The sequence below is a fragment of the Meles meles genome, chromosome 4 (assembly GCF_922984935.1).
Source record: "Meles meles chromosome 4, mMelMel3.1 paternal haplotype, whole genome shotgun sequence".
Classification (NCBI taxonomy): domain Eukaryota; kingdom Metazoa; phylum Chordata; class Mammalia; order Carnivora; family Mustelidae; genus Meles; species Meles meles.
In genome coordinates, this window is record NC_060069.1 from 96,084,234 (window position 1) to 96,206,129 (window position 121,896).

Consider the following 121,896-nt stretch of genomic DNA (forward strand, 5'->3'; position numbering starts at 1 on the left):
AAAAGGGAGTAATAATATCAACCTTTAATAATTAAATGAGATAATACTTACAGAGTATCCAATTCATAGTGTAAGACTGACAAGTGTTGGTGTTGTTCCACACCATGCTTCCCAATTAATTGTTCACATACTCTTTTCTTTTAAAATTTTTTTTTTAAGATTTTATTTATTTATTTGACAGAGAGAAATCACAAGAGAGGCAGGCAGAGAGAGAGGAAGGGAAGCAGGCTCTCCGCTGAGCAGAGAGCCCGATGTGGGACTCGATCCCAGGACCCTGAGATCATGACCTGAGCCGAAGGCAGCGGCTTAACCCACTGAGCCACCCAGGTGCCCCACACATACTCTTTTCTTATATTAAAACCATTTTAGTCACTTTTCTGTTAGTCTAGTTCAAGTGTGTCATAGTAAGTACATGTGTCTGTCTGTCTGACTATACTGCTATGTCTGTCCTGGAAGACAGTTGGGTAAGAATATGTGAATTAGGAAACCAAAACCCAAGGTGCCCTGATCTACTGTCTGTGTGCAGAATAGGAAACATATTATTCTTGATTCTGCCCAGAGTTTTTGGTCCAGTTTAACTATCAGCTTCTATCCCTAAGGCCTGACAGCCTCTAGAAGATACCCAGGGTTCACCAGTTTGCAGCATCAGTGTGCATACATTTTTTAATCTGTTAGCTTTCATATAACTACATGCATAAAAATATCTACATAGGTAGATAGACATATGTCTTAAATTATATCTTTATTTTACTTACTTTTTTCTTTAAATCACCTTTTGATTAATTAAAATATTTATACTATTAATAAATTAAAGATATACTACTAATTTGGTGTTTTTATTCTTTTGTATTTGTGTCAAGGGTAGGAGTAGGGAGGGAGGAAATGATATACCCAAGTCAAATCACCAAGTGTTTATTAACATTAAAAAGATATTCCATGACTTTTATTTCCAGGAAGACTGAGGAGATAGATGTACTTTTCCCTATTGCTTCCAGTAAGCACAACCGAAAAGCCTGAACATAAAATATAAAACAAACATAAGAAGATTCTGAAAGGTGGGCAGAAGAAAGGACTCCTGGATTTTCTTTTTGCCTCATACAACTCAGACATGGGGTTGAAGAAGCATGCAACTCAGAAATGCCAAAGAGTTGCAGACAAAGCAAACAAATAAACCCTTAACAAAAGCCTGCTCTCTTAGCCACAAATAAACCCTAAACAAAAGCCTGTTCTCTTAGCCAAAGGATCAGAAAATGGGATTGTAGCAAGATAGTTTTTTAGGCAAAATACCCTCTACTCCAAGGAAACACCAAGGGAAAAATCATGCCTTAAACTCTCTCATACCAGCAAAGTCCCGGTGGAGAGCTTAAACTTACACCCTTAGGAAGCTGTAATGAGTCATCCCAACCCCTTTGCTGGGGTAGTACAACAGTCAGTGGAGACCATATAGGGAATCTGCCTTCCATTCCCACTCAGCAGTAATGAGACATCTCTCAACCTCCCTGCTTGGGTGGTAATCATAGAAGGCCTAGTGTGAATCAGGACTGTCACCATCACCCTATCCTATGGTAACCAAGACACCTCCACCACAGTGATGGTGGAAACACATGGAGAATCAGAGCTCCCGACTCTGTCCCATAGTAGCAAGAAGGTCAACTACCTTGGGTATCCATGGAAATTGAGTGAGGAACCTGGATGTCTACCTCCACCTGGTAGTAACAAGGTGGCAGTCTCCTTCTCTTACCAGAGCAGTGTCTTAAAAAGCTAGACAAAATAGGTTTGAGTAAGATCAAGAGACTCAACATAATATGAAAAGGTCCAGATATCAATTAAAAAAAAAACAAACCACCCATCATACCAAGAACCTGGAATATCTCAATCTGAATGAAAAAAAGACAATAAATGCCAACACTGGGATAACAGAGATGTTAGAATTATCTGACAAAGACTTCTAAGTAGCCATATAAAAATGCTTCAGTGAGCAACTAGAAATATATTTGAAACAAATGAAAACTAGAAAATTTCAGGCAAACCATAGAAAGTCTCAGCAAAAAACATACGACATTAAGAAGAACCAAATGGAAACTTTTGAACTGAAAATACAAAAACCAAAATAGAAATCTCATTGATGGGCTTAACAGTAGAATGGGGGTTGGGGGGGGGGGTATATAGAAGAGAAGCAATAACATAAAAGATAGAAAAATAGAAATTATCCAATCTTCACAACAGAGGGGAAAAAATAGACTGGAAAAATTGAGCAGAACCTTAGACTTCTGGAATCATAAGAAAAGATGTAACATTTGTATCATCAGAGTCCCAGAAAAGAAGAAAAAGGATGGGGCTGAAAAATTATTCAAAGACATAAGAATCAGAAACATCCCAAATTTGGCAAGATACATATGCCTCCAGATTCAAGAAGCTTAGAAAGCTCCAAATAGAATGAACCCAAAGGAAGCCATGCCAAGACATATCATAATTAACCTTTGCAAAACTGAAGGCAAAGAAAAATTCTTGAAAGCAGCCAGAGAAAAAATGACATGATACGTATAGCAGAAAACAATTTGTATAGCAGCAGATTTCTCGTCAGAAATCATAAAGGCCAAAAGAGGTGGAACAGTATTTTTAAGGGCTGAAAGAAAATAATTTTCAATTCCAGAGTCCTATACGCAACAAAAATATCTTTCAGGAATTAAGGGGAGATCAAGACATTCTCAGGTGAAGTTGAAGAGAAACTAAGAGAATTTGTCACCAGAAGAACCACACTAAAAGAATGGCTAAACAGAGTTCTCCAACCAGAAAGGAAACAAGAAAAGAAGAGAACTTGGGACATCAGCAAAGAGGAAAAATGTGTAAATACAATAGAGTTTTCTTGACTTTTCAAAATTATGTTTGACAAGTACAGCAAAAGTTGTAACACTGATATAGTTCTGGAAGTAAAATATTTAAGGTGTTCCTGGGTGGCTCAGTCAGTTAAATGTTGGCCTTCAGCTTAGGTCATGATCTCAGGGTCCTGGGATAGAGCCTTGCATTGGGCTCCCTGCTTGAGAGAGCCTGCTTGTCCCTTTCCCTCTACCATGCACCCTGCTCAGGTTGTCTCTCCCCTCTCTCTTGTAAATAAATAAAATCTTTTTAAAAATGTAAAATATTTAAGACAATTATGAATGGGGGAGTGTAAAGGGATATAAAGGGAGCTATGGCTTCTCTAACATTTCTCAAACTGGCAAACCGATGACACCAACAGACTGACACATAGATATCTATAATGTAATAGAGCAACTACTAAAAAAGCTATGCAAAGAGATATACTCAAAATTATTAAAATTTGAGTATAGAATAGTATATCTAGAATTCTAAAAAATATTAAAGTGGTCCATATGGAGGCAGGGAAAAAAAAAGAGAAATGAAAATCAGAGAGAGAAAACAGAATATAGGAAACAAAATGGTAACAATAAAAAGTGCTCAGGGCTTGGTAGGTGCACACATGAGCGTACAAACCAGCACACAAATGCCAGAGCCAATAAGCTGCCACTTCTGTCTGCCTGCTGGCCCAACCTCCCCGCAGCTACACACATAGGTCGGCCCTCAGCTTCACCTAGGTGCTATCTGCCACTGATGGGGGAGGGGAGGCATGTCACACAAACTAAATTTGACCGCACAAATGGCCATGACCACCTTCAACAAGGCTAAACCATCCACTCAACTTTTACCTTCATGGCAGTGTCCTCATGGTACTGGTGGCTATTGAGTGACTATAAGCCACCCTCCCTAGGATACACCCAGGAAACTGGCAATAGCCAGGTGCCTTGAAGCAAATATGTGGAGCTGCTGGCCATCACGGAAGAGTTGGGGAAAGTGATCAGAAAGCACCTCTGCTGAGGCATCCTTCAGGCTAAAAGACTCCTTTTCGCCTGGGCATTTCACAGAGATTGCTATCACTTCCTGTTGCAGGGCCCTTAACTCAAGCATCTCTAGTCTAAGTGGTCACTGATGACTCTTTCATAGATCCTCAGAAGCCAGCATTTCCCCTACTTATTCTTGCTGGAGTTCCCCCTGGCCATTCAATCGGAAATGCCCAAGATGATCTGTACTCCAGCTGTCTTTCTCCCAAGTGGCCTACATCTGGTCCACCGGAAATGGTCACACCTTCCTTGTCCCCTAAACTCTACCAGTACAGCCCAATCCTAACTTTCTAACACAGCCACTTCCACCCTTTCTTAAGTAGAGTCAGTTGTCTTTACTCTACATCCCCTAACTGCAGGAAACGCCTTCTATAGCTCTCTGTGTGGTCCTTAGAAGCTTGCCACGCTAGTCTGAAAGAGAAGGCAGTCCTCCCCTTGGGTCTCTGGCACAAGATGCCTCCTAGGAGATCCTTCACAGATCTTCCTCTCCCTCTCCCCTCCCACTCATTTTAAACACCATAGATCTGACTAAGGGAAGCAAAAACCAAGGAACCAGTTCTCCACATTTTCCTTGGTAAACTTGCATGGGAGGAGCCCACCTATACTAACTCTGGTAATGTAACTCTTGTATATTGTGTATTGCGCTGGGGCTTCAGTCAAAACAGGGGTGGGAAACCACACTCTAACATCCTGCAACATTTATTTGTATGATTACCTTCGATGAAGGAAAGTGATATGAGTTTCTCATTAATGCTGGAGAGTTTATGCTTTTAATTAATGTATTTAATTATAGAGTGAGTTGATTTTTTTCAAAATATTAAGCAATGATATACGGGCAATACATAGATAAGACTAAAACACAGAGATTGTGTGTGAGTAATAGTCATTGCAGATTATAAATCAAAGGCATTTCATAGAGATTGATTAGGAAAAAGTAAGAATACATGGGAGGAAGGAGAAACTGTAGTTTTACCATGAATCCTGAGAATATACACAAACACATAATCATGAAGAAGACTTAGTAGATGGTACAGGAAGCATTTGGAAATAGAATGCCCTCCAAGAAATTAAGTATGACACAGACTGCAGGGAACAATTATGTCCTTTGTTTGCCATATTCTCCAACTTTTAACCTATCCCTCCCTAATGGGCACAAAATAAAAGCAGTATATTCAAAGGAGCCTCCTTCCCTAGCCACAGTTGATTGTTCCAGGGTAGGAAATTGACTTTTTAAAAAAACTAACTCCTTAGGAATTTGGAATTAGGACCAATCTATTACAACTCAGTTTGACTTCCCCTTCAGGGACAGATTTACTATTAGTATACTGGCAAATGATATTATTTCTGAGCTTATAAACTAGATAGTTTGCATCTCAGAGACTGATACATGTTACCCAAACTCACAGGAATTAGTGAGCAGAAAATAAAACAAAACAACAGAATTCCTATTTTTACATTTATAATAAGAAATATAATGATCCCACAAACTAGATACTTTGGCATAGAGATCAGCCCATTCTGTCACTGTTGGTTAATCTACATAAACAGACAAATTTTTAGAAAGTTCCTTGAAATCAGAACAAATGATGCTAGCTGAGGGTTTATGATGGCTGGTGCCTGGACCAGGATCTAATATGAGGCATCCATCTCCTCCAGGGGCCTATGCCAACCTGGAGGGTCAGATCCTGTGTTCTTTGGGTCTGAGTATCTTTATATGACCTGGTGCTTTCATCGACTCTACCTTTCTTTACCATTCCACCATAAGCTATCACCCTTTTAAACTGGCATTTTGTTTTTTAAATATACCAAATGTGGTAGGTTGAACAATGTTCCCCTGAAAGATACCCATATCCTCATTTGTAGAATCTATGAATGTTACCTTATATGGCAAAAGAGGTCTTTGCTTTGGGATTACATTAAATACCTCGAGATGAAGGATCGTTCTGGATTATCTGGCTATACCTTAAATGCAATCACAAGTGTCCTTATAAGAGTGGGGGGGGGGGTTCAATGCACAGACATAAGACAAAAGGCAGAGACCACAAATCAAGAATTGGTTGCAACCACTAAAGGCTGGAAGAGGCAAGAAATCAATTATCTCCTAGAGCCTCTGGAAGGAGCATGGTCCTGGAGTAAGCATTATGATTTCAGCCCAGTGATACTGATTTTGGACTTTTGGCTCCAGAACTGTGAGATAATACATTTTCTAGTTTTAAGCCACAAATACTCTGGTCATTTTTTACAGCAGCCACAAGAAACTAACACCAATACTTAATTTCAGCTGAAAAGTCGTATTTTTCTCTTACAGGTGACTTTACGTGCCTGAATCCTGACTCATTATATATGTGAAGTAACAGCCATACATGTAACAGAAACTGACTTTAGTTACCATAAGGAAAAAGGGAATTTGTCATTAGGGTCCAAGGGACCTCAAGGAGCTCAAAGGCAGGAAAGCAGCCAGACATCAAAGCCAGGAACCAAGCAGCCTGAGCATCATCTTTCACCATCTCTCATCCCTGCTCCTTTCTGAGCATCTCTCTGCTTCATGGCCTCTCTTGCTGCAGGCTGGCTTTCTCTGTCACTCTGCCTGCATAGCAGGTAATGGTTACCTCCAATAGCTCTCAGCTCTCAGCTGTAAATTGTGTCTCCTCAGCTGTTAAATGAAGAAGCTGAATACCTTGCTTTGCAAACTCCCTCTGGCTCTGAATTCTTTTTATTGAGGCATAATTGACATACAGTATCCTATTGGTTCCAGGTGTATATCATAGTGATTCGATATTTTTATACATTACAAAATGATTCCCATGATAAGTGTCTCTACCATCTGTCACCATACAAAGTTATTACAATATTATTGATTATTCTCTATGCTCTGCATTACATCTCCATGACTTTATAAAATAAGTATTCCTCTTAAATTGAATGGAATTTGAAGAGGAGTCCCGTGTGGCGGGTGTGGGGAGGGATCCTAAGGAGTGGAAGTGCTACAGGCAAGGCTGCTGCAGGGGAGAGGCTCAGAGTACTGCATTGGGATCTCTGAAGGGGTCAGGCAAGATCACGGACCTGGCCCAACTGGAGAGGAAATTTTGACAGGTGGCATGGAGGAGGGCTCACCCTGACATTCCACCTGTAAGCTGGCACTATCCCCTTATCCCTGTGACTGACAGAAACTCCTGCTAAGTTGTCACTTACCTCTAATTAGCATCAGTTATTTATGAATAACTTCCTCTTTTGAAATGAGACCTGTTGCTCCATTCGTTCTACATATGTATTCCTTCAGAGCACTTCCTACCAGCCCTGGAGCAAAGTTGGGTCTGGCCCTGGAACTACAGTGTGACTAGACACATCTGTGCCCATGCAGAGCCCCAAAAAATCCAACTCTACCACCTGCCAAGACCAAAACTCTACTCTGGAGGCCTGTTAGCTACTTACTGAGCCTGATCTCTAGGTTGACATCAGCAGGAAGCCCAAGGGGCTTTCTTGCTATGGCCATATTGGCTCTAATGCTGGAGACACCTATATCTCTAAACCTGCCTTCCAGCTGTTCCTGCTTCTAACCAAAGAATTTCTTACATGGATTCTTCCAGTCACACCTCTCTAACCTCTTCTGCTAACATCTCACACCCACAACACTTGACACTATCTACTCCAACCAGACTAAATTGCTTCCAGTCAGTAGTCTCTTTCCTCCCTGGGCCTCTGAGTTGCCTTTGGCTTGGAATCACCACTCCCCGCCCATCCCACCAACCATACCATTCACCTAGATAACTCCCACCTGCATACATGATATCTCCTCTGGGACTCTTTCCCTGACCCCATCGCATCTAGAATACCTCTCATGGGTATCCACAGCCCCCCTTACTTATCATTAAGATTATTATACTGGCTGGCAGTCAGCTATTTGTCAACCTGTTCCAAGCTATATCTTTTCCACCTGCATCTCCTGTGCCTAGCATAAGCATTGAACATGGTAGAAGCCCCATAAATATTGAATGATAAGAGGGTCAAGTGCCCCGTTTACCCATCCTCATTATACTGCTCTTTTGACAGAGACCACTGGCTCCTTCTATGTTTCTTACTTTCAAACTGTGATTCCTTTCATGTTATAATGACTATTTCATCAGGAGGCATAGTGAAAAATGAGATGCTTAGTACCGTAAATAGCAAAGAGGCAGTGTTTTCTTAGATAAGCTTGTTTTTATGGTCCAAAAATACCAAAATGAGGTTTTTCCAAACATGGCAAATGTTCAGGTACAGGTACAGGAAGGGATATAGGGAGGAAAGCCAGCCCCTTCCTGTCCTGCTCCCAATAAACCCTAAAAGGAAGCTTTCTAAACATCCTACCAATTTTGCTGTAGAAGAAAATACATCCACTCTCTCTGAGTTGCCATGTGACTTTATTTCTCGTCGTCCTATCATTTGAGAAGCAGAGTGAATTCATTTTGAGACTTACACGCAGTATTCCAGTGATTAAATCCATCTTGGGAGGGGCGCCTGGGTGGCTCAGTGGATTAAGCCGCTGCCTTCGGCTCAGGTCATGATCTCAGGGTCCTGGGATCGAGTCCCGCATTGGGCTCTCTGCTCAGCGGGGAGCCTGCTTCCCTCTCTCTCTCTCTGCCTGCCTCTTTGCCTACTTGTGATCTCTCTCTGTCAAATAAATAAATAAAATCTTTAAAAAAAAAATCCATCTTGGGAAACATCACTCCCTGGCCTCACTGAGGCTATCGTGTGTGTAGCTCAGTGTATATTTCCAAGCATGAAAGGAAAGCATTGATGTAAGGAGACTCCAAAGAAATATCTTATTTGGCACCTGCTCCACCTCCTTCCTCAGAACCACTCCTGCCCCAGGCAGACCTACATTCTCTCAGAAGTCTCAGCTCCTATCCAGAGACCCAAGGGTTCAAAGTTGCTGAGAAGCACCTCGGGAAGGGAATCCCACTCAGCAAGGAGGCATTCTTCTTTCATGAAATGAGGCTAGGGAAGAGAGCCCCAGTTTTATAAGACTGAAACCATGGCTTTCTCTCTTTTTATAATACTTGCAGCATAGTCCTAATTACTGCTTCTGTGGATGTCACATTTCTACTTCCAATATCAAAGTGAGTGTCTGGGTTGGAGTAAGGGGATGGAAGCAGAGGTGAGATCATGAGGCAAAGAGGAAGAGCCTCTCATCTGACTCTCCACAGCCAAGTGTTTAAGGACCTGCATAGAAATAAGTGAGGCCCTTCCAATGTTTTTGTCTCCCTGGGCCAGGAGCAGTTTTGCCCTCCAAGCAGCATCTGACAAAATCTGGGGAAATTTTTGGTTGTCACAAGTTGGGAGGTGCTACTGGCATCTAGCAAGTAGAGTTTAGCCAAGCTGCTAAACATCCTCCAGGGCAGAGGACAGCCTCCCATAACGAAGAATTACCCAGCCCAAAATGTCAATAATGCCCTGTTCTAGGCCTTTTGACTTAGTGACCTCATTCCTGTTCATGGATTAACCATCTTCCCTAACTCCAGCTCAGAACAACCTCCTGAGCTTCCGCCTTACACACCCCACTGCTTAGCAGGTGTCTTTATCTTGAGGTTGGGTCTCAAAGGCTCCTCAAACTCAACAGGCCGAAGACTCATTTTCATTCTCAATCATTCAATAAACATGAATAAGCGCTTACTGTATGATAGGCTATCCTCATGATGAAAATATAGGAGTAAAGAAGATACAGTTCTCAGTCACCTTAAAAATTCTAGTTTGGTGGAAGGTTTAAGCCATTAAACAGACAAGTATAACTTTGAGTAAAAAGTGGTCACTAGTCCAACAGAAGACAGTTTTAGAGTAGCTAAGAACTAACACTCAAATAGATTATATGCATATTTTACCTGGCTGTTGCAGGCTTAAAGTCTAGAGCTGTTGGAGAAGGATACTCACTATCAACTGGAGATGCTTGGTAGGCACAAATCTAGGATCTCATCTAGACATTCTTTTTTTTTTAAAGATTTTATTTATTCATTTGACAGAGAGAGATCACAAGTAGGCAGAGAGGCAGGCAGAGAGAGGGGGGGGGAAGCAGGCTCCCTGCTGAGCAGAGAGCCCGATGCAGGACTCGATCCCAGGACCCCGAGATCATGACCTGAACCGAAGGCAGTGGCTTAACCCACTGAGCCACCCAGGCGCCCTCATCTAGACATTCTTGACACACACTCTCTGGTGGTGGTAACGGCAAGCCTGGGGTGGGAGTTGGGAAGTGAGGTCCTATTAGCATAAAGAAAGGCCCTTGAGCACTTTAGCTTAATTACCTACACTGGTTGTAATTCCCTTTTTCCTTTTCCATAACATCAAGGTTCAAGATATTCTTTCTTACTCTGCCATAAATGGCACATTTTTGCATTATCCACAGGCTATAAAATAATAAAGAGACTCTACACGGGAGACATAGCATTGCTTTTACATAAACCACTTTTAGCCTGGGGGCATGCAGAGTCATTTAACCATCATACCACAGAACAAAGGATTAAACATGGCAAGCTAGTAAGTGCTTTAAAAGGGTCTAAATCGGGCTTGGAGGTTGAGGGAGGATTCTGGAAGTATCTCCCCGAGATATGCCCTGAATACCAGGGAAAGTTACGTGCATGAAGGCTCTGGTAGTTCACGGGTTCCTGGAAACTTTCCCTTGTTTTATGGATATTGACCTTAAGTCCAGCACAAGTATAAATTCACCCAGTCTCTCTGGATGCCATGATTTTGGATATCTACCCTCACTCTCACTCTCAGCCCTGACCCTCAATGTTCCCAGCTTTCTTCTCTTTCCAATGCCCTGCCCTGTTGGTGAGCTCCCCACCACCCTGTGGTTGGCTGACCTGCATACAACCTGCTTGTGTCCTTATCCTTACTCCACCACTTGCCAGCTGTGGAACATCAGGAGGCACCACATTTCTCATGCACATTATTGTCCCCCAAGAACATAGCTAAACCAAAGTACCAAAGGACGGTTGTTCCAGAAACAAATTAATTTAGAGTTCAATGTACTTATCGGTCAGTCCCTCGTATGTTCCCCTTCTCAATGTGGCTTCGCATTGGAATCACATGAAGTTTTGAAAACTGAAGCCCCCAGAGAGCTTTACTTAATTGGTATGAGATGCATCCTGAACAGCAGGATTTTCAAAATCTTCCCAGGTGGTTCTAATATGCAAAGTTTGAGGATGACAAAGCCTTGTCCAAGCCTGCTGGGCCCATAACTCAGAAACAGTGAGTTGATGATCTATGGCCCCACACGTGTGCTCAATGCACTCTGCCCTAATCTGTCAGGTGTATGCCTTGTCCATCTGTTCCCACTGGTCCTGCCTTGGCCCACATGGAATTGTCCATTCATTACTCTTAACTTGGAACAATGTTATTAATTTCCTCCCAGTTCAGAGTCTGTTTAGCTTCCTCGGATGCCTTCCCTTCTATTCCATTCCACCCAAGTGCAACCTTACAAAAGAGGATCCCCCACAACAAAGGACTGTTTGCCTGCTTATCATGTTCCCCTGTGTATTAGTTTCTTGCTGCTATAGCAATCTACCACAAATGTATTGGCCTAAAACAACACATATTTATTCTCTTACGATTCTGATGTTTCGATTTCTAAAATGGGTTTCACTGGGCCATCGTCAAGGTGTAGGCAAGGATGCATGCCTTCTAGAGTCTCTAGGGAAGAATCTGTTCTCTGTGACTTTCCACCTTCACGAAGCTGTCTGCATTGTTGTCCCTTCTTCCATCTTCAAAGCCAAAAGCATAGCATCTTCTAATCTCTCTCTCTCTGACCTTGCTTTCATCATTGCTTCTCTTACTCCCCAGTGATTACATTGGGTCAACCTGGATAATCCAGAAGCATCTCCTTGTTTCCAGGTCTTAAACGTAATCATACCTGGACAGCCTCTTCTGCCAGTAAAGTGACATATTCACAAGTTTCAGGAATAGGACATGGACGTACTGGAATGGAGCTATTATTCTACCTACCACACTCCATTTGAAGCAGCTATCATCTCTGTGATCTGTCAGCTTTCAGATATTTAGAGATATTGAGATCCTTGGAACATGGGGACATTATAATAGGACTTCAATATCCAATAAAAAAAGGAAGTTGATTTAGAGCAACATGGTAGGGAATATTCGTAGTAGTGGTGATTTTGCACCTCAGGGAATACTTGACAAAGTCCAGAGACATTTTTAAACGTCACAACTGGTCCACAGTAAGGGAGTATGCTACTGACATCTGACAGAAGCCAGGGATGCTACTGAATATCTTACAATGCACAGGATAGCCCCCTAATTATCTGATCCAAAATGTCAATAACACCATGGTTGAGAAACACTGTATTAGACCAGTCCTATTCAAAACGTAGTTGGTGGACCAGCAGCCCTGAAGTTACTTAGAAACTTTTAGAAATGCAGAATCTCGGGCTCCAGACTCAGAACCTGCATTTTCACAAGATTCCCAGGTGATTCCTATACATATAGAAGTTTTGAGGAACCCTGGAAGAGAGTACCGATTTTCAACCCTGGTTGCACAATGAAATCACCTGGGAATCTTTAAAAAAAGACACCGCTGCTTGAGCCCAAACACAGACCAGTTAAAATAGTTAAACTTCTTGGGGTTGGGAACCAGGCACGAATAATTGTTAAAAGCACTCCAGATAATTCCAATGTGCAGCCAAGTTGAGAATCTCTGCTCTATGATCCGTTAAGCTTTGGTATTCAGTGTAGTCAGTGGACAAAAGGTATCAGCATCACCTAGGAACTTTTTAGAAGTGTGGAATCTTAGTCCCCACCCCAGATGTCCTGAATCAGAATGTGCATTTTTAATAAATGCCATGTGATTTGTATTCACATTGGAGTTTGAGAAGCACTGCTAAAATTCTTCCCAGCCTGAAACAGTGTTCTCCAGAAAAACAGATTCAGTAGGAGATATGTGTATATATATATATATATATAGAGAGAGAGAGAGAGAGAGAGAGAGAGAGACTGATTTAATATTGAGCTTGGTTCACATGGTTATGGAGACTGACAAGTCCCAAGATCTGCAGAGTGAGTAAGCAAACTAGAGATCCAGGAGAACCAAAGGAGTCTGAAGGCCTGAGAATCAGGAAAGCCAATAGTGCAGTTCCAGTCTGAGGGTCAGCAGTCTCAAGACCCAGAAAGAGCTGATGTTTCATTTTGAGTCCAAAGTCAGGAAAAAGTTGCTATCCCAGTTCAAAGGCAGTCCCAGACAGTCGGAAATCTCTTACTTGAAAATGTCAGCGTTTTTGTTCTATGCAGACCTTCAAATAATTGGGTGAGGCCCACCCACATTGAGAAGGGCCATCTACTTTATGCAATATACTTATTTAAATGTTAATCTCATCCAAAAACACCCTCACAGAAACAACCGGAATAATGCTTGACCAAATATCTAGGCACCCTACAGCCCTGTCAAGTTGATACATACCACTCTAAAAATTCCATTTCTTTTCAAAGCATTATATAATACAAACTTCACAGAGACCTTTCACTGTATCCCCACATGGTAGAAAACTATACAAAATCTTGTTTAAACAATGTTCTTCTGTTTCAAAATATTGCATTTTGATGACTATATTTGCCGTGCTGTTCATAGGTAATGGTTACATTTTAAGAAACTCACAGCATGTCAGTTTCCAGGAACAAGGATTTCTAAACAAAGTAATGTGTGGAAAAGCACTCTCCCCTGAGAGGTGGGGTGTGGTTAGCAGCAAGATACTTGGCCAAGATTTGTTTGGGAAAGGAGGGTCTCTAACAGGGACACACCCAGATCAACTTAAAGGGAACAGAGAAATGAGCTATGAAGCAAAAGGGGGCCAGGAGGGAGAACTTGTGATACCCCTGAGTTAGAATAAGAGTTGCAGAGATGTTAGTGGAGGTGTGGCTTTTCAGGACTGAGTACAGCCCTCGCTCTATCTTTTCATCTCAATACGGTAAGAATAATAGAGTGAGCAGGGCAAGATGAAGGAGCAACATGTTTATCTTCTCCGAGAAAAATACAAAAAGTTAAAAAAAAAAAAAGAAGAGAGAGAAAGAAAGAGACGGAGGGAGAGGAGGATTTAAGATTTTTAAGAGTATCTCATTTAGGGGTGCCTGGATGGCTCAGTGGGTTGAGCCTCTGCCTTCAGCACAGGTCATGATCCCAGGGTCCTGGGATTGAGCCCCGCATTGGGCTCTCTGCTCGGCGGGGAGCCTGCTTCCCCCTCTCTCTCTCTGCATGCCTCTCTGCCTACTTGTGATCTCTCTCTGTCAAATAAATAAATAAGATCTTTTAAAAATAAAAATATCTTATTTAATTTTTGATGTAGGAATTACTGTATCCATTTCATAAAGGATAAACATTGAGGTCTTGCGAGATTAAGCTACTTACTCTAGGACATGGAGCTAGAAGTGGACTAACCAAAAGCTAAACACACAGTGTTTTCTAATTGTTATTCTTTATGCTGAAGGCCACTGCTCCAGAGTGAATTGTGTCCTCCTGCCACATTCTGCAGTATCTATATGGTGGAATCCTCACCCCCAGTACCTCTAACTTTATTTGGAGATAGGATCTTTACAGAGGTAATCAAGTTAAAGTGAGGTCATTAGAGTGAGCTCTAATCTGATATGATCGGTGTCTATAGAAAGGGGAAATTTGGAGACAGACACAGGGAGAAGATGGTATAGCGACGTACGAAGATAGCCATTTACAACCTTCCCTCCCAGGCCTCAGAAGGAGCCAACCCTGCCAAGACCTTGATCTCAGACTTCTAGTCTCCAGAACTGTGAGACAATAAGTTTCTGTTGCTTAAGCTACCCAATTTGGAGTAATTTTTTACAGCATCCCTGGCAAACTAATGTAGTGACTTTGTACTAAGGATTTAATCAGGAAAACAAAAACCAGTATAGTTTTTGAAGAAACTGGTTAGGCAGGTGTTGTGGACTGGAAGCCAAAGGGAGAATACTAAGGGAACACAGAATTGCAGGAAGCAGCTACTATCCCTACGGCTAAGAGCGAAAGGGAAAAGGTCCGAATTATCAAAGACTAGAAACTTAAAGGACAGGTCTGCTGAGCTGGGGACCAGACCTGAGGGTTGCCTGTCAGTGTTCGCGTCTCTGGAGCTCAGAGGAGGGACCCCCTAAGCTGCAACTCACCTCTCTGAGAGGAAGCCAGCTGGTTGGGGCTGGTATCTCCAAAGGGATGCTATGAGGTTGGCTTGGAAGTGTAAGAAAAAAATGGAAACCAGAAGCAATGATCATCAACAGGGTGAAGATTATTTCCTGGGGTGACACTGAGAGGAACAGAAAGTAAAACAGTCCCAAGAACCCCTTCCAGCCTTCCAGTCTCCCTCTAGCATCCCTGATAATCAGAGTGTCCCAGGGAGCCCGCAGGCCAAGGAGAAATGACATCTCCCTCTTTATAAAGGTCTAGATGGTCTTCCTTTAAAAGGACCCCACTTACCATCCCTTCTTTGGTTCCATTACCAGTCACCTTCAAATTTGGCAAAGCTAACCGGCAACATCTGGTATACCAGCACTTTAAATGTTTCCTAAAATACATTTATATCACATTCCTGTCCTCAAAAACCGTTAGTGACTCACAGCTGTCTCCACAACCCTATTTTCTCTCAACCTTGATCTCAGTCCTCACTAGCAATGGTTTCACTCACACTGTTAATCGTCCTTTCTCATTCTCTGTGTTGATAACTCCGCACCCTCTCTATAAGCCCTTTATCCAGTCCGATCCCCTCAATCTCAGCAGTTGAGATCATGTGTCACAAAGAAAATGAGCTATCGGACAGGAATCCTGCAATTCTTCCTCCCTCTGCCTCTAACCTTACTATTATGTCCCTAATGTTCCTCCTCCCTGCCTGTCCCAGAGGAAGAGCTTGCAGCCCTCCTGTGCTAGGCTAGCCTCCTCACTTCTGTGGGTCTCAAACCCAATTCCTCCTGCCTCCCCCAGTCCTTGCTCTCTTGTCTTTAGTTTTATCATTACCCTCTCTAGGAGCTCCTTCCTTCCACCCATAAATACATCCCAGTCTGCTCCTACAAGAGACAGCACTCCCCCCAATCTAGCTCCCTTCCCACACTCAACCACGTGTGTCCATCTCGCTTCTCTGTTACTCCTTCCCCCTGTGTGCTCTGGCATCAGCCACTCACTGTCACTCAGTTCAAATCTCAGGCTACCAAATTCATCATGGACTCTCTTACCTAGCATCTTGATATACTTTTTTCTTGGTTTAAGCCATTATAGACATTTTGGAAAATACAAACAAGAATAAAATATAGCAAAAAAAAAAAAAAAAAAGGAGAATGAAAAAGGATATTCTCCTAAAAAAAAGGAGAATAGAGTTTGAAAACAGTTCAGAGGACATAAAATATGCCAAAATCTCAACTCCTGACAGCCTTTGGAGAAGTTCAGGATAATCCTGGATTCTGAACACCTAATGCTCATCCCTTTAGCCACCCAGATATTTGAATCTTAAGACTTAAGGCTAAAAATCTATTTTAAAAATAACAGGTTTCCCCAGCCCCTTTCTCAACAGATAATACCAAGGTCATGACAAGGTCATGATAAGGTGAGTGGAAATAGTAATAGACCCATATTTGATTTCTGCCTATTATGTGCCACACCTGTGGTGGGAATTTTACATATGCAGCCTAAATGTAACCTCATATAATTTTTACAACTCATCCTGTGTTTTATAAATAATCAAACTGAGGCATAGAAAAGTGAAGGAGAATTTAAACCCTAGCCCATCTTCTAAGTGCAGAGGCCTAGACTTGAACCTAAAGGCTTATGTTCTTTCTGCTATCCTACAGAGAGAAGAACACTGGGGTCAGTTCTGTGTCTTCCTGGAGACCTTGGAAAATCTTCTGGACTGCTCTTTGACTAAATTATATAGCCTCGGATGGGCTTTTTTTTTTTCTTTTTTCTCAGTAGAATGCAAGTAATAAAGAAGTTGATTCTTGGCATTTGGGTTTCAAAATAGTCTTTGTATGAGTCTGCCAGTCTGCCAGGGCTTCCATAAGAGGATACCACAGGCTGGACAGCTTCAGCGGCAGGCAGAAAATTATTTCCTCACCACTCTGGAGGTTGAAAATCCAAGATCAAGGGATCAGCAGGTTTGGTTTCTTCTGAGGCCTCGCTCTTTGGCGCCCAGATGGCTCTCTTCTCACTGCGGTTCCACATGGTCTTTTCTCAGTGTGTGCACGTCCCTAGTTTTCTCTGTGTGTCCTAATCTCTTACCACAAGAACCCTAGACAGATTGGATTCGAGCCCACCTTAATAGCCTCATTTTAACTTAATCACCTCTTCACAGACTCTATCCTCAAATGCAATTACATTCTGAGGTACAGGAGATTAGGGCTTTAACATGAGTTTTAGGGAGATGTAATTCACCTCATGACAGTCTTTGCAAAAAAAAAAAAAAAAAAAAAAAGTTTTGAGATCGAAAAGCCTGACTTTTAGTTTTGTAAAACTAATGCTCCCAAAAGGCATAAAATCATGTCACACTATTATAATTAAGTCACATTATTAAATTATGAACCCCATATTTCACACTTGGATTAGATTCCTCTTAATTCCCACTGAGCATTATGACATTTATCAATCACAGTCCCGGTTACAGGAAGAAATGAGAAATTTCAGACATGTTATCTTTATACTGAAGTCCCAAGATGGCATTGATGTTTGAAGTGTCTGTGCCTGATTTTTACTGTGCTGTGACTCCTCCTTTGCTATCATGCTGTGGCAGTTTTCTCCCCTGCTGTTTGCAACTAACCGTCACTTACTGTTTGCACCCCACTGTCACTTACTAACTCCAACCCAGCCTATAAACTTGGTAACTGGAGTGTTTGAATATGTAAGTAAAAACAAATAGGCTTTATTTGAGGGCTTAAGGGCTTGCCTATGAATGAACTCTTTGGTGAAATCTGTTCTGATAACTTGGACGTTTTGCTTGCTGTCTCCTCTCTCCAGTGGTGTTTAGATTGTGTAGGTCACCCCATCCAACCCAAGTTTCGAGTAGATGATATGTTACCATATAGTACAATCTCTGCAAGGGAAAATCTTTTACCTTTCCATAGAGGAAAACCTTGACATTGGCAAAAGAAACTCTGGGATCTACTTAAATCCCCCAACTCATGAATACCACCTAGGCATATAGAGTAGATAATATAACCTGATTGCTCAACTCTTATCCACTCCCCACACTTTTTTATGTCCCTTGACCATCTCCATTTGACCTAGACCTGAAGTAGTCATTGCCTGAGGGTAGGTTTGTTCAACAAAATGCAAATAACACTGTCAGTTCTTAGCTTTTGTGTTTCAAAATAGGCTTCATAAGATAAAAGCATTTTGAGATCCAAAAGCTTAGTCTTTAGATATTGAAAGCTAATACCTTAAAAGATTCAGGGAATAAAAATCATGTCATATTATAAATTATTAAATTGTAAATTTCATGTTTCTAAAAGAGCAATAAAGAAAGTCTGTTAGTTCTGGTTATTTTGTAATTAAAGAAAATAGAATATAGGAAAACCAAAACACTAAGTTTTAAAAGGAGAGTTGCCATACACAGTAGATTGAGAAGGATTCCAGGGCTCTGTGATCCAGTCTGCCATCCCACGGTTGCAGGACTCTAATACCCCATCTGCAGTCTTAATCATTATTCTGTATGTAAGAGCATAACTTTGCCCTGAATGCTTAAGGAAGCTATTCATTTTCCCCTCCCCCTTTAAAGAAGGAAAACTTCAGCCCATTCTTAATAAGGAAGGCTTGAAATTGTCCCAATACTAAAACTGGATAGTCTCAAACAACACTTAATCACTTTTATTACAGGAAGCTCACTAGGGAACAATCATTCCAGAGTAAGTATTCTCATGCCGCTTGGTACTATTTCTGAACAGCCCCAAATACTTCAAGTACAACTGAAAGGTCACATGCCAGATAAAGAAAGGTTATCCTTTCCTCAAGAAGGTGACAGTGCTGGAATGAAACCATCATTTCTAATCACATTTCCTGCCTCAGCCAAGGGCATGTAAATGGGAGTCTCTGAAGTGTTTAGCCAGATGGCAGGTGATGTGTTCCCCGACACCACCTGTGTGTTCCGAGGGCCTGCTACAAGAACATCCGGACTAAACAGTGTCCATGGAATACACTTCTGATCGATCACCCTCATCCTTGCAGAGTCGCAAAATGTTGACTCAAAATATATTTAATCTACCGACAAGTTGATAAATACACTCTACTCCTGCCCCTGAGCCTGATTTGGATGCAGGGGTTGAGTATTGTCTCCCACTGAACCCATCAGGATGCTTCAGCTCACCTTTCAACTCTGGGTTTGGGGCTTCCACGGCTCATGTTTTCAGGGGCTATTCTCAACTTCACAGCCTCTGTTGGCCGTCTTGTCAGGAGGAACCTTTGCTCCAGACCAGACCATCCTGGGTTCATCCTGCCCAGCATTGTATGTGCCAAGGACATGAGAGTTATGCCATCAAAGGTCATTGCTCTCTTGACATCCATCTTGTGGGAAAGGAAATAGTCCCAATATATTGACCTTTCCCAATGACTTCTTGTGACCCAACCACACAGATAATTTTTAAAGTGTTTCTTAAGCCTACTTATGTTTTCTATTTTTGAGAGAGTGGGGTGTGTTCTGAAACTTCCTTTTTTTTGCAGCGTAAGGTGCTACTTCTTTTTTTTTTTTTTTTTTTTTTTTTTTTTTTTTTTTTTTTTTTAAGGTGCTACTTCTTGTTGTTGACCTAAACTATACTCTTCCAAGTGTCTCTGGATGCCCTCTAAGCACAACTATTGTCATTTTAGTTGCCAAATCCTTCTGTAGAGGGAATATTTACCCTGGTGTTAGCTAGTTTCATTCAGACTGCTTAGAAAAGACACGCTCCTATTTGTGAAGGAAATGTGTTCATTGCAAGGATATGGTAGAATCATCCATCTTGACGGTGTGCCATCACCTGTATTGACCATAGACTTCCAAGACTGAGGAGCACACTAGGCTTCACAGAGACCTGGAGAAGTAACCCCACATTTGTTCTCACTCAGTCTGAGCATTAGTCACTCACCTTCCCTTTCTCTATCTAGCATTTATTATTCTAAAAACAGTGGCTTGAATCATTTTTGTCACCCCACATTATGGAGCTCCCCTACTGGTCAGACTCTGTGAACTTGGTCTCCATTATGTCCAACTATACCTCTTAGCTTTTGACTCAAGGAGAAATCCCTTATTCCATGGCCAGGACAGCAGGATAGATACATGTCATTATAAGTATCATTTGAAAGAAAGCTGACACATGAAAGACATTTGAGTCTGCATGGTCTGTAATTTATATTAATAAGTTCTGCTCTATAACTTCACTTTCTTTTAATGTAGAAAATGCTATGGCCATTGGTAAACCATGCAGATTAAAGAGTTTGCATAACAAGCCTAAGACTTCTATCCTTAGAAATTCCTGACTGTAAGGATGGTCCATGGCTGGCATCAGAACAGTTGGATTTCAGGAGGGATCTCACCATCCCTAGAAATAATGAGCCTGGTTCATTGTGCCTAAACTGTGCAAAGACTATGGCTTATGCCAAACACTTGCTTTCCTTCTAGGAGTCTGGATTTCTGTATGTACGAGGCAGAAAGTGCCTACATGATCACCCCAATAAAAACCATAGGTCCCAAGTGTCTAGTGAACTTCCCTGATAGACAACATTTCACACATATTGTCTCAGGTAGTAACTGGAGGAATTAAGGGCATTCTGTGTGAGTCCACTGGGTGACCAGAGTGGACTCTTGGAAGCTCCTGCCTGGTTCCCTCTGGTCTCTGCCCCATGTGCCCTTTTCTTTTTACTGTTGTTGCTTTGAATTATCTCCCTGTAACAATTCATAGTCATGAACACATGTATGTGCCCAGTCCTCTGAGACCTTCTAGCAAATCCTGGAATCTGGGAGTGGTCTTGGGGATCCCCAATGTGCAATCATGTCCAGAGATTTTCATTCACATTGAAGTGGCACCATTTCCTCACATAAGTGGAAAAAAAAAAGAAACATTGAGTCTCTTCCTTGCAAAGATATTACCTCCTCTTCCCTCATACATCCATTACAGCTATTTAAGTCCATAAGCTGAAAGAGTCAGCTTTCTTTGAAAGTAGCCATAAGTGAATAAAAATTTAACGAGGGAAGAGAGGAGACATTGAGGGGGCTGACCCAGCTGGAGGGGGTGTCCAAGCAACATCTCTGAGTGGTATTTGGCAGGTTAATTGTAGCATTTCTGTTTACCATGAAAACCCAATAAAAATAAGCATTTTCTGCCACGTTCACACATTCTTAATGAGCCAAATTATTCTACTGCATGACCTTCATGTGCAGGTCAGTTCCTTTAAACAGCTGCATTTATTAACTTCCATTTTTAGCTTTTGCTGGTACATTAAAAGTAATACCTAAGGGTCTGAAAGAAGCCCAGTCATTGCTCAAAAGTGCTTGATTTACTCCCAAGGAGTAGCCCAGGCCCTGGGAGAATCTCAGTTAGTGAGATTTTATGATAAATATCAGTGATTATGCTGATAATAGAGTGTTCCACCAAAACTAGTCAGGAGAAGGCATTTTCTTTTCAAAGCATAAAAAAAAAAATTAAAAAGCACAAATTGCTTTCTGCAAAGCCCATGGCTGATGCATAAGCCTGCTGCTTCTTTTCCCAAGGGTGGGAGATGAGAGGGAAGAGAAGAAGAGAAAAAGAAGGGGGGGGGGAGAATTAGAGACAGGGAGAAAAGAAGGGAGAAAGAGAGGGACATGAAGTGGCCAAAGAATGAGGAACGACTCTCCAGACTTGGGCTCTGGCCATGAAAACCCCTTTCCCCAGGGATCATCTCAGGAGAGCCCCCAAACACTCCATAACCTGATGTTGCCAATTAACTTCATGGTGCCTCATGAGGCCATGGAGGCCACCCTCTTCTCCAGCCTAGACTAGTTCTACTCTGACTATATAGGGTGGGCCCGTCATTTTGATCAAACATTCACCTTTTCCAGTCTCCACATAAATTCCAAAGGCAGGTGTTTTCTTCTATGTCTGGATTACAGGAGGGAATATCCAATGTTCCACAACTCAGGGACAAGTCTGTTGTTCTTTTGTTCATGACCTTACATGTCCTCATGGTATCCCAGGCTGGGAAAGAGCCCAGGAATCTGGCTGACCGCCTTGCAGTGGATATTTATTGTTTTAGCCTGCCCAGTGTCCCTTTGGAAAAACCTCCTCCCTCGTGCCATGCAGTTTGTGAAGCTATCAATAAGAATATGCTGCTTGTTAGAGGGATGGTAACATGACCCACACTCAGCCAACCACAGGACCTCCCCCTCATCCATATGCTTTGTCCAAGGAGGGTGGGGAGCATAGGACATAAAAGAGGACCAATCAGAATCCATCCTTGGCTTTCATTTACTTTCCCAAGGTCCCAAGGTATGGACCTTGGGAAAGTAAATGCTCTCTTCTTGCCAAGGTTCCAAAGCTAAGAGGATGCAATTTTGGGATTTGCGCTAGCTATCTCCTCAGCCATCTGGAGAAACAGAACCTGCAGAATAAGCTGAGAGTCTAATGAGACAGAGACAGAGAAAGAGAGAGAGAGAATTTATAGCATTGAGTCCCGTATTCACTTCCTGGGGCTGCCAAGAAATAGTACCACAACCCGGTGGCTTACAACACCAGAAATTTCTTTGCTTCCAGTTCTGGAGGCCAGGAGACTCAAATTAAGGTGTCAGTAGGGCGGTGTTCCCTCTGCAGACTCTGAGGCAGAATCTGTTTCTTGCCCTTTCTTGCTTCCGGTGGCTGCCAGCATTCTCAGGAGTTCCTTGGCTTGTGGCTACACCACTCAGGTCTCTGCCTCAATCTTCATGTTGCCTTCTCTGTGCATGTCTCCTCCCTTGTTCTGTCTGTGACTAATAGTCTTCTGCCTGTCTCCTATGGGGATGCATGCGATTGCATTTAGGGCCCTTCTGGATAATCCAGGAGAAGTTTCTCTTGTCAAGTTCCTTACAAGATGTGCCATATAATATTCTCTTTTTTTGCAGGTAAGGTAACATTTGTATGTTCCAGAGATTAGGAAGTGAATATCTTGGCAAGGATGCAGGGAGCCCTTTTTTATCCTACCATAAGTCCCATTCAAGTCCCTCAGACCTTAGTTCCTGCAGACCTTAAAGGAAGACCTTAGTTCTTCCTTTAACCCCATGTATCCTCACCAGCCAGTAAGTTCCCTCTTGGCTTAGGCAGTTTAGTAACTTGCATTAAGAATGTCTGAAATAATACACATGCTCCTGTCTGCCGCAGGCTGGGGAATGGAGGAGGCAGCCTCATACAGTGGATAGAATGTCTGTTATTCTGCAAGCATTTGAGTAAATCATTTCCTTTTTCTAGATTTGATGTTTGATAACTCTTATAAATACTAGACTTAAAGGACGGTCATTCATGTTAGTTATTTTATTGTTTTAAACACTCTGTAATTATATTATTGGCTCAATGATCAGTTGGGATTTTTCCCAATTGTGACCCCAAACAAACAAGCAAACAAAAAACAACTTAAGAGACTTGAGCAAAAACAAGCAGACAAAAAAGTAGAAGAGTCTGATACAAATAAAAAAAATAGCTTGGTTTGAGGCCTTGATGATATTATTGGGCACCATCTCTAGGTTCTGCCTCTTTAGGGTTGGCAGTATCTCTGGCCCCAGGAGGGACCTCCTGCAACTTCAGACTCACATTGCCTTATGTTTGAGCCAGTGGAACAGTAGGTTAGTTTGCCCGTTGGATAGAACAAAAAATCTTGGAATTGGATCTCATTGGCCTGTAGGTCAATAAACACACAAATATTTTATAAAAACTTTACTCCCCCAAGTTGGTAAGGAAAGCAATCTTGTCACAGGTACTCTCAATGATTAGACAAAAATGTCACAATGAATTTGATTAATGTCACAATGAATGTGATTGACAATAATAAATACTGTACTCGATTCTAGAAGAGCTCTTTTGGTGTATGAGATTTGGCCTGACTTATGAGCTGAGACCAAGGGAATGAAAGGCACTGATTGGCTTACTTACTCTAGGTCACTGCTTTACCTCTGGAGTGGAGGAGAACACACGCATTGAGAGTGGAAGAGGAATGGGATTTTAGAGGAAAACTATAGGGTTACCTGAAGTGAAGTGAAAACACGCTGACTGCGAAAGGAGTAGATACGTGCTGTGTATCATGAGGATTTCATCATATAAAATTTTCATATTTATCCAAATTAATAAGCCTGTCAAGTTCATGACAAGTAGATTGATTACCATACATCATAGTTTTGTGACTAAAACATGAAATTTTTTACTATCAATTATGGAATTTTCAGAAATTAACTGGAAGGAGATTATGTGGATCTAGCACCTTTAGACAGAGCAGAATAGGCATACATTTAAATTATGCATTGTTCTGTATATGTCAATAAACACATAAATATTTGATAAATACTTTATTTCCCTAAGTTACTGATGAAAGCATCTTGTCACAGGTGTTCTCGATGATGAAACAAAACGTCACAGTGAATTTGATTGTCATGATAAATATGATTAAAAGTAACAAATACTGTACTCAATTCTAGAATTGTTCTTTTGGCCTAAGTGTGAAATTTGGTTTTCTATGGCAATGGTATTCAAACTTGAGGGTCACATACCTCCAGTAACAATGAGCAAATATAGTATCCATACCATAAAACGTATACAAAATATAAAATAACAGACTTAATTAAAGATAAAATAATCAACATTTTAAAAGCACTTCATTTTGCTTATTAATGATCAAGAAACCTCTTTTGTCTCACTGGAAAACATAATAGATTTGGTGAGAGTGCTGTTTTTATTTCACATGGAATCATTTACTTAACATTTTGTGACAGAGAGAATTGAAGGTTTAAGTCCAGTTTATTTCAACATTTGGTTTTACAACTGTCAGAGGTAAAAAAGTTAACTCGCTGTGATGGATTGAATCGCTTTTCCTCAAAATTTATATGTCAAAGCCTTAACCCTCAATGTGGCTGTATTTGAAAACAGGGCCTTAAAAAAGGCAATTACGGTTAAATGAGTCTGGAAAGGTAGAGTCCTAATCCCACAGGACTGGTGTCCCTACGGGAAGAAGAAGCACTACCAGAGATGCATGCACACAGAGAAAAGGTCATGTGAGGACACAGCCAGGAGGAGGACATCTGCAAGCCTAGGAAAGGGAGCTTACCCGAAACCAACCCGGCTAGCGCCTTGATCTTAGACTTCCAGCCTTCAGAACTGTCTGAAAAATAAATTGCTGTTGTGTAGCCAAGCAGTCTGTGGTATTCTCTTATGGCAGTCCTAGCAGACCATACATGCCAAATACACATAGAAATTTTGTCAAAATTTATATTAAATGTCTAAGACTTTCTTCTAAGTTTCTGACTTAATGGCAAAACACATGCCTTTAGGGGGAAAAATTGTCTTCCTGTTCTAACCAGGAATAGTAGAAATAGTGCAGGGAAACCGATATGGTGACAAGATCAAGTGTATCCCTTGGTCAGCCTATACCATTGGAATTAGTAAAAAATTCAATAAACTATATATATATGTATATTTATAATCTTCATATATCTATATATATGAAGATGAGCAGGGAAAACAAGTATTTGCGCAAATTCATGCAGATTTGCCATATAGTAAGTGAAAACATACATGTTTCAAATGTTTCTTATCATCCATTCTGTTTCAATAATGAAATAAAGCAAGAACTAACTTTTTTTTGTGAACAACTACACAACCTCAACTAGGAAAGATACACTCTAAATAATAAATGACCTCTGTAGTGAAAGCAGTATTTTCTGCAAGAACTATGTACGTGAAGCTATAGAGGAATGGCTTCTTTGAATGGAACAGGAAGATTCAGGGTTAAGTTCCAGGGCTATGATCATACCCGGCATTTTTTTTTAGACTTAGTATTTTTTTATTAATTATTTTTATTAACATATAATGTATTATTTGCCCCAGGGGTACAGGTCTGTGAATCATTAGGCTTACACATTTCACAACAATCACCATATCACATACCCTCTCCAATGTCCATAACCCAACCACTCTCTCCATACCCACCTCCCCCCAGCAACCCTCAGTTTCTTTTGTGAGATTAAGAGACTCATGGTTTGTCTCCCTCCCGATCCCATCTTGTTTCATTTTTTCCTTCCCTATCCCCCAAGCCCCCGACTCTGCCTCTCAAATTCCTCATATCAGGGAGATAATATGATAATTGTCTTTCTCTGATTGACTTATTTTGCTCAGCATATTACCCTCTAGTTCCATCTATGTCATTGCAAATGGCAAGATTTCATTTCTTTTGATGGCTCCATAGTATTCCTATATTCCTATATATATATATATATATTCCATTTTATATATATACATATACATATATATACACATAGATATTCCATTATACATATATATGTATATATATATATGATGTGTATATATATACATATATATATATATATATATACACACACACACACACACCACATCTTCTTTATCTATTCATCTGTTGATGGACATCTAGGTTCTTTCCATAGTTTGGCTATTGTGGACATTGCTGCTATAAACATTCAGGTGTACTTGCCCCTTTGGATCACTACATTTGTACCTTTAGGATAAATACCCAGTAGTGCAATTGCTGGGTCATAGGGTAGCTCTATTTTCAACTTTTTGAGGAACCTCCATGCTGTTTCCCAGAGTGGCTGCACCAGCTTGCATTCCCACCAACAGTGTAGGAGGGTTCCTCTTTCTTCGCATCCTCTCCAACATCTGTCATTTCCTGACTTGTTAATTTAACCATTCTGACTTGTGTGAGGAGGTATGTCATTGTGGCTTTGATTTGTATCTCCCTGGTGCCCAGTGATGTTGAGCATTTTTTCATGTGTCTGATGGCCATCTGGATGTCTTCTTTGCAGAAATGTCTGTTCATGTCCTCTGCCCATTTCTTTTTTTTTTTTTTTTAAGATTTTATTTATTTATTTGACAGAGAGAGATCACAAGTAGGCAGAGAGGCAGGCAGAGAGAGAGGAGGAAGCAGGCTCCCCACTGAAGTGTGAGCCCAATGTGGGGCTCGATCCCAGGACACTGAGACCATGACAGAGGCAGAGGCTTTAACCCACTGAGCCACCCAGGCCCCACCCCTGCCCATTTCTTCATTAGATTCTTTGTTCTTTGGGTGTTGAGTTTGATAAGTTTTTATAGATTTTGGATACTAGTCCTTTATCCGATATGTCGTCTGCGAGTATCTTCTCCCATTCTGTCAGTTGTCTTTTGGTTTTGTTGACTGTTTCCTTTGCTGTGCAAAAGCTTTTGATTTTTTTAAAATTATTTATTTATTTATTTGACAGAGAGAGAGGTCACAAGTAGGCAGAGAGGCAGGCAGAGAGAGAGGAGGAAGCAGGCTCCCTGCAGAGCAGAGAGCCCGATGCGGGGCTCAATCCCAGGACCCTGAGATCATGACCTGAGCCGAAGGCAGCGGCTTAATCCACTGAGCCACCCAGGCGCCCCTGCAAAAGCTTTTGATCTTGATGAAGTCCCAATAGTTCATTTTTGCCCTTGCTTCCCTTGCCTTTGGCCATGTTTCTAGGAAGAAGTTGCTGTGGCTGAGGTCGAAGAGGTTGCTGCCTGTATTCTCCTCAAGGATTTTGATGTATTCCTTTCTCACATTGAGGTCCTTCATCCATTGTGAGTCTATTTTTGTATGTGGTGTAAGGAAATGGTCCAATTTCATTTTTCTGCATGTGGCTGTCCAATTTTCCCAACACCATTTGTTGAAGAGGCTGTCTTTTTTCCATTAGACATTCTTTCTTGCTTTGTCAAAGATTAGTTGACCATAGAGTTGAGGGTCTATTTCTGGGCTCTTTATTCTGTTCCATTGATCTGTGTGTCTGTTTTTGTGCCAGTACCATACTGTCTTGATGATGACAGCTTTGTAATAGAGCTTGAAGTCCGGAATTGTGATGCCACCCACTTTGGCTTTCTTTTCCAATATTCCTTTGGCTATTCGAGGTCTTTTCTGGTTCCATATGAATTTTAAGATTATTTGTTCCATTTCTTTGAAAAAAATGGATGGGATTTTGATAGGGATTGCATTAAGTGTATATAGAAATACAACTGATTTCTGTGCATTGATTTTACATCCTGACACTTTACTGAATTCCTGTACAAGTTCTAGCAGTTTTGGAGTGGAGTCTTTTGGGTTTTCCACATAAAGTATCATATCATCTGCAAAGAGTGAGAGTTTGATTTCTTTGCCAATTCGGATGCTTTTAATTTCTTTTTGTTGTCTGATTGCTGAGGCTAGGACTTCTAGTTCTATGTTGAATAACAGAGGTGATAGTGGACATCCCTGCCATGTTCCTGATCTTAGCAGAAAAGCTCTGTTTTTTCCCTCACTGAGAATAATATTCGCTGTGGGTTTTTCATAGATGGCTTTGATGATATTGAGGAATGTACCCCCTATCCCTACACTGTGAAGAGTTTTGATCAAGAAAGGATACTGTACTTTGTCAAATGTTTTTTCAGCATCTATTGAGAGTATCATATGGTTCTTATTCTTTCTTTTATTAATGTATTATATCAGATTGATTGATTTATGGATGTTGAACCAACCTTGCAGCCCAGGAATAAATCCCCCTTGGTCGTTGTGATAATCCTTTTAATGTACTGTTTGATCTTATTGGCTAGTATTTTGGTGAGAATTTTTACATCTGTGTTTATCCAGGATATTGGTCTGTAATTCTCTTTTTTGATGGGGTCTTTGTCTAGTTTTAGGATCAAGGTAATGCGGGCTTCATAAAATGAATTTGGCGGTTTTTCTTCCATTTCTATTTTTTGGAACAGTGTCATGAGAATAGGTATTAATTCTTCTTTAAATGTTTGGTAGAATTTCCCTGGGAAAGCATCTTGTTTATTGGGAGATTTTTGACGACTGTTTCAATCTCCTTACTGGTTATGGATCTGTTTGGTCTTCTATTTCTTCCTGGTTCAGTTTTGGTAGTTTATATATCTCTAGGAATGCATCCATTTCTTCCAGATTGTCAAATTTGCTGGCGTATAGTTGCTCATAATACGGTCTTATAATTGTTTATATTTTGGTGGTGTTGGTTGTGATCTCTTCTCTATCATTCATGATTTTATTTATTTGGGTCCTTTCTCTTTTCTTTCTGATGAGTCTGGCCAAGGGGTTATCAATCTATTAATTCTTTCAAAGAACCAATTCCTAGTTTCATTGATTTTTCTACTGTTCTTTTGGTTTCTATTTCATTGATTTCTGATCTGGTCTTTATTATTTCTCTTCTTCTGCTGGGTTTAGGCTTTCCTTGCTCTTCTTTCTCCAGCTCCTTTAGGTTTTGGGTTAGGTTGTGAACTTGAGATCTTTCTTGTTTCTCGAGAAAGGCTTGTATGGCTATATACTCTCCTCTCAGGATTGCCTTTGCTGTGTCCCACAGATTTTGAAAAGTTGTGCTTTCATTATCATTTGTTTCCATGAATTTTTTCAATTCTTCTTTAATTTCCTGATTGACCCATTCATTCTTTAGTAGGATGCTCTTTAGCCTCCATGTATTTGAGTTCTTTCCAACTTTCCTCTTGTGATTGAGTTCTAGCTTCAAAGCATTGTGGTCTGAAGATATGCCGGGAATGATCCCAATCTTTTGGTACCAGTTGAGACCTGATTTGTGACCTCTTCTGGAGAATGTTCCATGTGCACTAGAGAAGAATGTGTATTCTGTTGCTTTGGGATGGAATGTTCTGAATATATCTGTGATGTCCATCTGGTCCAATGTGTCATTTAAGGCCTTTATTTCCTTGTTGTTCTTTTGCTTGGATGATCTGACCATTTCATTGAAGGGGGTGTTAGAGTCCCCTACTATTATTGTATTATTGTTGATGTGTTTCTTTGATTTTTGTTATTAATTGGTTCATATTGCTTTTTTTTGTATTTTTTGTATTTTTGTATTTTATATTGCTATTTTTTTTGTATTTTGTATTTTATATTCCTATTTTGTTATTAATTGGTTTATATTGTTCCCAAGGTAAGGGCATAGATATTTAAAATTGTTAGGTCTTCTCATTGGACAGACCCTTTGAGTATGATATAGTGTCCTTCCTCATCTCTTATTATTGTCTTTGGCTTAAAGTCTAATTTATCTGATATAAGGATTGCCACCCCAGCTTTCTTTTGATGTCCATTAGCATGGTAAATTGTTTTCCACCCAATCACTTTATGAACAGCTTAACAATAACCCACAACCTTCGGACCAACTCACCCCCTCACTTTAAATCTGGGGGTGTCTTTGGGTCTAAAATGAGTTTCTTATAGACAGCATATTTATGGGGTTTATTTTTTTTATCCATTCTGATACCCAGTGTCTTTTGATTGGGCATTTAGCCCATTTACATTCAGGGTAATTATTGAAAGAATTTAGTGCCATTGTATTGCCTGTAAGGTGGTTGTTACTGCATATTGTCTCTGTTCCTTTCTGGTCTACTACTTTTAGGCTCTCGCTTTGCTTAGAGGACCCCTTTCAATATCTCCTATAGGGCTGGTTTGGTGTTTGCAAATTCTTTTAATTTTTGTTTGTCCTGGAAACTTGTTATCTCTCCTTCTGTTTTCAATGATATCCTAGCTGGATATAGTATTCTTGGCTGCATATTTTTCTCATTTAGTGCTCTGAATATATCATGCCAGTTCTTTCTGGCCAGCCAGGTCCCTCTGGATAAGTCTGCTGCCAATCTAATATTTCTACTACTGTATGTTACAGACTTCTTGTCCTGAGCTGCTTTCAGGATTTTCTCTTTGTCATTATGACTAGTAAGTTTTACTATTAGATGACAGGGTGTGGATCTATTTTTATTGATTTTGAGGGGGATTCTCTGCACCTCCTGGATTTTGATGCTTGTTCCCTTTGCCATATTAGGGAAATTCTCTGTTAAAATTTGCTCCAATATACCTTCTGCCCCTCTCTCTGTTTAACTTCTTCTGGAATCCCAATTATTCTAATATTGTTTCATCTTAAGGTATCACTTATCTCCCGAATTCTCCCCTCGTGGTCCAGTAGTTATTTGTCTCTCTTTTGTACAGCTTCTTTGTTCCCCATCATTTGGTCGTCTATATCAATAATTCTCTCTTCTGCCTTATTTATCCTAGCAGTAAGAGCCTCCATTCTTGATTGCACCTCATTAATACCTTTTTTTTTTTTTCATTTCAATTTGGTTATATTTTAGTTCTTTTCTTTCTCCAGAAAGGGATTTTGTTTCTCCAGACAGGGTTTCTCTAATATCCTCCATGCCTTTTTGAGCCCAGCTAGCACCTTGAGGATTGTCATTCTGAAATCTAGATCTGACATATTACCATGTCTGTATTGACTAGGTCCCTAGCCATTGGTACTGCCTCTTATTCTTTTTTTTTTTTTTTTTTTTGTGGTGAGTTTTTCTGCCTTGTCATTTTATCCAGATAAGAATATACGAACGTGGGCGCCTGGGTGGCTCAGTTGGTTGAGCGACTGCTTTGGCTTGGGTCATGATCCCAGAGTAACATCAGGCTCCCAGCTCCATGGGGAGACTGCTTCTCCCTCTGATCTTTTCCTCTCTCATACTCTCTCTCACTGTCTCTCTCTCAAATAAATAAAATCTTGAAAAAAAAAAGAATCTATGAATGAGAGCATAAAATATTAAAAGGGTGTTAACAACCCCAGAAAAATGTACACTAACCAAATCAGAAGAGACTCCAAACCAGGGGGAGAAGGAAAGGAGTAAAAAGAAATAAACACACACACACACACACACACACACACACACACACACACACACACACATATATATATATATATATACACACACACACACATATACATACATATATATATATATTGTATATATATATTAGACTGGTGCATAGAACAGGACCACGATTTTGGGTGTATTTTGGTCTCTTAGAAGAAACTACCTTATTTTAAATTTTAAAGAAAGAAAAACTTATATATATACAAAAATAAGGGTAAACACGATGAAGGGATGGAATATGACTATAAAGATGAAAATTTTTAAAAAATTCTAAAAAAGGAATTGATAAGTTGGTTATTAAAAGAAAGAAGAAAAAAAAAAAAAGATTGGGGAGAGAATGTGCTCAGGCTGGAGACTAAACCAAAGCCCTGTGCTAGGTTTAGGGTATATTTGATCTATTAGAAGAAATTGTATCCCAAAATATTTTAGGGAAAAAAAACCCCTATATGTGTACAAAAAATAAGATTGAATACAATGAAGGGTAAAATATGACTATAATAATGAACGTTTAAAAATATTTTTTTAAGAAAGGTATTGTTAAGATAAACTAGTTAAAAAACGTTAAAAGAGGAAAGAGAAAAAGTTAAAAATTAGAATAAGAAAAAAAATAAAATTAAAAAAAATTTAATTTAACTTTCAAGACTACAGGATCATGGGGAGAAAGCCATGAATTCCATGCATTGCTTTCCCCTAGCTCTGGAGTTCTGCTGTTCTCCTTGATCAGTAAGCTTGGTCTTGGCTGGATGCTCTTGCTGATCTTCTGGGAGAGGGGCCTGTTGTAGTGACTCTCAAATGTCTTTGCCCAGGATGGAGTTGCACCACCCTTGCAAGGGGCCAGGTTAAGAAATCTGCTCGAGTTCACTCTCGGGAGTTTTTGTTCCCTGAGCATTTTCCATAGAGCTCTGGAGGATGGGAATGAAAATGGCTGCTTCCCAATCTCCAGTCCAGAGGAACTGAGTGCTCAGGGCCCTGATCCTCAGTGTGCTTTCAGAGAAAAGGGATCAATTATTTCCATCTCCCTAGTCTCCAGCCACACTCTGGGCTCACCAGGCCTGTGACCAAGTGTTTCTGTCTCTGGCACACAGTCCCATTTGGAATCTCCAAACCCAGCAGATTCCTGCCTCCAGAGGAGGAAGGTGAGACTCCCTGGATCTGCCACTTGTGGGGTCCCTGCTCAAAGAGCAGTAGCCCAACTGTGTTGTGGATTACAGTTTAAGGTAACCCCAAGCTGAAAGCTCACTCCTCAGCTCTGTCTCTGTAGTCAGCTTCCCTGCTCTGATACCTGGGAAATGTGCCACACTCAGACACCCCTGATCTTTCAGTGACCCCACGGGACCTGAGATCACACTGTCCCTGTGATGGCTCCACCCCTGCTTAACCTCTGGAGCAATATTCCTCAGGGGAACAGACTTCTAAAAATTCAGATTTTGTGCTCCACTCTTCCACGGCTTGCTGGGAGCCGCCCCACACCGGTCTATCCTCCCATCACCTCAGATTCACTTCTCCGCACATCTTACCTTTCAGAAAGTGTTTGATTTTCTGTTCCTAGAATTGCTGCTCTTCTTCTCTTCGATCTCCTTTTCAGTTTGTAGGTGCTTGGAATGGTTTGATAGCTATCTAGCTGAACTTCTGCAACCTGGTGTCATTTCAGTCCACTATTCCTCCGCCATCTTGCCTCTACTCTCCACCTGGCCTGTTTTGCTACACCATTCACAGCTGAGCTACTACAGCAAGGACACCTGGGCCAGAGCTGCAGAGCATCCTGCAGGAAGATACTGATGTGGTTAATTTTATAAATTAACATATAACGAATATTTTTAATACTTAAAGATCATATGGGAAGTGAGGAGCACCTGGGTGGCTCAGTCGGTTAAGCGTCTGAGTCTTGATTGTGGCTCAGGTTCATGATATCAAGGAAATGATCACTGGGTTCTGGGGTCAAGCCCCACGTAGGCTCTGTGCTCAGCTGGAAGTCTGCTTGAGGTTCTCTCCCTCTGCTCCTCTGACACCTGCATGCATGCTCTCCCTCTCTCTCTCTCTCTCTCTCAAATAAATAAATAAATACATCTTTTAAAAATTATATATGGAAAAAATGATATGGGAAGTGAAATGCTATGGGGCATGAAAACATTTTTTACCACACTGAGGCTCACAGACTACCTTGGGGCAGAGGCTGTAAATGTTATTAAACTTGAAGACAAATCTTTGACATAAAACAGCTCTTCCAGGGGAGGTGAACCATAAGAGACTATGTACTCTGAAAAACAACCTGAGGGTTTTGAAGGGTCAGGGGTGGGAGGTTGGGGCAACCTGAGGGTTTTGAAGGGTCAGGGGTGGGAGGTTGGGGGAACAGGTGGTGGGTAATGGGGAGGGCACGTTTTGCATGGAGCACTGGGTGTTGTGCAAAAAGAATGAATTCTGTTACACTGAAAAAATAAATAAAATGAAAAAATGAAAAAAAAACCAGCTCTTCCAAATTTGTCTTTTTGTGTAAGAAGTAGAATTCTACCTATCAATTTTTTTTTTTACCTATCAGATTTTTTTAAACAGTCCACACACAATCTACCACTTAAAGGAAAATTTGTTATGCTAATAATGAGTGACACGGTAATTGCTTTTTAAAATAAACTTATGCTGTGGAGAAAACATTCTCAAATTGCATATTTGGAAATATTTCATCGGGTGATTTTGTTGTCTAAAACAATAAAGATGTGGCATCCATAAAAACTCTCATATGCACATTTTTAAAACTTCAACAAAAATTTTTAGTCTGTTCAAAAATCTTCCAACAAAGAGTTCCAGTGGCTTATTTACTTATTTGTGAAAATTTGAGAGAAATTTCCTAAAGAATTTAACTGTGTGTTGCATATCTTCAGACATCACCAAGAAAAAAAAAGTAGCTATTTGGTTTTATATTCTGGATAGTTTCTAAAGTTCTTGTCAATCCTAAGTATTTTTAACTGATATCTCAAAGCATACTTAGGATGAAGTTATTACTAGTAACAATGAATGTGAACCAATATTTCAAATAGTCTTATTGTTACTTCTGAGGTTTTTGACTGACTTACTCTCAGATATGGCCAAGTTATTACTTTTACCTTGCTTATGTGAAAGACAGCTCTTCCCATAAGTAGTAAACATGTCAGCTCTGCCCTTTTCTTATTAATAGGAAAAAGCTTTAGCCTCAATTTATGGTTTCAAAGCTGAAATGTTTTTAATCTAATCTAATTAAAACTAAATAGTATAATATGTAAAACCATTTAAGTGGGCATACTGCAGTATATTACAATATGTTAAAAGGAGCTAACTGCTGTCAGTCCCTTTGTGTGGGAGAACGCCCACTCTCCTCATGGTACTTGGCAATGGAGTATAACTCATGACTGTCTGACATATGGATTAAATATGAGCGCTGGAGTCTATCTACTTATTTGCAAAGTCAAATCTATTTGACTATAGAATAGAAACTCTAGTTTCTATTTTTGGACTGGAAATAAGTAAAAATAGAAGTTCTAATATTCTTTTCTCATGCCCTTTGGGGAACCTACACCCCACTTAGGAGCCTACTGGTTTCATAGTGTAGGTTGGTGGTTTGTTGCTCCAGTAGACATTTTTTGGCTAGTCCCAGCATTCAGTCCTTTCTTTTCCTGATATAAGACTGATATTCTTTTGCATCATCCTTACTGGCTTAAGCCTATCAAGCCCAGCCCAGCCCCCCAGTCACAGTCATCAGCGTGAGGATGTCAAGAAACTGGATTTAGGCTTTAAAAAACACAAATCCTGAGACTTTTGTAGCAGCTCTCAGAAGAGGCTCTCTCCTTCACCCAGATGGTGTGGTCCAAGGGCATGAGGAGGCCAGGACTACACCAGTTTCCCCCCGCTCAGAGAATCGACTGGAATTCCCAGGAGCCACTGCATGAAACCCAGGGATGAAATAAGATTGCTTAAGGTAAAGGTGAGAGGTGGCAAGAAACTGGATCCTTGGCGACCTTATTTGAGCTCCTGGATAAAGTCTTTCCTGAAGGGAAAACTCCCCCCTGGATTTTTTAGCTATATGGCCAATAAATTCCATTTATTTGAGTCAGCTTCTCTGTTACCTGTAACCAAAAGAATTCTTCACTGTTAAAACTGTCAACTCCTTCATGAAGTTTGTTTTGTTGTTATTGTTTGTTCTGCTCTTTGTTTGTTGTAGAGAGTTACACTAATCATTCTGCAGCACAGAATTATCAGTACCTGCAAGGACCTTCTATTGAATCGCTCCCTTAGTAGCACACAATGATTATGTACAAGGCACTATTAAAGTAACATATATTTACACATTTAATTTGTACAATAACCCTACCTTATGGAATCAGTACTATTGTTATCCCCACTTCACAAGTGAAAAAACGGGGATGCAGAGAGGGTACATAGCTTGCCCAAGGTTACATAGTAAGTAGGTAAGCCAAGATTTACTACCAAGGCAATCTGGCTTCTAAATCCATGCTCTTAATCAACAATACGCCAGAAAGACTGTACTACTCACACACTAACATTTAGCATTGTCCAATTGTCTAATTTTTGCCTCTGTGATGATTATAAAATAATATTTACAACTTAATATATAACCTTGGACAAATTACATAAAACCTCTGTGCCTCAATTTCCTTACCTGTAAAATGGAGGTAATAAAATAATATTGATTTCGTAGGATCATTGGCAATTTAAATAATATCAGAGATTTTTTGCATCTTTTCTCTACCTGTTAATCATTTGGGATTCCTTTTCTTGGGAACTGCCATTCATACCCTCTGTCCATTTTTCTCTTGGGGTTCCAGTCTTTTTCTTACTGATTTGCAGGAGTTACATTTATATTGTACTTAGGAGTTCCATGGCAGTTTTAGATATTGAGTAACTCCTTCTAATCTATCATTTTTTATGGTGCCCTTGATTAAACAGGAATCTGTAATTTTGACAAAATCAGATCCATTGTTTGTGCCTCAAATGTAGAGAGAATAAAGATAAAAAAACAAACAAACAAAAAACTTTTTTATGCCCTAAGCATCTTTTTTTTTTTTAAAGATTTTATTTACTTATTTCACAGACAGAGATCACAAGTAGACAGAGAGGCAGGCAGAGAGAGAGGGGGAAGCAGGCTCCCTGCTGAGCAGAGAGCCCGATGCGGGACTCGATCCCAGGACCCCGAGATCATGACCCGAGCCGAAGGCAGCGGCTTAACCCACTGAGCCACCCAGGTGCCCCCTATGCCCTAAGCATCTTAAAATCTAGCTGGAGAATCAAGAACAACAATTATGTGAACAAGTGTTAAACACTGCATAACAGTATACTATAAATGCCAAGTTGTAAGGCTATATAACCAACTGTTAACCTTGGAAAAGTATACAAATTTTTCTGAGTTTCAGTTTCCTTATTTGGGAAATGGAAGCGATGAAAAAAATGCTTTTCTGTTTGTTGTGATGATTAAATAAAATAAGATGTGTTGAATGGCTCTGTAGTACCTAGGACACAGTACCAGCTGCAACTCAGATGCAAAACAGGGTCAATGAAATAATGGCTGCCATTTATAGAGGTCTATAACTTGCCAGGCACTTTCTAGAACCTACCACATTTACATTTCACAATCCTCTGTAAGACATTATCATTGCTATCTGTTAGATGCAGAAACCTAGGTTCAGAGAGTTTAAGTAATTTGATGAAGGTCACACAGCTAGTAAGTGGTAGTGACCACACTGAAAGCCAGGTTTGTCAGACTTTAAACCTCATGTCCACTATGGCCAAGTTATTGTCAGAAATGGTGCTAAAGAAGCAAAGAAACTTCACTTGGGTCCTGGGGAGAGAAAGACAGACTTTGACTTTGAATAGACACAAGGAGAAAGAGAGGAAAGGAGATCATGCCAGATTCTGAGGGGGTGTGGTTGATGTGCAAGGGATAAAAGTATTTTGAGTTATTAGAGGGCAGGAGCCAACCCTTACACATCACATTTGCCTTCAGTCCTAGCACAGAGGCTGGGGCAGAGGGCTGGGAGGACATCAATTCCCTACCTCTCTTTTCTCCATATCAAGGAAGCGGAATGAGTTGTCTGACTGGTGAGCTTGAAAGAGGAACTAAATATGTGTTGCTCTGACCCCTCAAGTTTGGGGAGCTCGCCTGCCCTAGAAATCACGTGTTTTCTGCTTTTCCCAAAACAGTAAAACTGCAGCCAATTTTATAAGAGCAGATTTTCACAAAAGGGGTCCCTCTGCATCTCCAGCCTTCTATCAGTCATGAGGAAGTTGGGAGGCAGTTCTAGCTTCTCAATGTTACACAGCAAATTGTCCAATCCCTCTTGGGACTGCCAGGTACTATGAGATCCATTTAACATGTCTTATTTTATTTAATTCTGGGGCAAAGTACATGCAGATCCATTGTCCTCCCAGATCCAAGCCATGGCCACCCTTCCAGTGCCTGCCCAGGACATAGCTGAGATTTTCTGTTCCGTGAACGGAAATGACTCCAATGGCTCCAATAACTATCTCAATGGATCGCGAACCTGCATGGGGAATATGGGTGCTATCTGAAACCCCCTAGAACCACAACAGTAGGCAATCAAGAAACTGATGCATATGAAAAATTCAGAGGTCAGTGACAATACTGGCCTGATTTGAGCAAAGGGACTGTATTAAGTAACTGAAGTACAGTTAGATAAATAGGTTGGCCCCAGTAATGGGAGACTTTGAGGAAAGGGGGAGAGTTTGGATGGGATGTGGAAGAGTGCTAAAAGTTTCTGAGGAGAGGAAGAGCCTGAGGAGGACAGTTGAAATCAGGTAGTGAAAACACAGCAATGGGTTGCAGTGGAGACTGGGGGAGGAGAGTCCCCAGCCAGAAAGCAGCCAGAGATGGTTTCCAGAATTCCCGAACGAGGGAGGATGAAGGTCTGGCCTAGGGAAGTGGAAATGTTAATGGCAGTGAAGAGATGCACGTGAGATCTCAAAGGGAAAATGCCAGAACACGTTGAAACCAGGGTCTAGGGAGTGGGGAAAAGTTTTGATGGCACTCCACTCCTCTGAAAGAAGTAGGTGAGCAGGCCGGGGAGCTGATGAGAAGGGGGGGCTCAGCCTAGGGCATGATAAATCTGTGAGGTGTCAAGGGGATTTGTTTCGGTACCAGGGACACCAGGCACAAGGTAGGAAAGACGTCGCAGCCAGGAGTTTGGGGAGTTAACACCTTCAAAGAGGCAGCATACGTTTGAAGGCGCCTGGGAAGAAGTTGGTGAAGATGGGAAGCAAGAATGGGGAGGGGACCTGGGATGACGGGGGGTGGGAGTAAGGGCACAGGTAATGGGGGGTAGGCAGAAGAAAGAAGGGGGACACCACTCTTGGACCAGAGGAAAGGACGGGATGAGGTTGTTGGCAAACGCTGGAGTCAAGATCTTCTTAGCAGAGGGGGCCGGCTCCCACCTCTCCCCTAAGGAAATTGACGGTTGAACCCAAAGCAGCCTTCCCCTGGCTGGCTGGTCTCTCAGCCTCTGCACCCACTTCCTCGCACTCTGTCTGCCGTGACGCCCTGGTCCCTGGGCCGTGAGGGTCCCTCTGCACCTCCAGCCCTCTTTCCATCAGTCGTGGGGGGTGGCTGGCTCCCCAGGCCGCAAGGAGCCCTTTCCTGCACACTGCCGCCCCAGACCCGGCCGGGAGCCCCCTGCAGCACCGCCCACCTGGCCATCGCCGCAGCCCGCGCCCACGGCCCGCCAGAGCTGCAGCAAACCAGAGGGCCCTCCCGGGGGTGGGGTTTCAGCCCCCCATCCCTCTCCACCTTTGTTGCAGCGCCCCCCGGACACCCCCTCTCTGCCTCTGCCTCCAGGTCCTGGCGGCCTGAGGAGAGAGGGGTTTGTTCGGGCGGTGCCAGGACGCGCTCGGGCTCCCCAGAGCGAGGGGCGGGGAGGACCGAGCGGAGCCGCGAGCCGCGGGGGCCGCTGCTGCAGAAGGGGAGGAGAATGGGGAGGAGCTGGGGGCCAGGCAGTCGGGGAAGGAGGGGTCTTAAGGGGCGGTGAGTGCAGGTCGGATTTCCTCGGAGGCTGCTGAGCGGCGGAGCTCCCACCTTCCCTCAGAGCTCGCTGCGGCCGCCCTGCCCCGCGCCCTCAGGAGACCGGGACCGGACCATGGTGAGAGCTGGACGCGCGGCGCGGGGCGCGGTGGTCTAACCCCTTCGGGCGGACGAGGGTGACCGGGCGGAGGGGGCGAGTCCGCGGGACCCCGCGAAGTTTCCCGGGTGGGCGCGGGGCCCGGCGCCTTCAGTCTCGCTCTTCCCTCTTCCGCAGATGTGGACACGCTGGCTCGCGCTCGCGCTGGTGGCGGTCGCCTGGGTCCACGCCGAGGTAGGTGAGTGGCCCAGGAGGTCCGAACTCGGGCTCCGGGGCCACTTGGGTGTGCGCGCCGGACGGGCGGGGAGTGCGTCCTGGGGATGTTCTCCCGGGGTGGGACTGGGAGTTTCCATGCGTGGGGCGAGGGGGCGCTCCGAGCAGAAATGCTACTTGCGAAACTTAAACCTCCAAATCAGGAAAAGTAGTTTGGGCCATAAGCGGGAGCCCCACCGCGGCTAATATGGAGGGAGAGTGAGGAGAGGGAAAGAGGGCGAGCTGGGCGGATTGGACGGAGGCGGCGACGAGAGCAGCCTCTGAGTTCAAAAAGGCGACTTTGAGTTCTTTCCTTTACTTAGGAGGAAATTAAGAATAGTTGGGGGCTTTTTCCTTCCAAGGCTAACTCCTCGGGGAAAGGGGAGGGGAGAGATTCTCCTTTAGGGCGAAATGCTTTTTTCTTTTTTTATAAAGTAAGATTGTGATTCCCAGCCCCCCCCCCCCTTTTTTTCTTTCTTTCTTTGTAAAGTGCCCTCGGATTTTGTGTTAATATCAGGGCCATACTGAACAGTCTTTTAAAAGCTCGATTTTCCCATAGTCCAGCGTTGCGCAAGTGTAAGAGATCCGTTGCTCTGCTCTTTGGGGGCTCCCACGTTTCCAGTCAAAGTATTTCAGCGCTTTTTTGGTAATGTTTTCCTTTCAACTCCAGTGACCTTCCTGAGACACTACAAACAAACCAACAAACCCTTCACTCACAAGCCCCTCCATTAACTCAAAGGTTTATGGACAGAAAATAAACAATTCCAAATTCCCTGGGCTCTAGTCTCCAGAAGAGTGAGGTCAGAAACCAAACATTTGATAATTATGGCAGGAAATGTGGAAGGAATTAAAAAGCATGAGGGAGAAGAAATGGAATGTACATTACAAAAGAAATAGCTCCCTGGTGGGTGGTTATTCCCCCTCTTTGAATTTTTTCTTTGAGTTACAGTTTAGCCCCACCCTTTGCATCACAGCTTGACTCTGCCCAGCAAAAAATCATAAAAGCATGCAAGGTCTTCATGAGTTAAAAAAAAAATAGACATATATTACTCTCACTTAATTCATACATAAACTCTCACTTAATTCATTACTGTGTTATTGGTGGCACTGGAAACACAAGGTCGCAATGAAATTTAAAAAATAGCTAATATTTACTGGATATCTACTTTGTGTTGTAATGAAACCCCATTTTAATGATGGGGAAACTGAGTCAGAGGTTACGTATTTTATCCAGTGCCCTAAGCTGTTACATGGTAGGGATAGGGATCTGAACCCAAACAGTCTGGCATCATACCCCCGGTTCTTAATCACTACCCCACAGAAGGAGTTCGCATTTGGGGCATTTCTTACATAGCAGACATTGGACTGCATGTGTTATTTCTTTTAAATCTTCACCAACCTTATGAGGTCAGTTTTTTTATCCCCATTTTACAGAAGAGGAAACACATTTAGGAGATTAGATAACGTGCCCAGAGTCACACAGCTAATTAGTTCTGAAGAAAGATCTGAATCCAGCTCCCTCAGTGTTTGGGACCCATCTTGAACTCCAGATCTGCTTCTCAAGCATTTTGTTTTCCCGGGTTTGAATTTGAGGGAGGATCACTCTTCACTGGCTGATTTAGCCCTGGCTAGGGAACACCCTTTCATCCCTGCTGTGACCCTCAAAAGGCAGCTGCAGTCCAATGATGGATGAGGTGAATCCCTGGTTGGTTTTATAGCAGGCTTAGGAATTGCCAGCTAGTGTGTGAAATCACTCAGTGAACTGGAATGCAGATGTGAGGTACGAGGAAGCTGTTGGTTCCCACACCAGGAGACTGAAGGCTGAAGGCCCTGTGACCCAAGGTCCAGGATCTATTCTAGGCAGCCTGCACTATTACTCCCCCCCCCATGCCCCCCCCCCCCACCGCCACCAACTAGCATTGACTAGCATTGCAGGGAAGAGTTTTGTTCTCATAGGAAACTCCCCCAGCAGCAATTTCCTGCTTTGGGTAGAAGACCAGAGAGTTCTCCCACCAAATTTCCAGACAAAATCGAGGTGCCAAGGCATGAAAACTGAGAGACTTGGTGCAGAAAGTAGACACGAACTCAGAGTACCTGAGGAGTAAGGAGGAGTAGGTATGATCCTGGTTACATTTCATGCCTCCAGATTATTAAGGAGTATCCTTTTTTTTTTTTTTTTAAAGATTTTATGTATTTATTTGAGAGGGCGGGGAGAGTAAGCAGAAGGGAGAGGGACAGAGAATCTGAAGCAGACCCTGTCCCGAGTACAGAGCCTGACGTGGGGCTTGGTCCCACCATCACGATCTCATGACCTGAACTGAAACCAAGAGTTGGACACTTAACTGACTGAGCCACCCAGGTGCCCCAAGTGATCTTTTAATCAATCCAGTCTCTTGATGTTTGGCCTGAGTAACATGTGGCAAGTTTTTAATCCATGTTAGCAATTTGTATATTATTTTAAGTCTTTTATAATTGCGCTTGGGATAGAACTTTTTTCCTTACCAGCTAGAAGAACATACAGCAAACAAAGCCAAATAATGATATTTACAGCCTTTGTTGACATGAATCCCTGTTAGTAGACCTTAAGGCTAAAGGTGTACAAATATTGTTGAATTTTTTCAAAAAACGAAATTTAGAAAATCAGCTTAGTTTTCTTGGTGCTTTTTGGTTTAATACAAGTGCAAGTATTTAACTGAACATATGTGATTCCTTGACAAATCATGTTGCTATTGGAAGGAGCCAAGGCTTTGTGATAGTAGACCTTCAGAATCAGAGGTGTCCCAGGCTTGGGAAAAGATGGTTGTCTTCATTATTAATGCCAGTGTGTAAATCCTGTTTAGTTAGATTCCGGAACTATTAACAAACCTCATTAAGGGAAGTGTTCTATTTCAGATGTTTTCCATGGTCCCTTACTCACTTGGTACTACTTGCTTTTTTGATTGCTTCCTCTCTTTTTTACTTTCTCTTTTCTTAATACTCTTATCACCAGTGTATGCCTTCTGGCAGCCTCCCCCACATTCTGCTCCCTCCACCTGAGCTCACTTTTTGCAGTCTATGCTTGAGAGGAGATATTGGCGAGGGTGGCACAGGTCTGCTGAAGAGCATATGTTAGCATCTGTATGGGTGAGGAATGGGGGGTGGTTGGCAGTAGCTCGAGGGAATGCTTTAATTAACAGTGACAAGGCTACCCCTTTTCTAGATTCTGTTGGGAGGGGGGCCGTGTGGGCTTACTCATTCTCCTTCACCCATTCCCCTCCCACAGAGAATTACTGCAGTTAAGTAAGAGGTGTGGACAGAGGCTAGGAAAGTTGGACAGTCCAGGCATGAGAACATGTGCCCCTTGGGTCTCAGTGGGTGGATCCAAGTCCACTCTAACATGGCAGGCTGGAAAGGACCCTGTGGCCCAGCTGCCTGCTTCTGAAAGAAAGCCTTGGGTAGCACCCAAACACACTTCCGCTCTCCCTCAGTGGCTGTGTCTGCTAGTGCTCTGATTGCCAGCATCCCAGGTCTGTGAAATCACCATGATAAGTCACATGTGCAAGGAAGTGATGCACCAATCAGAACACTCACTCCATTAAGGCATAACTTGACCCATGAACTGTGAGTCATCACTTTAGATAATAGCAACAATAATAATTACCCAGAGAAATGAGGCAATTATTAGGTCCTTGTCCTGTTGAAGCTAGGTTTCTCATTTGTAGCCCATTATCAGCGTACAAGTTAATCAACCACTAGTGGGGTTTTATTGGCTGATGTGGGATCTTCTCTGTATCCTTCAGAATTATACTAATGGTGGATTCATGGAGGGCCAGAGTCTGACCCACTTTCTCTGACTCCTTAGAGCTGCAGCAGAACTAGGATTTTAATATTCATCTTGTACATTAACCTCTAAAATAATATCTTGTTTATCCATTCACAAATAAACTACTTGCTATGATTCTAAAGACCATTAATGGAAATCAGAATGTTAAAACATAGCAGAGCCTCTGCTGAATAACCAGAATGGAAGGGCAAGCACCCTGCGCACTGAGGCCTGGCCACTGAAGCTGTCTTTAGAAAAAGGACATGTTACAGTTCCCATGCAAGGCTCTGGATTGAGTGATGGAAAGCAGGAGTCAGTTCCCAACCTCAAAGGAGCTAGCTGGGAAGGAGCGGTGAGGTGGCAATCAGGGGGCATGAGGCTGCGATGGATGTAATGTCCTGGAGAAGAAAATAAAGTCTTCAAAGTCAGTGGGTCAGAAAGATGTGTTTCTAGGAAAACAGAGAAAACAATGAACTGTAAATACCAGTGGTCACACACCATGAATTGGAAATGTCAGTGTCATTTTTCCTACTCCTCTTCAAATAACTGGACATCAAGATAGAATTCCTAGTAGCCATAAACAGGATGAATGTAACGACACCAGATATTATAGGATTGAAAAAAACCTTGTACTTAGATGGATTAATTTTGTAAGGCAGGTGGTTAATGTCATGCAAGTCATGCATAATTTTCTCTAAGGTTGCTGTCTTCTGGTGCCTGTGACTTTGGCGTGGGGTGCTTTCTGTGGGAGTGAGTCATTACCAGCACAGGCCTTCTCTTCACAGGGCCCATCAGGCAGTATTCCTGCTACAGGCTGAGCACGCCCTGCACACAGGGCAGAGTCATGCCTGAAGTGCAGACATGGTCTCTGCCCTCAGGTTGCTTTCAGTCTAAAGATGGGCCAGATGCTTTAAACTGTGGCAGCTATAATATTGTTATACCTACAAGATGAACAAGTATCTTTACAATTGTAATTATTGCTCTTTTGTTTTACATTAATGTAGGGCTTCCCTGGTTTTTGAAGTTTTGTGGTTTTTTGTTTGTTTGTTTGTTTTAACTTTAGTATAATGCACAAATCCTTAAGGTACAGCTTGATGAACTTTACAGATAGATACATCCAAGTAGCCACCACCCAGTCAAGACTGAGGGAGTAGGTGCAGAAAGCAGGCTGTGAACTTAAGGTATGTAGAAACAGTTACAATGAAAAGAGTGAGGAGTTGATATGATCAGTTACATTTTATCACTCATCATTTAATTAGTTCAGGCTCTTCATGTTTGGCCCTAGTAATATTTGGCAAGCTTTTAATTCATGTTATAACAATAAACCTTTAATAATTATGAAAAGGTAAATTGACCCTCTCCATATGATAATTGCAATTTGGATATTATTGTAAGCATTTTAGCTTGTAGTTAACAGTGTTTATACTAGAAAATTGTTTTTCTTGTTAACTACACAGGCGTAGAGCTAACACAGTTAAATACAGTCTTTATTGACATGAATCCATTTTAGCAGACTTTGGATCAGCTTTGGGAGAGCTGACTTGGCTATTTTGCAGCTGGGTATTCCGAGACTCAATATAATCTACACTGAGAAACTAAATCATGGAAGGAAACTCAAATAATTCTTTTGACCACTTTGCCCTGACCATTATTACTTTCAGAGGGACTGCATAAGATGTCCATTACATTATTTATGATGGCAAAAAACTTAAAATCTACTGCATATCCAACAATAGGAGAAGAGTTAAGGGCTAACAACTATATGTGCCACTAAAAGTTGTGTTTACAAAAATTTATAAGGCTCTGGCAAATGATTACAATTTAATTTAAAAAGCAGAACACTTGCCACTCTGCATTATCCTCACAACTGCATACAGATTTATAGAGAAGTATAAGAAAGTGCTTTAAAATTCATCTTGAGTATTCTTGTGACCCTGCTTTTTTCAGGAGGAGTTTACCCTCCTAATGTATGCTATTCTATTTAAATTAAAAAATGAGCTATTTTCTGATAAAATATGAAAATGTAATATGCTCATGAAAAGCTTTGAGAATATAGAAAAGACTAGAGGAAAGAATGAAATTACCATGATTCCACTACCTAAAGATAAATCAGCCCTTTATTCCTCCTTTCAGAGAAATTGTCAATCAACAGATGTATGTGGTGAGCCTACTAGACACTGTAGGCAATAAAAATAAGTATCTCCCAACACTATGAGATAAATGATCTGCAGTGATGGTACAAAGATGGCATGCATGTCACAACTACCCTTTCCCTAACCCATGACAGACATTGCTAATCAATCATAGAATACTGTCCTCCTGAGTCTGGAGAAGCTTTGAAAATCCTCAGCGAGGTTCTGGGTAGCCACTAGCAATTAGTTATTCTGTGTGTGATATAAAAGATACTTGCCATTCCTTCTAGAGACATTAATCCAATCTGATAAACCTTGGTATATCTTTAAGCAAAATTAAGGTGGTTAGAAGGCAGAGGTCAGGACTATGTGAAACAAAGAAAACATGGGTAATAGGTGGTGTGACTAGGGTAACGAATAGATGAAAATGTCAAAAAAAGGGGGCACTTTATTCCTTCCCAAGCTTTTGACTTCTTACGACAAATTCAAACACCTTAAAGGGAGCCAAACCCTCTAATGCTGGCCATCAACAAGAATATGATAATGAGAATTTTCTTGGCTGTTCTGATGGAGTAAACAGTTGTTCTTGCTAAGGCTCTACGAGCTGCTGCTGTCATAGATAACAGCTCCTGCATTAGCAGCCATCTGGCAATAACTTGCTAATAGAAAGCTCTTTGGGTAGTTGAAGTACAAAATATACCCTATAAATCTGCATTTTCTGCTGTGGTTGGAGGAGTTCCATGAAATCTCTTCACAGACTTTTTATGTGCTCATTTGGAAACCATCACCAAGAAGCTATTCCCAGGATTAAGTCTGAATTTATGACCCTTAAAATGTTCCCTGAATAAGCCTGGACACTATTTTTGACCAGCTTAACTGGTGCCAAAACAAGTCATGTGACACATGGCAAAAGCCATGACATGTTGCAGGCCCCAATTTATACATGCGTGTGTCATGGGATATTGGCTTCAGCTGATAGAAGGAAACTGCCTCTTTGTCGTTGCTTTTTATCTTGTTCAAGACTTACAATTTTTGTTTCTGGGGCAAAATTTGTCTTTTCCCCCACAGTCTCTGATTCTGTCATTCAGTAATAGTAAATTAATGTAATTTATTAATCTGTGGATGTGCCGGGCATTATGCCAGTCCCTTTGCCCATATGCTGCTACTGAGAAGAGTGTGGAACTACAAGGCAGTACCGGGTAGATCCCTGTTCCGAAGGAGTTGCTATTACCATAGCTTCTGTGCAGCTCAATTGGATTTGGCCAAATTTAGGGGGCCAGATTTATGGCTTTCTCAGGAAGTACCACCTCCTTCCTCAACTCTGGCTGCTGGTCCGGAAAACCCTGAAATGCAGCAGAATTTTCTGAGAAAATTTCTCAGAAAATCCTGCTGCATCCTTGAGAAGGATGCCTTCTCAGAACTTGGGAGGCCCTGCTTGAGTCACTGGGGCCATTTGCTGCCTGTCCACCTGGACTACTTGACCAGCCCGTCCAGTAGGTGGCAGCTTTCTGTGTGGAAATTGGGTCTATTCCTGGCATGCTGACGCTTTTCTCTTACATCCACATCACTCAAGCCTTCCACGAGTCCCTTTCTTCATCCTCTCCTCTTGTTCACATATCTGGGTGTTTCCAAGTTTTATCTTTTACACGGACCCTGCTACAGCTCCTTCTCATCACTAAGAAGGACATTATAAAATAAGGAGAGTTCTTGACTTTGAAGTCCTGCTCTGCACCTTTCCTAAGCCACCTAATGTCTCTGACTTGCAGCTTCAGTTAGGAGCAAGGGCTCTGGGTAATGCGCTGGGTTTGAATGCTGCCTTTGTCTAGCTGTGAGACCTTGTATAAGTTACTTAACCTCCATGAGCTCACTTTGCTCATCTGTAAAATGGGGATAATGGCCATCTCTCTGCATATCTATCCAATTAGATAATGGATAAAGTTTCCTCATGGAACATAGTCAACACCAAACACCTGAAAGAGATAAGTGCCTATTACCAGCTCCTACAATGCACTGACAAAGGCTGTTTTTGACTCTGTAATGATTTCAGTAAGAGAATTCTCATTTTACACATGAACATCCAGTAGGCATTGTCTGTATTTGTACAACCTGTGTGCTGGCTCAAGGTCACTGTGTTTCATTTCTGATTTATCTTTGAGAGGAAGGACAGCATAATTGTTTAGTGCTAGGACCTTGAAGCTAGATTACCTGAATTCAGTACTAGCCCTATAATCTTGGGGAAGTTATTTAACCTCTCTCAGCCTGTATCCTCATCTATAAACTGGGTTTTACTAGAGAGTTTTTACTCCATAGGTTAGTTGTGAGCATCAAAAAAGCTCTTACATGTAAAGCAGTTAGAAGAGTGGCTCAGCCCATAGAATGTGGTATTAGCTACTAGTATCATTCTTGTGGTGTCTATTTATTGGAAAAGCTCCAGAACTCTTGGGGTGTGGGAGTGGGTGCGGGTGCACACGCCCATGGCTTGCAGAAAACTCTCCTTGCCTCTTTTACTCTCTCCAGAGATTAAGGATCACCTTTTTTAAAGACTTTTTTTTAAATTAATTAATTATTTATTTATTTGATAGAGAAATTACAAGTAGGCAGAGAGGCAGGCAGAGAGAGAGGAGGAAGCAGGCTCCCTGCCAAGCAGAGAGCCCGACGCGGGACTTGATCCTAGGACCCTGAGATCATGACCTGGGCCGAAGGCAGAGGCTTTAACCCACTGAGCCACCCAGGCGCCCCGGATCACCTGCTTTTTAAATGACAATAAACGACAAGTAGGATATTTATTTCAGTGGATGGTTTGATCCCCAGAATTTGTATCAGAGCCCTTGCTTCTACTGAGCCAATCTTGCTTTCAGGCTTATAGTGTTTCCTATCCTTCCTGCAGAGAAAGAATTAGGTGCTCATTGAGTACCTCCTGTGCACAGGCAGTGGGCTGTGCCAACCAGCACAGGTTCTCCCTAAAGACAGTGAATGAGGGAGAATAGCAGAAAGGGAAGAAGAGGGAGAAGAAGAGGGACTAAAGCTCCTGGAGTTTTTCCACATTCAGTTTTTCTGTCCCCTGGGCCCCTCCTTCTTACATATGGAGATGACCACTGATAGATTGGATTTTTTGTGGGATGGTCATTTTCATATTTTCTTGCTGTCATCGCTATAGCACACCTGTTAGTGGGACACGAATTCTAAATTGGGGTTTGGAAAATATGATCAGGCAAAGGCCTAGAACCCTTTAGCTTTCATTGCTCGAAACATAAATACCTACTCTCAAAGACAGGGTAGGGGAGTATTCCTGGAACAGGCTGCGATTTGTCCCTTTGGGAACCAAGGCAACGCTCTAGGTGTTTTGCACACAAACCTTAAGTCCTCTGCCGGGTACTGCTGTGTCTGGCAGTGAGCCCTGACTGCAGCCCCACGTGGCCAATGATCCCAGGACCCGGAGCTGGGTCTTTATTGCTGCCCGTGTTGCTCTTTCCTCTTCATCCCTCCCTTCTACCTCCTTGTCTTTCCTCTTCTTTGTCCTGTTCCTCCAACACCGTTACAGAGAGGTCATCCTGGAGGGTTCAGGCTGCCTCAGGAGCTCCTCAGGAGCTGCCAAAACATCCACTGACCACCAGGTTCACATTTTATTCAGAAACAAACCTGCACAAAATGTTCCTGCAGTGTTTTGCTTCACCCCTCCAGGACAAAGTAAAGTGAAAGTACCTTTCACAAAGGTACAAAGTTAACTCAAGGGAAAAAAGTAAAAAGTACCACAACCCTGTTCTCTGTCAGACACTAAGGTAGTGCTGGTGACTAAGATGTAGACCGTGTTCCCCAGGAGCCTGCAGTCCAATGGTGGAGACGGACAGGGACAGAGGCTCAGAGTGACCCAGTGTGAGAAGTACCAGGATGGGCCTGAGAACCTACCCCATTACTGGGGGATCTGTGAAGGCCTCCAAAATGTCTCCCAAAGCTGCGCCCCGAATTGAGTGGTAGTTAGCCAGACAATTGCAGGAGGAGAAGGAAAGAGCCTTGTCTTATTTAATTCTCACAACCTGATAAGAAGATATTATAATCTTCATTACTTCATCGATGAAGAAACCATAGTTCAGAGAATTCAGTTAGTTATTCAAAATCAGCCACCTAGTAAAGAGTAAAGCTAGGATATAAATCCACACTTCAGCTCTTGAAGCAGTTGCCCTGTGTGCTAGGCCCATCGTGTCTTAATTTTGAAAGGGACTCTGAAAACAAACGAAAAACATTTTTTGCCAGGTCACATGGACACGATAAAAACAAACCAACAAAACCCCAGACCAAAAACCTATACAGGTTTCCTCATGTTTTTAAACTTTTTAAAAAGATTTTATTTACTTATTTGACAGAGATCACGAGTAGGCAGAAAGGCACGCAGAGAGAGGAGGAAGCAGGCTCCCTGCTGAGCTTGATGTGGGGCTCGATCCCAGGGCCCTGAGATCATGACCTGAGCTGAATGCAGAGGCTTTAACCCACTGAGCCACCCAGATGCCCCACAGGCTTCCTCATGTTTTGTTCAAGTGTCTGGATCCACACTTCTGTGGACCGAATATGTAGGATATGACCTCCACCTGGTTCAGGTTCAGTGGCTTCTCTAATGTTAGGGCACCTGCTGCATTGTTTTCAGTGGTTCAGGGGATGTTTTAAGACAGTGTCTTTGTGCTTCAGATGCATTCACCAGTGATCCAATGAGTCAGACCAAGTTCAAGACCACTCCAAAGCTCCAACTGAGCTGCTGCGGGTATGGTCGTTTGGGGCCAGTGCAGCTGGCCAAGGAGAATGGGGTGACTCCATCTTGCACTCTCTGTGCCCTGGCGTAGAGCTTGTCTTTATGCCCAGAGGAGGGGGTACCTTCTTTCTAACTGATACTCGGACTCTCCAAACCCAGCATTTTCTCTCAGATGTGTGATGCTTATTGGACCATGGTGGCCATTTCTCCATCTGTACATTTTATAAATCGGTATCAGTAGTCGTAAAATTTTTGTAACAGGCCTCCATCAAAAGCCAGTTCTGTATCTTTGTGGGTTTTCCTCATGGATTTGGCTAAGATGATACAAATGGGAATTTTTAAAAAAAATCTGTTCTTTTGTACCCACAAATGTGCTCCTTTGGGCTGCTGCTCAATTCCGTCTAGTTGAGAACTATGATTCCACAGGAACTAGGAAAAGCATTCCCAGCTTCTCTCTGATTGCTGGATTAGCACAACTTCCTTCAGCCACAGCTGAATTCCAGCCCCCGAGGAAGAAATGTCTTAGATTGAGTGAACTCCCAGCCCGGAGCCTGTCCGAGGCTGTGTCATGTGTTTGCATTAGCTGAACAAAAAGCAAGCAAGATTTCTGGCCCCGCTCCCCCTCCTCCCGCAGCCCCCTCTGGAGGGGCCGGTTAAAGTCTAGACAGTGTCTGCTTGGCACCGCGCCTTTCTAGCAGGATCTGCACAGTTCTGTAGCTCTGACTTGTGTTGCCTCTCCTCACTCATTTTCCCAGTTTTCTTAGTCTGTCTCACACTGTCTCAGGGGGAGAGGGGGTTTACTGGCCTGAGCTGAACACATAAGAAGCAGGTAAGCGAATTTATGAGACTGTCAGGTTTCAGCTGTCTCGAGACGGTGGGAGTCACGGAAATGCCAGCAGTGCTGGCCAAAGCTGTGGCTGAGCTCCCAGAGATTTCTGATGTAAGCCGGCTTCAGACAAGGCTCCTCTTATTGGCCAGAGATGGGCTGGAGTGAATGACTCACTCCAGACTGTGGCACCCGGGTCAGAAGCCTTGTGCCTTCCGCTGGTCGTATGACCTTGGGCAAGTCACCAGACCCCTCATCTGCAAAATACAGGAGTTGGAGCAGGGGAGCTCTAGAACCCAGCCCACAAATGCTATCCATAGGAAAGGGGGCAGACAGTTAGGTTGGATTGTCAAAATATTCTTAATGGAGTTAAGAAATTTGATTAGCTCCTGTCTTAGTGGATGGCCCAAGGGGAAGCAGTTTGAAAAGAGAAGCTGGCCAGGAATGGGAAGAAAAGAGCAACTAAAAGCATTAGGCCTTTTGTGTCTCTTGGTTCCTCCCGTGTGTGCCGAGTGCAGCGTGCGTGAATAGTACAGCATGCGGCCCCCGAACAGTCTGTGCCCAGGAATCCCAAATGCTGGTTACCCTATAGAGAGGAATCACTTGATTTTCTACTTCAGAAACCAGCTGCTCAACATCACTGGGCAAGAAATGAAGGATGCTGGGTCTCCTTGGGGTTGAGCAAATATTTTTTTTTAAAAAAAAGGAAAATAATTCAGAGTTCTAAAGTGTGCAACTTGAGCTTCTATTGAGCTTATTAAAAAAAAAACAACAAAACTTTCTTCTGACCTTTGTATATGTTCTTTTAAAGCTAATGATGCAGTATTGAAATGGCTTACAAAAATAGTTGTCTGGAAATGCTATGTGGACCCCAATTTTGTTTTTTTGGAATGCATCTTGCCTTCTCTCCATGCCACCTGGCCCATGACCAGGATCCTAGGTTTCCTGACTAGGTATTGATGAAGTTGCTGCCCTGGTCCCCAGGCCCTTCTCCAAATCAGTTCAAGGCTGTTACAGCTGAGGCCTTGACCTTGACTTCTTTGGCACTGACCTCACCAGGTAAATCAAGTGACCTGTGAGGGTGAACTCAGTAAGGAAACAGAGGCCAACACAGATGTTTTAGTCCTACTGAAAGGCTCGGTGCCTTAACTGCACTCCAAATCCTAAATCCTGCGGGATGAGCCCAGTATGCTCTGTTATCAGTCCTGCATGGGGGCCAAGCCCAATGTTGCCTGTGGCTTTCCTAATAAATCTACTTGTACGGTGTCAGAATTGAGTTAAAATTGGCTGTGCCCCAGAACAGACTGTATACACAGACATACACATAAATTTCACTACTTAATTGACATCACTTAATTGAATTAGATTTCACTACTCAGAGAATAGGACTGTAGACCTGTAGCTCGATACACTTCCACCACAAAAAGAACCCCAAATTCCTATTGGAACTTAAGAAGAGAAGCTTGTGTGTTATTAAATTTCCCTTAATGTGACTCTTTAATTTAGTTTAGTATGTGACCTCCATTATACTGTCCTGATTCCTTCCTAAACCAAGGCACATAGAAAACAGTGATGAGGAGGGATTATTTTTGTGCGTGGGAAGTTGGCTTGTTAATGAACATTAACGTAATCAATGTATGGTATTCATTTGTTCATTCATTCATGTCCTACCTCATTTCAAAAATTAGAGGTACATACTGTTTTTCCTATCAACATAGTTAGCAAGTCCTGCTAGCTTCCGTTAGTGTTAGGCTAACTATTTTCAGCTGTGGAGAAGGACCCAAGTTTGTGGCGTATTTGCAACAGCGGAAAATAAAATACATAAGGAACTCAGCGACAGAGAAATTTCTGGTGACTCTCACGGGGATACCTGGCTCATCTAAAGCTTAGTATGAAATTGATAAATGTGCAGAGTTTCTGTTAGGGCTGCTAAATCTATTGAACTGAGCACAGACTCAGACATACCTGAGTTCCCTCCATGGCTGGGGTCCTTATGAGGAGAACCCAGGTTGGTTTCTGAGGTGGCCCATTCAGCTCACAAAAGCCTGCTTTGGGATGCAGGCAGATGTCACAAATGCTCAGAGTGCTCGGCTTCACTTCTCCAAGGGCAGCCTTATCCACAGGTCTTCCCTACGTGCTATCATTATGATGCTACAGTTGATTGGGGGCCGGCTAAGGTCTATGTCAGAAGCAAGAAATTCAGCTGGCTTCCCCTCTGAGTCCTAAGAACCGTTCTGGAATGCATCCATTTGTGCATTGTTCCTCCACCCGTCCTCTAGTCTTCTATCCTTGGCATTTTCTGTTTTCTTTCCTTTCTTATCCTGTGTGGCCTTGGCCTTGCTGACAGCCAGATGCAAAGAAGCGGACTTCCTGGTTTAGCTATTTTATTTTAAGGGTAAAGACTTCTATTTTATGCATTAATTGGTGTTTGCATCATGTTTAACAGAAGCATAATTTTCTGCATGGCATGAACGGCTGGCTAATGATCAAAGAACACCCCAGCACAAGGACCCCTACTTCAGGTGTGAGTTCATTGGGGGTTTCTCAACGTCCTTTCTTGAGGGGACGGGACTCGAAGGGAGAATGGTTTTGGGAAGTGTTTTAAGTAAAGAGGCCAGACACTGAAGTCTTTGCTAAGTGTGGGATATAATAAATTCAGTACTCACTGCAGACTTATTTATTAATAAATTTCCTAAACTACTTGTGGGCCATATTGTTTAAGGAACAAGTACCAAGTTAATACCATTTATGTCTGAGAGATACAACTGGGCAACTGTCCCTTACATGTTACCCGTGTATGTGACTATATATGGGTAATGAGACTTACTGTAGGGATTATTTCATAATGTATAAAAATATCACATCACAATGATGTACACCTGAAACTTAAATTATGTGAGTTAAACATCAGTAAAAAATTAATTAAAGAAAAAAGCATGTAGCATACAACCTGGATAATAAGAAACTATAAAAGTTGGGTTTTTGTGTGTGTTCATCACTTGCCTTATATAAGCATTCCCTTTGCTTAGACTAAAATAAGGAAACAATAAAGATTTGAAATCCTCTAAGAACAGCCAAGGCTGAAGAGTGTTCATCCACAGTGTTGGTCATTTTACAGCTAGAAAATTGCATTTCCCCACTAATTTCTCTTTACACATTTGATCACATAGAAGGCTGTTCATTTCCTGCCTAAGCTGCATCCTTGAATTGCTGGTAGATTAGAACGAGCTGCAATCTTCCCCAGTGGCTATATTTCAGTTGGTGGTTGGGTTATTTTTCTAGGTAATGCTACGATTATCTTGCCCAATGTAAAATAAATAACATTGTCATTTAGTAACCATAATGACTCATGTTACAGTAGCCTGGAATGTAAAGACCTCCCCACTCCCCAGTTATCTATTGTTTAAGTTCGGGAAAGGTCTTCTTTCTGCTGAAGTTGGTGAAATGTGTGTGGTGTTTGGGTGTGTGGTATTTGTCTCCCAGATGGCTGAGGGTTATTATGGGGCAAGGAGAGAGAGACAGACCCCCTGCTGAGCAGGGAGCCCCACGTGGGGCTCAATCCCAGGACCCTGGGATCTGTGACCTGAGCGGAAGGCAGACACTTAACTGACTGAGCCACCCAGGCGCCCCCAGTCTGAGGGTTGAGATGTGACAACAGCCCCATTCCGAAAGTCATGACATTTTCTTTGAAACAGAAAGTAGGGAAAACTAAGCCCAAAGGTGTTCAAAGCAGGTGAATGGCCCCTCAAATTGTTACTATCTTAGAAATAAGTGAGATATATAAGAAGAAGGAAACTAGTGAGGAGGCCTGAAGGAAGAGGGAGGCAGTGATAGGGTGAGAAATTCTTACTCTTAATTGTCGTGGGGTAAGTAAATAAAGATGGGGCAATAAAGTGAAGAATTTCAGGTCTTTATATTAAGCACTGCAGGAGGAAGTACTGTGAATGAACACTACTGATCTATATGATCAGAGATGATATGTCTGCTTTTGCTACAAGGCATGGTCCGTAAAGCAAAGCTCACAAGAATGAATGATGATGTAAAAGCCGTACATTAAAATGGCACCTGTATATAGTGTCCTTAGCAAGGGAGATATTGATACACAGTACCTTCCACAAAGTAAGTGCTCAGTAAAAACAAGAGCTGCTCTTCTTGTTTTTGCTTGAATTCCAGGGGACATAAAACTACAGGGAGAGACATACAGAGCCTAGACCCGTGTTTCTCAAACTGTAGTGAGTCATGTTAATCTATGTGCTAGGTTAAGTGGTTCTTTAGTTGCAGGAGTTTTTAGAGCTTGACAATGTTCGGGAGCATCATTTATTTTCTTCTCTAGGAAGAGAGTATTATAAGCAGTGTCTCCCAGACATTTCACCATAGGGCACCATTTCAAAAAATACTATAAATACTTCAATGCTGTGTTCCATGGAACAGTTGGGAACACGGGTCAACTCTGGACAGATTCTCATAAGCAGAGTCTATTTACATCTGACACCAGGTCTTAGCGGGCTTGCTGAACTCACTTCCTAAAATAATGCAGTTTCATTGAGAAGGCATGGGACATAGCTGGACCTCAGGGTCAGTCCAAGGGAAGATCCTTCTGGAAGTGACTCCATTGGCATGGCCATGTCCATACCTACCAAGAACTGGCTGAGGTATTTTTTGGTTATCAACTCAAAGTACCCAGGAATCTTCTTCAGGTGTTTGCACTCTTCCCATCCATTTCCAGTCCATTGGCAAGTCATGTTGGCTCTACTGACAGAATATATTATCTCTCCTTTGACTGTTTTCAGTTTCCATCACCACAACCCTAATCTCTGCCATCATTTTACACTGGGCAATTGCAGTAGCCTCTTAGCTGCTTGCCCCTTTTTCCTTCTTGCCTCTCTCCATGACACATACCTGATCACATCAGTCTCTAGTGTTCCATTTCAGTAAGAATAAAATACAAATTTCTTATCAGTGCGTACAAGGTCCTATGCCTTGCCTGCTTTTCCCAGCTAACCTCTCACTGCTCTCCCTGCTAGACCCTTTGTAGCAGCCACACTAGCCTTTTCCTGTTCCAGGAACTTAACAAATTCTGCCCTGTATCACAACCTTTGCATTTTTCTTCCAATTGTGTGAACTGCTCCTTTCATCCTTGGGTCTTAGCTCAAGAGAGCATTCCCTCATTCAGTCTAAGTGGTGTCGCCTCTCCCAGATTCTCTGTCAATCATATGCCATGTTCTTCTGAATGTACGTCATACTCTGAAATGATCTTGTTAATTGTATTTATTTTCACTCTCCTCTCTCTAGATTATGTAGTTCTTCAAGAACTAGTCCTTCACTGTCTCATTCACCAATGAATTCCCCAGCACCTCAAACTGAGCTTAGCATATACTAGGTGCTCAGTAAATTATTTGTTGAATTGATCCACTGGTCAAATGGGTTAATTAATGAATCCAAGTGTCTCATATGTAATATGAGGAGATGCACAGTATTCTGCCTATAATCTCTGTTCTCTATGTCAGATTCTGCAAGTATTTGTGTACCTGGGAAAATGGTTGACAGCATTTGCCCATTAACACTTTGCTTAACCTTGGGCATGGTAGTAATGCTGAGCTTGCTTTGTCCAACACCTGGATTCTGCTTCTCTCAGCTCCAGGTGAAGTTGGAATTTAAGCGGAGGCTTACTAAATGGTAAATATTTTTACTCTTTCCTTCCATGAACAGCAGTTCTGATTTAACTGGGCATCGTTCCCAGAGTAAGCTAATATCCAAAGGAATATAACATAAAGCACTAAATTTAATTCTGTTGTTGGTAGGGACACTTGGGTGGCTCAGTCGTTTAAGCATTTGCCTTAGGCTCATTTCATGATCCCAGGGTCTTGGGACTGAGTCCCATATCAGTCTCCTCTCTCAGAGGGAAACCTGCTTCTCCCTCTGCCTGCTGCTCCCCCTGCTTGTACACGCTCTCTCTCCTTCTCTCTTTCTCTCTCTGACAAATAAATAAATAAAACCTTTAAAAAATATATTTAAAAAAAATTCTGTTGTTGGTGATTCTTTGCCTCAAAGTCTCTGGTTACTTTGTCTTCTGACATCACCATATACTGAGACCTTTATTTTGGGGGATCCTTTCTGCTCTTGCTCTCTCTCCTGTTCATTTGAATAGCACCTTTGATGTCCCCAGTATGGACAAAACAGTGTCACTAGATTTCCACACTGGATCTCAGAGGTATCTTTCATACAGGGGAAGGTTCCACCAATGGCCCAGTCATCAGCAGTGGGTGGGTTCCTGCAGCCTTATTCTCCAAAACTCCCTTACTGCTGACCCATAGATCAGTTTGTTGATTCCATAGCATTTTGCTCCACTTCCTAGTGGAGTCAGGGTAACCAAAAGCAGTTAAATGTGTGGCATTTCTCTGTTGTTTAGTCAGTTAAAGAACAGAGCTTTGAGAACTAAACAGCTACATAATACTAAGAAAGTGTTTTTACTGCAAATGATAATCTGTCTGTAGCAACTAAGCTAGTAGGTTTTTGTGTAGAGTTTCTAATGTAGTCCTTGGGGGAAAGAAATTGAACAGAAAAAGAGGTCTTTGTGCGTTGTTGGTACAGTTTGAAGGTCTCACAGGATTTTAATCTTTGCAAAAATAGGGAGTTTTGCTACTGCGGTAGAGCAGAATACCTGGTAGTCTCTCATTGGTGGGTCTCCTGACACAGATAAAGCCTGATTGGCCAGCCCATGTGGGTTTAACAGCTCCTTCCCCCACCCCCCTGTGACTTCCCAACTACTCCAAGGAAAGAATGCAAGGCAGGAATGTCTCAAAAAGAATAGAATGTGCATATTTTCATTGACTTTAATCTCAAGGCACTAAAAGTGTGTGTGTGTGTAATATTATTGAAAGTTGGCAGCAAGAGTAACAGTTGAGTCAAGAAATGGGAGGAAGAAAAGGTTTTGAGAAATATTCACTACATTGCCAAATTTGTCCATGGACTTTTATGCAAAAAAAAGTAAAAGTATTTAAATAGTTAAGAGAAGTTTCAAAATATGTAGTTTAATTAGGCCCTTAATTGTTTTATGAGATAAACCATACAAAGTACTAAAGGAGGCGGCACCTCTTTTATCTTACAGAGGAGACTAGAAGCGTGACTTGTCCACAGGCATTAAAAGCAGAACCAGAATTAGGCTTAAGTGTCCAGAACTGCCTGTTTTCAAAGGCCTGGATGTTCATTACCTCAGTATCCCTGTCCATGCAGCCCAGCATGCTGCCTTACCGAGGTGTTCAAATATCTGTTGACTTCAATTATATACACCGCTCATAAGACATTCCTAAAGAAAGTCTTTCTCTTTCTATCTAAAGTCTCCTCCTCAATTCAGCCCTCAGTAATGTGTCAGCATCCAGAACTTATTAGAGCTGGACTGTTCTGTAGGAAAAGCCACAAGCCACAAGTGGACATTGAGTTCTTGCAGTGTGGCTGGTCTCATTGAGATGTGCTGTAAATGAAAAATGCATGCCAGGTATCAGATACTCACTGTGAAAAAAGCATGTAAAACGTCTCACTAATGCGATTGGTTACAAGCTAAAAAGGTTGTATTTTGGCTATATTGGCTTATGTAAACAAATTATTAAATTAATTGTTTCTTTTGACTTTCTAAAATGTTATTAGAAATTTTCACATCCTCTGTGAAACTGATATTATATTGCTAATATAGCTCTAGACACTTGTCACTTAACCACAAACTACATTTAGCTACACATTGTCTTGAGTTTTCACTTATTAGATTGTGTTGTTATTTAAAATTCCATGTATTGGGGCGCCTGGGTGGCTCAGTTGGTTAAGCAGTTGCCTTCCACTCAGGTCCTGATCTCAGTATCCCGGGCTCAAGCCCCAGGCCAGGCTCCCTGCTCAGCAGGAAGTCTGCTTCTCCCTCTGCCCCTCCCCTGCTCCTGCTCTCTCTCTGTCTCAAACAAATAAAGAAAATCTCAAACAAAAATAAAAATAAACAAAATAAAATTTCATGTATTGGGGCGCCTGGATGGCTCAGTCAGTTAAGTGATGGACTCTTGATTTTGGCTCAAGTCATGATCTCAGGTTTGTGAGATCATATATCATGCTGGGTGTGGAGCCTGCTTGGGATTTTCTCTCTCCCTCCTCCACTTCCTATTCCCCTCCTACCCTCTCTCCCCATCTCAATAAATAAATAAATAAATAATCAAATGAATAAATTATTTGTTTGTTTGTTTATTTCCAAGTATTTGTATCCCATCTCCTCAACACCTCGACTAAATTGTCAGCAGCTTAGGGACATGGGCTGTGCTTGATTCTTCCTTGAGTCCCCAGCATCTGGCTTGATGGTTAGTATTCTGTTGCTCAATTACGTGCTTGGAAATAGGTTTTGTCCAATTCCACTTTGGACAGTGATAAGGAAATGCAGATTAATTTGTACCTGCAGTGTTGTTGATTTTTTTTTTCCCCAAAGGGATTGAGTTTATCAAGTTCTTAATTTGTCCCAGAAAGGTTAATGTTCCTCTAAATTGGACTATTAAAATGCAGGGCATGTGCAGTGGGTTTCAGGACTTCCCACCATACACGCCTAGCAGAGAACAGTAGTGTTAATTGATGATTACAGGTTGTAAGGAGTCTTTTATTGCCATCCAAAAATCTTGGGGAAGCTCCACATTAAGTTCCGGGTTTGGCACTCCAGTGTCTAGGACCTGTCTGCATTTAGGTGCAGGTAAATAAGGCAAGTTGGCCCCCAGTGGTTCCCCGGCCTTGAGCCAGGGTTGAGAGGAGAGGCCCATTACCAGTCACGGTTGTCAAGAAACTGCCAGAAACTTTTATCGAATGGCTGTGATTCCCACAGTCCCTGAGAAAATGCTAAGGGATGCACCCTGGGTGGGCCTTACCCTCTGAACATCCCGCAGTTCTGTAACTGAGCTTGTGGGTGAACCACATTCTCATAATTTCTGGGCTGGTTATATTGTGCCGAAAATACAGACATTTCTGCTGGTTCCCTGGGAGAGTCTAACCTTTCCTTGGGTTTTGTTACCACAGAATCCCTGAGCCACTGTTTCCGGTTCAGTTGTCAAGGAATGTGTAAGAATATACACCTGGAAACCTCCACTCTTCAGGGGGAGATTTATTAGGTCTCTCTGCTGTGGAATGATCCCACTCTACTGACCACATTAGTGCCATAAATCCATAGAGAATCGTCCCTCTTTGGCAACAATGTGTGAAATGAATGTTTCTCTCTTTAGAGAAGCAGTTAGAAGGATTTGTAATGACAAAGAGATTTTGAAGGAAAGTGGTCCCGTCTGCTCAGGCTCCCCAGCTTTGCAACAGCAGAACCCCTTGAATATCCTCATGTTGCCGTCAAATTGAGAGATTAAGGCAGTTCATGCCCATAGTAGTACTTTCTTTGAGTTTCTCATCTTTCCTAGGTTATGCTCTAGGAAAATCCAGTCCCAAAATCCATAGCTGGGTTTCTGGGGGCTCATAGACACCAGGTTAAAATTTCCACTCCATAAAATAAAAGTAATAATTTCCCCCTTAGGTGGCCGGTTAATTGAGGTGACCAGATGTCACAGTCTATGCCTGTTGTCCAAGTAGATCTATTTTAAAGGTCCCCCTGTACTCTCAAAATGTTCCAGTTTGGCTGATAAAATGCAGGGTTGCCTACTAAGAGCAGACATTCCCCTGCTCAAACTCACGTACCCCTACTTGTCCTGTAGTACCCATCCAGCCTCTGCCTCAGAGGAGCTGGGTTCCAGAGTGATATGTAAACTAAACTTTCAGCTTCTCTTAGTGATCCCCACACTCAGATCTAGAAAGCCCCTGGGACCGGAGACTGCCCAGAGAACAATGTCACCTGCACAAACTCTCCCAAGATTCGACTTCTCCTTAATTGCTGCCTTTGGATGCCATCTGAAGGGAGTGCTTCATCTGCATTTGAAGTTGCTCTGGGTGCCTATCTGGGGCCTAGGAAGTGGGGAGGAAAAGGAATTGGAGAGGGAGGGTCCCCAAGAGTGTAGGACCGTGCAAGGGTAGGGAAACAGGGGCAGGGGGGTGGGGGTAGAGAGGCCCTGCCTGTGGAACCGGGGGATGATGAACACCACCCGCCTCTGGCATTTCCTTGGAAGACTGTATTCCTTGGACTCCAGGTTCTCCTGGCCGACAGTTGCCATGGCAACACAGTGTCTTAAGAACTTCTAATTACATCTGTCTGCTTCTCCTAGAACCATACGGAGCCACACATATGGTGACTTCATTTAGCGTGGAGTTTCTTGCTGTGTTTTAACCCTTATGCCTTCCACGGGCTGGAGAATAATTGCCGGGATGCTAGAAACTTGACAGCTGCCTTGGAGCCACACTGCCTCCGGAGTCCCAGGGCTTTGTCTGTGTTTTTTGTTTTTTGTTTTGTTTTTTGTTTTGTTTTTTTGTTTGTTTTTTAAGATTTTATTTATTTGAGAGAGAATGAGTGAGAGAGAGCATGAGAGAGGAGAAGGTCAGAGGGAGAAGCAGACTCCCCAAGGAGCTGGGAGCCCGATGCGGGACTCGATCCTGGAAGTCCGGGATCGTGACCTGAGCCGAAGGCAGTTGCTCAACCAACTGAGCCACCCAGGCACCCTTTGTCTGTGTTTTTAAAGTAGAGATTCACACTGGTCTCTGGGGTCTCTCTGCTCCATTTTGTTCCAGTCAACCCTCACCTCCTTGCTATCTTCCCCCTTGACCCCCGCCCATCTGTCACATGGTCTCAGCTCTCGGTTGGACAGCACAGTTCCTTTCAAGATGCCCAGCACCCTGGAAAATAAAATGCTTGGGCACAGCAAAGGTCTAGCCCTTCCCTGGCCACTCCCATTTCAGTGTATTCCAGCCCACAGTAAAGTCAGCCGAGCAAGAAGGGTGTGCTTGGAGACCCCCAGAACCTTCTGCACATGGGGGAGAGGTGGGATAAGGCATTGGCAATTTATTCTTTCTCATGTCTAGGCAGACTGACCATCTTGCCTCCCTACTACCGCAGGACAATGTAAGAGCAGTGTTCCTGAGAAGCGTTAACACAAAACAGTTGCCTTGGGTAATAGGCCCATTTTCACAATTTCTCTTGGCCCCTCTTACTTATCTTTTTCTCTGCTTCTCCCTTGCACAGGTCACCAAGGTGGCAGTCCGCTCTTTGTCGATCTCTACCCTAGACTCTGAAGTCCCGCCCACTTTTGCCTTCCTGTGAATTACCCTGCATTCCCACATTGCCTCCTCTTCCATTCTTTTCCCTTTTCCCATTCTCATTCCCTCAGCACAACCCCGAGATTATACATTAATTGTGGACAAAGGAAATGACTGAAAGCCTTTTCTACCCTCCATTGCTCTCCTATCCACATCACCCCCCCCCCCACACATACCCCAGTGTGTTTCCGTTGGTCAAAAACAATCTCTCATTAGGGAGATTACAGGCTGAATATTTATGGCCTGTGGAGAAGGGTGGGTTCTTTAGGTTATCTCCCCCCCCCCCCCCCCCCCCCCCCCCCCCCGGCCAAAAAAAACCACGATCCTGAAAGGAGGCAGCCCTAGAAGAGGAATTGGCCCAGGGGCTGTCTTTCCGCCCCTGCTCTAGGTCCTTAGGGCAGTGTGGCTCTGTTGCTCTGGATACTTTCAGCAAAGGTTGATGGCATGGCACCGTGTACTATGCCTAGACCTATGAAAGACTTTAGAACATAAGCCTTGTCCTCTAGGAACTTAGAGTTCAGCTGGGAAGACAAAGTCTGCATAATCAATTACATTTTTTAGAAAGTGATCAAATGAGTTTGTGCAGAGAAGAATGAAAATTTAGAGATGGAAGGAGGAGCTCATAACATTCAGAGGGAAAGGTCACCGAGGATAGAGTTGTGTAACTTGAGCTGAGCCTTGACGGACAGGAAGAATTCGTGTAATTCAGACAATAAATCAGACTTCCCAGATGGTGACATTGTTTTTTTAGCTGGTCCTTTGGGACATTCTCTGCCCATTTGAAGGTAAGAGAGGCATCTAACAATACTTCAAGGTGCTGACATTTTCAAAGGGTAATGAATTTTCATTTCAAAATGTAGGACCTCAGGAGCCCTGTACCCTTTATTTTAGTCTGCTACAGTTACCTGCTATACTCACAGACACTTCCTGAAGCTCTCTATAGCCAGAGGACCTCAGAAATGAGGCTTACTGGAGATGAGGAGGTCAAGGATCTTGAGGCCACATAAACAATGAAATCACCCAGGAGACAGGAAGAAGACTGAGTCACTGCCAAAGGCCTTGTTAAATACGGCCAAGTAGATATCAGTAGATGACAGCGTCAGGGATCTGAATCAGTGCCAGTTCACGTGAACCACTTTGGGCAACAGTGGGTTAACTTCTGGTTAGTTTTAGCGGAAGCCATTTGCAAATTAGGATCATGGAAAGGAGCTGAAGATGTGGGGACTGTTCTCCTGCCTGGGGAAACTACCACTGTTCTCCACACCCTGGATTTCTTCCCTAGTATGTGATATCAGGAACTACCCAGGGTCTACCTAAATTTTGTAGAGCCCAGGGCAAAAGGGGTGAAGAGAACCTGTAGCTCTTAGCCTATGTCCATCTCTTAGGCCTTCCACCAAAGCAGGAATAAATCCTACATTCCATTCAGAAGTTCAAAGAATATGCATTGTGTTTGGTTCAGTGCTTGGGAAGCTTGGAGAGGTGGAGGATTGGCTTGGGATGGAGTACTGGGAATGTGTGGTGATGTGTGGGGATGTTGGTGTGATGTGGCTGGCTCTACAGGGGACACTTCCAAAACGTTCTCTCAGAAACCTCTTGGAGCTGCCCTGGAGCTCCTCCCTCATCCTCTTAGTGGAGGGTACTGGGATTTAGGTGTGTGGGTGTTTTGTTTTGTTTTTTTAACTTTTAATCAACCATTTGCCTTGAACTACATGTGGAAATAATTAGAGCATGGATGCTGAGTAAATGTGAGCCCTGGCAGTCCCAGACATACTTCAGTGACAGGTTCTTGGCAGGGATGAAGAATTGTGAATCTCATGTGAATTTCCTTTAGCTATTCTCTCCCTTTTTTTCTTGCAAGGCAAACACAAATAGAATAAAAATGTCATTAATGGCATTCAAAGGGAGTAGAGGGTTTCAACCAGTCAACTAAGAGTGAAATCAGACCACTCAATTGGGGTCCTATTACTGTTCCTCTGATTTCCTCTGTCGTGACCCAGGAGGGAATGAAAAAGACATTGCTTATGAAAATCCTTTGACTACAAACTCAACTTTAATTCCACCACCGAAAACCAGCAAAGACCCTGAAATACTCACAGGAGGCTCTGTACATAACCAGTCTCTAGTCTGGGCTTCTAGGTTAACTTCTTCAGGAGATAAAAGTTTGAGACTCAAGAATATCTGAAATGGCAAATGTCTGTGTTTTCTAGTTAAGAGAATCTTAACAGTTTAAGGGACTTGGGCATCATCTACAATTCTTTTATGGATGGGGAAACCGAGGCCCAGAGAAATCAAGCACCTTGCCCTAAGTCACACAGTATTAGAGGCAGAGAGAGGTATGTTCAGGGCCTCTCTCCAGGTTCCTGTGTAGGCTCTCCTTACACAGGACCTCACCGCCTCTGTCTGGTCTGGCTTCTGATTCAGGTTTCAGCAGAAGTTTCAAAGTTGTTTTAGAGTTTTTTGTTTGCTTTGTTTTGTTTTGTATTGTTTTTGCTGATTCATCCCAACATTTGCCAAATCATTTCTCCTACAATGGCATTCCTCATCCATTTCTTGGAGCTCTCTAGACGTCCTGATTTTGCTCCTAGTTTTCTCAATGTGCCTGCTCTGCCTTCGTGGCTGCTTTGCCCTCAGAGCCCTCCTGACAGTCATACATGCTGTTCACTGCATGAGGGGAAGGGGGCTGAAATCCAACCTGCGTGGCTTGCTGAGCCCTGTAACCTGGTCCAGGGTCACATCTACTTCGATGTGAAGGCACCTTTTCTTTGCAGAACCCCCCCAGGTGGGAGCTGGGTGGCAGCCTCTTCTTCCTGCTCCTTGGCCACCCTCAGGCCTCCATGCCCACCCTTGCTTCCTGAGCTCATTTGTTCCCTTGGCCCCATTTCTCACTCCTACCTGGATCATGTCCAGATGTGCTTTTCTAATCCTTTATTCTCAGCTGTCAGTGGGATGCTGTATTGTCCTCTTAGACTTAAGTCCATCACTGACTCATCCTCACCGACCCCTCCCCTGCTCAGTCTCTGCCTCGTCTCTGATTCTGGAAGACACACTGCCAAACTTCAGCCTCTCGAAGCCAAGGATCTTGGCAGTTCCCTAGATTCTCACCTTCCTCTCCTCTATCTGCTTTGTTGCCAGATCTCTATTCTTTAGAATTTTCTCCTGAATTCCCTCCTTTCTCTGTATCCATGCCACCATGAGACTTTGATCATTCCAGGCACTTTCTACCTGGTTTCCTGTGCCCCCAATTCCGCCTCACCCACTTCCTCCTTTGTACCACTGCCAAACTAGACTTAAGACCCTCTTGCTCAAAAACCTACAGTTTTTCCATCTAGATCTTACCATTTTTTAGGGCTCAGCTCATGTCCCCTCTCATCCATGAAGCCCCATCTCCTGGAGTCAGCAGCCCCCTTTACTCAGGACTGCACTTTGATCTGTGTTTGTGAGTTTCACTGCCCCAAACAAGGTTAGAAACTTGGTTAGAGAAGGTTAGAGAAGTTGGAGGCCACATCCTGCCCTCCTTTCGGGTTTATGACATGGAGCTTGCATCACACCGGTCACAGGCTCTTATCATTCGTGGGTTTTTTTTAATAGGCACTTATCAAATATGCTCTCTAGTGGATTTGAATTACTTGCCCTGGTCTTTACTGAAGAAGACTGTAGGACTATCCATACCCCAAACATTGTCCTTTAAAGTGGACAGGTCCTAGGCAAATGACTGGAGAATGGAAAATGAGTACCATGATTAAACCTAACAAACTAATTCAGGGCAAAAAAGTGGTTTGGCTTAAAAGTTCCCACCAAGGAATTCTAAAGAGACGGAAGGGTACAACTGTACAGCTAGGGGCCTTACTAAAAACACTTCTTAGGAAAACTGACAGGATATCTTGAAAACTCCCAGGAATCACTCTGAGAACCATAGATGGATACCGGGGAGCCTGGTAGACCCTGTCAGTCAGAGTGGAGTCACTGATGTGCCTAAGTTGGGGAGACAGCATGGCACTCCACCGGGACACCCCAGTGTATCACTGTGATCTATGCTGTAAGGGCATGAGAGCAGAAGCGCCCTCCCGGGGTCCTAGAGTCAGAGCCTCCTCACTGCCAACAGGGATGAATCCTCAGACCTCACAGACCCATGTGGGATTTTTCTCAGTCCTGGGTGAAAGAACCTAACATATTTCCAACTCTGTGTTTACTAAATGCTGCTATACTTCTACTAGGACTAAACAAGGCCATCACAGAAAATGGAACTTAGCATTGTATAGAAACCAAGCATCTAGGCTGCCATGCTGGGGCTAGGCCATGTCAAGAAAGACCTAAGTATATGAAGCAGGAGTCAGTCCAGGGATGGTGAATGTGCCACTGGGAGAGTGAGGGAGCTTCCCTAGGAGCAGTTTAGATCCTTGAGTCTGACAAGACAGACACAGAGAATGTGACAGAATCTGTAAGATAATGGTTAAGGTAAACAGCCTTGTCCCTTTGGAAATTTGAAAGTAGTAATTTCTAGACACATAATACATTATCACATAATGAGACGAAAATGTCAGGAACATGTTAATCCCATAACCTGTGATAGAAGCTAAACAGAGAAATTATACACAAAGGGGCGCCTGGGTGGCTCAGTCAGGTAAGCATTTGCCTTCAGCTCAGGTCATGATCCCATGCTCCTGGGATCGAGTCCCTCATGGCGCTCCTTGCTCTGCGGGAAGCCTGCTTCTCTCTCTGCCTGCCGCTCACCCTGCTCATGCTCTCTCTCAGACAAATGAATAAATAAAATCTTTTCAAAAAGAAGAAATTAATACAAAGGAGAATTCGTGGTTCTTAAATGACAGATCCATAATAGATTTTTTATTTTTTTTTAATCCTAAAGTTAATCCTCTTGGGGTGATACATCCCTTATTTTGACGTCACGAAGGCCAGCCACACTTTCCCCCAAATATCCTGAGTGCCACTGTTACCGGCCGCTGACATTGGCACTAACTTGGGCCCCTCCCCCCTGCCAATGAAATTTAATGTAAAAAACATTTATAGTGGATTTTTCTCAGGCAGGGCACTGTGCTGGGTGTGTCAGAAGCCAAAATGTGCAGACACTTGGAGTTCACTTGAGATAAGCTATACATGTATAAAATATTAAAGAGGGTTCTAATAAAGGCCCCAAGACCTTCTTGTTTATGAAGAAAATAATAGGGTAGGTAAGAGTCAGATTTATTGTGAGCCAATTAAGCTTTAGTTTCAGACCTTACTCACAAGGCCCCAAGCCCAGTTTTGTATAATTGTGTATTCTTTTCCTCAGGGAGGGCCCCTCAAATTGTTTAAGCTTCAGGATCCCTCGAACCCGGATCTGGCCCTGGTGCATTCACCTTGAGGTGAGGGGCTGGTTGTGAGCACGTCTGGGGAGGCCTACCGTCCCTGCAGATGCAGAGCTCCTGCCCCGTGCTTCAGAACAGCTGCTAGAAATCGCCTTCCACCTCTTTCCTTAGCATAGGTGGGATGCAGCAAGATACTCCTTTTCAGAGCAAAAGAATCAGAGAGACTTGAGCCAGGTCACATGGTGCTCCAGCTAGATTTCAAGGTCCTGAGGAGGTTTGGCTCTCTCAAGCCTGTGCTACTGGGTTCCATTCCAGGACGCCTGAGAGGGGCCAGCATCCCACCCTGTGCCCCACCCAGGCCTCCCCCAGGCTCTCCCCAGTTCTGTGAATTCCTTTGTCCCAAACTCCGTGGTGCTCAATGTATCCGAGGGGCCCTAGTGTTCCTGTGAAGTTTCCATGACTAACTCTGGCAAAGCAAGGAGAGCCTTTTTCACGTCAACAAAGCCGCTCTGTCACAAAATAGTGGCCAGTGGAGCCAAAATTCCACCTTGGCGCAAGTAGGGCTTTTTTTTTTCTTTCTTTTTCCAAAAAGAAAGTTGGGAAGGAGGAAAGGGATGGGGGTTTCAGAGCTGACCCAGCTTTAGTGAAATGATGATCTATTAGGCTGACAGTTTTATGGTTTTGCTTACAAGCTGCCTCCCCTGCCAAAGCACACTGTTCTTCCAGAAACTGTTTGACTTCAGAAGACTTTTTTTTTTTTTCTAAACATTCAAGTGTAGTTTGCGTTCGGATGTAGTGCTGGTCGGCCCAGCGACTCAGACGCACCATCACCTTTTCTGGCGCTTTTGCAAATAAGTTGCTTTGGACTTTGCAAAGGATCTTTTTTAATTGCAAAACTAATTTGTTTTTTTAGACCTTGGACCCACAGCAACACCTTTTCTAGCTTTGATTTGTAAGGAGGCAAAGTGGTTTGTGGAAAGAGGGCTGGAATTAAAGTCTGGAGACCTTAGGCCAGGACCCAGCTCTGCAACTATGAGGGCTTGGACCAGTCACAGGTAGCCCCGAGCCTCAGTTTCTTCTTTGTCGTTGGATGTTGAGTCTGGAAGTGCCTTAGAGGTAATCCCTGCCCGCTATCCTAAAGGGTTTTGAGAATTAAAAATGATAGTGAAAATTACAGACTAGTTGAAATTGCTGTGCAAGAATAAAGTATTATTATCATGCAATGGCTAACAGTTGCTCAGAGAGCAAGGTTTTCACCTAGTGAAAGTTAGCAATGTTCCCAGTCAGTCTTTCACCAAGGGGACTACACAGAAGCGGGTCAGGGTGATGATGCAGAACGTCAAAGCTAGAAACCCAATGTTTCTCCACTTGGAGCAAGTATTCTGTTGACTTTTATCAACATATCAGTGTCCACACTTTCAGAACATGCTCCCCTCCCAGCCCCATTCAGTCCATCACGTTTTCACAGGTACTCTCAGACTTAGGAGTTTGTACACCTGTGACCTCCCATTCCTAGAGCAAATTCATATGCCAATGTGGTTATCTAGTCATAGATGAAATCCTCATACAGCCTTCGGACCTAATTCCTAAAGGAACTGCCTTGTGCTCTGTGGCCTCTCAGTGTGCCAGCCCTTGTAGCTGTCCCCTCTGCTCACAGCTCCCTTCCTTGACTTGTCCCTGAGGTTCCGGAGTCAGCCTGACCTGCCTTCCGGTCCTGACTCAGCTATCCCTCGTTATGTGGCCTCTGTATGTCACAGAGCTTTTCTGACTCTTGAATTCCTCCCCATCTGTTAGATGGGACTAAAAATATGGAAACTTGTACAGATGTTGTGAGGACAAAGATCACTATGAAGAGTCTCACTCAGTTGTTGGTGCTCTAATTAATATTAGCATTGGACCTTGGGCCCTTGTCACCCCCCACTAGATCACGACCTTCCACCTGGCAGGTTCCCCTGCCTCCAGTCTCTCTCCATTGAGGCTGCCCTGTACTTTGAGTCAGAATTTCTGAGGTGGGAGGGACCAGACACAAATTAATATTCCAAAGCACTACATTCTCCCTGTCACCTGCTGCCCTGCCTCATTTCTGTGTCGCTCACCCCATGTCTCCCCAAAAGACAGCCATCGATTGCCCTGTCCTGGGAACCTGTTTATGCCATATGTATCTCCTCTCAAGATGCTCTTCCCCTCTGCTCAGCAGAGGGGTAGGGCCACCAACCATGCTAATGGACTTTCTAGGAGCCTCAAGGGTGCTCCTGAACACCTGTTCCCCTAGAAGAGAGGGATTGAAGGGCTTTCTATGGTACAAAAAGGCCTCCTCTAGGTAGAAAGTTTTCATTGTTGTTTTCTGCATGGAAGCACGCTTGTGAATGGGAAGAACTGGGGAGGATGGAAGGCTTCAGGTAGAACCTTCTTTTCCAAGTGGGCAAAAATCCCGTTCTTTGTACCTGCTGCCTGTGGCTGCAGGGTGTTCGCCCCACCCCGCTCTCCCGGCTGGGAGGATGGAGCTGCAGGAGCCAAGGCTGCATCTCTCTGCATTGCGGCGGGTTCTGCAAGACAAAGAGGGAGATTGCCACCTATTGACAGATGTGCCACCTGCAAAGAGGAATGCCTGTGTGACTGGGGGCGGGGGGGGGGGGGGGGGGGGGGGGGGGGGGGGCTTTCTCTCTGATCTTAACCCGGCAAGGAGGCGGATGGTTAGCCCTTGGTTTTTTCCATTCAGTCAGTCCTCCCGCTCTCAGTGTTATCATTTCAGGGTAACCGCAGCCGGTTGGGGGACATGGCAGCCAAGGTGGGAACAGCACTCAGCAGGGAAATTGTCTGAGAGTCAGTAACCATGGCAGCTCTCAGCTATGTGGCAGGCACGCTACTGCAGGCGGTATCTTTACTGCTCACACACCCCTCGCGGGGATGAGAGGTCCCATTTCACAAGTGAGGAAACTGAGGTCTAAAGGAAGTAACTTGCCCATGGCTGTGGCAAGGAAGGAGCAGAGGTGGGATGTGGGAATTCAAATCTAGCTCTCTGATGCACTTGTAAGTGCATTCTCACATTTGCCAATTATGCAAGTCACATCGTTATCACGATCTCCTTAACCTTACATTTTCTAGCTATGAAAGTCAATCAAATATAAAGGAACTGCTTTCCCTTCGGTTGGGTAGGAGTTCAGCTCTGTCATGTTCTAGTTATTTAACCTCTAAGGCTCAGTTCCCTCATCTATGAAATGGGGAAACTTATGATGTCTAACTCATGGCGTTATCCTAGGGCTTAAGTGAGATAACGTGTAATCCAAATCAGCCTGCAAAATGACAGGTATTGGTAAATGGGAACTTACTCATCTGTTGTCTGAAGTTCCAGGTTGGAATCCTAGCTCCTCTCATTTATAGCTCTGGGACCTTTGGGCAAGTCACTTGACCTTTCTGATCTTCAGTTCCCTCTCCTATAAAATGAGGTTAATAATAGACATGTTCTTGCAGGGTTGTTCATTCAGTGAGATGAAATCGTATGTGTGAAAACAGTTTGTAAATTTGAACTGGACTGTTCAAATATGAGGCTTTATATTTTAAATAGAGAGTATCGGTTTCTTCAAATGATTTTGGAGAACTATTTCTGAAAAAAATGACTTAGGTTGAATTCAACTTGGAAGGAAAAGCGTTTCTCTTTAATATTCACTAAAAACAGCAACAGAAGGTAAAAGGAGCTTTGTGCGTGCCGCAGGCTATTCTGCAGGAAGCTGCTCGCTTTTCAGTTTATGATGCCCTTCCAAATACACTGTTTCATCTTCACAAGGCAGGGCTGGTATTTACCCCTATTTTACAGATGAGGAAACTGAGGTTCAAACAATTAAAGCGACTAGTTACAGACATACAGGCGAGTGTAAAAGGTCTGCTCGTGGAGCTGTATACTGGCGTCTTTTGAGTGCAGGCCTATGTCAGGGCATGCTTTTTCATGAATTTGTCTGTATCTCTTGGTTAAAGTGTTGTTTCATGAAGGAGCGAGAAGGTGGTCTTATCTGAGACTTTTTACACTGGTCAGCGATAGCCTTTTCCTCTTCCTTTTTTAGAGCTGCTTTTCCTTCCCAGGCAGTTAGGGCCTTGCCCGGAGAATACAATACGCTTGATTTTATCTCCACTCCTGGTTTAGGAAACAACAGCTCTCCAGTCATCCCAGCAGTCTGGGAATTACTTCCTCTTTTCTTCCCAGCTTGCCAGCTTTATTGAATTCCCCTTAGCAACATCCAAAAAAGAATGGGTTTAGCAACAGCCTATGAACCAATGAAATGTGAGCATGGCGCGAGTTTCTGGACCAATGGGATCCCTGCAAGACAGGCAAGATGGCTGAGGAGAGACAATAATAACCTGGAGTTTGCAAAGCAGCCTCCAGGTGGCAGCAGACCAGCTGTATTGGGCACAGCCCTCAGCTCTCAATCTCTACTTTGTTTTTTGTTTTCTTTGACCTCTTCTTAGATATGAAACATTTACCCACCACAGGAATTTTAGTATTACGAGCTTTGTGAATGTGAGTTGCATGGTCTGAAGGGTGGAATCTGAGGTTCCTCCTCTGCCTTTACTGACACCTCCCTCAGCTCCTGCCATCTTTGTTGGTTTTGTCACAGTCATTGCTACCCCAGTGGAGGGGGCGGGAGGCCTGTGGTGACTGCCTGCTCAGCAGTCAGACAGAGGCTGGAGGAATCACATTCTCCTTTGTTCAGCCACCACTGCTGCTGGCCTGCACAACACATGAGGTGGGGCTGCTTTTTAGTCACCAATTAACGTGAGAGAACAATGTGTCACCGACAGATTAGTGCCTACAGACACTCTCATTTTCAGTGGCGTAGACTGGGACCATTCCCTGCCTGCAGGTTCTGCTGAGCACGTCTGAACAGGAATGTGTGACCACAAGTGGTTTGAGGAGAATTCTGTCTGTCGGCCGGGTTGGCCCTCTTGGTCTTGAAGCCAGAGGCAGATATGGATGGGGGCTGAATAAGACCATACTGAATAATAGCAAATCCATGTTCCCAATGGTTTAGCTGTTTTTCTTTTGCCTTCGGCAGCACATATACTAAAATTGAAATGATATGACCTTGAACACTACCCGGTGAGATTTTGGTCCTTCAGATAGCTGTATTTCTCTCACATGTCTCTATTTCTGTCTAGTTTACTCTTCTCATCCTTTAGGAATTAGTTAAGGCATCCTCTCTTCAGAAAGCCTCATTCGATTCTTACCCTCCTTCTCCTCTCTGACTCCTAGTGTTCCTGTTCCTGCATCTCCGTGTTTCTAAGTCTCTGTTTGGGAGCTTCCTTAGGGAGCCATGGAGCTTCTGAGGACAGAGACTGCCTTTATGGCTCTTTACTGTAGTGTTCACATAGAAGCGCTGTTCAGTAACCATTTCCAAAAGAAAGGAAACATGTAAGAAAGCGTCTCTTGCTTTTTGAGAAACAATCTGAGGGACTTTGAGGTAGTTGGTCCTAGGCTGGAGCAGTGCCAGCAAGTCCGGGACTGACTCTTGGGGGTGGCTTCTAGCTGTTTCAGGACCCTCCAACAACTCTGAGCTGCAACTCCAGACCATGACCTAAGTAAGGAAAGTAACTGCCATAACCACTGGCTTACGCCCTGACAGTCTCATCTCCGTGACATGGTTTCCTTTATGATTTTGTGTTTCAGGAAGAACTAAGGAGCAAATCCAAGATCTGTGCCAATGTGTTTTGTGGAGCCGGCCGGGAATGTGCAGTCACAGAGAAGGGAGAGCCCACCTGCCTCTGCATTGAGGTAAGTCCTGGGCTCAGGAGCCAGAGGACAATAGCCAAGGTCAAATGGCAACCTTGCTGAAGTCACTAGTCAGCACGGCAGAGCCAACAATTTCATCACCTTTATAAGAGCATACCATGTCTATCTGAAGGACAAGGGATTTTGATCCCAGAAGTTAAAAACCAGATGCAAATGCAGGGATATTCTTTCTTTTTTTATGTTTTATGTTTAGCTTTAGAAGATTTTTAAGTCAAAATTTTAATAATGCTTTATATATAAGTCAAGTAATACAGACATTTGTATAAACATAAAATTAATCATCTTCCCAATAACCTTCAAATCCAATTAGTCTGAGATGACCAGTGTTCACAGTTCAGTATGTATTATTACACGTGCTTTACTATGCCCCTATAAATATACAGGGTCCCCCCCCCATTTTATAAAAAAATGGGATCATAATAAATATTTTGTAATGGCGTATTTATGCAATAATTTTCCCATAGGTGGACATTAGGTTGTTTCCTGAGTTGCTTGCCACTGGAAACAACAACACCCTGTGCAAATAGCCTTATATGCTGCAGCCTTTATTTCTATAGGATTGAGTCCCACTAGGGCTTGCCAAGTCAAAGGATATGCACATTTTAAAAAAACTACTAGATGAAATGAAGATTTTTTTTTTAGGCGTTTTCATTTATTTGTTTTTAATGAGATTTAAAAAGCAATGTGAGCTTTTGAGAACTACTTCTTTTGTAAGCAGGATTCTGACAAGTTCTCACTCTTAAGATAAACATAAATCCCTTCCTTCCCCTTTCTGTCAAACCAGCACAAACTAGAAATATATCTGCCTTTCTGTAAATAAATACACCTAATTTAGTCCCCAGGTGAAGAATCTCATTCATTGTCTCAGAAAGGAAGTTCCCCAACTTAGACATGTGATAGCCAGATCCACTGGGAACCCTAGGAGGCCCTCCCCAGAATGTAGCTGGCCACGGTATGGTGATGTGAGCCTGTACTTAGAGGCAAGAAACCTGATTTCTAGTCTCGCCTTAACCACATACATTTGTGTGATTTTGAACAAGTTAGTTGCCGCTGGATGCTGCGAAGACAAGAGACGTGTTTGCCCAGCATGTAGAATATTTAGTAAGAACTCCCTAATAAATATTGGTTAAATAGTTTGTTGTCCCAGACCTTGGTATTTTTATCTAAAATTGGAGAAGCAGGGCTGCCTTCCAGCTCCAGTGTTCTGTGTTTCTTCTTCCCGCATCTGCTTTTTCTGACTTTGGTGCCTTCATTAGGGCTGAGCTGAACATGCTTGCCCCTTACTGCCTTTCAAAATCCACAAAATTCTAAAGAAACTGAGCTTGCCATTGTAGAGCCGAGTTGCCAAGTGAACTTGAGTCCATTTCCCTGTCCATAACGATTTTCTGCAGTACTTCACAGAGACCCAGCGTCCCCAGGCTTGCCTCACAACAGCCCTTGCAAGATCAAGAGGAAAACAAAATGGCCCCCCAAGACTACACAAAGCAAGAGAGCAAAGATCCTTCTAGTTAAACCCCCAAAGAATTGAAGCATTGGGGTGTGTGTGTGTGTGTGTGTGTGCGCGCGCATGCACGTGCCTGTCTGTGCACCTGCCTGTCGGTTTCCACATCCCCCACTCTCAGCTCTGGCTCTTGCGTCATAGAATGTTGGTGTTTTAAGGGATCTGAGATCATCCAAAGACATTGAGTGACTTTCCCCAAAGAAGCAGTGTCCAGATTCCTGGCTTCTAATATAATGTCCTTCCTGCTGATTTGAAAGGGTCAGGGTTGTCCATTCCTCCACTGAAAAGAGGAGATGGCCGTGAACTGGCATCAGCACGGGGGGCTGTTCAGGGCTGCAGAGTGAGGGGGTGCCTCCAACGCTGAGCGGGATAGAGTCACTGATGGCCAGAGCTAAGGCTCCCTACCAGGGTGTACCCACAGGCTGCACGTGTGTGCATGTGCGTGCTTGCGTGCGTGGGTTGGCACCCTGACTGCACAGACCTCCTCCTCGGGTCTATTTCAGCAATGCAAACCTCACAAGAGGCCTGTGTGCGGCAGCAACGGCAAGACCTACCTCAACCACTGTGAGCTGCATCGAGACGCTTGCCTCACTGGGTCCAAAATCCAGGTGGATTACGATGGACACTGCAAAGGTAAAGAGTGCTGTTACCACCATCTCCCAGGTCAGCAGAGGAGCCAGGGGATGTCCCATACTGCTTTCCACTAGGGTCACAGACACCACCCAGCTACTTGGAAATGCATCCTCTTGGCGCTCATGAGCCTGCTGGCTTTGCCCTGGGGTTTGCGTGGGGTTTCCTGCATCAACCTCCCAGGGGAGCATCCAGTACTGTCTGCAGTGGGTAGGGAACCACATCAGTAATCAACAGAATAAGGAAGTGTTTAAACGAACTCTATGCCTTTTTAAAAAGCAGGCGAATGTCACTTTTAATTTATTTTTTAAAGATTTATTTATTTATGTTAGAGAGAGTACAGTGGGGTGGGGGCAAAGCAAGAGGGAGAAAGAGAAGATCAAGCAGACTCCATGCTGAGCACAGAGCCCCGTGCAGGGCTCGATCTCATGACTGTGGTATCACAACCTGAGCCAAAACGAAGACTCATATGCTTAACCGACTGAACCACCCAGGCAACCTGAATTTCACTTTTTAAATTTGGGCACCTCTGAGCCCTGGTATATATATTTCCTCTATTTTGTACTCAAACCATTGCCATTAGGATAAGAGGGAGGGGGTCCCAAGCTCACTGCTAATTAGACACCAGCACCCTGCCAAGCTTAGACACTCTGCCCCTCCCAGTCTTGAACTGCCCTGGTGAAACAAAAAACTGTTTCCACGTGTGGGTCTCCACTCCACTACCTTCTATATAATGATTCCATGGGAATTCTCAAAGTCCCAGCAACCCATCCCGACCCCTCAACCTGAAAGGAGGAGGAATGAGACCAGGAGGGCAACTTACTAGCCCATAAAGGTCAAATAAAGCAGGGGAGAAGAGATCTCCATACTTAGGCCCTAGAAGAAGGAAGGAGACAGGGAGCTAGGACAAAATGATGAAAAGATTGTAAGTGGTCCCCTTAACATGGGATGATTTTAATCCCAGTGATACACAGATGTGTTCTTTGGTCCTCACTTGGCCTTACGCATTTTCTCCTTTTTGTCTTGCAGAGAAGAAATCTGTAAGTCCATCTGCCAGCCCAGGTGAGAGCCTGTTTTTTCTCCAGGGTGCCTTTTAGGGAAGAAATTCTTTTTGAGATGGAATTTTGTGTTTCACATTCTGTGCTGAAGCTCACAAGATCTGTGTGTCAGAATTTGTGACGCAGAACTGGTCATTTCTCAACACAGGTCAGAAAAGCTGCAAAACTACCTTTGTGTGTGTGTGTGCGCGTGTGTGTGCGTGTGCGCGCACTTGACATTTGAAGTGGCTGGTTGGGTCCGAATGTTGGCTGTGTTTTCAGCTTTTGCTGAGTAGTGACTGCATTAAAAGGACAGGAAAGCCACTGAATCTTTCCTTCAATGCTCTGTAACATAGGCTGATGTCACAGAAGGCACAGAATCAGAAGGCACAACTTTTTTTGAAAGGAGATAATGGAAATGCCAGTAGGACTTTTTCCATGGTTTTCTATGAATTGAAATTAAAATTTCATCATTACAGTTACAGAGCCTTTATCATATGCTTTTCCTTAGATCTTTACAGTAATCTTGAGAGGCAGACCTTATTGTAATGACCTCATTGTAATGGCCTCGTAGATGATGAAATCGAGGCTCAGGTTAAGTGAATTTCCCTGCATTACACAGCTTGGAAGTGGCAGCCCAGATTTCCATTCCCCTGGCTCAGGACCCTTAGCACATCCCAGTGTGTGTTGTCTTCCAGGAATTTCCTCTTGCCAAGGCTCTCCCTCCCCTGTCCCCCATCTACCCGACTGGTATTGCCAACCGCACCTGGTATTGCCATGTGTCTTGGAACAGCTGTCCAGAGCAGAGTTTCAGCATGGCCCTTTCTTGACCTTGTTTTCTGTGGTTTAGAATAAGGGGTAATGCAGACAGGGTAAAATTTTACGTGGCAGAGTTTTGATAAAGCCAGTTGTTAAGACGAAAAAGCTATAGAGAATTTAAGATCTGGTGGCATGAAAAATTATAATGTGCTCCTTCATTCTCTTATTCGTTCAGCTCATCTTTGAGCTGAGAGAGCTGTTTATTGATTGATTGATTGTTTCCCCCTCAGCTTCCTAAAGTTAATGAAAATGTCCTTTATTTTTCTGCTGATGTTTTTCTCACCTAAGCAACATAGTCTCTCTCTTTCAATATTCTCAATTCTTTTAAGTGTTTTAAAAACATAAGCTTGAATCCTGGTTTAGTCACTTTCCAGTTGTCTACCTTGGGTTGACTTCTATAAAATATGTGTGATAATTCTGTGTCCCTGGAACACTATGAAAATTCAATGCAGTGTTGCATGCAGGGCCCCCAGCACAGAACCTCCCATGTGGTGGATTCTGGGTGACATTGGGGTCCTCACCACTCAGCTGACCTCCCTCCCCCTTCCTGCAGTCGTTTGCTATCAGTCCAACCGTGATGAGCTCCGGCGTCGCATCATCCAGTGGCTGGAAGCAGAGATTATTCCAGATGGCTGGTTCTCTAAAGGCAGCAACTACAGTGAAATCCTAGACAAGTACTTTAAGGTAATCCAGAGTTGGGGTCAAATACTCTTCAGCCCCAGACAAAGGGGGAGACTTCCTCTCCCATTGCCTGATCACATCTTCCCATCATCCCATGAAGCTATGACGGTTGCTTTCTGACGAGTTTGATAAGTGAGATTCCAGCAGTAGAGGCTTTGGGATCTACTGCTCATGTATATGGCCAGGCTCTATCCCCCTACCCTGTATGTATCCCCTACCCTCTACCTCACAGAGCTCGATGTTGATACAGTATACCTTCTGACCTCACCCAGACCCAGGCGTTTCCCACCCAGTTTGACATTTCTTCAAGTCATTAACTTGATCGTCCCTGGCCTGTAGAGCTCCTCAGCATCTGAGAAGAGTCCATAGACCGGCATTCCATGGGTCCAGGATTCTTTGTGAAATTTACATATTGCTTGTCCCATTGCTTAGTTTAAGAGACAGGTTGTTCCAATGGGAGACAGGAGAGATGCTTCCTTGGAAAAGGTCGGAATTAGTAGTTAGTGATAAGTAGGGCTCCCATGGCTTGGAGATTTTTCAGAGAGCCTGAGACATTGTGAATAAAGCAGTTAAAGACACTCTTCCAGCTAATTGACAAGAACACAGACACACACATATGTACATCACACCCAGAGATAAATACCACAAGCAGAATGATGCATACCACACACTCACATCCCACATACAGAGATGCACACCCCACACAGAGACACAGCCTCCTCACAGACACACATTCACATGCCCACTCTGCCACCTAAGCAGAAAGCCCCCTGTACGGACAAGCACACACACCTCTAGGTAGATGCTGTCAGATGGACATGTTCTCACATGTCTCCAGGGCCTGCTGTCCAAGGCCATAACCAGCCTGGACTCAGAAGCAACCCCAGGCACATGAGGGATTTCTTGGTGGCTGTGTGGTCAAAACCAGCGTAGTCTGGGGATTCCTCTTCCTAACTGACTTTATGGACCCCACAGATGGAGAAATACTGGATTGCGTATTTGGTCATTTAAGACTTTGCTTGTGTTTCTTTCTTCAGTGAGTTTTCTCTCCCGTGGCAGAAAGTATGTCTCTCTGGGTTCCAAGTGTTTGAGATCACACCTGGCTGAGAAGGCCCAGCCCTTCTCAGTCTACCCTCTGTCTCAATCCGCCAGCATTACAAGGCTCTTGGGGCAGAGGGTGGCTCCTCATCTTCAGAGAAACACATGATCGTGCAAAGACAGGACAGTCACACAGGATCAGAAAGTAACTTGAGGGAAATGATTTTTTAGAAGCTGAGTGAGCAATACCTGCCAGGTCGTTGCATGCAGTGACTTGGCCATGGCCACGAGGGCCTAGGAGACCCAGAACACTCTTTCCGAAGTTCCCCTTGGGACCTTGTAGTCATTCTTGGTGGCCTCTTTGTGTCCACCAATGGCACCTGCTATTAATTTGATTCCCAGGTAGCTAGGTCCCATTACCCCCACCGCCCAATACCTCTCCACCTGCTCTGGCAGTAACTTCTCCAGTAGGCTCCCTCGGAGACCCCTTGAGAAAGTAGCTTCCTCTAGGGCATTCTCGCTCCTGACCATGAAAGCTTGATCATGACTGACACACACAATAAGGCTTGCTTTTCCCAGATACTCTGGCAGTGTCCTCTGAGAAAATAGGGGATTCAGTATCTACTTTTTGATGGTAATAGCCATCTAATAAGAGTCCTGTGTTGTGCAGTCTTCAAAGGGACATGCCTTCCACTAGGCACATAACTGCCTGTTCGTGAGAGAGTGGAACACAGAACACCGAAACTGTTTCTGAACCAGGAACTGCCCTCCAGCCCAGCTGGTATTCCTAACATCAAACTTAGTTGAAAAGAAAATCTAATGAGAATTTGGTTAAGAACAAAACCAGACTCCCCCTTTACCTAGTGATTCATTCATGATTTCTCCAGTGAAAGTGTAACAGACCCAGGTAAAGAGAGCCGGTCATGGCCCGCGGCATAGACACATGCTGGACTCCTGGTGGCCAGGGCCACAGCTGAAGCCAGACTTATTACCTCCGTTACCCAGGTATCATGTCCCCCATCACCACAGCAGCTGTGTGTGAGCAAGTGCCTGTCCTAGCCCATCCTCTGAACGTTCTCCAGACTTGGCAATAAGCCCCAAACATGGGTTTTGTATCACACACCTTTTTGCCTTGCTAGAACCCTGGAGTTACACAGAAGAAAAGGGTGCTACCTCAAGTATACATAAAGCTGGGAGAGCAGGCACACGAGGTACTGTGCCTTCTGTCACTGCTTGGCTGAACAGAGGCCAAGTAAATTAGGTTGGTTCATGGTTCAAGATCACGGCCTCTGAGGCAGGCCCCCAGGCAGTCCAGGCTGTTCTGGGGCAGGTACCAGACCTCTGTTTTCCTTTGGATCCACATGCAGAGCTGGCCTGGGAGGCCTGTTTGGTCCTCCTGAGATGATCATGCAGGCTGGCTGGCTCTCCCCTCAGCTTCAGGCCTGGATTCTGGCCCTGCTGAACGTGCAGTGTGGGCACTTAGCACTGCCTTTTGGGAGCTGCCTGGGCCATGGTGGTAGGTTCCTGGTGCCCCCAGGGTCCATGTGGCCCCAGGTCTGCAGCCATGGCTGTGCAGCTCCTCATCAGGCTTACTCTCTTATCAGGCTGTAAAGCTGTTGGGGTTTGCTGCTTCTGTCTGCCCAGCACTGGGAACATTTGGATTCAAGAATGTTCTGCACTGCTAAGAATGACCCCTGGCCAACTTTATTTCCTTTCTCTCCATTAGTTAATCAAGCCTTCACAAGGTGAATGGCGGTTTCCTCAGGGTGGATGTATAGGGACTAGAGAACATCTGAGACCTGTTGCTGGGAATGGAGAAAAGAATGATGAAAAGGCATTAAGCAAGGGCTGGCATGCTTTGTTTTAGACATAACCTGGCATTAGACATACTATGGAAAGATTTACAACCTTAGACTGTATGTGACACATGACAGCCATGGAAGGAGAGACCCTTCTACCTGGGAGCCTGGACAGACTTTTCTTCCAGAAGCCCTTACACCATCTGGGGAGCCACCCTGAAAGTAACATGGGAATGCTGAGTATTTCCCAAGGCAGCAGGACAAGACAGCCTAGGGAAGAAAACAATTTTCCACCACTGAAACTATTTAGGAGAGCAACAATATCAACTTAGAATTTGATAAGAACTTGACCTCGACACCCTCCTCCTGCATTGGGGGCCTGAGCATGTTTAACGGTCCCAAATGGTTATGGTTTAGGTTTAGCATCTTGCCAAAGAGGGGTAATATCTGAGCTCACTTTACCCTCACCTTGTGCTTGTGGGATGTCAGCTGGGTCAGGAGGACAGTCTGCGCTCTGTAAACTAAGGACCTTGCGCACATCTGCAGTGGGGCCCCCAGCCCAGAGCAGAGGGGTGGAAGGGGGGTTGCACCACCTCTGCCTGCAGGTTATCAATTCAGGGCCTTTACTTGTGACTTCTCACTGATGTGCTTGGTTAGGGGTACCAGTGTGAATGTTAGGCGTGAGAGCATGCCAGGGAAATCAAGCAGCAAGAAGTGGTCTTGTGACTCCCAGAGTGAGCTCGGAGGGTCACCTGCATTGTTATTCCCAAGCAGCTGGTTAGAAACACACATCCTGGGCTCTGCCACAGATTCTGATTCAGAACGTTGTTACATGTCCACTGAGGTTTGAGGACAGGGAATGGTGGCTGCCTGAAGCCAGATGTTCCCTGGAGAATGTCTGCAGGACTGTGTCAGGGATGAGTCCGCAGAGCGCCCTCAAGTACCCCAGACCGCTTGGGCAAACAAGGGCCTGTGTCCCAGCTGCTGCTCTGAGCAGGGTCTGGGTTTGCAAGGCCCTCGGTGGCCTCTGCCCGCACACCTCCACTCTCTCATCTTAGGGTGCAGGTGCCGTCTCACATCTCCAAGCCTGTGTTGCTGGAGCTCTGAGGCCAGGGCAGGTTTGGAATGAGCAAGATGAACCAACGATGGGTCAAGCTGAATGGGAGACAGTTGTACAAAGTGTTCCTGAAAGAGTTCTTCCCCTTTCTAGAACGTCGATAATGGTGACTCTCGCTTGGACTCTAGCGAATTACTAAAATTTGTGGAGCAGAATGAAACTGCCATCAACATCACCACGTATGCAGACCAGGAGAACAACAAACTGCTTAGGTGAGTGGAGTTGAGGGCTCAGGGGGTGGTCCATGAGGCAAAGGCTGGATAGGAACGGGAATTTGAACCCCTTCCTACCTGCAAGGAGCCGCCAGGGCAAATGAAAAGTAAAAAGCAAAATAGGGATTCTGTCCTGGTCTATTTTGTGAACATTATGAACTAATATGTTGAGCACCCCTGGTATCTGATCAAGTAGTTAGTTTTTGGCCAGAACTTGCAAGCAATAGAATGTAATCTTAAAATAAATTATCAAGGTCATATCAGAGCAAAAGCATTCCTGAGTATCGTGTGTAATGTTTTAATGGTTAATTTTCTTTCTTTTTTTTTTTTTAAAGATTTTATTTATTTATTTGACAGAGATAGATCACAAGTAGGCAGAGAGGCAGGCAGAGAGAGTGAGAGGGAAGCAGGCTCCCTGCCGAGCAGAGAGGCCGATGCGGGACTCGATCCCAGGACCCCGAGATCATGACCTGAGCCGAAGGCAGCGGCTTAAACCACTGAGCCACCCAGGCGCCCCATTAATGGTTAATTTTCTAAAGGAATTCCATTACTGTATTATTTAACCGCAAGTCTAAAATAGCTTTAGTTCTGACTTTAAGATAATTGGTGCTATTTCACATAGAGAACCCTAATTGTCACAAATGAGAGTGTGTCCCTGTCCTTTTCTGACATTATTCCAGAGTAAATATTCATCAAAATTAACCCCTCAGAAACTTCTAGTGTGGTTCCAATCAGCGAGAATTAAAAATAGGAACAGCACCTCTTTTGTTCAGAAGAAATCAAAAGCATGAAGCCCAGATTCTGGAATGATTCTTTCTTAGCAGTCCATGACCTTACAGTATAATACCTGAAAATCCTTCAGATTTTGATAACTTGAAATTAGATAATATTTTACAAGTTCAATGTTTGATCTTCCTAACATCCCAGTGAAGGAGGGCTCCTTGTCCTCGTTTTACAGATGAGAAAACAGGCTCAGAAAAGTTGAAGAGCTAGCTCAAGGCCATTTGGGTAGGAAGTGATTGAACCAGGGCTCAAATCCAGGCCAAGGGGAGCATGAGAGAACTAGGGTTCTGTAAAACTTTTCTGAACACATGTTTATCTTTCTAGAGTAGTGATGGTGATGATGCCTATTTGAACTCCATCGCACATTCCATTCCTGTCATCTATTCATCTCCCTTCTGTTTTGACTTCCCTGGTTTGGCTGAGGGGAAAGGCAGTTGCTCATGAAAGGTGCTGCATAGGCAGTGAGAACATTTGTCAGTCAAAGTGGACAAAACCTTTCAGCAAACTTTAGTCTTCTTGGGCAGAACATTTGAACCATGTGAATGATCTGACAAGTATAACAAAATAAATGTTGGATGCTCACAGGAGCCAGGATGGATGATGCTTTTGGGAAGGCAGTGCAGAAAGTTCTTCAGTTAACAGTTGCCCCCTTGGCCTCTTCTGGAGACCCCAGGAGTACGTGATCTCGATGTTTAATTCCTTTCTGTGGGAGTGAAGCTGAGGTCTTGCTGACACATTTCTCCTGTGTTTTGTTCCAGAGGACTCTGTGTTGATGCTCTCATCGAACTGTCTGACGAAAATGCTGACTGGAAACTCAGCTTCCAAGAGTTCCTCAAGTGCCTCAACCCAACCTTCAATCCTCCAGAGAAGAGTACGCTTCACCTAAGAAATATGAAGCTGTAGGGAATGGGGGCCTTTGGGGAGGGCCGAGAGAGAGACTTGATGGAATTTTGCAGAGCTTGCTAAGAAAATTCCCTACCACAATTTTAGACTGGGACCTAGCCCATCGTCAACATGCTGAGTTCAGGGGCCGAAAATCTTTGGATCGATGATGTCATTTACCCAGATATGTTACCTCTGAAGGATAAGCAGAAGCAGATCTTGTCTGGAAAAGGGGTAAAGTGCACAGAGAGTAGCCAGCTTGTCCTGTTCCATCCTCACCCTAAACTATTGCCCCTTATTTCTTGTCCCAACAGAGTGTGCCCTGGAGGATGAGACCTACGCAGACGGAGCAGAGACCGAGGTGGACTGTAACCGTTGTGTCTGTGCCTGTGGAAACTGGGTCTGCACAGCCATGACCTGTGACGGTGAGCTGTCCCTCAGGCAGAAGGAAGGCATAGCGGGGAGAGAGCTTCCTTTGTGAACTCAACATAGGAGAAGTCAGGGTGGGGATGACGGAGAAGAGTGCAGGGACTAGGAGCAAGGAACAGACTCCAGTTGTAGTGTCCGAGCGCCCCGTGGGCAGCATCAAGAGCAAAGCACTTCTGCTAGATGTATTACGTCCAATACTCGCTCCGAGGTGTGGCAGCAGAGAGGCTCAAGATGCAGGGCAAGATCAAATGTTGATATGAGACTGGCCTAATCATGATAGAAATAGTAATAATAATGATGGTGAAAGCAAATACTTAGTGAGAGCTGTGCGCCAGGCACTCTTCTACGCACTTTACATATTAACCTACTTAATCCTTAGGACAGCTTAGGAAATCCTCTGTGTAAAAGATTCATGTGGTTGGAAGACAGGATGTCTCCTCCTTGCCATCCACACCCAGCAGAAAAAGGAGAACTGTTTATAGGCCCTCTTTGGATTAACAGACTTGGGTAATCCCTAAAAAGAAAAAGTTGAGTATAGTCAGGGTAGGTTGAGGAGATAGAGACAAGGAGAGTTTGAGGGACCAGAGCAGAAACCCCATGGCATGTTGGAATGATGCCAAAGATGAAAAGAAACGCTTAAATGGGAGCCAGGTCATAGGGGAAAACAAGCACCATTCAGATTAGAGGAAAGAGAGTGAGAGTGAAGCCAGTTCTAGACTGGAAAGCCATACTGGGTTTGAGAAGAAAGGTCAGTTGGTAGGAACCAAGCCCCAAATTTATACCAGATGGGGTGAATTTAAAATTATATCTTTTAAAAAACTGAGACAAAAAAGAACAGGCTGGTCTTAGGATCATATTCAGAAAGGTCAGGAAAGACGGTAACCGGGAGAGAGGTCAAGGACCCAGAAAAGGTGGTTCTAGATAAGAAGCCTAGGCAGCAGCAACAGTACAAAATGAGCTCAGACCTGCCAGGGGATCCCTAGTCTGTCACTGCCCGGGACCAAGTCTCTTCTCCATGTGGGAAGGCAAGAAGCCAACACGATTCCAGAGACAAATGGGAGAGTGGGAAGAGGCTGCTTAGAAACTAGAAATCCTAGAAGTTGCTGGAAGTCAAAACTAAGTCGGCGTAGCCAGACTAAGCACACTGTAGCTATTGAAGCCAAGAGAGAATGTCTCAAAACTCTACCCAACATGCCTCAATCAAGAAGCATTCTACGCTTATCTTCCCAAAACCCCTGCAGTAGCTCTCAACACCTAACTGCGCCTGGTCTGGTTTTGGAAGGGTAGCCATCCATTTCCAAGACATAGGCAATTGTTAAATAGCTAGCTGTCATACAGAATAAGCTTGATCATCTGGATAATAAGCCCCATCACATGCATCAGACAAAACCCAAATGATTGCCTCCATCGGACAATGCCCATTTCCACAGCCACACTGGACAGCTCATCCTCCCTCTCCAAATGGCCCAGGTTCACGGCCCTCTGTGGGTATAAACAGCACTGGAAATGGGGGTGCCCCAGGGTGAGCCTCTCTTGGTGTGTGGGCCATGGATCTGAGAGCACATTGCAGAGGCAGCATTCCAAAGTCAGTACCCGAAAGGCAATCTGGTCTTAGATCACAAATCCCAATGGGGCAAAGAAAAAGGTGGCATCAAGATGTGAAACCAGGGAGAGCCAGAGGGAAACTGCCATCATGAGGGGCAGATTAATGCCAGACTCCAGAAGCATGGCGGAGTGGTGTTTCCTCATAGCAAACACTGTGCTCAATAAACATACAGATTCAAAAAAGAAAAGAAGAAGAAAATAAAAAAATAAACGTACAGATTCCATCCCAAACCTACTGAATCAGAATCCACAAAAGAGTAGCTTGGGAACCTACATTTTTAAGATGTATTCTATGATTTATTATTTATTTATTTTAGCCACCCTGTAAATTTGGGAAACATTGCTCAGTACAGTGGTTACCGACCCTGGCTGCACATTAGAATCACCTAGAGCCTTTTTAAAATCCTGGTGCCCAACAACAGTTAAACCAGAATCTAAAAGTAGAATTTAAACAATGGTATCTTGAAAAGTTCTGTAGGACATTTTGCAGGTGTGGGAATGGTTGAGAATCACTGGTCTGGAGGATCTCCTGAGTCAGGATCCAGGTAACTCCCCCTAGCTTTCCCTGCCAGCCCCGCTCCAGCATGACTGCCCTGGAAGTGGGGGAAGAAGACACCAGGTGCAGAGGCCAGGGGAAAGTGAAGGAAATTGATTTGTTCAGTGTTCCTCTGAAGGTGTCTGTTGCACTGGGACACTTCATATTCACAGAAATGCAGACAGTTCACCCTTCCTTCCATAGGTTAATGGGAGAGGAAATCGAGACCCTAAAAGAATCCTATTGGTGGGATTCTGAACTGACTTCCCTCAGTGTCCCCAGCTCTGACCTTTGGTTCTTCTTACAGGAAAGAATCAGAAGGGGGCCCAGAGCCAGACAGAAGAGGAGATGACCAGATATGTCCAGGAGCTCCAAAAGCACCAGGTGAGTGGCCGCCTCCATGCTGGCTCGGGGTCTGCTGCCGCCATTCGGCTCTTCCACCATTCGGATATTGCCTAATGCTCCCAGAGACCAAGGAGCCACTCTGGTCCATACAGTAAGTCCTGAATGGTAAACCCACAGTGTCAAACCATGATCTAGATAGTTCCCTGATGGAGTCCCATCAGGGTCCAGCAGGTCTCAGCAGATATAGGCTGCAACTTGGTAAATTGCTTTATAGGTAAGAATTAGGCACGTGGTGATCTGTAAATTGGTTGGCAGTGGTTTGCAAATGAGCAGTGTTACTGTTTCCTATCACGAGCAGTGCCCAAACCCAAAGACTAGGAGCTCCTTGGGGGCAGCGAACAGGAAATTAGTGAACATGGACCACAGCAGAAAGGATTTCAGTTAAATGCCAAACTGGTTAGAAAACAGCCTGGGATGGACAAGGCCAGAGTACTTAGAGGTTCTGCTTCCTGGAGACTTGAGAAGATAATAAATAAAAATTCTGCTCAGGTGCTGTGTCATTAAGTTGAAGGCCTTCCTGGGAAAAAGGCTCTTGGCAGAATAGGGATTCACTGACATACTTTGGTAAGGGCTGGAGGGAAAACACGGATATGCGGCCTCTAAGGGCCTATCTTCCTGCTGGCTTACCACGTAGTTACCAAAGGATATTGGGCCGCAGGTCACCTCTCTGCAGACTGGGTCTGGTGTACAAGCCTCCTGTCTGACTTAAGTTCTGAGGGAATGTAACAGTTGCAGGAACTGCTGTTGTGATGAAAATAATTGAAAATAACTTGAAAATAATTATTAATATTAAGTGCTCAAAAATAATAATTGCTCATATTAATGGTTTTTAACACACATTTTGTCACTATTTTCACTGATAATGTAGAATCTTTTTTTTTTTTTTTAAAGATTATTTATTTATTTATTTTGACAGAGATCACAAGTAGGCAAAGAGGTAGAGAGAGAGGAGGAAGCAGGCTCCCCGCTGAGTGGAGAGCCCGACACGGGGCTTGATCCCAGGACCCTGGGATCATGACCTGAGCCGAAGGCAGAGGCTTAACCCACTGAGCCACCCAGGCGCCCCGATAATGTAGAATCTTCATGTCAGTTTTTTAAGCCAAAGCAGAAGCTCCTGGTCTTCTGTTTTTCCATATTTTATCAGCCTTGAGTCTCCAGACAAGTCCAACCACATAAAAGAAAAAAAGAATTTAATAGGAATTCCTTTCCTCTGGGGTGGGTGGGAAATGATCAGAGTAGACAGTGGGGAGTGAATTATAATAGCTCACATTTTTAGGCCTTTTATGTGAGTTCCCTCAGAAAGTAGACGCTAAGGCAAGGACTCGAGTACAAATAGTTGATTTAGCGATCCTAGGAGACACCAGAAGGGGAGTTGGGAAGCAAGCCCAGGAAAGGAAGGAAGCAATAAAGAGTGTATATCCAGGCATGTTTCCACAGTGGGCGGGTGGCGCTTAATCCTCCTGCGGACGGCTGGGACCAGAGTACCCGAGCCTGAGGGGGAAGGGAGCAGGAGTATTCCTCCACAAACTCCCAGCCGCCATTGGTAAGGGCCTCCACCAGCAGCATGAATTCCCGAGCATCTCCGGCCCGCCAGCAGTGTGGGCAGAGCAGGCTCCAGCAGCCAGAGAAAGTGTCAGGCAAAGAGGTGCAGGTGCTGGCAGGAAGAAGCCATGCCAGGACTGAACGCTAAAGGGGCTGCGGATGGGAAGCCAACAGTGTCTGCTAGGTGCCAGGCACTGTTGTTTTTTATTTCCTAATTAGTTTTTTATTGAGATATAATTTATATACCATAAAATTCACCCTTTTAAAGTATACAATCCAGTGGTTTTTAGTACATTCACTAGATGATCAACCGTCACTACTATTTCCGGAACATTTTCATTTTTATCACCCCAGAAAGAAACCCCAGGCCCATTAGAAGTGACTCCCCATTCTCTCTTCTCCCAGCCCCTGGCAGCCACTCATCTACGTTCCAGCTCTACAGCTTTGCCTATTCTGGACATAGACAGACAAATGGAATCATACACTATATGGTATTTTCGGTGTGACTTCCTTCACCCAGCATAATGCGTTCAAGGCTTGTCCTTGTTTTAGGATCGGTCAGTACTTCACTCCTCTTCATGGCTACATAACATTCCATTGTATGGATAAGCCACATTTGGTGGTCTATTCACCAGCTGACAGATATTTTGGTTGTTACCCCTTTTCGGCTATGATGAATAGTGCTGCGGTGAACATTATTGTTCAAGTCTCTGTGTGGACATACATTTTCAGGTCTGTTGGGTCTGTAGGGTGCAATTGCAGGATCATATGGTAACTCTGTGATTCATCTTTCGAGGAACCGCCGGACTGTTTTCCAAGCGGCTGTACCATTTTACGTCTTCGCCAGCAGTGTTCCTGTTTTTCCACAAACTCACCGCATTTGTCCTTGTCCCTTATGTTTTCTTTTAGCCAGCCCAGTGGGTGTGAAGTGGCATCTCGTTGTAGTTTTGACTCGTATTCCCCTAACAACCAATGATGTCGAACATTTTCTCATGTGCTTACTGGCCATAAGTAAGAATGGCTTCTTTGGAGGAGGAATGTGATATGTTATAAGAGGTGGTTCTTTATTGCCCTCGTCTTGTAGACACTGAGGGCACAGTTTTTATAATTTGCCCAAAGTCCCCCAGAAAGGAGTACATCCCTGACTGAAGGTCAGACCATCTGCCTCCAGAGCCTATTGAGCTTAACCCCTCACTGGACTAGGATTTTTGGCACATCTTGTAGTACTTGCATTTAGCATCCTTTTCTTCATCTTTAAAATGGGGATAATCGTGTCTGACCTGTGGTTTCACAGGCGTTCAAATGGGCTCAGCTCTTAACGACAGCCCCTGTGTGACCATGTCAAAAAGAACACATGATCTTTGCCCTCAAGTTGTTCTCATCCATGAAAGAGACAGACAAGTAACAGAACGAAAACTTAGCAGAAGCATGTCTCTGCCAATGCTGTATAAAATGTTGAGGACTAGATAGGTGCCAGTGATTCTTTTTTTTATAATTCACAATGCTTATTTTCTCCTGCTTCTCAAAGGAAACAGCTGAAAAGACCAAGAAAATGAGCACCAAAGAGATCTAAAGAGGAGGCACCTGGAAAGGGTGTCCAGAGCCTGGCACCTTCTCTTCCACTTCCATGCTGAGTCCAGTATATGCAAGTGTCTGCTACAATCGCCCAATCACCAGTATTTGCTTGTACAGCAATGAGTTTTTATTTTGTCTATTTGTTTTGCAATAAAGGAAATGGCGGTGGCTGGCTAGGAAGGGCAGGGCCATAGCCTTCATTTCTAGGAGTGCTTTGAGAGAAACTGTAAATGGTGCTCAGGGGCTGGAGACAAGTAAGGAAACTGCATCGGGGTTGGGAGAGGAGCGAACCCGGAATCTGAACCCCAGTCTGCCACGGCAGTAAGCACGCTATGGGGAGTGCAGGCAATGCTGGCCAGAACTTCACGGGCTGCCCCAGAGGGGGCGTTTTGGAGGCTCAGTGGAGAGGAAGGCATTCTGCATCCAGCCCTTCCTGTCGCCATCAGCCTAACAGACCTCCAGCATCTGTGCTTCTCACGGCCCCAACCACTGCCTCTAGATAACGCAGCCATCCTTCCAGGTACCTGGTGTCCCTTAGACTTAGGAATTTGGGGGGAGTACATGCAAATGATGCAGATACTTGTCCACTTTGAGCCCCTTAGAGACCGAACCAAATTTTTAAAATACTTTTTACCAAAGGTGCTATTTTTCTGTAAAACTTTTGTTGGCAAGTTGACTTCATTCTTCAGTTATTATCATTATGTTATTGTTGTTGTTTAGTATTTCATTTTCTTGACTAGAAATTAAGCTTTTGTAATTATTTTTCAGTAGTCCTACCATTTCAGGGGTGGGAGAGTTTGGGGTTCTTTCTGGTGCAGGGACCGCTATAACCCAGACCCCACCCACCCTGCCACAGATTAGACGCAGCCCAGAGTTCTGCCCCCCTGGCTTCCAGTGGATCAGCAGTCTGCCAGTGGGTGCCTCAGACAGAAGCCAGGGGAATACAAAGCGTCTCCATACAAAGCTTTTAAGGTCCAAAAAGCTAATTTGTTTCCATTTTATTCTGATACATTCATGCAAATCAGCGTTCCAAAGGATGGAGACAAGTGCAGCCAAGCAAGGCTTAGCCTATCAATATGCTCTTTGATCTACCACTAGCTAGGAGGGGGACTTTGGCCCAGTCTCTTCCTATTTTGGGGCCTCAGTTTCCTCAGTGAGCAAGTAGGAATGCATTAACCTTTCAATCTGATAAATTATAAATTCTGTGGTTCTGATCATTGGTCCAGAAGGATACAGGTTCCTATGATTTCCCTTCTCCTTAGGATAAATGAAACTTTACTGTTAAAACAAAAGGGTCTGACAGCTAAAAACAAGATGAACAAATCTGACCTCTGTCTCGGAGGCTGTACGAGTTGTGCTGTGATGTAGAGCCCTCTTGGGGGTAAAGTCTATCCAGGAAGAGAATGGGAAAGAGAACCCCTCCACTTTCCCCTCACTTTTGTGCTCCATTCTTAACCTTCTTGGAAACAGAAATAGCTTTTCCTTTCAAGATGAGGACAAAAGATAGTTTCACATTTTAAAGAGGCAGGAGGGAATGGAAATGGAGTCTTCAAACCATGATTGGGAAGAAGTCCATCCTTCCTTCCTATCTTTTGGACCCTGATTATTAACCTCACTCATATATAAGATGCACTCGGAACAACAAAGATTAAACACTTAAGAGCTCATTTTCAGAAAGTAGATTACAGATTATGAGAGGGAAATTAGGTAGATTGTACTGCCCAGGAGACTCTGAGAAAGTTGTGCTTGAATATGGAATTCCTTCTAAACAAGTTTCTCTGTTCTCCTTTGAAAGGACAGCATTCCATTGTTTAGAATTCTGAGCTTTTATATACATCCCATTTAAAAGGTTTCTTTGAGCCCCACTTGTGCACGCTGAAATGCACCTTCCTGTCCAGTCACCTCAGAGAACTCCCAACAGCACACCCTGACTGAGTTTTGCCAGCCCCTGGACACTGAGGGTGAGGGCAGGAGTACCAGTTTGTTTAAAGCAAGAAGCCAGAGTGTCTCCTCCCCAGTCACATTCAGGACAGTGGTTGCAATCTAAAGACTACCCTACCCTGCAACATGGAATCGCCAAGAATAACTCTGCATTCCTCCTGTAAATAGGGCCGCTACTGTCTGCACCATAGAATCACACTATCTAATGACCATTCATGGAAAGCTGCTAACTAAGTAGCCTAGTTTGGGGAGCATTGCATAGAGCTTTGCATGGAGCAAATAGGATTTAACCAGGTTCCGTTCCTCCAGCTCTCCACAAGCATGGGGCTTAGACTGCAAGCTTCCTAGGGCTTTCTTGGTGTGTATGTGATTTTATTAACATATTACAGCATCTGTTAAGATTCAGTGTTCATGGAAACCTTTTCACATGCCATGACTCTGGATTCCATCACTGTTTTTTGGAAAGCAGGTCTTCTCCACCCCAACATTTGAACAAATCTGAATGTCTTTCCTTTACACATAAGTTTTTAAATAATCAAATCTCCAGAAGCAAATTTGAACAGGTTTCCGTTGCTTATGTGTTTGTGAAATGTATTTGTATTAGTAGGCTTCCATATTGCATTTAACTTGTTTTTGTAACTCTTGATTCTTTTTTGTTGTTGTTGTTCCTTTTTTTTTTTTTTTGGATACTATTGATAAATAAAGAAATTAAAATAGTCATTGTATTGCTTTCCCCCGCCGCCCCACCCCCAGTTAAGACCAAATAAAGTTGTGAGAACATTAACCATTTACCTCATAAAAGAGGATTTGGCCTTCAGGAGCCTTAAAAGAGGCCTGAAGTTTCTTCTAATAAAATGCAGGACTGCCGCTGGGAGGGCAAGTTTATTCAAGGACCGATAGAACAAGTTTATTTAAATGAATCCTGGACTGCGGGTCTGAAGTAGGAAGGGATGAGAAGTCAGGGAGCACTCCTGTACTGGGAAGAGGTTAAAGTAAATGGCTCCTAAAGCCCCTGAAGGTCTTAGGAGACAGGAATGACACGCAGTGAGGCTGGCTGTGGGTGAAACTGAAAGGCCAAGTAAACCTGGGAAAGTGACCCTGGGAGCCAGGCTCCGACCAGACAGCCTTAATAGCTTTTGTCTGATACATATCCCATAAGGGTAAACATTTCCAAGTGAACTGACTGTTGGCTGGTTAAAACCTTCTGTTCTGATTCATCTTGGGGACACATGACCAATACTTGCTTTCCACCTCCCTATGCAAGTCTTACAGCTATTGTCCACTCCATAATCCCAATAATTCTGTCTTCCAAAATCGCTTATCTGGCTGATGAAGCTTAAGCTTTCTTAACTTTAGTCCCATGTGGAGAAGCCTTGCTGCTCTAAAATTACAGTCAGATCACTTTGATTGGATTTGGGGTATCACTCAAATGTTAATCAAATATTAAAAGGGAATCTCTGGTTGTTACTGCTACAGATTACTGGTCTCACTAATCAATTTGGTTCTTCAAATTTTTATTCTCAGAAGGGAATTTTAAACCCAATTTGAAGAGTACCTTGTCCACTACTATTTGTAAATCCTGGCCGGCCTCTCACAATCTTCCACCATGTTCTGGGAACACTGCTATTACAGTATGTATGTACTAGCAAGTGAAAATGAGTTAAAAATAGCCTGGGGGCGCCTGGGTGGCTCAGCCAGTAAGCGTCTGCCTTCAGCTCAGGTCATGATCTCAGTGTCTTGGGATTGAGTCCTGAATTGGGCTCCTTGCTCAGCAGGGAGTCTGCTTCTCCCTCTCCCTCTGCCTGCAGCTCCCTCTGCTTGTGCTCTCTCTCTGTCAAATAAGTAAATAAAATCTCTTAAAAAAAATAAAAATAGCCTGAAAGAAGCTTAATTCAAATGGTTTCTTATAATCAAAATGTAATACTATGAATTGTGCAAATTAATACAAATTACTTTGATTAGCTTTAGTTTTAGAGCATCTGTATGAACCCCCATCAGTCCTCTCGAATTATCTCTGAAGTAAGGGGGAGGTAGGAGGAAAGAAAAAGAATGAATGAGTGGATTGCTCCAAGCAGATGTCATCAGAGCTCTGGAGGAGACGCAGCATGGATGTGTGATGTGAAGGCAGGAACCCAGGGGTGCTGCTGGGGGCTGTGCCATGATTAGAACACAGGAGGCATCATGCTGCTGCCCGAATGGGAGGGTCTTCCTGTCAACAGAAGTCAATTTTTTAACACATTTCTTATAGAGAAAGTAATCTATGCACATGGTTAAAAAAAAAAAAAAGATGTGTCAAAGAAAATACAATTAAAGATCCATCCTCTTTGAGAGTGTGTACATTTATTGCTTGGAATTACCAATTGTCCTTCAAAAGAAGTTATACCCATTTGCATTCCCACCAAATATACAGACACTGATATCTATTTACCTACATTTTTGCAAATATTGTGTCTTTAAACTTTGGGCCTCTTTGTAGAGCAAAAGTGGTAACTTGTTTTATTTTAAATTTATTTTAATACTCCCTTTGTGAGATAATCTCAACTTTTTGTGGATTATTGGTTCTTGCCTTTTTCTTTCATACCTTTTATTCATTTTTCTATTGGCTTTTGGTCTTTTTCTAAGTGGTTTGTAATAATCCTTCACATGTTGTTATTAGCCCTTTGTCTGTCACAAGGGTGACAAGACATGGCTGTGGTAACCTGGATAGAAGGTTATTTCAGGAATGAGGTGAGAATATGGTGACTTGAATTAAGATGACGGGCAGTGGGGATGAACAGAAGATCCAAGAGGTAGCTTTAACAGAAGTTGGGTATTAATTAGATATGAGAGTTAAAGAAGACTTAAGAGAGTTAAAGAAGTCAAGAATGACTCCCAAGTTTTCAGCTTGGACAACTTGGTATATAGTTATGCTATTTCCTAAGATTGGTAAGAGAATAGAGAAGGCACACGGCTGGGGAAGGAAGGAAGGAATGGAAAATGATGAATTAGATTTTGCAAAGGTTAAATCTGAGTTTCCTAAAGACATCCAAACGGAGATACCTTGTGAGCAAGGTGGACAAAGGGTTTCTGGAAGAGGTCTGGGCTGGAAGTACAGATCGGGTAATAGTGCTGAGATAGCCTTCCTTTGTGTAGACAAGATGGTCTATGAAAAATGTATCAAGTGAGGGAAAAAAGGGGAAAAAATGTTGAGTTGAGAGGGCCCATCATAAAGAAAGATAGCTCTTTTGAAAAACTTGGGTTTGCCTATTTCTTCTGCTTCCTCATGGCATCATTAACAGAAAGTGTACACAGTTATAAATAAGGTATAATGGGCTGGGCTTATATATGAGATTCGTTTATACAACATGCAGACAGTTCAGACGGGAAATGATACTGTGTATTCTATGGAGAGATCAAAACTGAGACAGAAGCTCCATGCACATATGGAACCAAGTAGTACAGGAGGAGAACAGGCTATGTGAGTACAGGAGAATGGAACAGGAAATGCAGCCCGCTGGGCAGCACTGGAATGCACAGGTCTTACCTCACCTGCTGTGGTCAGATATGAAACACACTGGAACTGGACAATAATTAGGGCCCATAAAAAGAATGTATTGTCAGGAAAATAAGAGACAAGATTGTTAATGAATAAGAATATAATATTTAACCAGAAAGTTTGTATAAAATTGTCAAAAGGATGAAACATGTTTGAAAGGAACTTTTTGCCTTCAAGAGAAAAGGGACTTTAAGAAGGACTTTCCTTCTAGTTCCTAGCCTAGTTTTAAATTATACACGTTAGCAGAATTTGTTATTTTCCAGGGAGCATGGATAACTCAAAACAAAATGTCTGCTCCAAAATTCTTCCACCAGACTCCACAGCTATAGCTGGTTGCCAGTAATGTTTATATTCTCACATGCTCTTTGTCTTTCATAAATGCCAGTCATCCTTGTTCTCATGTTTCAACTTCTTTCTAATCGACCCCTATCAAAACAACATTCTTGTGATTGATACCTATTGTAAGACAATGTAATGTATGTTCAAACATCATCAAATTCAAATCAAATCAAATTCAAATCAAAATTCATCATTTTCCATTCCTTCCTTCCTTCCCCAGCCGTGTGCCTTCTCTATTCTCTTACCAGCCTTCCTGGCTTTAAATCCTGGCCCAGCTTGACCAGGCCCTTTATACTTCTGGAAGTTATTTAACCTTTTTGCATCCTGTTCCTCCTTAAAGTGGCACAATAATAGTACATACCTCATTCTTTTTCTTTTCTTTGAGGATTCAATGAGCATATAATTCAATGAATATACAATTTTTTTGAATAGTCTCTGGCACAAAGAGAGTGCTATGTAAGTGTCAGGTATCATTATTATTACCAAGTATTTTCACCTATTAGATATCCTTATAATTCTCACAATGACCCGTGAAAAAACGGTTTGCTAGATAAGGAACGTACATTTCAAAAAATTTCAGGAACTTGTCTAAAGGCCATACAACTAGCAAGGAACAGGGTCGAGGATTCAAACCTGGGTCCTTCTCACACCCATTCTACCTTGCTGCAATATTTCCGTTTATTTTAAAAACCATCACATCACCATGAATCATTAATTCCTAATTAGTATTCTCTATTACTTAATTACTGAGAACATAAAGGTAATTCATAAGTTCCTTCATTTAGTTCTAACAACTATCTGCACATCCTTTCACTTTGTTTGTTTGTTTAAGTAGATATATGAGTGCAGTTGAGGTCAGGCCTCTGAAGTTCCTGTAAACATGATCCCCAGTCCAACTTGGTCTCCCCAGAGATGATACATCCAAGAGACATGCCAGCCACTGTGATCCCCCACGACCTCCAGCACACATCACAAAGTTTTGGCCTGCTGAAAACGTCCTTCCGAATGCAGATATCAATCTCCTTGCTGTGCCTGCTTCTGGTGGCATTCTACACAGAGGTTCTAGAAACGGATATACATCTTATCTCCACTGAAATTATTTTATCACCTGAATCCACTGATTCAAAAAAATTGGGTTGTGCACCAATTAAAATGCCTGATTCTTAGACAGTTTTCTGTGTTGGCTTTTCCTTACGTGCTTTTTCCTCCTCTCTCCCATAACCTAATCTTGATTCCCAAAGGCCCCGAACAGATATCCTCCTCCAACCCCTACCACTTCCGAAAGAACAGAGAGGGAGAATCTTTACAAAAAGCATAGAGAGAGAAGAGATTTGAAGGTGAGATGTGGGAAAAATAAAGAGTTGATTTCAATCAACTGGGCAAGGGTTTCAGTTGGAGACTTTCAAGAGTTAGTCTCACTTTCTTTGACTTTCCAAGATTTCCATAGCCATTGTCCAGTAATGCCAGAGAAGGATTTTACAAATATAATGATCCCAACCATAACCAGTTTTTTAAGATTTTATTTATTTATTTGGCAGACAGAGATCAGAAGTAGGCAGAGAGGCAGGCAGAGAGAGAGAGAGAGGAAGCAGGCTCCCTGCTAAGCAGAGAGCCCGATGCGGGGCTCAATCCCAGGACCCTGAGATCATGACCTGAGCCGAAGGCAGAGGCTTTAACCCACTGAGCCACCCAGGTACCCCGACCATAACCAGTTTTAGGAAGATGTCCCTTACTCAGGTCTTCCTTTATATCAGCAAAATGCCCAGGTAATATCATCACCAAAAAGGAAAAAGTGGCTTAGAGGAAACCTGCTCTGCCCTGAACTCTCCAACAGACTGTCACGGAAGTACCACATCAATGAAACATACACAATGTAGACAGCTCATCGGGCTTTGAATCATCTTTTTTTTTTTTTTCCAGTTAGAATTTTTAAATTCTACTCAGAGCATTTAACATGTGAGAGGCATAAGATCAAATGAAAGTAAATCTTATAGGGAGAGGTGCCCGGGGTGCTCAGATGGTTGAGCATCTGCCTTCAGCTCAGGTCATGATGGTCAGGTCCTGGGATCAAGCCCTGCATCGGGCTCCCTGCTCAGCGGGGAGTCTGCTTCTCCCTCTCCCTCTACTTCTCCCCAGCCCCTGCTTGTGCACTTTCTCTCAGTCTCTCTCTCAAATGAATAAAGTCTTAAGAAAAGAAAAGAAAGAAAGAAAATCTTATACATAAAACAGAATTAGAGATAAATAAACAAGACTTTGACATTTAGGCCTAAGAGAGACAAATAGGGGAGCTCTGTAGTTTCAGTCAACATCCAACATGCTGGACCTATTAGCCCCTTGATTTTCCTCTGTTTATGATAGGTGCCTGGAACAGAAAAGAGTATCACCCACAAGAGAAAAACAGGAGCTCCACAGGCAAAGCAGTTTCGTCCACAGGCAGACATTATTCAAATTTCTTAATAGTAGTCATATACACAGGGATACTTACTCTCCATAAAAAAGGAAGAAAATGGTGAGCCTGGTGGTGGGTATTAAGGAGGGCACGTATTGCATGGAGCACTGGGTATGGTGCATAAACAATGACTCTTGGAACACTGAAAAAATAAAATGAAAAAAAAAAAAAGAAAGAAAATGTAGTAAGCTGGGGTTTTGTACTAGAGGCAAACCCTGCATTCAGCTACAATGCATCTCTGAAAGTCTCAGAGGAAAGAACAGTTGAGAAAAAGGAATTTTCTCTGTTCTCTGTTCCCCCTGAGAGCAATAGCATTCAAATAACCCCCGTTCACCATAGTAGTTCTCTTCGTGAGGCAAAATTTTGATTTACAATATTTTGAACAAAATACTGTTCATCAGTTCCACAATTGTTTAGGGAACACTTAGAGAAGCAAAAAGAGAAAGGGGGAAGTCGATGGGGTATTTCCTACCCCTATTTAGAGAGGGGGAAACAGAAGCAAAATAGGGCTTAGGGCCTTGAAATCGCAAGACTGTGTCTGTTAAGTTTGTGGGACTGAGACCCAGGTAAGAGGAGCTGATGTCACCAGTTAGCAAATCCAAGCAGGTTTCAGTATTCTCTGGAGGGAACCACTCCCAGGTAGGGTCTGTTTATTAGCTTGTGAGTCCACAGAGGAAGAAAGGAGGAGGGTGCTCCTGATGTGACCTGGGGAATGCAATAAAGAGGTCACATATTTCCATATTTAGGCTCCATTATCTTGCACCTCTGGAGCCATGATGATAAGACTTAAGATAAGAATTAAGAGCTAACAACACCTATTCCAAACGCCTACCATGTTTCAGGGGCCAGAAAAGAGAGATGGTTCCTGCTTGTGAGGGATTTGTGACAAGATGAATAATAACAAATCTCAGCAATGTTGAAAGTTTACAAATATGATGTGTTTGAGGTGCTGTGGAGAGTGTATTTCTCCAGGGCACTCACATTGCACTCCTCCAGGAGGGTCAGTCCCAGTAGAGTCTATGTAAATGAAGTACCCTTGACTTGTAATATGCACAAACAGAGCTACTGTATATGGTTGTCTTACTGCTCTTTTTCCAGCTTCCACACCATCAAGAATTGAATAGGACTCCCAGATTTCCACATGCTCCAGATAAGTCTGTTCAACCCTGGCCTCCACTCCTTCATCTTAGAGAGTGAAGAGGGGACCTCAGAACTCTGTGTGTTCCTGACAACACCCTCACCTTTTTTCCCTCCACAACATTCACTGCTTTGCCAACAGGGTCTGTCTTGAGACAACCATATCTAATATCTTTTTCTCTACTCATGTTTAACACAATACGAAGACCAAGATCCCCAGTATATCCTCACTCTAAGCCCCATATGGCTCTTACCCTCCTTTTTCTGACCCTATTTCTAACCCATTCCCAAGTTCTGAACCTCTTCAACCGTGCCCTTTGGAACTTGCTATCAATCATCAGCAAAGCTCTTCTATTCTCAACTTTTGTTAATATTTCCTTCACCTTCCTGCTCTAACTGAAATCCCGCCCTCTTCTAAGGACACTTCTTCCCTCAAGCCCTTTCAACTGGTGCTGGTTTTCTTTCTAACATCCTTCATACACATGACGTAAGTGAATTCCTTCTCATTGTGGCTTCCAGATCATTCTCTCTCCCTCCTCTCTGCACACTTCTGCTTAAAATCTCATCTCATTAGATTTTTCTATTCACTACCCTTCCATGTTACAGTCTTCTGCTGCTCCCCACCACCATTTAGCTGCTGGCCCTGCCAAGCTATCCAACATTACTTCTGTCATAATTCTTAGTATCACTATCTCATGTATGATCGACCCACGTATGATTGACCTTCTTTGGACCTGGACCTTCTTTCCTCCAAGCACCCTGTTTTCCATTTTACCTTAGTCACCCTCTCCATGGTTAGAGCTTAGATTTTGTCATTAGCAATAACCATAACCTTTCTATTATCTCAATTTCAACTACTGAAACTCTTTAGCTATTAATCTTCTACCCCTCCTGCTTACTCTCTCTAGGACCTGACACTAAAAGTGCTTTGGCTGTCATTAGGACTTGGAACCCAATGATCCTATCACTTTCTCACTGTCTTTTCTCCTGCCTCACTTCCCTTATACTTTCTAGCACAGCTTAGATCCCCTAACTGACTATATCATCACTTGCTAGCACATATCTGTCCTCCTTCGTCATACCTGCATGTCAAGACCCCAACACCTGGATAACCCTACTCTCCTCCCATTCTGTGCTCACATGCAAGCAACTGAATGTGGCTGGAGAAAAACACACAGCCACACTAAGTATTCTCACTTTATTAAATTTACTAACATAAACCTCAAATGTACCTTCTGTGCTGCCCAGGAAACCCATTATGTTTCTTTTCAGTTTTTCTCCTCTCCTAGATGACTATTTCATCCTTTCTCCTCACACGTCCAATACCATCATTCTTAGCTTCATATTCAGCTGATAATTTCTCTCCTATTTCACTAAGAATATTAGAAGCAAGCAGAAGAGAATTGCTACAAGCTCCCACTGCCACACTATTCACTTTTCTCATCAGTGCCCACGTACTCTGCCTTACCCCTTTTACATAATCTTGGCAAAACCTGTGCATAGGCCCCATCCCTCTGCCTACTGAGAGACATTCCTGAGTAATTCTTCCCCCTCTCCTACATCAACTTTACCCTCTCCATGTGTTCATTATCAACATACAAACATGTTGTTATTCCTCTCCTCTAATAAAAGAAAAAGTGAGGGGTGCCTAGGTGGCTTAGTCGTTAAGTATCTGCCTTCAGCTCAAGTTATGACCCCAGGAACCTGGGATTGAGCCCCCCATCAGCCTCCCTTCTCAGTGGAAAGGCTGCTTCTCCTTCTCCCACTCTCCCTGCTTGTGTGTCCTCTCTCACTGTATCTCTCTCTGTCAAATAAATAAATAAATAAATAAATAAATAAATAAAATCTTTAAAAAAAAAAAGAAAAAGTGAAAATATATAACTCTCTTGGTTAACACACATTTCTCTGCTGCTCCCCTCGGAAGCAAAGTATTCTCTGTGCTACCTCTCCAGTGATCTGTTCTCAGCCCTCCAAAGTTACCATGTTCCTTCTCTCAAATGATCTATTCTTAGTCCTCCTCTTATTGACTTGTGTGCAGCTTTTGACATAAGTGATCACTCCTTCCTCCCTGAAACATTTCCTTCATTTGGTTTCCAGGTCATAACACATTTTCCCTTCTATTTTACTATCCTTTCCTTCTCATTTTCCTTTGCTGGTTTCTCTTCATTTGCCTGATCTACACATGTTGGGGGGGGCGGTCCCAGGGTTCAGTCCCTGGAACTCTATTCTTTTACATCTGTGACTGCTCTCTTGTAAACAGTCTTATAATTTAATGTTTATAAATTTAATATTTATTAAATTAAATATTAATTTATAATTATATAATTATAATTGATATAATTAATAATTATCTAATTTATAATATAATATTAATTTATAGTATAAATATTTATATTAAATATAAATTTAATAATTATAAATTCTTATAATTTGAAATACCATCTATACATTAACAATTCTCAATTATATGTTTCAAGCCTGGACTTCCCTCTTAAACTCCAATTTCATATCCAACCTTCAACTTGCCATGGCCCCTCAAATGTCTGAAATGGGCATCTCTAACTTAACACATCCCAAACCAAATTCCAGACTTCCTGATCAGAATAAATGGTGACTCCATTCTCCCAGTTGCTCCAGGCAAAAGCCTTAGTCATCATTAACTTCTCTCTTTCCCCATACACCTACCGTCTAATCTGTTAGCAAATCCTACCTGCTCTGCCTTCAAAAATATGTGCATAACCCACTCTCTTCTCATCAATTCCACTACTACCATCTTGGACAAGTCATCATCTTTTCTTACCTGGATTATTGTAAAAACCTCCCAACTGGTCGCACTCCTCTCACTGTTGTCTCTTTTGGGTGCTCTCTCAAAAGTGGCCATAAATATACTTTTAAAATATAAGTCAGGTCATTCTACTCCTCTGTTGAAAACTTTCTAATAGTTTTCCATCTCTTCTCATAGTATGACCAAAAGTCAAAACCCTTACAGTGGCCTTCAAAGCACCATGCATTCCAGCCTCCTGCTATCTTTCTGATATGATCTCTTAACACTCTCCTCATATTCTCTCCATTCCAACCAGTAGCCTCCTTGCTGTTCCTCAAATCCACCAGCCTTTGCCTATCCCAAGGCCTGGCTTCCTTACCTCCTACAAATCCTTCTTAAAATTTAACCTCTCAGTAAGGCTTTCTCTGGACAGCCCAGGTGGAATCACAATCATCCTTCCCTCCCCGTTCCACTCTCCTTTTACCAATCTGCCTTCCCTGCTTTATTTTTCTCTATGTGACTCTTCACCATCTGATTTACTACATATTTACTTTATATTGAAATATAATATACACACAGAAAAGTGCATGCAAGTGTCCACCTCAAATAATTTCCACAAACTGAATATACAACCATGTAACCAGCATCCAGACCAATAAACAGAATATTACCAACCCCTCCAGATACTCTCTGTGCTCTCTCTTAGCCACAATTCCCTCTCATACTCCAAGGGTATGCATTATTCTAACTACTTTTTTTAAAAGATTTTTTAAAATTTATTTCACAGACAGAGATCACAAGTAGGCAGAGACACAGGCAGAGAGAGAGAGGAAGCAGGCTCCCCACTGAGCAGAGAGCCCAATGCGGGGCTCAATCCCAGGACCCTGGGATCATGACCTGAGCTGAAGGCAGAGGCTTAACCCACTGAGCCACTCAGGTGCTCCGCATTATTCTAACTTCTAACAGCCCAGACTGATTCTGCCTGTTTTTGTATTTCACATAAGCGGGCTCCTACAGCAGCATATATTTTAATGATCTATTTATTTACTGCCTATTTCACCTCACTACCAACAGGTAAGGTCCATGAGGGAAGGGATTTGTTTTGTTTATTGCTGTATACCCAATGCCTAAAAAAGTATGAGTCACAGAAGGGCAGTCCGGCAAATATTTGATGAATGAATGAAATATTGAACAGATGGAAATGAGACTAGGAGATTTAAAAGCCAGATCCTGAAGGATGACTTGAAGTCCATGAGGCAGTCCAAAAAAGAAAGTGGCCTAAGCATAAGCAGAGTCTGCTGTGACTTGGCAGAATGAAAAACGAAATACAGTCTAGAAATCGTGAAAAGTCAGTCAGCTGAAAGCAATGACAAGAGCCATGTGTCAAAAACCAGCGAGTTATAACGGTGGAAAAATAGGCAGATGCCAGATCTCAAAGGGCTTCATACAAATAAGTCCATGAATGGAGTTAGAAAGGAAGAAAAGTAAAATCTAGGGGCCTTCCAGGCATTTCCAGGACTCTAGGCATTTTTAGGTGTTGACATTTAGGGGGACACAAAACAGGGATTTCTTTGAAGTCAGCTTATTAATAACCCTTTGTAGTGTCTCAGAAAAGAGTCTATGCCCCCCCCACCACTGTAATAGTTAAAGACCTCTATTTCCGGAAATAGTCAGAAAGGCTTAATTGTCTGGGGAATGAGTAACCCCCACTTTTTTCCCACTTAAGGGAAAGGACAACTCTCTCAACAAATAGGACATTTGTATCCCTGAGTCTATCTCATTATCCTTGTTTTACTGGAACGGAGCAAGGAACCAGCAGCTCTGCTCTCCTAACCTGTTGTCCGTGACTTTGAGGAGATGGCACCCCATCTCGTGTGGTGGGGAGGATAAGCCAGTGATGCTTTGAGTGTCTTCGCCATCCCTGGGGACTGATGCCCTACCTCAGAGGTTCTTGAACCTGAGAGTAGGTCAGAATCACCTGGAAGCCTCATTAAAACACAAATTGCTAGCTAGGCCTCCCCCCAGAGTTTTTGATTCAGTGGGTCTCGGAGGGGGGCCTGAAAATCTGCATTTCCAACAAGCTCCCAGGTGGTGCCAATGTTGCTGGTGTGGGGTGTGGCTTGAGAGTCATCACCCTACTCAATGCTGTCCTCCTGAACCAGGTGAGGAGGCACTCTGCTTGTTCCTGCTGCACCCAATTTCTCTCCATCATAATTCCCTTCTCCTGCAGTGGGCACTCATTTAATCTGTGTCTTCCCACTAACCTGTCCACAGCCCAAAGGGCAGGAGCTACTTCAGTCTTGTTTATCTTTGTGGTGCACTGTCAATATCTGGCACCAACTTAGCGTTCTACTATTTGTTGAATTAATAGATGGCTCTAATTGGCTTCCCAAAGACACAGAACAATGGGAGAGGAAGGGGCCTTCAAAGAACTTGGTTCCAGCTCCCTCTCTTCTACAGATGAGCACAGAAAGCATGAACGAGTGGTAGTTCTTTAGTTTCGTCTTTGTTCTTGCAGTGAGGTTTGAATGTTCCAACCCCACCATCTCTGAGCTTCAGCTTTCCCACCTATTAGATGCAGGTTTACCAGATAAAATACAGGACACTGTTAAATTTGAATTTTAGATCAATAACTAATAATATTTTGATCTATGTAGCAATATTTGTTGTTTATCTAAAATTCACATTTAACAGGGCATCCTCTATTTTTATTTACTAAATCTGGTAAACCTATTCATATGTGGATAATAACGTGACTTAATCTCATTTGGTTCCCACAATGATTAAATAAGCAAATATATGTAAAATCCTAGACCAGCAATCAAAACCAAGTAAAAGCTCTATTTAAGTGTTCACTATTATGTTTATTGTACCCATAGAAAACACACACACACACACACACACACACACACACACACAACTGGCTAGAGTTTCAATGCCTTTTTTTTGTTAACCTACTCCAGTTTTGAAAAATTTTTAAATGATATTTTAAAATCTTGATATTTTACTTTATGACTATGCCATTTTATTATCTCTTCCATAAATATCATGACCAAGTCAGTATCTATTTTATAAAGGTCCGTTAAATAATTAAGGCCTAAATAAAATAATCTCCTAATCTTTTCATCTTAGGGTAAGCTTCTAATTATTTGATCTTTTACTATATGAATCTGTTTCTCTTCTCTGAGGTCTAATTCCTCCACATGATATTTTTTCTTTAATTAGGAAAGTACAAATTTATTATTATAAACTCATAGGAAGGAAAAATTATTCTTTCTTCTTGCATTATTGTCTGAATTTTCCATAATCAGTACATATGTAAAATAAAATAAACATATGCTTTTTTTTAGGGTTTCCTTTTCTTGTTTTTGTCTTTTTATACTAAGGCAATTACGCCTGGCCAGCTTATTTAAACAGATTTTCATGATTTTTACTTTTAAATTTTGCCCATTACTAGTGATTTTATGACTCTGGAGCAAAGTATAAAGGACACAGCCTATAACCCTACCCTCTTAAAAACATTCTTAATATGCTGAAGTAATAAAAATAAAAACAAGAACATTTTTAGTGACAATAACACTTAACATTTATTGTTATTGTACTATGTCCGGGAACTAAGAAGTTTAACTTTATTAAATCTTTTAATCCTCATAAGAAATGCCAGGAAAAAGACAATTATTATCAATCCTCAATCTTTTCTTCTCTGCTTGCTTGGTATTTGCTCCACTGAACATTTCACTAAGGTCGTGAAAGATTTGCAAGCCACTAAATGAGATAAACATTTCCTGACTTTATCTAACCTGTCAATACATGTTGCATTCTCTCTCTCCATACCTATACCCCTCTCTCTTGTCTTCCCTTCATTCCTCTCTTTCTCTTCCTCTTTTTTTTCTCTTCTCTTTCTTCCTTTCAGTAAAACAGGAGCAAAATTATATTAAAGTTGCTTTACTTCTCTAGTATGTCCCATAGCAGTCTTTTTTCTCTCCGAGTTCACTTAACCTCATGGCCTCCACATTTTACTTCACATTTTTAAAAAAGTATACCTTTAAATAAATGGTAAGGTATCACATGTTCATGGGTCAAAATCTTAATATTGTTAAAATGACAGTGCTATCCAAATTAACCTACAGATTCATTGCTATCCCTATCAAAATCTCACCTTGCTTTTGATTAGAAGTTGACATGTTGATCATAAAATTCACATGGAAATACAAGGGCTACAGAATAACCAAAACAACTTTGAAAACAAAGAACAAAGTTATGAACAAACAAAGAAAAAAAGAGACCAAAAAAAAAAAACAAAAAAACACCCATCCCTCAAATAGAACAAACTGGTGGTTGCCAGAGGGGAGGTAGGTTGAGGGATGGGTTAAAAAAAAGAAAAGAACAAATTGGAGAATTCACACTTCACATTTTCAAAGCTTATTAGAATGTGATGAAATCAGAACTCAATAACAGAATGAAATTTAGGAAATAAAATGTATATGGAAATTAAACAGAACAATCCTAAATTACCAATAGGTCAAAGAACAAATCTCAAGAAATTAGAAAATACTCTGGGAAGAATAAAAATGAAAGCATAATATACCAAAAATGTATGGGATGCAGCTAAATCAGTGCTCAGAGGTATTTACTACTGTAAATGCCCATATTTAAAAAGAAGAAAGAGGGGCATCTTGGTGGCTCAGTTGGTTAAGCATCTGACTCTTGACTTCAGCCCAGCTCGTGATCTCATGGTCATGGGACTGAGTCAAGTATCCAGGCCCACACTCAGTGGGGAGTCTACCTGAGATTCCCTCTCTCCTTTCCCTCTCCCTTTTGTCCCTCTCTCTGATCGAGTTCTCTCTCTCTCTCTCTCAAATAAATAAATCTTTAAAAAATATAAAAATAAAAGAGAGGAAAGATCTTAAATCAATAACCTAAACTTCAACCTTAAGTTACTAGGAAAAGAAAACTAAACTAAACCAAAGCAAGCAGAGGGAAGAAAATAATAAAGACTAGAGTGAAATAAATGAAACAGAACAGGAAAGCAATGGGGAAAATAAACAAACCCCAAATTTGAAGAATTAAAGAACACCAATCCTTCACAAACTCTCCTCCACTCAACACAGAAGATAAAGGAATGCATTTCAACTTATTCTATAAGACCAGTATTATCCTGATACCAAAACCAGACAAAGACATCACAAGAAAACAGGCCGATATCTTTTATAAATATAAGTCCAAAAATCTTTAACAAAATGCCTGCAAACAGAATCCAAAAACATAGAAAGACGATTGTATGCCATGGTTAAATGTGATATATTGCAGGAATACAAGGCTAGTTCAATATGCAAAAATCAGTGTAATATACCATCTCAACAGAATAAAGGACAAAGATAACACAATCATCTGAATAAATGCAAGAAATGCATTTGGCAAAATCCTAAAATTCTTTCATGATGAAAACACTCAGCAAAACTGCTAATAAAAGACAACATTCTCAACTTGGTAAGAGTCCATCAACAAAACAACAAAAAATCCACAGCTGCCACCACATTTAATAATTAAAGAATGAACGCTTTGTCACTGAGATCAGGAACAAACCAAAAATTTTTACTCTTACTTACTCTTACTTCTGTTCAACACTGTGCTCTAGTCAGGCCACTTAGACAAGAAAATTAAATATAAGTAATCAAGATTGGAAATGAAAAAAACTATATTCATAGATAACATGATTTGCATATAGAAAATAGTAAGAAATCCATAAAAAATACTATTACAACTAATAAATAAAATCAACAAGGTTGCAAGAATCAAAATCAACAAACAAAAATCAAGTGTATTTCTTTATGCTAGCAAAGAACATTCCAAAAATAAAATTAAACAACTGCACTTGCAAACATCAACAAGAGTAAAATACCTAGGAATAAATTTAACAAAATAAGTACAAAACTTATACATTGAAAATTACAAAACATCATTGAAAGAAATTAAGGAAGACCTAAATAAATGGAAAGACATCTATGTTCATAGGTTAGAAGACACTATTGTTAAGATGGCAGTGCTCCAAAAATTATGTATAGATTCAACACATTCCCAGATGCTTTTCTTGCAGAAATTGAGAAATCAATCCTAAAGTTCATAAAGTAATATCAAAACAAGAATAGCCAAAACAGGGGTGCCTGGCTGGCTCAGTAGGTAGAGCATGGAACTCTTGACCTCAGGGTCGTGAGTTCAAACCCCACATTGGGAATGTGGGGCCTACTTAAAATAAATCTTTAAAAAAAAAAGAAATCTTAAAAAAAGAAAAAAGAATAGTCAAGAAAATCTTGAAAAAGAAGAACAAGTTTGGAGGACTGACACTTCCCTATGTCAGAATTTACTAAAAAAACTATACCAATCAAGACAGTGTGGCCTGGCATAAGGACAGATACATAGTTTGGTGAAATAGAATTGAGAGTCCAGGAATAAACCCTATATTTATGGTCAGGTGATTTTTGACCAGGAAGTCAAGACAATTTGATGGAGAAAGAATAGTCTTTTCAATAAGTGGTCCTGGGAAAACTGAATATCTCTACATAAAAAATGATGTTGAACCCCTATCTCATATCATACATAAAAATTAACTTAAATGGGTCATAGACCTGAATGTAGAAGCTAAAACCATAAGACTCTCAGAAGAAAACATAGCAGTAAATCTTGTGATCTTGGATTAGGCAAGTATTTCTCAGATATAACATCAAAAAGCACAAGTGACAATAAAAATAGATAAATTGGACTTTATAAAAATCAGAAATTTTACTGCTCAAAAGGACATCATCAAGAAGTAAAAAGATGACCCACAGAAGCAGAGGAAGTATTTGCAAATCATACATTGGATAAGGAACTGGTATCCAAAATATATAAAGAAGTCTTACAACTTAATAATAAAAAGATAACTTGGGGCACCTGGGTGGCTCAGTGGGTTAAAGCCTCTGCCTTTGGCTCAGGTCATGATCCCAGAGTCCTGGGATCGAGCCCCACGTCAGGCTCTCTGCTCAGCAGAGAACCTGCTTCCCTTCCTCTCTCTCTGGCTGCCTCTCTGCCTACCTGTGATCTCTGTCTGTCAAATAAATAAATAAAATCTTTAAAAATAATAATAATAAAAAGATAACTCATTTTTTTCCATGGGCAAAGGACTTGAATAGGTATTTTTTCAAAGAAGATATACAGATCACCAATAAGCACATGGAAAGATGCTCAACGTCATTAGCCATCAGGGAAGTGCAAATCAAAACCACAATGAGATATTATCTATATCCATTAGAATAATTAAAATTAAAAAATAAACAATAATGAATGCTGACAAGAATGTTGAGAAATTGGAACCTTCATTGGCGGCAGCGTAAATGAGCAGCTACTTTGGAAAACAGCCCAGCAATTCCACAAAAGGTTAAAAATAGTTACCATATGAGGGCGCCTGGGTGGCTCAGTGGGTTAAGCCGCTGCCTTCAGCTCAGGTCATGATCTCGGGGTCCTGGGATCGAGTCCTGCATCGGGCTCTCTGCTCAGCAGGGAGCCTGCTTCCCTCTCTCTCTCTCTGCCTGCCTCTCTGTCTATTATGACCTCTCTCTGTCAAATAAATAAATAAAATCTTTAAAAAAAAATAGTTACCATATGATCTAGCAATTCCACTCCTAGCTATAAACCAAGACAAATGAAAACACATATTCACACAAAAATTTATACACCAACGTTCATAGCAGCCTCATTTATTGCAGCCAATAGATAGAAACAACCGCAATTTCCATTACCTGATTAATGGATAAGTAGAATATGGTAGAGCCATACAATGGAATATTATTCAGCAATAAAATAAATGAACTGCCAGTACATGCTACGCCATGATGAACCTTGAAAACACCATGCTGGATGAAAGACGTCAGTTACCCCTTATTGTATCATTCCATTTACATGAAAGGTCCAAATAGGCAAATCTATATCATCAGAAAAGACGTTAGTGTTTGCCTATGACTAGGGGACAGGATGATGATAGGAATGGAGAGTGACTGATGATGGATACGGGGTTTCTTTTTAGGGCAATGAAAATGTTCTAGAATTAGGTAGTGGTGATGGATGAACAACTGCGGATATACTAAAACAATGAATTGCACATTCTAAATGGGCAAATTATATGGCATGTGAATTATATTTCATAAAGATGTTTAAAAAGATTTTTAAAGTACAGCTTTTTTGGACTATAAAGACAACGTATGTTCATTATAGAATGTTGTATAAGATAGACAAGTACGAAGAAGAAAATAAAAATTGTCTATAATCCTATCATGCAAAAATAAGTAATTGTTACTAATACTACTACTACTACTACTACTACTACTACTACTACTGCTTCTGCTTCTTCTTTTTCTTCTTCTTCTTCTTCTTCTTCTTCTTATTTTTATTATTATACTTCCTTTCTTTGTGGTGAAATATACCCTGCTTTCACTCACTTACTTGGGTATTTGTGGATGATTCTGAAGGGCTGGTTGTTCACTTTGTCAGACATATTTCTCATTTAACTTGAAAAGGTATTTCAGGACAGACAGCACCATGCAGAAGCCATTCATCTGTTCCTCCAGGACCTCCATGGTACTGTGGTTGCTCACATCCCTCTCTGCCGGGTCAAGCCAGGTCACACTAGGTGTGAGGAACCAGCCCTTAGAGATGCACCTTGCCACGTCCCCATCATCAACCCTATCAAACTCCACCTGGGGCATTTCAAAGTCTGGCAGGATAAAGTAACAAAACAACTATTTCCTTTTTTATTTCCACCTGGGGAGGATCAAGCAAGCAGAAATCTTGCCCTGAGTTTTTTTTTTAATGATATTTTTTAATCATTTCCTCAGAGTACATGGTGAGAATATATTTGCTTTCAGAAAGTGGTTGATTTTCTGTTTCTAGAATTGCTGTTCTTCTTCTCTTCGATCTCCTGTTGGATTTGTAGGTGTTTGCAATGTTTAGATAAGCTATCGAGCTGATCTCCTGCTACCTGATGTAGTCTCAGCCTGCTACTTCTCCGCCATCTTGACTCCTCCTTGCCCTGAGTTTTTCCATTAATTCTTCTAGAGGCAACAGATTGAGGTTCACCGTAGTTAAATTTTTGGTTGAGGCATTGAGAGAAAATCACAATACACATCTGCTCAGTCCTGCAGGTCTCATCTAGCACAGCGTATTTACTTGTGGAATCATTCCCTCTTCAGAGCTTCATTGCAGACTCTCAGCTGACCTCAGACACCCTGCTGAGAATCACAGACGGTAACAAATGGTTCTCACTGTCACCTTCTCATCTCTTCCAGCTCTTTCTCCGGAAGGATTCTGCTACACACCTCCCTCTACCCGCAGATCTCTGGCAGGGAAAAGACCACTCTCCGGGTAATCCTGAGAAGGGTGAGCATCCTTGGGCACTATGGAAATCCACTGGTCCAACCCACATTTTAACAGTGAGAAAATGAAACCTAGAAAAGCTAAACGAGTTGTCAGAGTCATCCAGAATTAGAACTTGGGCCTCCTCATTCCCAGCATACGGCTATTTTCACTAAACCACATTTTATATCTCAGGGTTTTCACAGAGAATTACGTTATGTAACATTTTAGGTTTTCAGTGTTAGGATGGTTTGGTGAGTCTGGGATAAGGCCAATGCATTGTGGGTTGGTCTTTGTTGTTGTTGTTTTGGTATATATATTTTGTTTGCTTGTTTGAATGAACGGGTAATCCAGATGGGTGCAGACAGAGCAACCTTGGTTCAGAGCAGTATTCTCAGCTCAGATGAACAGACAGGGCAAACAGCCGAATCTTACAATGGATATGAGAAGAGCCCATAACAACTTGAGAAGAGGAAAAACTGAGAACACCAGAAGAGGAAACTTAAAATTTGTCCCTATAAACAGAGACAGAGCTTGAAACCAAGTTCATCCAATGAATTCCCTTACATTCTACTATTAGCTTAACTGTACTGTCACCTCTTCCATTTGGTACGATGGCTGAGCACTTACAGAACAGCTTCGTCCATGAAATTCACATTTCTCAGTAAAAGTGCTAGAGTCCCCTCAGAAATTTCAGCCCAACCCGCAGCGTCTCTTCCCTCATACAAGGAGCTCTGATCCTCTAGTTGTTCATTATTATCCTCTATAGTCTATTATTATTATCCTCTAGTTGCTGGTTATTACGAAACTGGTAAACCAACTTTGAGGAAACTTCAAAAAAAAAAATCATAGTACCTGAGAAAGTGGTAATAGACTTTATCTTCTTCTACCTCATATTCCTCTTTGAAGTCTTCTCTTTCCCAAGAAAACTCGAGATTTGCTATGCCCTCCCCAAAGGAGAGATGGCAGGAGAGGGTAACATCCATGAAAGGGTGGACCCGTGACCCTTCTGTACGCACTGAGAATCTCAAAGAAGAGAGGAAGTTAGTGAAGTGTTTATAAAGGCCATTGAATGCTGTATCAGGTAGACTTTAATAACAGGTAAAACAAATCATTCTAGCTGTTTCAAGCAGGAGACATTTAGTACAGAAAATTAGACGTTTACAAAATCATTGGAAAGCTGGAGGAACAAGTCCAAAGTAAGGCACAAAATGTGAGACTAGCAGTGTGTGTGTCCAGTCCTGCCTCACACTATCCTGGGCTCAGGGCAGCATTTCACAGCTGCTCTGCCAGTGCAGCTGCTGTCTCTGCCATACCAGGAAGCTAGCAAATCAGGAAGTCATCACTGCAAATAGGGACTCTAGAGCCAACCTGCCTCTGCTAGATTCACACTGGCAAGAGAAAGCACATGTGTGCCGGGTGCACCATCACCATTCCCCCTACTTTAATCACTTGGCAGTTTAATGCTCAAGCAAATGTATCTGACTGGCAGACTTTAAGCCATCCCCAGAACCCAAACTGTAAAGCAATCTTGGAAATGTAGTTTTTTACTCTCTAGTCTCAGCAAGCCAGGAAGGCAAATCAGAAAGGCAGAAACAGATTTTTAGTAAGTCAGTCTATTCTACCTGCCACAAATACCTACTGGTCTGGGCAGAGTATTCCTGAGTAGGAGCTGAGGGCTTTGAGGAACACAGCCAAACATTCAGTATTATTCATGGACTCATGACAAGGAATACATTCCTGATATGTTGGAGCTGGAGGAAGACTTAGAGATCATCTGATTCAATTTTTTCAAAACAGTTTTTTCTAAAGCCCTCGCCAGAATTTGTCACTGACAGACAGGGAAAGACCAAATCAGTGAGACCTCCATCCCTTTACCAATACAAACAGAACCACCTCTCTCTAAGTTACTATATAAATTGGGCTTCTGAGGATAGTGTCTGATAAAATGAGGTAATATGAAATATAAGGAAAAATCAGGTGAAGCACCAAGGGAAAATCTGAATGGCGAAAGTTCATAGGCAAGGAAGTTTCACCCACCCAGCCAGAGTTATGCAGTAGGGTACATTCCAACTGAACGACAGATGCAATCGGCTCCTTCGTCAGTAGCAACCATGTGGCTCTTGGTGGGGCTGGGCATAGACAGTTCCCAGAGTGCAGAGACCATATCTTAACCGTCCTGTTTCACCAGTGCCCAGCACAGGACTTGACAAAGTTAAAAAAAAAAAATACCCAGTATGATTTTATGTGCCAATGTGACTGAGTCATAGGATGCCCAGGTATTTGGTCAAACATTATTCTGGGCATGTCTTTGAAGGTATTTTTGGATGAGATCAATATTTGAGCTGATAAACTAAGCTGACGGCCCTCTCTAAGGTGGGTGGCCCTCAACCAATCAGTCAACGGCCTGAATGAAACAAAAAGGCTGGCCCTCCCTTGAGTAATAGGGAACTGCAGTCTGGCTGTTTAAGCTGGACTTCAAACTGAAGCACGGATAGACTCTTTTTGGGTTTTAAGTCTTCAGACTTGGACTGGAACTATATCATCACTTTCCTGGGTCTCAGCTTGTCCACTGCAGAGATCCTGGGACTTCTCACCTCCATAATCACATGATCTCTTCATATAGATTTTTGTTCTGTTGCTCTGAGAATTCTGACTAATACATCAGGTAACATTTATTAAGTGTTTACAATGCATCAGACATATCCTAAGAGATTTTCCTGAATTTAATTCATGTAATCTGTACACTAACACGGAGGTAGTTTCTCTTTTTATCCCCAATTTACTACCGAGAAAACCAAGGCACAGTGCGGTGAAGTAAGTTGCCTAGGGATGCACAGCTAGTAAGTGGTAGAGCTATGATGCAAACCCAGGCAGTCTGGCCCCACAGGCCTCCATCTGAACTGTGTTCTTCCATCTAACAGTAGACGACCGTCCTAAACTTGATGAATGAATCAACATCTAATTAAATAGATGAATGAATATAAAGGAAGACAGATGAGAAAGGAAAGAAGAAGGCAAGGAGAAACAACCTACATAACCTTCAGAAGGATGGATATGGATATGCATATAAAACATGAAATATTTTCTTGCTTAAATTGTTATTTCTCTGATGTGGTTACAATCAAGAAACGGTGGATTATAGTTATTTAAAAATTCCTGTCTGAAGATTTGTAAATCTAAGTTCTCATTCTTTTTTTTTTTTTTTCCTTAATAAGCTCCATGCCCATCGCAGAACCCATAGTGGGGCTCAAACACACAACCCTGAGATCAAGACCAAAGCTGAGATCAAGGGTCAGATCCTTAACTGACTAAGCCACCCAGGCACCCCCTATGTTCTAATCCTAAGCCCCCCTTACTAGTCATTTGACAATGGGCAAGTTAGTTATTTCTCTCTGAGTTACAGTTTCCTAGTGTATAATTATGATTAAAATACCTCCCCTGGGGTTGTTACAAAATACCCTGGGACGTTAGGGGCTGTTTTTATATGAGATGGCTCTGTCATTTATCAGAGAGACAGAAGGAGAGGACCAGATGGGTGGATACCTTAGTAAGCTGCCCCTCTTCCCAATCTCTCATAAAAATATGTAGCTTACTCATGAGAGTCCCTAATTCTAGCTCCTAGGCTTATACCCAGGAAGCCCTGATGCAGCTGAACCCCTTCTGGTCTGGTCCCAAGGGAAAGGGTCTCAGACTCGGGAATCTGAAGACTCTGGGCAAAAAATCATGAAACACAATCTACTGATGACGTAATTGGTAATATAAAGGCCAGCTTCTGACTGATGTGTCTGCAGATGGTGCTACTTAAATCTGAATCACTCTTTGTCTATCTCAATCTGCTATTTCTAGAACATTGTGTCTTTAGCGTCTCAGTGCCTAAGAAATTGAGGCAAAAGCTCAGCAAACAGCTAATAAATGTGAGAATACACTTTCAAAACTGTAGAAAGGTACTGTGTCTATAGCACTCACTATAATACCTAGAACACAGTATTAGGCTAACAATATTGCTATAAAAATAATGAAAAAATTATTAGAACTAATACACCTTTCTCTTTCTCACCTATATACACACCTCACTCTTTTATCTGGTTGGTTTTTCTTGGCTATGAGGAGATTGCTTCCTTACATACAAACACAGAGTAATCAAGCATCAAAAGAAAAGAGCCAGTAAATGTAATTTGCACTAACTCTGAGTAGAACTCTAGAGCTTGAGGACGTCTTCAAGCTGCTGCTACCTTTGGCAGAACTGCTGCAGAGAGATGGCCTGAGAGATGGCCTATGACTGAAATCTGTAAATATGTTTGATCACTTTGTAGAGTAGTTATATTGCAGGTTTTGGACATATGTGTTTCTATAAAGCATTTTTGCATAGATACTTTTGGTTCGTTGAACTACATTAAGAGTTTCAATTTCTGTACACTGTTCGTCCCACTATTTCTGAAGAATTGAGAATTAAGAATTATAAAAAACCCCTGCATTGACTGCCTATCCAGATTTTTCAGGACAGGCCAGATTTCAAATATTCTGTGATACTGTACCTTAGCCAACACTTGTCAAAGTCACTTTAAGTGGGGAGGAGTATTTAGATATTTTTGTTTTGGTTAGAGAAGTTCCAATTATGGGTATGAATAACTGTAATTATCTAATAAAGACTCAAATGGACAAACCAAATTGGTGGTGGTTCTCATTAAAAAGAAAAAAAAACAACACTTTTTGGGGCACCTGGGTGGCTCAGTTGGTTAAGGATCTGCCTTCAGCTCAGGTCATGATCCCAGGATCCTGGAATCAAGCCCCATGTTGAGCCTGCTTCTCCCTCTTCCCATTGAGCTCCCCCCTCTCTCTATCTCTCTGTCTCTGTCTCTGTCTCTCTCAAATAAGTAAAATCTTTTTTTAAAAAGTTTTACAATTTGTATCTGTTAGATTTTCCCATCTGTTCTTCACTATTACCTGTGAAACAATATAGCACTCTTATTCCCATTTAACAAATGAAAAGACTGAGGTTCAGAGAGATTAAATCATTTGCTTATTCTTTTTTAAATCTCCAAATCACTATTTTCCTCACTATTCCCAAAACTCTTTCAGAAATATCCACAAAGTTTCTTTGAAAAGTGACTCACCTGCATCATGAACAAGCAGCAGTATGTCAACAATCACCAAAAAGAAAGATATTCTGTAAGGAACAAAAAGAGAGGTAAAAAATTTTCTCAGCCAAGAACAAGTATTGGCGAGTGTAAACCAGCCACGTCCTGCTGGGTCTGAGGAAGGCCTCCCGGGCACCCCCTCCAGGCTGCACACCCACCACACGTACTGTCAGCAGACAGACTGCCGCACCTCAGCATTCTCCGTGGGATACCCCCTGAATCCAGGTCACTCTGGCCGATACTATGCTTATTTGTTGGATTTGCTATATGAACCTGGAACTCTCTTTCTATAATGTCCAAATCTGTCTCTCTGGGTGAGTCACATTTGAATTCATCTGGATCAGAGTAAATCCCAAGATAATATTTGAGGGGTCAGGAAGAGCTTTCCAGTTGTTGCTGACCTTCTGGATGTTGCCAGGGGAAAGTTAGCAGTGAAGGATGTGTAAGAGTAAACACGCAGGTGTGTCTGAGAAGTTATGGAGTGATGCTTCCTAAACAGAAAAATGACCAAGAGACAGTACTAAACCAGTCTGCCCAGCCAGGGCTGCATTTTAATAGGAATGGAATTAACAAGCTTAGGGCAGCTCAGGAAGAGGTAGGAGAAAGGGCTCAGGGAGCACTCAGTCCCTTTGAGAAACCCTGACACAAATGTACATCTCCATATGGGTGAAGTCAATCTTACTCACTGGCTAGATCCAATCTCCTTCCCTCTCAAGATGCCCTCTCAGTCCAAGTTCCACCAGTACCACCCCTAAGCCATGGTGCTAACCCAATCTTCCTCACCTGGCACATTCCCCATCATCACCACCCTCACCTGCCCCTCTCCACACCCACTTATCAATCGAAACTCTGCCCAACTAGCACTTCTTCCCAAAGTCCTCATTCCCCCTTCTACATTTTGAACATACTTTTGTCTTTGCATAGGTCACATTATATAGCAATTATTTCTGTACATGTTCTTTTGGCCCTTACTATTTTGGAGAAAGAAAGAAAGATTAAGATGACCATATCCTTTCAGCATACTTTCCTGACTCCTCTTCTTCCTATAATCTATTAAGGGGAAAAAAAATCCACTGCAGTCTTCGAGGTCTATGATACACCATACTAATAGCAACTATATATTGCATGCCTATGAATGACAAATTTAATCTTAATAAGCCCATGAAATAGGTGCTATTATTGTTCCCATTTCCAAGTGAAGAAACTAAAGCATAGAGAGGGTAAATAATTCATCCAAGGTCACGGTGAGAATCAAGACTCTCGCCTTTCAGGTTAGCTGAAATCTGCATGTCACCTACATTCTGTCCTGACAAAGCTCTGCAACTTCACCACACACTGTGGGAAGTCCTCCTACCCAGAGCATCCAGCAAGAGAAGAAGAGCGCATCCATTGATGAAGCAGGTAGATTGTGGATTATTACAATAAGTCTCTTTTCTAGACTCTTATTAGGTCCTGGAAATATGCACTCTGTGGCTCGAATATTAACAGATACAGGAGAACAAGAGAATAAAGGAACAGCCCTCACCAGCCAATGACCGAATAAAACACTTCTGGAGTCAGTGGGACAAGTGGAAAGATTCTTTACCAAGCTTATATATTCTGACTAGGAATATGACTAGTGAATGACTAGATTCAGAAAATATCTCCCTGTGGTATATACAGTAAAAAATGTGAAAGACATATCTAAAGTAATATAAAATTTAAAAGGCAATATGCAGCTAACATCTACCAGAGCTATAGCCAACAGAGAGAGAGAAAGAGAGATTGCAGACAAAAGTCATGGAGGGAAAAAAAAAATAGTCGTGAAGAAAAAAAAAAGTTGTAGGAATGCAATATGCCTTTCCAACTCAACACAATTTCATTATCTATTTCCAAGATATTTATTTCCAGGGAAAGTTTTTCATCATTAGGAAAGACATAAATCTTTAAGCCTTCTCAATTGTCCCACCCCAGTAGATATAATCTTTGTTCTTCCATACTTCCATTATATTTTGTATTTTTATACAGTACTCCTTCATTTAATAAAGCATATTTTATTCTAATAATAATTAGATTTACTATAATAGTAATACAGATTCACTGTAAAAACATGTTTGAAAGAATATTACAATCTTTTTTAAGTCCATCACCCAAACAACCACTACTAGCATTTTGGAATATTCTCTTTCAGTCTTTTATATGTACTTTTTTAAAGAGAACTCAGTTTGTATATACATTTAAGTGTCCAGCTTAAATGTATGACACTCTTTTGTGAGCATTTCTCAAATCATCACTAAAACTATTCTTACAACCTGGTCTACTTTATTATATAATTATTTGTATGCATATCTTAACACCTCTACTGCATAATCAAAATTAAATTGGATCTGGAGTTACAAAGTTTACTATGTAACAGGAAAGTGAAAGGAAAAAAAAAACACACAGAAAAGAAGCAATTTCATACCCTAGTAAAGAAGAGTATTAACTATACCAAAACAGAGAACTCCAACAGTGTACGCAGGTATTGCTTCTAGGGCTGCTACCGTTTGCACCTCTTGTTTACAGAGAAACTATGAGAAGGCTATGAATGAGATCTGTTCAGAAACATACATGTAAAGGGACCAGATACAGTTGGAGTGGACAGCTAAATGCTTCCGTCACATTACCCTTCATTTGGCTCCCAGTTCACAATCATAGCCAACAACCTCTCTAAATAGTCTGTTTATTGAAAGAGCTTACCTGTATCGTGGCTGATCCCTCTGATCAACCAAGTACGAAGAAGGTGAGGAGGAGTCAGCATGTCTTCGAAAGAACAGTTGGGTGGTAGTTCCCAGGGAGAAGCCTTGGTGATACTGTTACCACCAAGCTATTGCAGCAAAAGGTCAGTAAAGAGCTCCATGAGACTTAGTATTTCTAATAGCTGCATTTGTTGGCTAAAAAAGGAAGTGTTTGCAAGGCATTATTGTGAAAGAGTGAAACCCAAAGAACAGCATAATGTCCAATACTGGGGAATCATTCTGTGCCCATTAAAAAAAAAAAAATCACATTTTTGTTAAAGAATTAAATGGCACAGAAAATGCTCATTATACAATTTTTAGTGAGAAATAAAAATACAAAACAATATATGCTTACATGTATGTATGATTTCAACCTTGTGGGAAAAAAAATATGTGCATCTAGAAAAGGAAAGAAATATGCCAGAAGGTTAGCACTGGTTATTTCTGGATGGTGAGATTATGTGTGATTTTAGTAGTTTTCATTACATATTTCTGAATTTTCTATAGTGACCTTTTATATTTACATTATGATAAATACATTATAAATGGAAAAATAAGGAAATAGAACTTATATCCATAATGTATAGAGAGTGAAGGTACAGGAAGGAGAGGAAATGAAATTTAGTCTCTATCTTCTTAAGGATAAGTATGATTTTTAATCTCCATTAACCTTTAAGCCCAAGTTCTATAGTGGCCATCTTCTTATTAGGGTGCATTTCCCCCACAGCATATGGATTACTGGGTCTGGGTCTGAACTGGGCTGGCTCGTCCTTACACTCACTGCATAGCCCAGGTGGACTCTAGACCAGAGTCTGAAGAACACTTCTCCTTGTAAGCAGACTTGATAGAACAAAGCCAAAAAGACAGGAACAGGAGGCCTCCTGCTGGGGATGGGGGCCAGGGACGGCTCGCCCTGAATCCCTCACCCCACCTGACCATATACAAAGCAGTTAGTTCCTTGCTTTGGATCTTCAGAACCTCTCAGTTCTTCCAATCACTTTTAGTGGCTGAGTGAAGAAAACACCTATGAAGTTTCAAAATAAACAGAACTACATCCATTAACATGAGCTGTTGAGTGATGTCTTTTTTTAAGCTTCTACAACATCTAGCATAGATCAGTTTTTACATGGCATGCTCAATAAAATAACTATGAAAGGGAACATAAATGAGTGAAAAATTTGTGATCAGTTTATATCACTTCTCTAACTCATGCTTTAGGGCTTGAGGCTTGACATACATTTGACTACCCCCCTGATGCAGAGGAGGAACATCCCGATGCTACCATCCTGATGCTACCAAGAAACAGTAACAAGAAACCAGGAAGAATACATTGTACTCAGATATAAGGTTCTTTTTACAGGCGCTACTTTCACACAGACTGCCCCAAGCCTGGCAATCTTTTCATGTATATCTACATGAATAAGGAAATGGGATAGAGAGCTTCCAGAAAGAAAAGAATCAGAGATGGTCTCCTCACCTGTATTCATACCTCTCCCACCATGATCTAGACCAATTTGTCATTTCAAGCTTCACTCTTCCTTGACACCATATCATAACAGCACACTCTAGATTTGGGGGGTAAAGTCACAATTTTAAATACTTTCATTATTCTCCAAAGTGTGGCAACACTTGGCTATTGTAACCACTGCAACAAGGCACATGGGCCAAACCAGACACTTCACCATTTCCCAGACACAGGCTGTCATTTCCTTCTTGTTTTTGTCATTCTTTCTCAAGAAATACCTTCTTTTCCTTTCCTCCAATTCCATATGTCTCGTCCTATTTCTATCAAAAGCTTTCTAATTGCAGCAGCCAGGAAAGTTGCCTTTACTCTGAATTTTCATAGTATTTGGTTATGCATCTGTATGCCAGCTACCAAATGCTACTTCCTATTTCAGTAACTTTAGATTTATAACAGTTTTATTGAGATAAAATTCATATACCATACAATTTGTTTACCTAAGGCA

General features: G+C 42.5%; 1 protein-coding gene and 1 long non-coding RNA gene across 4 annotated transcripts; one reads left to right on the forward strand and one right to left on the reverse strand.

Moving 5' to 3' along the window:
• Window positions 1–39,751: 39,751 nt before the first annotated feature.
• On the forward strand, window positions 39,752–116,690 carry FSTL1 (follistatin like 1). Of its 3 annotated transcripts, XM_046003749.1 has the most exons (12): window positions 39,752–39,877; window positions 40,034–40,090; window positions 73,771–73,875; window positions 75,898–76,027; window positions 77,054–77,086; window positions 78,434–78,564; window positions 82,609–82,727; window positions 84,269–84,381; window positions 84,707–84,817; window positions 87,269–87,345; window positions 111,966–112,056; window positions 114,957–116,690. In XM_046003749.1, the coding sequence occupies exons 1-12, from the start codon at window positions 39,875–39,877 to the stop codon at window positions 114,983–114,985; spliced, it is 999 nt and encodes a 332-aa protein (XP_045859705.1). In that variant the 5' UTR covers window positions 39,752–39,874; the 3' UTR covers window positions 114,986–116,690. The 3 variants fall into 3 exon arrangements, with proteins under 3 accessions (XP_045859705.1, XP_045859707.1, XP_045859706.1); XM_046003751.1 differs by lacking the exons at window positions 111,966–112,056; window positions 114,957–116,690 and adding an exon at window positions 97,134–97,442; XM_046003750.1 differs by lacking the exons at window positions 111,966–112,056; window positions 114,957–116,690 and adding an exon at window positions 90,437–93,108.
• LOC123940839 lies at window positions 98,859–120,078 on the reverse strand. Its single transcript, XR_006818099.1, has 3 exons — window positions 119,892–120,078; window positions 117,150–117,202; window positions 98,859–98,889 (listed from the first exon to the last, which is right to left on the reverse strand). It is a non-coding gene; the product is annotated as an uncharacterized LOC123940839 (long non-coding RNA).
• Window positions 120,079–121,896: the final 1,818 nt, after the last annotated feature.

What these genes read in the sequence shown, in the direction of transcription:
- FSTL1 (XM_046003749.1), top strand. An exon ending in TCGCCTGGGTCCACGCCGAG is followed by an intron (nt 40,091 to 73,770) that starts GTAGGTGAGTGG and finishes TTTGTGTTTCAG; the next exon opens with GAAGAACTAAGGAGCAAATC. An exon ending in CACAGCCATGACCTGTGACG is followed by an intron (nt 84,818 to 87,268) that starts GTGAGCTGTCCC and finishes TTCTTCTTACAG; the next exon opens with GAAAGAATCAGAAGGGGGCC.